The sequence below is a fragment of the Lycium barbarum genome, chromosome 8, assembly GCF_019175385.1.
Source record: "Lycium barbarum isolate Lr01 chromosome 8, ASM1917538v2, whole genome shotgun sequence".
NCBI classification, from domain to species: Eukaryota; Viridiplantae; Streptophyta; class Magnoliopsida; order Solanales; family Solanaceae; genus Lycium; species Lycium barbarum.
In genome coordinates this window covers 125,109,062-125,253,240 of record NC_083344.1, presented here as the reverse complement: position 1 = coordinate 125,253,240, position 144,179 = coordinate 125,109,062, and the positions used below count along the sequence as shown (strand labels likewise).

The 144,179-nt window shown below is 36.7% G+C and overlaps 5 protein-coding genes, 1 long non-coding RNA gene and 1 other non-coding gene across 8 annotated transcripts; 3 read left to right on the top strand and 4 right to left on the bottom strand.

Moving 5' to 3' along the window:
• Positions 1-24,965: 24,965 nt before the first annotated feature.
• On the bottom strand, positions 24,966-27,906 carry LOC132607170 (fructose-bisphosphate aldolase 6, cytosolic-like). Its single transcript, XM_060321020.1, has 3 exons — positions 27,749-27,906; positions 26,147-26,374; positions 24,966-26,041 (listed from the first exon to the last, which is right to left on the bottom strand). The coding sequence occupies exons 1-3, from the start codon at positions 27,774-27,776 to the stop codon at positions 25,221-25,223; spliced, it is 1,077 nt and encodes a 358-aa protein (XP_060177003.1). The 5' UTR covers positions 27,777-27,906; the 3' UTR covers positions 24,966-25,220.
• A 34,657-nt stretch (positions 27,907-62,563) lies between these two features.
• On the bottom strand, positions 62,564-62,644 carry TRNAL-AAG (transfer RNA leucine (anticodon AAG)). Its single transcript has one exon. It is a non-coding gene; the product is annotated as a tRNA-Leu (tRNA).
• An 8,475-nt stretch (positions 62,645-71,119) lies between these two features.
• LOC132605422 (putative phytosulfokines 6) lies at positions 71,120-72,302 on the top strand. Its single transcript, XM_060318575.1, has 3 exons — positions 71,120-71,317; positions 71,496-71,563; positions 72,017-72,302. The coding sequence occupies exons 1-3, from the start codon at positions 71,221-71,223 to the stop codon at positions 72,125-72,127; spliced, it is 276 nt and encodes a 91-aa protein (XP_060174558.1). The 5' UTR covers positions 71,120-71,220; the 3' UTR covers positions 72,128-72,302.
• A 1,534-nt stretch (positions 72,303-73,836) lies between these two features.
• LOC132607168 (uncharacterized) lies at positions 73,837-83,402 on the bottom strand. Its single transcript, XM_060321019.1, has 7 exons — positions 82,667-83,402; positions 79,849-79,950; positions 79,291-79,545; positions 78,206-78,313; positions 77,719-78,123; positions 75,514-77,358; positions 73,837-74,673 (listed from the first exon to the last, which is right to left on the bottom strand). Exons 1-7 carry the CDS (start codon positions 82,994-82,996, stop codon positions 74,659-74,661), a joined length of 3,060 nt encoding a protein of 1,019 aa, XP_060177002.1. The 5' UTR covers positions 82,997-83,402; the 3' UTR covers positions 73,837-74,658.
• A 13,800-nt stretch (positions 83,403-97,202) lies between these two features.
• LOC132607167 (ribosome production factor 2 homolog) lies at positions 97,203-101,109 on the top strand. The gene is made up of 7 exons (XM_060321017.1): positions 97,203-97,324; positions 97,452-97,526; positions 97,884-98,087; positions 99,774-100,019; positions 100,106-100,348; positions 100,433-100,498; positions 100,587-101,109. The coding sequence occupies exons 2-7, from the start codon at positions 97,458-97,460 to the stop codon at positions 100,707-100,709; spliced, it is 951 nt and encodes a 316-aa protein (XP_060177000.1). The 5' UTR covers positions 97,203-97,324; positions 97,452-97,457; the 3' UTR covers positions 100,710-101,109.
• Positions 101,110-101,725: 616 nt separating this feature from the next.
• LOC132607164 (serine/threonine-protein kinase CTR1-like) lies at positions 101,726-134,504 on the bottom strand. 2 transcript variants are annotated; one of them, XM_060321016.1, is made up of 16 exons: positions 133,847-134,504; positions 117,783-118,084; positions 117,552-117,696; positions 117,224-117,327; positions 115,828-116,036; positions 110,540-110,920; positions 110,332-110,372; positions 109,901-109,969; positions 109,642-109,742; positions 109,466-109,550; positions 109,280-109,378; positions 108,105-108,173; positions 107,247-107,378; positions 102,886-102,980; positions 102,575-102,750; positions 101,726-102,109 (listed from the first exon to the last, which is right to left on the bottom strand). In XM_060321016.1, exons 1-15 carry the CDS (start codon positions 134,282-134,284, stop codon positions 102,642-102,644), a joined length of 2,379 nt encoding a protein of 792 aa, XP_060176999.1. In that variant the 5' UTR covers positions 134,285-134,504; the 3' UTR covers positions 101,726-102,109; positions 102,575-102,641. The 2 variants fall into 2 exon arrangements, with proteins under 2 accessions (XP_060176999.1, XP_060176998.1); XM_060321015.1 differs by having other exon boundaries at positions 110,540-110,929; positions 133,847-134,502.
• Positions 123,599-124,940, top strand: LOC132607166 (uncharacterized). Its single transcript, XR_009570210.1, has 2 exons — positions 123,599-123,872; positions 124,722-124,940. It is a non-coding gene; the product is annotated as an uncharacterized LOC132607166 (long non-coding RNA).
• Positions 134,505-144,179: the final 9,675 nt, after the last annotated feature.

Genomic DNA, 144,179 nt, shown 5'->3' with positions numbered 1-144,179 from the left:
CTAATCCTTCCGTGTTTAATTTTCAGCGATACCTCCGAGGAAGAAGAAAGTCAGTAGTATACTGGGCACTGCTGGGGAAGGCCCGAGCCGAGTACCGCCACATGAGTTAGGGCATAGCGAGGCTCAGAGCGCTACCCCCTCGCATGCCCAAGTCCCGTCATATGATTAAGGATTGTATGACGACTTCATCACAGAGTGGTATGGATATTGCTCGTATTCAGGCGTACGCTTAAAATTTGGAGGACCTTGAACGCCGACAGCAGACTGAGCAAGAATCGAGGAGGGGCAGTTATAAGCGGGCCAGATCCGCAGGTTATTCAGGTGCTTATCAGGAAGATTATAGGCCCCATTCTTATAGAAGATCAGATCCTTTAGCAGTTAGTGCACCTTCCAGGTTCCAGAGGCAGCGTTATGATAGACCCACTTATTCTGGACCGAGTCGAAGCTTGAGAGTGTCAGTTCCTTCTTACAGAGGAGAATCTAGCCAGGCAAGGTCTCTCTTGCCCCGTTGTGACCAGTGCGGTAAAAGCCACTCTGGCCAGTGCAGCTAAGGTATGGGGGTGTGTTACTCTTGTGGGGAGCCTAGTCATGTTATGGGAAACTGTCCATCTCGTGGTAGAGGAGGCTCGGCTCAGCCGACTGGTTCAATCGCCGGTTCTTCATCTTCTGTTCGCCCTCCTGGACAAGGTTCTTCTCCAGCCCCAGTAGGTAGAGGTAGGGGAAGAGATCAGGTGTCTGCTTCCGGCAGCAACTAGAATCGTATTTATGCACTTGCAGGATGGCAGGATCTTGAGTCGTCTGCAGATGTTGTGACAGGTATTTTATCCATTTTTTCTTATGATGTCTATGCATTGATCGATCCGGGTTCCACGTTATCTTATATCACACCTTATATTGTTGATAAGTTCGGTATAAATCCTGAATCTTTATCCAAGCCTTTCTCAGTTTCTACTCCGGTCGAGGAACCGGTTATTGCAAGACGAATCTATCGTAGGTGTGTGGTTACAATATGTGGTCGTGAAACAGTTGCTGATCTAGTGGAGTTAGAAATGGTGGACTTTGACGCTATCATGGGCTTTGACGCTATCATGGGAATGGATTGGCTAGCCTTTTGCTATGCCAATGTGGAATGTTGGTCCAAAACTGTGAAATTTCAGTTTCCGGGTGAACCAGTTCTTAAATGGATGGGCAATACCCCAGCACCAAAGGGTAGGTTTATTTCCTACCTTAAGGCGCGAAAAATGATTCCAAAGGTTATATTTATCATTTGGTTCGAGTTAGGAGCACTGAAGCTGAATCGCCAACTTTGCAATCCGTTCCTGTAGTTAATGAATTTCAGGATGTATTCCCCGATGAATTACCAGGCCTCCCTCCCGAAAGGGAAATTGAATTTGCAATTGATGTGTATCCGGACACTCAACCCATCTCTATTCCCCCTTATCGTATGTTCCCCGCCGAGTTGCGCGAATTGAAAGTGCAATTGTAGGACCTTTTAGACAAGGGCTTCATTTGGCCCAGTACTTCTCCGTGGGGTGCACCGGTATTATTTGTGCGCAAGAAGGATGGCTCACTAAGAATGTGTATTGACTATCGACGGTTGAATAAGGTGTCTATCAAGAACAAATATCCATTGCCTAGAATTGATGATTTGTTTGACCAGCTACAGGGTGCTAAATGCTTCTCGAAGTTTAACTTGAGGCCAGGGTATCATCAGCTACGAGTAAAAGGGGAAGACATTCCGAAGACAGCTTTCCGAACAAGATATGGGCATTTTGAATTCTTAGTTATGTCTTTCGGATTGACAAATGCTCCTGCGGCATTTATGGCGCTAATGAACACCACATTCCGACCCTTCTTGGATATTTTTGTTATTGTATTCATTGACGATATCTTGGTATATTCTCGTTCGGAGAGGGAACATGTTGATCACCTCCGAAGGGTGTTGCAAACATTGCGAGATCAAAGGCTGTATGCCAAATTTTCCAAATGTGAATTTTGGCTACCTTCAGTGGCTTTTCTAGGCCATATTGTTTCTGATGAAGGTATTAAAGTTGATGATCAGAAGATTGAAGCCATTAAGAGTTGGCCTCGACCAACAACCGCTTCGGAAGTCCGAAGTTTCTTGGGTCTTGCTGGATACTATTGAAGATTTGTAGAGGGATTTTCTTCTATAGCAGCTCCCCTTACAAAATTAACTCAGAAGGGGGCCAAGTTTCAATGGTCAGAAGCGTGCGAGCGGAGTTTCCAGAAATTGAAAGATAAGTTGATGTCTGCCCCTGTCCTCACCCTTCCAGAAGGCGCCGAGGGTTACACTGTATACTGTGATGCGTCACGCATCGGCCTGGGATGTGTGTTGATGCAAAATGGTAAGGTGATTGCTTATGCCTCCCGACAACTACGGAAACATGAGCAAAATTATCCAACCCATGATCTAGAGCTGGCGGCAGTGATCCACGCTCTAAAGATATGGCGGCATTATTTATATGGAGTTCATGTCAATATCTATACGGACCATAAAAGCCTTCAATATATATTTAGGCAAAAGGAATTGAATTTGAGGCAATGCTGAGATCTTATATCACCCCGGCAAAGCTAATGTTGTAGCAGATGCCCTAGGTCGCAAATTAATGGGAAGTCTATTATAAGTGCCAGCAGAAAAATTGGAAATGACCAGAGAACTTCATCGCTTAGCAAATTTGGGAGTTCGCTTACTAGATTCGGAAGACACTGGAATTGCTTTACAGAATATATCTCAATCGACTCTTGCCTCAGAGGTAAAGACTCAACAGTATGAAGATCTAGTTTTAATTAACATTAAGGAAGGAGTGCAACAAAATCGAATCTCAACCTTCGAACTGGATTCAAATGGGTTTCTCAAACATCGAGGTCGTTTGTGCGTTCCAAATGTAACTGGGCTTCGGAACAGGATCATGTCAGAATTTCATTACTCCCGGTATACAATTCATCCCGGGTCCACCAAGATATATCATGACCCCAAGGGCTTTTACTGGTGGAATGATATGAAGAAAGATATTGCTAACTTTGTAGCTCAATGCCCCACTTGTCAACGGGTGAAGATCGAGCATCAGAAACCCAGTGGCTTATTACAAGAAATGGAGATCCCAGCATGGAAGTAGGAAGTGATTAATATGGATTTTGTCACGGGATTGCCCCGTTCTCGCCGCAAATTCGATTCTGTTTGGGTGATTGTTGATAGGTTAACTAAATCAGCTCATTTCTTGCCAGTACGAACTACCTATACTGCTGAAGACTATGCTAAGCTATATCTTAAGGAGATTGTACGCCTTCATGGCATTCCGCTGTCAATTATTTCAGACGGAGGCGCACAGTTTACAGCAAGGTTCTGGAAATCTTTTCAGGAAAGTCTTGGTACTCGAGTAAATCTTAGTACGGCTTTCCATCCGCAGTCAGACGGGCAAGCTGAGCGGACTATTCAGACCTTAGAAGATATGTTACGAGCTTGTGTACTGGATTTCCAAGGAATTTGGGATGATCATTTGCCTTTGATAGAGTTTTCTTATAACAATAGTTATCATGCCAGTATCAAAATGGCTCCGTATGAAGCTCTTTATGGTAGGAAGTGTAGGTCTCCTGCCGGTTGGTTTGAAGTCGGAGAAGCAAACTTATTTGGGCCAGACCTTGTTCATCAGGCTATTGAAAAGGTAAAGCTTATTCAAGAACTATTGCGTACAGCTCAGAGTCGTCAGAAATCTTATGTAGATGCATGACGATGAGAATTAGAATTTCAGGTGGGTGATTGGGTGTTTCTGGAGATATCACCTATGAAGGGTGTGATGCGGTTCGGTAAGAAAGGAAAACTTAATCCCCGATATATCGGACCTTATAAGATCATCCGAAAGGTAGGACAAGTGGCTTATGAATTGGAGCTTCCATCAGAGATACAAGCGGTTCATCCAGTTTTCCATGTGTCCATGTTTAAGAAGTGTAATGGAGATCCATCCAGAATCGTACCTGTTGACAATATACAAGTTACAGAAAATCTGACATATGAGGAAGAACCAATTGCTATTCTCGACAGACAAGTTCGTAGACTCCGAAAAAAAAGACGTGACTTTAGTGAAGGTTCTATGGAGGAATAAATATAGGGAAGAGATGACATGGGAAGGCAAAGCAGAAATGAAGTCCAAGTATCCCCATTTATTCCCCGTCACAGATGATACTACTCCGAAAGAATTCTTGCAAGGTTCTGCTACATCCGCAAATCACTTACAAGGTAAGAGTTATATTTAAACCCTCCTTAAGACTCAATAAGATGAGAAATATTATTCTAATCATCGTATGACCGCGTGTCATTGATTACAGTATCATGTAGGACTTGTGATTAGGACTTGTGACATGTAGGAGATTAGAGGTGCTCCAATCACGAGAGATACTTTACTAACGTTCTGTGGAAAGTTTATTAACCCTCGGGTATCCGACATTCGAGGACGAATGTTTTTGAAGGGGGGAGAATGTTACACCTCGTAGTCTTGGAGGGGTATATCTCAATGTATATTAGGTGTTTTAATGTTTTTCAAAATCCTAAAATGAAGTTCGTCGAGTCTAGTTTCTAATGCAACAAACCGCTCGTCAATAGGACATCGGAGTAGAGAATTATGGACGTTACAAACTGAGCTGACAGAGCAGAAACAGAGCTGCTACAGTACCGCTACAGTGCAGCCGACCTTAGCCACTATAAAAGGGGTTAAAATCCCATTTTTCTTCATCAAACTCTCCAAAACATTCCAGAAATTTCAGCAAAATAAGAGGGCTCTTATACCACATAGAAGTGAGGATTTGAGCAAATTGTAAGCTACGGAATACTAATCGAAGTCCGGACAACGTATAGTCACGATTATAATTTCATTTTGTGTTGGAGTTAGTTTGGGAACAAGTGAATAGTGAAGATCTTGCTAATTTAGTAAATATAAGGTATGAGTCATTGAATCTTTTTCTTTATCAACATTGATTAAGGAATATTTGCAAGAATAAAAGTTATAGTTTGTTGTGTTGATGTTGTTGGCTTATAGATTGAGGTTTGAAGAGAATTTTGGATGAAAATATATATATTTATCTTGTGGAATATTGAGAATGTTGTTGTTGATGTTGTTGGTATTGTTTGGGAATTGTTTTGGTATTTGGAGGAAGTCGATGATATAGGGGAGATGCTGCCCAAATATTCGTAACCCAAATTAGACTTCCATAAATTAGTGCTTATAAGTTGATGGAAATATTATGAAAGTGTGATTAAGGATGTGTTTCTCGATATATAGGTTCGGGTGAAGGGAAAGCTTCGGCGTAAGGAATTCTTTAAGTGGTGGCTTGACGGATAAGGTATGTAAGGTGTTCGTTTCCCCTTTTTTCTTTGGCACGAATCCAATGAGAACATAGACATGAGCGTTCAATAACAAATCCACTCTATTCCCATGTTTTGTACTTCAAATCTTAATATCTTGTTATTTTAATGATTCCTAAAGTGTTATTTTATTTATCATCATCGATTACTTCTTTGGACTCGAAACGAATTCCATAAGTTATTCGGAGGCTACCGACCTTATGTCAATCCGAAAGGCCAAGATCAGATCATTGAATTCTCATCCAAAATCAGCTCCATGATCAGGCTTTCCTTCCGCATCGCGGAAGGAAAGCGGAAGGCCTCAGAACTTTGCGCTTTCCATCCGCATCGCGGAAGAAAAGCTGAGTCCTGCACAGTTTCGTTTTTTTTTCCGGTCCAGATCAATAATGGTATATACGTATGAATAAAATTCATTGTATATATATAAATGTATTGCACTATTTTACTACACCGTGCCGCGCTATAGTCGGCCGGGCATGGCGTGTAGATGCGCACACCACTGCAGTGGGCATGTTATGATATTGCCCCGGACGCGGGCTAATGATGATATAACACTGAGCCTTAATGGCCGGGCATGATTTTACACATATAACACCGAGCCTTACGGCCGGGCATGGATACTATCTATTACGTGTATATATATATATATATATATATATATATATATATATATATATATATATATATATATATGTAAGCATACCAATGATTTTATCATGCATAGTCTCTTGTGCTACTTCCAGATGTTCGGTTTTCTTTTGCATTTATTAATGTTACATTATATCTGAATTGTGTTGTTACCCTTTTGCCTTACATACTCAGTACTTTTATCCGTACTGACGTCCCATTGCACGGGGCTGCAGGCTCTGACAGAGTCATTGAGGAGCAACCGCAGTATGATTTTTCAGCTTCAGCGGTGTTAGTAAGTACCACTACTCCGGGCTTGCTATCTTTTGGTACATGTCTGTTAATATAATATATGTTCATATGTATACTCTTAGAGGCTCAGGGACATTGTGGGATATGTAAATATTATGTATGGCCTTGTCAGCCTTGTTTTGGCTTCTTGATACTTTACTGATAGCCTTGTCGGCTTTATGAAATACTTTATGTTGTAGCGACCTTGCCGGTCCGCATATGTACATATGTATTGAATTATCGAATATTCCTATGTTGGCCCTTTTCCGCGAGTAGATGTTCTTTGAGTTATGGTAGGTGATGTCCAAGTAACGATTAAGTCAAGTGACTCTCGGCCTACGGGTCGAAGCCTGTCATACTCCTCGTTGGGGGTGTGACAGTTGTGTCTTGTGGATTGGACTCTCATGCATGCTTTATATATATATATGTATTTTCTCACACCGCGCCGCGCTATAGTCGGCCGGGCATAGCACATAGATGTGCACACCACTGCAATGGACATGTTATGATATTACCCCGGACGCGGGCTAATGATGATAACACCTAGCCTTAATGGCCGGGCATGATACTATATATATGACACCGAACCTTTATGGCCGGGCATGGTACTATGTATATGTATAGAAATGTTTTTTTTAAAAGGCTAAGCATGCATAACATCCGCTTTATGAAGCATCCAGATGTACAGGTTATCTCTCTTATTCCATGTTACCTTCCATATCTATATTATGTTGTTATTCATGTCTTACATACTCAGTACATTATTCGTACTGACGTCCCTTCTTGTGGACGTTGTGCTCATGCCCGCAGGTAGGCAGGGAGATGGATTAGACCCATAGGTGAACATCAGCGGATTCTCAAAAGCACTCCACTTACTTCGGAGCTGCAGTCTATTTGGTATTGTCCTAATGATCATTGTATTCTATGTAGAGGCTCGTAGACGTGTGTTTACAGTTAGATGTTTTATAGCTCCACCGGTTCATATTATTGTATAATATATTGGTGGCCTTGTCGGCCTTATTTTGAGCTCTTGATACTTTAATGTTAGCCTTGTTGACTTTATGATTTATGTTATGTTGTGGCGACCTTGTCGGTCCGCATATGTACATATGTGTTGAATGATCGGATATTTCTATGTTGGGCCTTTTCTGCGTGCAGGTGTTCTTTGAGTTACGGTTTATAATGTTCAAAGTAACGGATAAGTTAGGTGGTTCTCGGCCTATGGGTCGGAGCCCGTCATACTCCTCGTAGGGGTGTGACAAGTAGATTGGCCTTATTTTATTTGTACCGAGTCAAGCCCAATGCTTGAGCCCATTTTCTACTTAATTGTGTAGCTTTCATTGTACTCATTTTAACTTGAACAGATATGAAATAAGTTTTTTTCTCTTTCTTCTTCCCATTTCACATACTCCATCTTCTTGTACAAATTCAGGGTTCTCGTTTTATTTTCCGTTGTTAACATATATTTCATAGATTTAAAAATATATCTTATGACCGCATGAAGCGCAGACAAATTAACTAGTATATTTATAAGAAAGGAATCACACACGTGACAACCACTTAAAACTCACCTGACCACCACCCTCCATCGTTACCACTGCCACCGTAATTCAAGAACGGTGACTCAGCTCCGTCTACTCTTACGGCGAAAACACAATGCCAGATCCCTGTGAAAGCTCTAAGAATAATGCCATGGTAATAAGGAGAATTCAGCTGTAAAAAACAGTTGAGAAGCTCTCTGAACTCCTCTTTAGAATATCTCCTTCTGAAGTATCACTTGTAGCATTGATTGCCGGAAGTCCACGTAAGGGTCAGCGGAATATTTCTCCACGGCAGCGAGTTTAGAATATCTCCTTCTGAAGTATCATTTGTAGCATTGATTGCCGGAAGTCCACGTAAGGTCAGCGGAATCTTTCTCCACGGCGGCACTCTCACTGCCAATTCTTCCGAATCCCTTAACGGTTGACGGAGAAAAAGTGGTGGTGGTGGTGATGGTGTTAGAAGAACCAGAGGAAAAGTGATTATTGGAGTAGTTGTTGGTTGTTTTGTGGGACTTGTTCTGAAAACGTTTTTCTCAAGCGGAAGGTTTATCAGAAATAATTTTTCTGTCCCACAAAGGTAGGAACGTCTGCATAAATTCACACTCGTAGATCCCACCTTTGGAAATATACTTGGTATGTTGTTGTTGTTGTTTTTTTGATACCATGCTTCACAGCCTTGTCTTTTCTTTTGAGCCGATGGTCTATCGGAAACGGTCTTTCTATCTCATAAAGGTAGGGTTAACTTTTGTTTACACCCAAACCCCACTTGTGAGTATATACTGGCTATTATGTTGTTGTTGTTGATGATTGTTTTGTGGTGGTGGAAGGCGGTGGCGGCAAGGCTTAGTGTGGAAAATGCTGGTAAGTTTGGGACGTATGGAGCTGCAGCAGCCAAGTTCTACGGTGACGTTAAGCAAAAAAATCTTTTCTCTTATTGCTGGTTGACATTGCAGATACACGGAGTAAGGAATTTGTAGAGGGTAACGTTTTACTACTCTCTCCGTCTCAAAAAAATTGTCTTAGTTTGACTTGACACGAAATTTAAAAAATAAAGTAAGATTTTTGAAATGTGTGGTCCAAAATAAATTTTACATATTTGTGTGGTTGTTAATCATCTCATAAAATTAAAATATTTCTCAATACAAAAATATGTCATTGAGATAAATTAATAAAAAAAATAAGATAATCTTTTTGGAATGGGGAGTACATTATATGCCTTTGTTCAAGGTAAGGTATTGTGAATACTGGGGTGCACTGAAATTGGGAGTGAAGGAACATACATAAATTCTCCATGTGATGTGGATAGTGACCAATAACTGATAAAACCGCATTAACTAGAGGTATAGTTGGAAATTATTTTACTGTCACCTACAGTAGAAGAATAGTTAGTTTGACTGCATGAATTTTTACCTAATCTGTGAGGGATCGTTTGGTACACGGTAAACTGGAATATTTCAATATTAACTTTAGGGTTAATTTTGTATCATGTTTGGTGAAAGGTATAAATTTATCCTGAGATTAATTTATATCTTCTACCAAACTGAGTATAAAATAAAACTCAAACTTAATGATGAGATATCTCACCTTATCTCTTTAATCTTGGGATTATTTTATCTCATCTCTTAGATGGGATAAATTAGTCTCGGAATTATAATCCCAGGATAATATAATCCGTGATTATAATCCCGACCCTTCCTCCATTTTTGCTATCCCTACCACCAATTATTTTTTTAAAATAATAATTTGTCTTTTAGACTTTGAGATTAAATTGAAAATACATATTTATTACATATAGTTGAACGTAAAACATTTAATTAGCTAGGGACTGTTTGGTTATACGGATTAGGGGTTATTCCAGTATAAAATTTGGGATTGAATTTATCTTAAAACTTGGATAAAACTTATACCAAAAAGCATATGATTATCTATTATAAAAGGGGAAGTTATATATCTACCTGTTATAATCCGGGGATAACTTTGTTTTGAACTACATCCAACGCGTAATTATTTTAAGTTACAGAATGATTACATACAGATTTACCTATATTTATTTTGTAAGTGATTTGATTATATAAATATTTTTTATATTGGTCATGCATAGAATTTAAACCCTATATTTTATCTAATTCAGATGACAAACATGATCCATTTATTTATTTGGTTCAAACATTATGTGTGAATAAATTTTCTTATTACTTCTATTACTCCTTGCGTTCACTTTTACTTGTCCACTATTGACTTTGCGCACCTCTTAATAAATAATAAATGAAGTGTATAATTTATTTTGATATCCATATTAATTGGTGTATAGTCTTAACGGGTTTGGAAAATGATTTGAAATATGTAAATAATGCTAAGGGTAAAACAAAAAAAATAAATTATTTTTCTTTTAATATGTGAAAATGGACAAATAAAAGTGAAAATCTATTTTTGAAATACTCCGTGGACAAGTAAATGTGAATAGAGGGAATATATTATTGCTACTCCAACAGCCATTTATTTTCACCACTCTAACAGGAAGTTGACTAAACTAATTAATGACTGCTATATTGGTGACCAATATTAATGATGACAGTCATGCATATTAGGGTCCCTCGTTTTCCCTTTTTACTACTCCCTCTATTTCAATTTATGTGAACTTATTTCCTTTTTAATTCGTGTCAAAATAAATGACCTTTTTCCTAATTTGGAAACAAATTCACTTTATGAAATGATTTACAGCCACACAAATATTCAATACTTATTTTAAACCACAAGTTTCAAAAGTCTTCAGTCTTTCTTAAATGTCGTGCACAGTCAAATGGGTTCACATAAAGTGGCAAATGATCATCCCAGCTGCCTCCGAAGTCTAACACACACGTTCTCAACATATCTTCAAGCTTCTGAATAGTGCGGTCAGCTTGTCCATCAGTTTGAGGGTGAAACGCTGTGCTAAGACTCACCTGAATTCCTAACCCATCTTAGAAGGACCTCCAAAAATTAGCTATAAACTGCGCACCTCTATCGGAGATAATGGACATTGGAACACCATGGAGTTGTACTATCTCCTTGATATAAAGCCTTGCATAATCTTCAGCTGAATACGTAGTTCTAACTGGTAGAAAATGAGCTGATTTGGTAAGTCTATCAACAATCACTCATATGGAATCATACTTACACTGAGAACGAGGTAAGCCTATAATGAAATTCATATTAATTACTTCTCATTTCCAAGTCGGAATCTCAATAGCTTGCAACAATCCCCGAGCTTCTGATGCTCGATCTTTACCTGTTGATAGTTAGGACATTGAGCTACGAATTCTGCTATATCTTTCTTCATTCCCTCCCACCAATAAATTAACTTGATACCATGATACATCTTTGCTCCTGAATGAACAGAATAACAAGAATAATGGGCTTTCTCTAATATATGGTGGCGTAACCCTGCAACATCGGGAACACATAATCTGTCTCGATATCTAAGAACTACGTCCGCCAAAACTCTAAATGGTGACTTTTTCTTCCAAGTAAATGTATCTCTATACTGAATTAACATGGGATCTTTATACTGGCGCTCTTTCACCTCAACTACCAAAGATGAGGCAGCCGAATTCTGAATAGTGACTCCCGTATTGCTGAATCCGTCAAGCGAACTCCTAGACTGGCTAGCTGTTGGAGTTCACGAGCTAACTCCTTCTTCTCTGGCTGAACATTACATAACTACCCGTGAATTCACGGCTAAGAGCATCAGCTACTACATTCGCCTTTCCAGGATGATATAAAATGCTAACATCATAATCTTTCAATAGCTCCAACCATCGCCTTTGTCGTAGATTCAACTCCTTCTGCTTGAAAATATACTGGAGCCTCTTATGATCTGTATAGATATCAACATGGACTCCATATAAATAATGCCTCCACATCTTCAATGCATGGATCACCGCAGCCAATTCTAAATCAAGAGTCGGGTAGTTTTTCTCATGTTTCCGCAACTGCCTTGAAGCATAAGCGATCACCTTACCATGCTACATCAACAGACAACCTAATCCAATGCCTGAGGCATCATAGTAAACAACATAGCCTTCCGATCCTTCTGGAAGTGTCAGAACCGGGGCTGAAGTCAATCTATTCTTCAACTCTTAAAAACTGCGTTCACAAGCATCCGTCCATTAAAATTTTGCTGCTTTCTGAGACAGCTTTATTAGTGGTAAAGAAATGAAAGAGAAACCTTCTACAAATCTTCTGTAGTATCCTGCCAAGCCCAGAAAACTATGAACTTCAATAGGCATTGTAGGCCTTGGCCAAGTCTTCGCAGCTTCAATCTTCTGGGTATCCACCCGAATACCATCAGCTGAAATAATATGCTCCAGAAAAGTCATGGAATTCAACCAGACTCACATTTTGAGAACTTTGCATATAACTTTTGATCCTGAAAAACTCTAAGGACAGCACGTAAATGGTTTGCATGCTCTGCGTCTGATCGTGAGTATACTAGAATATCATTGATAAACACAATCGCGAATGAATCTAAAAAAGGCTTGAATACACTGTTCATTAAGTCCATGAATATTGTCGGTGCATTAGTCAATCCGAACGACATTACCCGAAACACGAAATGACCATATCTAGTTCTGAAGGCCATCTTCGGAATGTCTTTCGCTCTGACTCTCACCTGGTGATACTCGGATCTTAAGTCTATCTTTGAGAACCATTTGGCACCCTGTAACTTATCAAAAAAAATCATCAATTCTTGGAAGTGGATTTTTGTTCTTTATTATCACCTTATTCAACTGCTTATAATCAATGCTCATCCGTAACGAACCGTCTTTCTTTCTTACAAACAACACAGGTGCTCCCCACGGCGACGAACTAGGCCTAATAAAGCCTTTCTCAAGCAAATCCTTCAGTTGCTCCTTCAACTCGCTCAATTCAGCAGGTGCCATTCTATAAGGAGGAATGGATATTGGCTTGGTATCCGGTAGGACATCAATGGCAAAATCAATCTCCCGTTCTGGTGGAAGGCCTGGAAGCTCGTCCGGAAATACATCTAGAAACTCATTAACTACTGGGACAGATTGAAGAGTCGGCGACTTTACTTCTGTATCCTGAACCCGAACCAATTGATAAACACAGCCTTTAGCAATTATCTTCCTTGCCTTAAGGTAGGTTTAATAAACCTACCTCTCGGAGACGCTGTATTACCCTTACACTCTAGAACTGGTTCGCTCGAAAATTGAAAGCGAACCATTTTCGTTCTACAATCAACATTGACATAACAGGAAGCCAACCAATCCATACCCATAATAACATCAAAGTCTACCATATTTAGCTCAATCAAATCAGCCATGGTATGACGATCACAAACTACAACCACACAATTTCTATATACCCGTCTAGCTATCACTGGGTCACCAACGGGTGTAGATACCTCAAAGGGTTTAATCGACTCAAGTTTCACCCTAATTCGGTCGGCAATATAAGGGGTAATATATGACAGTGTAGACCCTGGATCAATAAATGCATATACATCATAAGAAGATACTGACAATATACTTGTAATAACATCGGGGGAAGACTCTAGATCTTGGCGCCCAGCTAATGTATAAATACGGTTCTGAGGACCGTTCAAGCTGGACTCTCCCTCTCTATCTCTTCCACGGCCTGCCGGTGTCTGTGAACTCTGCCCCAGAGGGCGCACCAATAATGAAGAACCAGTTGTTGATCCTGTGGGCTGACCTATACCTCTGCCACCTCTCGACGGACAATCACGCATTGTATGACCTATCTGTCCGCAGGCATAACAAGCATTTGTACCTAGGCGGCACTGTCTCGAATGTAGCCTACCACATTGAGTGTACCGTGGTAAGGGTGGTCTAATATGACCGGAGTCACCCCTGTATTGAGAACCCGGAGCTTTGGAACTCTAACCTAGTCCGAAATAAATAGGGAGATCAAACCTCTTACCCGCAAACCGCGGAGGTGCACTAGCTGCTAAATAACAGGAGCGTCTGGAACACTACTGCCTCTGACTGCCTCCAAACTCACTAACAACACCTGAAGATCTGGCCCTTTTACTATGACCCCTATCATAATCACGCTCACTCCTCCGCTGTTATTGTCATTCTTCCAGGTTCTGGGCATGAGCCTGAATACGAGAGATATCCATACCCACTTGAAGTAAGGCAGTCAAACAATCATCAACCAAGTGTGGCTCCAAACCATTCATGAATTGGTGGACTCTATCTCCCATATCAACAACCATAGCTGGATCATACCTGGCCAAGGAATTAAAACGAAGACTATATTTCTGAACACTCATATTCCCTTGTCTGAGGTTTAGGAAACTATTGGCTCTGGCCCATCGAACCTCTGGCGGCAAATAGTGTCTGAGAAAAGCATCTACAAACTCTTGCTATACAAGTAGAGGTATATTCGCCCCTCTAGAAGATATCCACGTGCTGTAACAATGGACAGCTACATCTCGCGATCTATAAGAGGCCAATTCTATCGACTCCACATCTGAAACATGCATTACCCGCAATGTCCTCAACATCTTATCTATGAAGTTCTGCGGGTCATCGTCTGGCTTTGACCCAAAGATTTCTGGAGGGTCCAGACTAATGAAATCACGAACTCTGGCACTAACAGCCCTATCACCATGACCCGCACCCCTACCGCTGGGCCTGAGCGGCTACTAACTGAGTCAATAACTGGACTGCGTCTCGCAAGTCCTGATCTGGAACAACAGCGAGAGGGGTTGGAGGATGAGGGGCTAAAGGGTTTGGAGCCCTTCCATGCTCTTCTGCCACTGGAGGAATAGAGGTAGCATACGAGGGAGTGGCACTTTGAGCCTCGCTATGTCTTAATTCAGCCGAGGGTTCTCGGCTAGTACCTTCTCCAGCGGCGCCCAGTATTATGCTGACTTTCTTCTTTCTCGGAGGCATCGCTGAAAATTAAACAAGAAAAAAATTAGATAGTTGCAATCTTAACTTGGCTCTATCGCACGATCTAAGATGAGAAAGGAAGGTCAATAGTTCCTAAATGCCCTGCAGCCTCCTTCTTATAAGTGTGGCACGCTTCATACCTATAAACAAGACTCTACTGAACACGGCTCGTAGACACACCCTAGGATAAACTGCTCTGATACCACTTCTGTTACGACCCAACCAGAAGGCCATGACGGGCACCCGGTGCTAACCTCCCGAGCACCTCTTCTCATACATCTCACAATCATATCTAGGTGGATCACAAAGATAACTTATAACTATCATAATCTGTAAGGGAATGAGTCTAAAAGATAAATGCACAACTATATAATCATCCTCAACTAAGCCCATATGCACAAGCCGACAAAGCTGCTAAAAATGATACACAAAAATATGAACCGATGAGGTTATAGAACATCTAACTATATACATTTGTCTACGAGCCTCTACATAGAGTGCATGAAGTCATAAAGACGGGACAGGACCCTGCCGTGCCTAAATATGTACACAAAAGAATAATACCACTAGACTGCAGCTCCGAAGCAAATAGAGCGCTCCTGAGAAGTCGCTGATGAAGCTAATAAGGGTTCGATCCGTCTCTCTACCTACCTGCGGGCATGAACACAGCGTCCATAAGAAAAAAGACGCCAGTATGAATAATGTACTGAATATGTAAGGCATGAATAACAACATAATAAAGATATAGAAAGTAACATGAGATAAGAGAGATAACTTGTACATCTTGAATGTCATGCATGCTTACCTTTTTAAAAAAAACATATATATATATATATATATATATATATATATATATATATATTGCTGCGGAACGTGCAGCTTGATCCATCTATCATATCATCCCGCGTCCGGGGTAACATCATAATCTTCCCACTGCAGTCATGTGCACATCTACATGCCTGCCCGGCCGACTATAGCACGGCGTTGTGTGAGAAAATACAATAAAGCATGCATGAGAGCCCAAATGAAATGTTACTACTCTATCGGAATGATGTAAAGTCGGTAAACCTCCGATTTCGATTATGGAATCATCATCATTGCTATATCTCACCTTGAAAGAACAATTATTACAAGATGAGATCGACAAAAATGAATAAAATCAATAATCATGGAACAAGCTCAATAATATCATGAGAACATTAAGAACTATAAGCTTTGGTATCGTTAGAAATGGAATCATCATCATCATCATCATCATAGGGAACTTTTGTCAACAATACCATCGGAACTTTGAGAATTATGAGTTTCTAGCAATTCTAAGAAGTAGGACATTATAGATATCATGTATGGGTTCACAATAAGGGAATCATGCCTTTAGAAAGAAAGGGTTAGTCTTAAAATACCTCGTCGTCTTCTTAACTACTCAACGCCTAACCTCCCGAATTCATAAATCTACATTCAAGATGATTCACACTTCGGGTAAGTCATTGAAACGCTTATGTTGTCAAACTAAATTAATAAATGAGCTAAAGGGTCCCCTTATATCTTCTATTTCCTCCAACTCAAAACAACTCCCAAAACCACAATAAAAACATTAACAATTCCATAATCAAAAGATTACATTCCAATCCCAAACTTCTTTTCATGAACAATCCATAACAACAACTTCAATACAACCCCTTATACACTTGTATACCACACTTCCTCAACATCATTATTACCCCTCGTAACAAGATTATACTCATAACATGCTAACAATTATAGTTCAAGTTAATTGCAACTCAAAATATCATCAATTCATATTTGAACTTTTCCCCATAACTCTTTTCTCTTTATAAGGCTTGTTAAACCTTCAAATCAACTTAACATAAGAGATAAGATAAAAAACATACCTTGAATTTAAAGAATTTCAACTCACACACTTTGCTATAAGACTTAATCCCCACAACTCCAAGTGAAAGCAAGAACATCCAACTTCCATAAATTAACTTAGGTTTTCAAGGTTGATCTTATCTTAATTTGATTTGGAATAATTTGGAGTGTTTATGGATGTTAAGGGAAGCTTAGAGTGATATTAGGGATTTATTTTTGGGTGAAAATGAGGCCCAAGTCGTGGAAATGTCTGTTTATAAGCTTAGGAAAAAAAATCCACCAACTTTCAAATTTCTGAAAATTTCGGGAAAAGTACGGGTTACTATTCATCCCGTACTTCAAAGAACGGGTTACTGTTCATCCCGTACATTGGAGGGTAAAAAAAAAATCAAATTTTTCAACTATCTAGAAATTTCAGGTAAAGTATACGTCCAAAATGTACGGGACATACATTTTTGTACGGGTCGTACTTTACCCAAACTTCACAGAAATGCGATCTGTCAGTTGCAATAGAAAGAAGACTCGCCAAACTTCAATTTACATAGGTTATGGATTCCGTAACTCCTCATATACTAGTAGATATGCCTCTTTGAAGTTGGACCAAAAATCCTATCCAAAATTCAGCCAATTTTTTACAAATTTTCAACAAATCTAATTTCTTCGATTCGCTTGATCCCGAAACCTTTAAATACTTGTCTAACACTTATTAAAAGTCTTCCCTAACCTTATAGGGGTATCATAGCCTCTCTAGACTCACGTTAGTTTGCTTACGACGACACAGAAATTTACGAGGTGTAACTGCTACGGTTCCCTTTTACGCGGGTTAAGGCATAAACGTCACTACGAGATTGTTGGTGCTCTAAATGGATTTAGTATATTTTAGAGTCTCCACCTAATTTATTAAAGGAAAACTAGGAAAATCGGATAAAAGATTTTTCAAGCAAGAGAGAAATATTCTTGGTACCAAAGTTCGAGATAAGGGTTCTGGTGATCCCCTAGGAAAGGTTTTACGCACCCTAGTATTAAAGATTCGTAGAATACTGTTGACCTACGAGCTTCAATGTGTGATTAATGTACTTATTTGCTTTAAAGTATTTAATTTTCCGCAAAGTGTCATTCATTTGTATCATAATCTCAAGAAAAAATTTGGCAAAAATTCCCCTTAGAAAAGGGGTTATTGGGTTTAATAATCCACATAAGTGTTCAACTCACTTTATTGCCAGACTAGGACACACCCGAAATTCCCCCCAAGTAGAGCCGCTACTATTCTACTCCTAATAATATGGGTTAAGTTCTTATGGATTTTATTATACATATATAGGAATATGGAATATATCTCCTTTTATACATATATATATAAAGAAAAAATGAAAGTTTTGTTCAAGTCCATTATCATTCACTTTGAAGCTCATTTAAGTCAACCTCATTCTAGTCCAAAGCCATCTTTCCTTAAAATGGTCCAAGCATATTTCTCTTTATTTCAGTCTATACGGTTTTGGGCCTTTAGCCTAGCAGCAAAAAATGTTTGAGTCAAAGATTCCATTATCATTCAAAAATCCCGAGATTTTTTGCTCCCAATTCCCACAATTTTGCCCAAGTGTTTAAAAAATGTTTCAAGATAGATTTGCTATTTGAAATAGTCCCTAAGCCACATTATCCATCTTTCGTTCCAAATGCATTTTCTTTTTTTGTCTCAACAAACAATTTTCGTTATGACATTGGGCTTGAGGCCCCAAAATAAACTTCCAGATTTGGCGGAAGGCCCAAAGTTAACTGCTACTTAATCTTTTTTCTAAAGAAAAGTCATTTGGTTTACCCGAAAACATCGAATCAATTTTTTAACCTTTAGTAAAATCATATTAAGTACTATTTTTGCCATGCAAGGTTTAAAATGAAACGAGTTTGAAAAAAGTGTTTCATGCGAATTTCCTAAGATACTAAACGTTTTTCTAAGTTCTACATCCACATGGGTTCCAATATTTACAAATGTTTACAATTACATACACATGTGACATATAAATGTAAAGTAAGGGAGAAAGGAAGAGAATTGAGCTGGTGGGCCTACCAAGCCCACCAGTGTCCATTTTTATCCATGGATGGACCTTCAAAATAATTTAGCTTCCTTTTCCATTCTTTTAGCGGACTCGATCGAGAGGAATGTTGGGCCTTTGGCCCAACGAATTTTATGCAGTAGGAACCCCCCAGAACCATAGGATTTTCATGCAAGCAAAGAGGAAGGGAACCTAAATTAGAGAATACCCAAAATATTCTAAGTACAAGGATATATGACCTATCAATGTATTAAAAATGAAACAATTATCACTTTCGAGCAGAATATTTAGACAGACAAAGCACATAGTAATACTTATGAACTAAGGTAAAAAGCCGAATTCGTGATTCAAAGACTTATAAGCCCAACAACACAAAGCCCACACGTAACAACGGAAAAATGAAAAAAAAAGAAACAAAGCCCAAATGCATAATTGACATAAAACAGATCACAAGATTCATTCATAGGGTAAGTATACATTTTTTCTTCCATCTGATATACCACTGATATACACAACTATAAGGATGCCCAAACAGCACCAAAAGGAAAGCTTTCACTTCCTTGATCCTAATGCCACACAAGATCCAAGGGATTTCATGAATCCCAGGCATGGTAGACATTAGAAAAAGCTTTAATCTTGATCCCTAAGTGCTAACTTGCTTCCCTATGTTTGTACTAAACCCAATGATATACAAGAGAGAGAATATGTGCATTCATAGTTATACCAGGCCAGAACTGAGTTAAAGGTCATAGTTAATAGGATGGCAAAGTCCCAAGACTAAGTTCACAAACAAACAAACTCAACCGAGTCCTAAAAGAGGTAAGGAAAGAGGTAAGGGAAAGGGATGAAGACATGGACTTCAGTTAGCAGAATAAATCAACAGGTAGTAAGTAAACAATTTTCATATGAAGACAATCAACCCAAAGAAACACCAAGTCTGGATTCATGTTTGTAAGCATAAGCAGTATTTAGCAGGAGATCACAGAATTTCAGAACACTTAAACTTATGTGACTTAACAAGACTCATTCTACCTTCCTCTTTAAAAGGTCTGTTCCTCTTTTAGTTAGCATCCTTAATGCAGCCAAGATTTCATCAACACAACAAATAATTTTTTTTATTTTTGAAAAAAAAAAACAGCCATCAAGACATGGTATCATACTTATCCCCAAGTTGGACAAGTGATTTTACTAATCAGTAATGATTCAATATTTAGAGGAAATGATTACAAAGAACATGATCAAATAAGATCATACATGCCATTTATTTGCTTCAATCAAACCTCAAACAGGACAGAGCTCTAATGACATAGCATATTGCACAAAGACTCACATGGTTCAAATCTATGACCAACTGGCAAGACCAGATTCCAGGAGTTCAAATAAGAAGACCAACTTAAGACCTTCAAACACCATATCCTTTTTAAGGCAATTAACCCTAACACTGGATCATTCAGAAGGATAAGGTGGCAGAAATGCCCCTTCTCTAGTCTATTTTAAAAAGTTCCAATTTTAAAGAGTAGTATAAAAATGTGCCACCCACAGATTTCCATAGTCTAGATGTTACATTCAACATATTGCAGAGTCCAAAAGGCAAACATACTTCCAGTTTTTGAAAATAAGTAATGCATGATACAGTCTAGACTAATCCTTTCCATAAATAGGTTTTAGAAGACACAAGAAAACACAGGACTTGCCTCAAGCCACTTCATCACAACCACTTATACTATGTACTAATTTTTACCAAAAAGGAAGACAGATTTAAACTTGGCAAGAAATAACTAAACCAGTGGGCCTAACAACAGACAACATCAGCTTTAAATCACATAGTAGCAGGTTGGTTCAAAACAAGAAAAATAAAACTCTTATATTCAACCAAGTAGGATCAAGCACATTGCACAGAATCCATCTAGCCCAAGAATGACTCTACACTCTATGTTCATTCATACACATTTCGATCCATCTCTTCCTTTTTTAAGCTAAACATGATTCAAGAACAATCTAAGTAAACTAATCAAGCTCAGGGCATATCTCATATAACACAGGCCTTTCTTTTTTAGAGATGAGACAGCAAAACAGGCAGAGTACTTTAGAAAACCAACTATCATTCAAACAAGTAAGTCATTACATACGGTCATATTTCATCACAGTCTAATCAATCAGCTATCATGTTCACATAAATCTACCAGGTTCTTAAAGGATTTAAACATGAACTCTTACAAGATTTATTTAACTAAGCCTAGCATCCTTCCAGAATAACAATATTTGTTACCAGATCCTTCATATGAACTCTTATCACACAAATCATCACATCAACAAGCCATTATTCCCTTTTACCCTATATGAACCCTTTATTATCAAGTGAACTTCAAGTCCTCCTATTTAGATCACCTAAACTGTTTTCCCCTTTTATCATTTAAAATCTGAGCGGGCAACAGTTCTAATCATCAAAACCACATGTAAACAGAGTCCCTTTTTAGTTTAGACAACTCATAGCTGCTAAATCAACTAACCAAAACTAAAGAAAACTAAGTTGTTCTAGCTAATCACCACATAAAAAATAGTAGGCATATGACTAAAACAAGAAAGCAAGAGAATGAACTCAAACAGACATGAACAACAAAGAAAGACAACTAACTAATAATCTTATAAGCATTAAGCACAGACAAAAATGAGAAGAAAAATAAGAGAAAACTGGCTTAACCAAACCAAACATGATAGACATAAATAACACATAGAAGATAACTAAACTAACAACTTCATACTTATATAAGGAAATAAATGGAAAGAGGTTACCTTTTGTGAGTGCAGCCCTTTAGTCAAGATTTAAACTTGAGGATTTATGCCTCCAAACCCTAAACTCAAGCCATAGAACTCAACAAAACACAAGCAAAGAAAAGAGTTGCCCCTTTCCTTTTTTAAATTTTTTTTACTGGACTCAGAAACTTCTTAAAAAGACTTCAATCAGATTTTTGAAAGAAATCCTCAAGTGTTTCGAGTCTAAACCAAATATTTTCCAGTCCCCCCTTTTCAACAAGCAAACAGGCCCCCTTTTATAGAGAAACCCAGAATTTCAAAAACCCCTCTGCGGGGTTTCCTCCTTACACCCATTTTGGAGGGTTAAGATTCAACATAAAAATCAACGAAAGGTCAGATTTGTGCTCTCAAAAAGTCGATCTTTTAGGTTTCAAACGAAGTAATAGCATATCAAGATTCAAAAATCACAAACGGCCAAAATCAATTAAAGTTTTGCAGAATACAAACGTTCAACGTTCACAAAGCAGAGAAAAACGTGCTAACAAAGATGAGATAACGCCTCGTTTGGGTAGGGAAAGGTGGAAATAGGAGGAGGCAATTAATGTTTTACCTAGAATCGACCAAACCAGGTCTGTAAACAACCTTAACCAGCCTGCAACTTTGCCAAAAATAGCGGAAGTGACGACATGAGAGAGAAGGTGGCCTCGCGGCAGCGTAAGCTTTTCTCTCGGCAACGTAAGGTTTTCTCTTAAGGAAACCCTCAAAGCCCTAGGCCTTGTTTGCCTTCAACTGAAGAGAAAAAAAGGTCCTTGCCCCTTATGCGTTTATCACTTTGGGTCGGATCTGGCGTAGTTGGGCTGGACTCGATCCATTTAAATGGGAGAAGGGCAACCCGACCTGTATGCCTATGTGTGTATATATATGATATACCTATGTATATACGGGTATATCATATATATGCACATATCTATTATACCATACATATATATATATATATATATATATATATATATACGGGTATATCATATATATGCACATATCTATTATACCATACATATATATATATATATATTGCTTATTAACTCTCCCACCTATTATGCGTATATACATATGATATGTACATACATATATATATATGTATGTACATATCATATGTATATACGCATAATAGGTGGGAGAGTTAATAAGCAATATTAATGCATACATATAAAGAAAACAAAGAAAAAATGCTAATTAAAGAGTACGTGAAAAAAAAAAGATTGATTATTGAATAATTTAATCAAAGTTAAATAACCAATCAACAAAACACGATTGATTTTCATAAAATTATGAATTCACAAGCACAACCTTAATTGAATTAAACAATGAATTTGTTATTTCAATCATGGCTCTATTTGACTAATTAATTTATTATTTCAATCGTAGCCATAATTAAACACATAATAAGCAGACCCTAAATATTAACCATAATTAATTTATGATTAATTTGAAAATTGCCCACATAAATGATTGTGCAGAAATCAAAATTTGGGGCAGAAAAGATTACTTCATTTTAATCAATCAATTTTCGTTGAATTAAAATTGAGATAAATATTTGTTGATTAATTTCTGATAATTTGAGCAAATTAAATAATTAACTATTTTTTTATTAGAATTAGTAAAATGCATCATTAATTGCTGTAAAAAACAATTACTAAATGGTGTATTATAGGAAAATATTTTACCAAATAAAAGTGGTAAAACCTTATTTTCATAATTTATAAAACCATTTTGATTTGATGCCCTTTTTTCAGAAAAAATGAAAAATTGTGTTATCCCATTTAAAATTCAAGTACTTTGATAAAATCAAAACAAATTACGGAAGGTCAAAAATTAGGTGTCAACAGTAACAGTGATGAATGCAACTCAAATCATAATCACAAATACTCAGTCAATCATGGCTATCATAGCCTAAATAAGCAGAAGACATACCAACCTAAATGAATTTATCCACCATTCCACGTGGCCCGAAGGCTAAACACATAGTATCCGTCACAATTTATAAGTTATATCGTCTTTTAGTTACCCATATAGATACACCGGTACCCGCACAAGTGCTCGTCACCTCAGGAGTACGGGACCCCCAATTTCCCATCGCCCCTTAATTAGATTTACCAACACATAACACTACATGATAGGTCTAGTAAGTCTCAACTTGCCTAAATCTGAAGCCGAAGAGTCACTCTACAGGTTTACCCTTCCTTTGAGCCTCCAAACGAGCCCACTCTGTTCAAGTACACGTTCTAAATGAGAAAACGAAGCTATTGATACTTATATGGGAAAACTATATATATATATATATATATATATATATATATAGTTTTTTTAAAGCATGTTTTGTATAGGGTTTGTAATGTTATGTTTTGAAAATATAAAACTATCGTCGCGTTTCGTAAATATTTCTCCTTAAGATGTATATATACATAGTTGTCCCCACTTATATTGCCATGTAAAGAATTCGGAATTCAAAAGCTATTGATACCTATTTTGGGCTTTGGGCTTTGCCCACTGCCCATCAACCTTCTGTAAGGGCGACGCAGCATACCTCTTTACCGTAGAGTATGAAGCTGCTTGTTTTGAACTTTAAAAAATATGCAAGACAAAAAGGTTAAGGAGATTAGAAAAGCTCAACAAAAACTGAATTCTAATGGAAATTTTCCTCTGGAATATATTTAGGCTCCTTCACATATTTTTATTCATTTAGAGTGTGTTTAGTACGGAGGAAAATGTTTTCTAATTTTTTGATGCTTGGCTAGTCAAAATGTTTACATTTTCTCTACGAAAACAAATTCCTTGAAAATGAGGAAAATGACTTCCTTAATGGAAGTAGGAAAAACAAGTTCCACAAGTAACATTGCAAGTTCATTGTCTCCTCCCCAACCACCCACCCAACACCCCAACCCCTACCCCTCGACCTTCCCACACCCTGATACCCCCGAACCCCCACTCCCCACCCCATACACCACCCTTACACTACCCAAACTACCCTCACCCCACGCCCACCACCCCGCTACCTCCCTCCCCACCCCTATAACCACCCATCCCTAACCCCTACCTCTCACCTCCCTTCCACCACCCCCTCTATCTCTAACTTTGCAAAACTAGGTACTTTGTGAAAGATGTACTTTCAAAAATAGCAACTTTACAAAAGTAGCTACTTTTCAAAAATAGTCATTTTGCAAAAGTAGTCACTTAAGAAAATAGTCACTTTGTAAAAATAGTCCCCTTAGAAAATAGTCACTTCGTAAAAGTAGTCCCTTTAGAAAATAGCCACTTTGCACATTGCTGTTCAAGGAAAAAAATTCCCCAAGATACATAATGTAACATAGAAATAACGAACTTAGCTAGACTATGCACATTGAACTTAGCTTATAGACTACATGCTACCTTGATACAAACGTCAACCTAATCAGCCTTTGTATGTTCAATTGCAGAGCTATGATTTCACACAAGATTATTTGAAAATGGAGGCAACATAAAGATCATGACATGCAAAACCGAAGTTCAATATATTAAACCCCATCGACAGGGCATACATCCGATAACATATCTAGATTAACATGATAAAAAAGACCCCTACAACGTCACAAAACTGATGTCTCTCAAGGTTTTATTCAACAGATCTAGTGACAAACCTCAAAAGCCTATCACACTATGACTGGTAAAAGACACTTCTAGTAAACCATCCTGCAAAACCTCGTCATCAAAACAGAAACCAAACAGAGGGCAGCAACCGAATATTGTCCTAATACTTGTAGTCCTTGACGTGAAGGCTCTCGGAAGCACCCTCAGTCAAGTTGGAACTACCGGCATACTTTCCAAGAGTAGCCTCAGAGTTGGCCTTGCACCTTGTGAGGAATGCAGCACGGGCCTTCTCGACATTCTCCTCTTTTCCTGACCAGGCCTTGAGAGTGCTCTGCTGAAGAGCACGTCCGAAGGAGAATGAGAGAGTCCATGGCCTCTTTGTTTGTAGCTTGTTCATGGCATTGAGGTTGCGGGTGGCCTCTTCCTCACTCTGACCACCAGACAAGAAAACCACAGCGGGGACAGCAGCTGGCATTGTTCTCTGCAAGGCACGTACGGTGTACTCTGCAATCACCTCTGGTGCAACTTTAGGGGCATCAGATCCGGGAGTGACCATGTTGGGCTTCAACAATGTACCCTCGAGGAGAACGTGGTGGTCATTGAGAGCCTTGTAGCAAGCAGCAAGAACACGCTCTGTGACATCAGCACACTTGTTAATGTCATGGGATCCATCAACAAGGATCTCAGGTTCCACAATGGGGACAAGACCATTCTGCTGGCAGATGATGGCATATCTGGCAAGGCCATTGGCGTTGTCATTGATAGCAAGCTGAGAAGGCTCGTTGGCACCAATCTTGAGCACTGCACGCCATTTGGCGAACCTAGCACCAGCAGCATAGTACTTTTGGCAGCGTTCAGCAAGGCCATCAAGACCCTGGGTAGTTGTCTCACCATTGGTTCCAGGAAGCTCAACAGTACCCTTGTCGACTTTAATTCCAGGGAGGACTCCGCCTTCCTTCATGACATCAACAAAAGGCTTTCCTGCAGATGCGAGTAAAGCACCGAAATGCAGTTACCAGGTAAGCTGAAGATCATTAATCCGTTTTTCACACATAAAAATACACATTAGGATTCATATAAACATACCAGATGCAGTCTTCTGATAAAGGGTTTCCTCGAACAAGATAATTCCACTAAGGTATTGAAGAGCACCAGGTGTGCAGAAGAGCAACTCCCGGAGAGCCCTCCTGTTTGACTCAACATTCTCAACATTAATGCTGGATAGACGCTTGCCAATTGTTCCAGTAGACTCATCAGCAGCAAGGATACCCTTACCAGGGGTGGCTATGTATGCAGCATTTGCGATCAGCTCATCTGCATCAATTCCAATATCCATTGTATGTTAGAAACAAAAAAAAAAGGGGGGGAATTGACACTGACTGATCAGTTAATAAATAAACATCATTCAGAATATAAAATAAAAGCATCAACGTCGAAAGGTAGGCACATCGACCCTAATGGATCAGTTAATGAATAACCCCTAATCAGCAGGAAACAACACTCAGAGTTTAAGCATCATTCAAGGAAGGGACAGATATAACATTCAATCATTCCAAGAATGAATTTGAGATTAATAACACCATAGAACGAACAAATCTAACCAGCTGGGAAGCAGAAACATATGAATCACGTAGACACTAATATAATGTCATTCATTCTCTCAGTTTCAGATTCCCAGCTGGGAAGCACAAATCATATGATTTGATTTCTAATAATTAGCCACTAAATCTACCATATACAGATATACTGTCATTCATTCCCTCAATTTTTTTAAAATGTATTGCTTAAAGATGTACTAGGGACTAAGAAAACAGACAGGCATATCAACTATCAAGGCCCTCAAGTTCAATTGTTCAGTTCCCTTATTTTTCAACAAGACAAGAGCTAAAAAGCTTTTTACATCAAAATTCAACTAATTTTACTTGTGATAGCAGATCATACACAATAGACGAAGAATCATTTGAGAAGAATATTAACAATCAATAACTATAACTTTGGCAAAAACAGAGCACTTCCAAAATAACAAGAAAAATTGAGACGGATAATACTCATGCTGCCGCATTTTATATGAAATTCGAGGGTAGTTTAACTAATTTTTCTGACTCGTATTTTTTTCCAAATAATTTTTTTTATATTTGTCGTGTTCGGGCAAGATTGCTATCACCTGACCGAATCCACGTGGTACTTGCTATCTCCCCACCGAATCCACAGCAAATGTTTATTACTCCCTCCGTCCCAATTTATATGACACTCTTTCCTTTTTAGTTAGTCCAAAAAGAATTGACACCTTTCTATATGCAGTAAAAATTCAACTTTAAATTTAACTTTTCACCTATGATTTATTTTAGATGACAAGTTTGTGTCAAGTCAAACCCCTTCGGGAGCAACATATTTAATCATAAATCTGTTATTTCTAATATAAATAACACTCTTAAGCAAGGGATCCATCAACTAGATCAAACTTAAAAGAAAGAAAAAAAGAAAGAGCACAACTAGAAATAGCAAAACATGTTCAACCAACAAGATCTAACTTTACCAACCAAACAAAAAAAATAGAGAGAGACCCATATCATAAAAACCGAAAATCTATCAACAGACACAAATTTCAGAACAAACAGAGCAAAATTCAACGAGACAATCAATTGATTATTTCAGTAAAATAGAAGAAGATTAAGTAGGAAATATTACCAGTGTATTTTCCCTTGTAGCAAGACATGGTTATTGCTTGAACGAAGAAGAGAATTCTAGAGAGAATAGAATAGAAGAGTGGAGAAATATTAGGTTTAATATATGTATATATAGTAAGTGTGTCAGCATCGGTGTGATCGATGATATGCTACCCCTCCTGCACGAAACAGGCGGTTCTTTTTTGACTGCTTTGACCTTTTTGCCCTCTAGAAACTCGTGCCCTTTGCCCTTTTTTTTTTAAGAGAGCCAAATTCATACCATTTGTGTGATGGTCTGGAAAAATAAATTGTAATTAGCAACAACAAAAAATAAAAAATGCAACTTTTGATTAATAGTACAATAACAATAATATACCCAGTGTGATTTCATAAATGGGATCTAAAAAAATAGAATGTACGCAAATCTTATTATACTTTTGTGGAGTGGACCCAACTATCATTGCTAACCATCATTATTGTCTTCAACTATCGGCAAAAGACATAGATTGCACCCTGAACTATGCCTGAAATGTCAAGTTTACACTCCAACTAATCGAGCAATCTACTACTCCCGACCATCTAAAAAGCGAATTTAATGCTTCCCTGATACACATATAACCAGTTGCACAAGAAGGGTGTTATACACTCACAAGCAACATCAACGCCACGTTGAAAATCTTCTATATTTTAATTTTTTATTCTTTTCCTTTTCTTAATTCATTTGATTTTCTTTTGTTAATTCTATTCAAACTAATTAATCCATAATTAACCAGTTAAATACTTTAATAATTACATCTTCTTCATCACTAAACAATCTCACCACCCCATCTCACCGGAACCACCATATCCGCCACCACCATCGCCACCAATTTCACCACCACCATTTCACCAGAAGTCCCGGCTCTAACCCGTCATTGAAGCTTCAATTCAAGGCCAATAAGCTTAGATCTACGATGGGTTTGCCGTGAATATCGATTTTGGAATTTCTTTATTATTCGAGAGTTGCGGATTTGGATATTAAATTTCTGTTTGTTGGTGATTTTTTAGTCAAAACTGGTTTAAAGTACAAAAATAATGGCTATGATGAGAAGAAGAAGAAGAAGAAGAAGAATAGTTTGGGGGTGGGGTGGCGTGAAGGTGGAGGAGAAGAGGGGGTGGGGTGATGTGGATAGGGGTTGCGTGGTGATGGTGAAATGAAGAAGAAAAAGGGTTTGCGGGTGGCGTGAAGGTGGAGGAGTGAGATGAAGAAAAAGGAGTTGCAAAAAAAAATAAGTTTTTTATTAAAATTTAAAAATAATTTTTACTTTAATTTTGGCTTCACTCGCCTATTATTGAATCATAATTATTTTTTTGTGTCACATCAGCTTCTAGGGTAGTACTAAATTTACTTGTTAAATGGTCAAGGGGGTAATAAATTGCCCGATTAATTGGAGTGTGAACTCGACATATCGAATATAGTTCAGGGTGCAATCTATGACTTTTGCCGCTAACTATCACTATCGTTAATTGTTATCATGGCACAACTACCAACCATCACTACAAACCACCACCACGAGCTACCACTAAATTAAGATCTTCTCTAATATAATAGTTAATTATCAATTATTTAAATTATATGTTTCTCAATTTGTTACGCATATTTAGATCCTGAAAAAATGACAATCATAATTATTCGATATTCCGATATAAAAATGATATCTTAACAAGAATATTTATTAAAATTTAGATATTATAATCTTACAAGAAACAAATCGAGCCGAAGTGCATATAGGGTACGGAGTAATTTTGTTAGTATATACTTTTAGAATTACAGTTTATTTGTCACAATTTCACAATATATTATACTTCTCAATATTCCAGTCGCAGTACAATGAAAGCATCTTTTTTGTACTTTTAGTTTTTATTTGCACAAAGAATTGACCATGTGTATATTTCGAAGTCGTCGTCAGATTATGTGCACCAGAAGAACAAAGTGAAGATATTAGTAATATATAGTACTGATCTATCTTCCAGAAGCAACAAGGCACACAAGTTGTGATTAATTGACGAGCCCGTTTGGATTGGCTTATAAGTTGCTTATAAGCTGTTTTCAGCTTTTTTGAGTGTTTGACTGGCCAGCTTAAAGTCATTTTGTGCTTAAAATAAGCTCAAAAAAATAATTGGGCCCATTTGACTTAACTTATCTAAAGCAGCTTATAAGCTGAAAACAGCTTATAAGCCAAAAAAAATAAGTTAGACTATCCCAACTTATTTTTTTTTAGCTTATAAGCTGCAAACAGCTTATAGGCATAAGCCTATCCAAACAGGCTCTAAAAGGCAACAATCACCCACTATTCACAATTCTTAAAAGAAAAAAAGCAACCCAAAGAAATAGGGCGAAAATCATTTTCATCCTCGAGGTTTGACTTAAAAATCAAACACATCCCTCAAATTTGGACAATTGACATTTTCATCCCCATTCCAACTTCCAGCCATTGACTAGTAAGTTGACCGATAATTGGCCGGTCATTAAAGGGCTAAAATGTAATTTACTAATATTTCAATTTAATAAATGCCCTTATTTAATCACTAGTTTCTGGACACGTGCGTTGCACATGTATCCTATATAAATTAGTTCAAACTTCTTAAAACATCATAAATAATATTAAAGCATGTTTGTGATGATTAATGCAAATGTTGAAGGGAGAAAATATAAGTCCAAACTGATGAATTGTGAGTTTGTTCGACCACCTTGATTATTGTACGTTGTTTGAATCTGGAAAGTTGAATAACTAAATTTGGTTAGGTATGTACAATGTGCAATTAGATCAATTTTAATTTTATTATGTAAAAATATGTGATAATATCATATCTTACTTAATACTTTCATATTGACGCTATTCTTGGCGTACCCACCATAAAAGGTTTAATTTTAACATATATAATTTCTCATTAACTAATTATGTTGGGTTCTTCTGTTAAGGACTTCTTTTATCTTTTCACACATCAAGAAGAAGAAATACTTGCCTTCAACCAAAATGAATTTGGCAGGAAAAAGTAAACAGCAGATAGGGCTTCAATCGACACATTCGACGATATCAATGATAAATTTCTAAACTTTTTTTTTCTTGTAACAATATTGCCCATATTCGAAAATCGTTATGATTAAAATGTTATTAATATGACAACTACATAATCCTTTATCCTACTAATTCGGTCCTTTATTCAGCCTTTGTGCTTTTTGGTATTCCAAAATATTGTCCAGATTTGACAATCAGCACATTAAAATATTAAAACTTATGTAATTACCCTATATAGAGAAATGGTTGGAGAGAATGAAAAAAAAATTTAAGGAATTATGAATTACCAAAGCATTCGTAAAAATAACATGAAAAGAAAAAGGAGTCACCTGATTTAACACTTGTAGATGGTGACCAAATATGCAAAATCAGAAGAACAACGTTTCTTATGACAAAGAAGACTTATCCCTTCGACAATGGTTTTCGTAGAAAGACGAGTATGTTTTTCACTTAAGGTTGAACAAATAATGTTGGAACTTCATCGCCATATTTTCCGAGCAACATCGAGGTGGAAGAAGATGGATTTTGTCAATGAGTTTCCTTGGTCAACTAGTTCGAGAAAGAGATAGAAGATAAAGTAAAGTGGAGCTTCCAAATGGTTCTCATATTTTTCACAAGTTTATTTTGAGTATTGGGCTTATTTTACTTCATCAGATTTTTTTTTCTCATTTGGGCCAGAATTATTGAAGACTATGTTGGGCCACTGATACAAGAGCAATTCTGGCCTATTATACAAACCTCCAGATTTTCATTCCTTGTAAATATTCTTGTACAGATCCTATTTTGTTTGCTAGGTAATTTCCAATACTAGTTTGTTATAGAATAGCAAATAGGAAATAGACACATGGCAATTTGTCATGATTAGATTCCTTTACACTTGTGTATAAATTAGGATACAATGTACAACACTATTCACGCAAGATAATCAAAATAGAAAATTTTCTATCTTTTTTTTTTATTATTCTAGCATGGTATCAGAGCAGGAATAGCTTTTCCGATCATCTTCTAAATTTTTTTTCTGTTTGTCTTGCTATTTGTTTGATTTATCATATTTACAATGTCTACTTCTGCACAAACTACAAATACAAGTAGCAGAAACCACCACAATTGGTAATGCTACTGCGTCTACTAGATCAACTACAACTAATGTTGTTGATTCCAGCCATCCTTTTTATCTTCACCCCTCGGATTATCCAGGGATGAGTCTTGTTTCTTCTTTTTTTGATGGAAGAGGTTATGGTGGTTGGAAGAGAGGAGTAATTATCGCTCTTTCAGCCAAGAACAAGCTGGGATTTACTGATGGATCCATAGTTGTTCCAACCTCTGATCCTATCCTCATGAAGGTTTGGATTCGGTGTAATGACATGGTCCTGTCATGGCTACTGAACTCTCTTTCAAAAGAAATAGCTGAGAGTGTTTTGTATTCAGTCAGTGCCAAAGATTTGTGGAGAGACCTGGAAAAAAGATTTGTTCAGGCAATTGGTGCAAAACTATTTTAAATTCAAAAAGATTTAAATGCTGTAACTCAAGGAAATACAAGTGTGTCAACTTATTTCACAAAAATGAAAAGTTTATGGGATGAGTTGGATGCCTTAAACGCCTTTTTTGCTTGTGTGTGCACATGTATTTGTGCTGCTAAAGAAAAAGGACACAAAGCACATCAAGACGAAAGGCTGTTACAATTTTTAATGGGACTAAATGATGTGTTCATAGGTGTGAAAAGCAACATTCTGTTGTCTTCCCCTTTACCTTCTATTGGTCAAGCTTATTCACTAGTGGTACAAGATGAAAAACAAAGGGAGATTCATGCTACACCATCCTACCCTGGTGAATCATCATTCACTGCTACCAATCAACAAGGAAGAAGGAGATTTAATGACTATAGAATTCAGAAACCAACTTTTGACTCTAAAAAGAATAATCTAATTTGTGGTTATTGTAAGAAACCAGGACATAGTATTGATAAATGTCATATGCTTCATGGTTTCCCTTCTGATTTTAAGTTTACAAGAACAAGGAAATTGCAGGCAACAACTCAAGTCAATAATGTTTTTGGATCTAATGAGGAAACAGAAGTGACATGTAAAAAAGCAACACAGTCCTTGAGCCAGGAAAATGTCACACAACTACTTCAACTTCTTCAACAATACAAGACTGACCAGCAGCCTGAGAATGTCACTGAAGCTTTTGCTAATATGAGTTTTGCTGGTATAACTAAATTTTTCAACTCTTATGCCTGTTTTATTAATATTGACAGTTGTTCTTAGATATTAGACAGCGGAGCTACTCAACATATGACACATAACAAAGCCCTTCTTTCTAACTTAATGTTTCTTCCTCAACCTCAAATGGTTAATCTTCCTAATTCCTATAGAGTCAAAGTAACTCATTCAGGGACAGTGTCCATCTTGCCTAACTTATCACTACACAATGTGTTATATATTCCTTCTTTCAAGTTTAATTTATTGTCTATTCAAAAACTATGTAAACAACTCCAATCTTATATTATATTCACTCCTAACTCTTGTTTTACATTGCAGGGCCCGCCTTTGAAGAGCTCTCTGGAGATTGGTAGAGCACAAGAAGGTCTATACATTCTCAACTCAAGTCAACCATCTCTAAGAAGTCAAGTTTCTGCTGGGATCAGTCCTCCTTCATCCAAGAAATCATCTATTTCAAATTTTGTTTTTAGTTCATGTAATTCCTTCCCAGTCAAGAAGTTAGTTAAATCTAGTCCTAGTTTCAATTCTTGTCTTAGCTGTTTTGATAGAAATGTAAAAGAATAGTTGTGGCACTATAGGTTAGGCCACATGCCTTTGAGCAATATGAAGAAAGTTTCCTGCAATTCTATATCTTCTTGTCAACCCTTCTCTAATCCTTGTGTTATCTGCCCCATGGCAAGACAGTCCAAACTCTCTTTCCCCACAAGTACTATTTCCACTAAGAAAACTTTTGATTTAATCCACATTGACACTTGGGGACCATACAAAACTGCCACTTATGATGGACATAAATTTTTTCTTACTATTGTGGATGATTTTAGTAGAGGAACATGGACTTTTTTGTTAAATTCCAAGTCAAATGCCTTTTCTGTACTTAAATCTTTTCTGTCCATAGTGGAAAGACAATTCCAAACTAAAGTAAAAATTATAAGGTCAGATAATGCCTTTGAGTTAGGCAGTGGGACTGTTCAATCTGAATTTTTTACTTCCCAGGGAATTTTACATCAAACTTCATGTGTGTCAACTCCACAGCAGTATGGAATTGTAGAACGAAAGCATAAACATTTATTAGAAACAACTAGAGCACTTCTATACCAATCTCATTTGCCTATTAAGTATTGGGGGGATTGTGTTTTGATAGCTACTTATCTAATAAATAGGTTCCCATCCAGAATTTTACATCACAAAACACCTTTTGAATTACTTTTTCACACAAAACCAAATTAGAACTCCCTTAGATGCTTTGGTTGTTTGTGTTTTGCCTCCACCCTTCCCACTCACAGAACTAAATTTGATCCCAAAGCTATACCTTGTGTGTTTTTAGGATATCCCCATGGAAAGAAAGGTTATAAGGTTCTAGATGTGGACATTCCAAGGTTTTTGTTTCAAGAGATGTGTTTTTTCATGAAGAATATTTTCCTTTTGCTTCTTTTAATCCTATTTCTTTTTATTTTCCACCTAAACATCAGTCTAGTCCTCCTCCCATCTTCTCTGATTCATCTTCTCCCATCACTCCTTCTGATCAAATTCTTATCAGACCTACTTCACCACCAACTCCACCCTCTATTCCACTTACTTCCCCTGATAATTCTGTTCCACTTTCTCTACCTACACCACCAAGTTCAAGTTCTCCTAATCTGTCATTTCCACCTACTTCCCCTGATAATTCTGTTCCACATTTTTTCCCTAGTCTTGTTCCTGTTCCTGTTCCCTCATCTGATACTTCTACTATTCTCAAAAAATTCACTAGAGAACACAAGGTTCCTGTCTATCTTGAAGACTATATTTGTAATGCAGTTCATTTCACTGATGTCAGTACCAGTTGTCTCTCAAGTCCTATTACTCCTATTTCATTTTCTATTAATGATCTTTCTTCTTCTAATCAACATATGTTATGCTCTTTGTCAACTATTCAAGAACCTGTTAGCTATATTCAGGCAGTACTTCATAAGGGATGGAAATAAGCTATGGATAAGGAAATACAGGCTCTTGAACTAAACAACACATGGGAAGTGGTTCAGTTACCACCTGGTCAAAAAACCTTACCCTGTAAATGGGTTTATAAAGTTAAGCAAAATAGTGATGGTACCATTGAAAGGTTGAAGGCTCGTTTGGTTATTAGGAGTGACATACAAAGAGAGGGCATCGATTTTAATGAAACATTTTCACCTGTGGTGAAAATGACCACTATTAGGTGTCTTTTGGCTACTGCAGTCAAGAAAGGTTGGGGAATTTTTCAATTGGACGTTAATAATGCGTTTTTACATGGGGACCTTGACGAAGAGGTATATATGAAGTTTCCTGCTAGTACTACTCCACCATCTCTTTCCCATGTGTGTAAGTTGTGGAAATCTATTTATGGTCTTCGTCAAGCTTCACGACAATGGTACTCAAAATTGACATCTGCTTTGAATTTTAAGAGGTTCACTCATTCTCTTAACGATTATTCTCTTTTTGTTAAGAAATCCAATTCTTCTATATCTATAGTTGCTGTGTACGTCGATGATAGCATTTTAACAGGAAATGATAGTGCAGACGTTCACTCTCTCAAGCAATTTCTTCATCAGGAATTTAAAATTAAGGATTTAGGGGACTTACACTTTTTCTTGGCCATGGAAGTTTTGCAAGAATCCCAAGGATTGATCTTGTCTCAAAGAAAGTTCCCGATTGACCTCTTGAACGAGTTTGATGCTGCACACTTGTCTCCAGTCTCGTCTCCATTAGATCCCACTGTCAAATTGTTACTCAATCATGGGGATGCTATTCCAAATCCCACTTTATATCGTCATCTCTTGGGAAACCTGAATTATTTAACTTATACCAAACCGGATCTTGCATTTACTGTCCAGCACTTAAGCCAGTATATGCAAGATCCTCGTCAACCTCATCTCACAGCTGCTTTGAGGTTTCTTCCTTACTTGTCCAGAGATCCAGGTTTAGGGCTTTTTCTCAATGCATCCACTTCCTTTGAGCTTCTTGCTTTTTGCGATTCGGATTGGGGTACCTGTCCAGATTCAAGGAAATCGGTTAGTGGGTTTTACTTTTCTCTTGGAGGTTCTCCGATTTCATGGAAATCCATAAAGCAAACTTCAATTTCACTTAGTTCTGCTGAAGCAGAGTATCGTTTAATACGTCGCGTGGTTGCTGAACTTACCTGGCTAATTCGTATTTTTCAAGATCTGTCCATCCCCATAGCTTTGCCGGTTCCTCTTCTTTCTGACAGCCAAGCGGCGATACATATCGCGAAGAACCCGGTATTTCACAAGAGAACCAAGCATGTTCTTTGTGCGACAACAATTTCTCAATGGCTTGATTTCTCTTTCTTTTGTTCCATCTTCCTCTCAACTTGCCGATCTATTTACGAAATCACTCACTGGCCCAATTCATCATAATTTTCTGGGCAAGCTGGGTGTCCCATCGTCCCCTCCACCTTGAGGAGGGGTGTTGGAACTTCATCACCATATTTTCCGAGCAACATCGAGGTGGAAGAAGATGGATTTGGTCAATGAGTTTCCTTAGTCAACTAGTTCGAGAAAGAGACAGAAGATAAAGTAAAGTGGAGCTTCCAAATGGTTCTGATATTTTTCACAAGTTTATTTTGAGTATTGGGCTTATTTTACTTTATCAGATTTCCTTTCTCATTTGGGCCAAAATTATTGAAGACTATGTTGGGCCACTGATACAAGAGCAATTCTGGCCTATTATACAAACCTCCAGATTTTTATTCCTTGTAAATATTCTTGTACAGATCCTATTTTGTTTGTTAGGTAATTTCCAGTACTAGTTTGTTATAGAATAGCAAATAGGAAATAGACACATGGCAATTTGTCATGATTAGATTCCTTTACACTTGTTTATAAATTAGGATACAATGTACAACACTATTCACGCAAGATAATCAAAATAGAAAATTTTCTATCTCTTTTTTTTTTTTCATTCCAGCAATAAAGGAGTAGAAAAGGTTAATGTACATGAATTTGTAATTATTGTTGGAATGTGAAGAAAATGAATTTGTAATTATTGTTGGAACTTGGAAGGTGAAGAAACAAATATTGGATGCACATTCTAAATCTATATATAATATAAAGCTAGGCATAGACAAGGTGATGTGGCACCTCTCTATGGCCTAGAATGCTATTTATCTTTTTTCTCCTTTTTTTTTCCTTTTTTTTCTATTTTTTTCATTTATGTGCCATGTCAAAAAAAGCTCAAAAGACACTCCTTTAACTTTCTTAATTAGTAACTAATTTTATCCAATTGATGGGATCACTAATTAAAGGTTGTAATTTTATTATCTAATTAATTATGTGAAATGTGCTTATTAGGTCTAATAAAATTAAATAATCCAACAATTAGCCACATTTAGAGCACTATTTGTTTTGCTTCTGTTTTAGAGCACTATTTCAATATCCATTACAACATTTGGAATGAAACGGCAGAAGCTTTAAATTGTAATAAACTCATATATATTAAGAAATAAGAAGTTATGGAGAAGTTACGGAGATGAAAAGTTATTAAGTTTTGAAGATAGGCTATATAATATCCATACTACAAATAAAGACCAAAGCAATATCGGTTTTTCAACTTTCTTGTAAGCATTATGGGTGCTTTAAAAAACATGTAAATGAGTGGTTTATTAATCCAAATATCCAGACTATAAATAAAGATCAAGACTGATCAGTTTTCCAACATTCTTGTAAGCATTTCTGCATTTAGCGTTTTCTCTTTATCCAATCATTTAGACGTTAGCTTCACAAAGGTAATCACATGAGATTATCTAATCTCTTGAAGGTTATTTGAATTTGTTTTCTGTTTAATTTTATATGTATAATGTTTTTTCTTTATAAGTTTGAAATTTAATTTTCATCACAATATGCTTGCTTTTAGTTTTTGGTATTATAAATATCTTACATCTTGATACCTATATTTGCATTAAAGAAAATACGTTTATAGTAAAAATCTTAGAGGTCTCTTTTAGATTCCCTAAACATTGTGGTTGTTCTCCTCCCTCGAATTAATTTTATTATTGTATAGTAATGTGCTGAGGGTAGGTTATCAAAAAGACAAAAACGTTAAGGTTTTCTCCCTTCCCTTTAATTAATTTTATATTAATGGGTATGATTGTGCCAAAGATATATAGGAGATAAAAAGACAAGAACTAACCTATGCCTCATACTGCCAAGCTATTCAATATGGAGTATGATTCATCTATTTTAGCTCCAATAGTTAGAAATTCTCCAGCATGAGGTTCACTGTATTTTTTGTTTTTTACTTTGCATTGTAACAATTTGTTTAGTGAGTTTTATGTGTTAGTAGATTTTTATCTTGGTTGATCTTACATGTACCAATTTCTTTAGGGGCAAAGGTTTGTCAATGTTTGAATTGAAAAGATACTTTTTTGTCACACAATTTCTTACTCCGTACGTATTTACTAAGTTTTGATGACTCGTGCCATGCCATCTGCATCGAGAGTCTGGTATACTCGATGATATCTCTCTCAACTTTGGTTGTATTACTTCGGAAGTAATTATATGCACTTTCTAAAATTCATAAACTTTTCTTCATTCCTATTAATTTGTTTTATTTCTTTTACAATGCACAACTTTTTTATTAGATTCGTTCAGGAATATGATTAGATCTGTTTAAAATTGATACAATATAATTTTGACAACTATTTTGAAACTGAAATAATTTGAACTAGAGTCAAAACGTAACTTCTTAACCAGAAATGATGATTTGCTTGGCATTTATTGAGAAATTGGAAAGAAGCCGCATAATTTCGTTGATGTAAATAAATTTACTTAGATTTCCTGTTTGTTGTAGATAAAAGGATGAACTTTTGCTGAAAAGAAGTGTTTTAAGTTATAATTTTTAAAATAGGAGAGTCACCTTATGGTGTAAAGATTTGAAGAAAAATATTGTCTTGGAGAAATCTTGAAGATAAAAATATTGATTTAGAGTGGAGGAAGCTTGACGTGTATTTTGTTCCAAAGCTATTTCAACTTGAGAAACCAAAAAAAAAAAAAAATCTTGCATTAGCTTTATCTAATTGCTCTACTAATTTAGACTCTCTAATACTATTTTTTTAGCAAACAAGAACTATATGTAATTATTTCTTGATTTTATATTTCAATTTAAATCTTATATTTCTTTTGTTGAGGAAGATTGAAATCTTCCGCAATAATTGAAATTTCACACTTACGCCTCTATTTAAGTATTTCATCTTCTTATATTTTTCGGTCGGTGCTCTACTTGATAATTACTTTCGCGATCAATAAAATTATATTGCATTCGTGGAAGGTTATTCAGGCGGTCATTCACAAAATATTAAACTGTTTTTCGATCATTTTAAAAGATTTATCTTTATTTTTACACCTAACAATATAATTGTCAACCAAACACAATTCTCAATATGCGCAATTATAAAGACCAAAAGCATATAGTAAAACGAAAAATTATAAAGAGAAAAGATTGAGATAGTAATTTCTTTGAGTAAATTTTTCTTACTTTTAGTATATGGGTTTATGTTAAAGTTTAACTGAAAATTTGTTGTGATCGTTTGTTAACTATTTATCATATCAAGTTATGGTTGGAGAATACTATTTAGCGGAACTGATTGGTAATTTTGAGGCAGATTGTGAAGGGATCAATACTATTGGCTTTACGTTACAATGGATTAGTCTTGACGTTCTGTGGTCTTTGTAATTTTGTTTCACTTGAAATGTGAATGGACATGTAATTTAGTGGCTATAACTTTTCAAATTCAAGATACATACAGACTAAAATTAAAAGCTTTTTTTAAAAAAAAAAAAAAAAAACTTTTGAAAGACAAATTAATGACAACTTAAGGTTGCGAAAATTATACTCCATTTTAGTATTCAGATAATTAAACAAATTATTTACAAATTTAAGGTTTTATGACCGCGCGAAGCGCGGGTTAATTTACTAGTGTTGATATACGCAGTACATTCGCAATTAGTAGTGGAAGATGGAAAAATCCTAAAAGAATTGAATATGTTGTACTAAATGGCATCAACTTTAGAAACCATGTTCCCACATATACAATATAACGTCAAATTGATTGATTCTTTCAAATTCTCAAATCAAAACAGCGTCCACGTGATTTGTCTTGTCAATTGTTACTATACATTCACTTTATTGTTTCTTTAATAGTAAACTAGTGCATTTATCATTATTATTATTATTATTATTACTATTATTATTATTATTATTATTATTATTTTAGTATTATTAAAATCATAAAAAAATATGTATATAATTATTTTGCAGAAAGAGTTTGTACAAAATATTATAGATTAAATATGAAAAACTCAATCTAAAATGGTACATGTAAATTTAAATAAGAAAATCATATATAACCACCCAACATAGTAGAGTAGAACACTTCAAAAATAGAAATTTCAGATAAGATGAGGAAAAATAATGTGATAAAAAATTTGCATCTAAAGTATTTAAAATTTTTGTGCCATATATATGATGGTAAAAATTAGAAAAATATTCATATAAATAATAAATTCTAGCCGCGCTTCGCGCAGTTATAAAAGAGTTTTAAGATCTAAAATCTAAATATTTTTGTTAGAATTAGAACTTCTTAATCTAATGTTTTGAAACTTAGATTTTAGTGTGCATATGTAGGCATTTTACTACATAATTGTTGATCTAATTCTATAGTGGATACAGTTATACAGGTGTTTTGAATAGTTATTTAAACTTTTGTTTTTCTAAAGTTTCTTCTATTCAAATAAAAAAAAAGAAAGGAAAAGTAGAAAAAAGTAAAAGAAAAGAAGAAGAAAAGAGATTAAATAGCAAAGCAAGTTTTCGCTATGTATTTCTTTATTTTCCGATCATGGTTCTTTTTTTTTTCTTTTTCTTTTATAATATTCCTTAATCTCATACATCTGAATTCTGCTCCCAAAAAATGAGTACTATTTTCCTTATTTTCTTTTTCGCCCCTAAGCAAAATAATCCATTGTCACATATCAATTTAAGATAATCAAGAATTTTTATATTCAATAAATAGTTAAAAGGATTACTCTATCCGAAAGAGTATTTAAAATGAATATATATCTAAAAGCCTGTAGATTATGCAAAATTATTGATTTAATTTGACTTTGTTAAAATATGAAAAGAGCTGGGAAAAAAACTCCCTCTGTTTCAACCACTTGACTTATGTGAAAAGAAGGAAAAGATTTTGGATAACAATCAACGGGTTTTTCATATAAGATTTTGAGTGACATGTTATAAAGGCAAATTTCATATTTCTTGGAACTAATTCTTAATTATGGCAGAATCATTCAGAGATATACGTTGCATTCTTAATGATTGTATTTATTTTCTTTCCTTTTTCTAATCAATTCTGAAGTGTAAACACATTTTGTCCCAAATATAATGTTCATTCGAACCATAATTATAAAATATGTACATTTGTGGCTTAAAAAATATATTCCGATAAACATTTCTTACCTTCAAATTTATAGGTCTATTCCAGTGCTTCAAGTTATCTCTCACTTGTTCCTGAATATTATTTCCAAACCCACCGGAATTTTACTGTTAAGAGAATTAAGATAGAGAACGCCAAAGTTTTGTGATCTGATGTGACAGAGAAGAAAGTAAATATCATATTAAAGAGACGAAGGATTGACCTGCGAGGCTGGGCCACCATAACTCCGCCACTTCTGCATTTACCGCCAGTTTCATGGTCGCACAACTATTTTTTACAGCTTTAAAGTTGCTACTACTTTTTTTTTCCAAATCTTTCCTCCTTTACATCTTTCAGATTAGGTCTCAATTAGTTCTTCTCGTTTTTGTTTTCTTCATCCCTTTTTTATTATCTTTCTCTCCTACTCTAGTGTTAACTGTGTTTTTTTTTTCATTCAGAATGAGTAGTTAACTATGTTTTGGTAGCATATATGTGTGGAAACTTGAAAGTTTTCTTGAATCTTTCGTTTGATCCAGTGTATAACGGCTTCTTAATCCTTGTTAATTGTGTCATTTAATGCTAAGATGAAAACTGAAATGGAGGTATCAATCGGTGTGTCCTCTTTCTTTTTTAGAATTTTTTCTTACCTTTGTTGTGTTGTTTTTGAAGCATAAAAATCCAAAAAAAGGGAGAAAAAAGATAAATGCCAATGGAGGCCATAGAGAGGTGTCACATAGGATTGTCTATGCCTAGTTTTATATTATATATATATATAAGTTTTTGTACAAAAATATTATATGAATAGCATTCGAGTCAAGGGTAAAATCATCAAACAATCTTTGATGGGCTTTTTCGTAATTCAACTTTTAACTTAGAAGCTTCTCACTTTTAGTATAATATATATACATTCATTTTCTTCATAATTATCATTTCTAGTTCATGAGCTCACGTTGACTACTCATGTTTAAAGAAAAAATGAGCTCACGTTGACTAATGTCATTTGTAGGCTTTGGTCATGAATAATGTTTTTTTTTTTCGGAATATTTTTTTTCAAATCAGTGTTTGGTTATAAAATGATCCTTTTTTGCCAAACCAAATTTGAAGTTGGATTTTAATTTTGATTTGGAACATTTTTTTCAAATTTAGAATCCAACTTCAAATTGAATTTGGCAAAAATGGATTATTTTATGACCCAAATAGTAGTTTTGAAAAATTACTCCGAAAAAATATAAATATTATTATGGCAAAAGCCTACAAATGACAATAGTCAATGTGAGCTCTTTTTTTATTTAAACATGAGCTCATGAGCTCATGAACTAGAAATGATAATTATGAAGAAAATGAATGTATATGATTAATTAAGGGCATTTATTAAATTGAAATATTAGTAAATTACATTTTAGCCCTTTAGTGACCGGTCAATTATCGGTCAACTTACCAGTCAATGGCCAAAAGTTGGGATGGGGATTAAAATGTCAATTGTCTAAATTTGGGGGATGTGTTTGATTTTTAAGTCAAATCTGGGGGGTGACAATGATTTTCACCCAAAGAAATACTTAAAGTTTAAAGGTCTAATATATAAACAGTCCTAAATTTGTGTCTGTCTTTTTATTAAAAAAAAATGATTTGAAATTGCTATTTATTAGACATCTACCTATGTCGGGTACGTTAGAGAAGAATTTGGTTTCTTGTTTAATTTGATCTCCAGAGTAATTATAAAATAAGATAGAGAAGATTTGCTTTGTCCTTACAGGGTAAAAAGTAAATGATATTTTTAGCATTTGGGTAAAGATCACGTTAGGAAGACGACGCAAATCTACTTCTCAATTATGAAATTACTACTACTTAGAAGAGGGAGTTTGGTCGTCGTAGTTAATGGGCCCCATAAAAAAAAAACTTTGGGGCCTACATTAAACAGGCCATAAAGTTTGTATTCTTAGCAAACACTAATATAATAAAGTTTTAGATACGGAACACAAATTACAATGTTATATCAATCGTGTTTTGAACATAGTACATATAAAAAAAAAAAAATGGACCCCATATTAAACAGGCCCATAAAAAAAAAAATTGTAAAAAAAAAAAATTATGGGCCCCATATATATTAAACAACAACTAATATTAAAAAAATGTAGGCTCCATATTAAACACCATCCAGTATTAAAAAAAAGGTGGAACCCACCACATCCAAACTCACGGGAAAAAAAAAGTGAACCTCATATTAACAAAATCAAGTAATATTAAAAAATAAAAAGTGAATCCCATATTAAAAAAACAAATAATGTTATTTTTGGGCCCCATATTAAACAGGCCCATAAAAAAAATTGTAAAAATAAATAAATTGTGGGCCTCATATATATTAAACAACAACTAATATTAAAAAAAAAATGTAGGTCCTTTATTAAACACCATCCAGTATTAAAAAAAAGGTGAAACCCATCACATCCAAACTCACGGAAAAAAAAAAGTGAACCCCATATTAATAAAATCAAGTAATATTAAAAAAAAAAAAAAAGGTGAATCTCATATTAAAAAAACAAACAATGTTAAAAAAAATTGTGGGCCCCATATTAAATACCGTGCGTATTCGTAGCAAACACTAATATAATAAAGTTTTAAATGCGGAGCACAAACTACAATGTTATATTAATCGTGTTTTGAACATAGTATCCCATATTGACAAAATCAAGCAATATATATAAAAAAAAATGAATCCCATATTAAAAAAATAAACAATGTCAAAAACAAAAAGTGCAGACTTTGTATTCTTAGCAAACACTAATATAATAAAGTTTTAGATACGGAGCACAAATTACAATGTTATATCAATCATGTTTTGAATATAGTATAATATAAAAAAAAAAAAAATGGGCCCCATATTAAACAGGCCCATTAAAAAAATTGTAAAAAAAAATTGTCGGCCCTATATATATTAAACAACAATTAATATTAAAAAAAAATGTAGGCCCCATATTAAACACCACCCAGTATTAAAAAAAAAAAAAAAAAAAGTGGAACCCACCATATCCAAACTCACGGGAAAAAAAAGTGAACCCCATATTAACAAAATCAAGCAATATTAAAAAAATCGTGGGCCCCATATTAAACACCGTGCGTATTCGTAGCAAACACTAATATAATAAAATTTTAAATACAGAGCACAAATTACAATGTTATATTAATCGTGTTTTGAACATAGTATCCCATATTGACAAAATCAAGCAATATATATATATATATATATATATAAGAAATCCCACATTGTGGGCCCCATATTAAACACCATCCAGTATTAAAAAAAAAAGTAGAACCCACCACATCCAAACTCACGGGAAAAAAGAAGTGAACCCCATATTAGCAAAATCAAGCAATATTGAAAAAAAAAAAGTGAATCCCATATTTAAAAAACAAACAATGTTAAAAAAAAAAAGTGGGCCCCATATTAAACACATTAAACACCATGTGTATTCGTAGCAAACACTAATATAATAAAATTTTAAATACGGATCATAAACTATAATGTTATATTAATCGTGTTTTGAACATAGTATCCCATATTGACAAAATCAAGTTGTTATGTTCACTAAATATACTTAAAATATTTATATTTTAAAATTAGATAGAATTTAATACAAAAGACAACATGACAAGTAAAATGAGCTAAACCGAGAATATTTACTAAAAAAATAAAAAATAGTATTTCTTCGTTTAGATAGAAAATCAATTTCTACAACAAGTCTTCTCTTTTAAAAAATATTAATAAATTTGCCGATTTTGTATTCGTAGCAAACATTAATATAATAAAATTTTAGATACAGAGCATAAACTACAATGTTATATTAATCATATTTTAAACATAACATATACTCTCTCTCTATATATATATATAATCACTATTCAAAGACAACTACATACACATAGATGCACTATAATCTAAAGTGTTGGGCCCGTGCGCAGCACGGGCATAAGGCGTCTAGTTTGATGTTTATAAAAGTATGTTTATTGCATATTATTCAATAAAAGAGCTGATAAATAAGAACAAGTCATTAGAGAACTTATAAGAACTAGAATGAGAACCAGAAGAGAAAAACTTCTTAACTTAGTCAAAATTCTTGATGGCACATACTAAGAAAGAGAACCCAATTTTCTTTTGCTCTGTATACGGGTAGAACCGAGGATACGGATATACTCGGTTTTCCGATACGAACATTACGGAAATCATCCTCGGCCAGGATGAGATCGGTTTTATCGATGATCGGGCTCCAGGATCGATCTGGAATGAGACAGTAAGGCAGGGTGAAGAGGCGGTTAATCACCATGATAAGAAGACCGAAATATCCGCCATCAGTCGGATATTTCGGCACCGATCCCGTCAACAGTTGTCAACAGATTTTGTTCCTTATTTAGAATTGTACTAGGGTTAGGACTCCTCTACTATATAAAGAGGAGGCCTTCATTTATTTTAGAGGGATTTTTTCCTATCGGAGAGATACATCGTGTACTAAGCAAGGCAATATAATCATCTGAGTTCATTCATCTTTTCTAAAGTTCCCATTGTTACTCACTGTTCAACATCTGATCATAAGGATTTGACCTCGGTTCTCAGTACCCGAGGCCGGTCACCATTTATCGTGGTCAGATCTATATATTTCATTTTACTTATTTGTTTGTCGTGTAATCGAATGTCGTGTTGAATTAAACCACATATTCTTAGCACCGCATACAAATTCAATTGTTATCCATTTTAAAGGTAAACAGTTTGGCGCCCACCGTGGGGCCTATGATAATAGTGGTGATTTAGTACGAATTCTGATAACACTCAATATTTTATACTTGTTCTTTGAAGTTTGATTTCAAGCTTACCCGACATGTCAGACTCTCATTCTGTCAACTTTCACACTAAATCAAGCCACCACGAGGGAAACGACAATGGGGTACCCAATAATAACGTACCCCCAGTCGATCCTAACCAGATCGGATCATCAATAGGCGACGCACCCATCGGCGGGGATAACGGAGCCACGCTGCAACAGCTCTGAAACCAGTTGGACATGGCTATGGCACAGTTGCAAGCCCAGCAGGAGGTTATAGCACAACTGCAAAATCAAAATCGAGCACCCGGCGCAGCTCCATCCGAGCAGACCGAGGAAACCGAAGAAAGGCATATTACTGGAAATAACGGGAACAATCTCGGACAAAATGTTGAGCTAATAAGGATGCTTGGAGAGCTGACAAAACGAGTAGAATCTGGGGAAAAGAACATGGAGGCGAATGACAAGAAGGTGGAGAACTATAACGCAAGGGTCGACCAAATTCCTGGGGCACCCCCTGTGTTGAAGGAACCAGATTCGAAAAAATTTGTCCAAATGCCTTTTCCGCCAAGCGCTGCGCCGAAGCCAATCCCGAAGAGGTTTCGTATGCCCGATATCCCAAAGTATAACGAAACTACTGACCCAAACGAGCACGTGACTACACACACATGCGCTATTAAAGGCAATGATCTCGCCGAGGATGAGAGGGAGTCGGTGCTGCTTAAGAAGTTCGGGGAAACCCTGTCCAAAGGAGCAATGATATGGTATCACAACCTGCCTGAACATTCGATTGACTCATTTTCCATGCTTGCAGATGCTTTTGTCAAAGCTCATGCCGGAGCCATTAAGGTCGAAACCCGAAAATCGGATTTGTTTAACGTTAAGCAGCGAGATGATGAAACCCTCCGCGAGTTTGTGGCCCGATTTCAAATGGAGCGTATGGACTTACCTTCGATCACTGATGATTGGGCCGTTTAGGATTTTACTCAGGGGCTCAACTCAAGAAGCTCGATTACATCTATGAAGCTAAAGCAAAATCTGGTAAAGTACCCGGCAATCGCTTGGGCTGATGTACACAACAGGTATCAATCGAAGATCAAGGTCGAAGATGATAAGATTTTGAGAGCCTCCTCGGTACCATGGCGCCCTAGTAAAGGGAATGATTGATCCAGGAGAACAACAGATCGAGAGTCGAGACCGTCATATGACAGGTACCAGCCTTATCCACCTGATCGAAGGGGTAACGAGCACAACATCGAACCGAGCAAGAATGATAGGAGGAGCGATCGAGGACTAAATAATCGTGGACTAATGAACAGAAATGTTGTCGATAGATCCTCGGGGAACAAAGAGGTTTCGAGATTGTCCGAATATAATTTCTGCGTCGATGTAGCGACCGTTAGACGCAACCGGGAAACAAAGAACCCAAGGCCAATCCAATCTGACCCTGAGAAACAGGATAAGAGCCTGATCTGTAAATACCATCACACCCACGGTCATCGAACCGAAGATTGCTGACAGTTAAGAGATGGGGTAGCTCGTCTATTTAATTTAGGCCACCTTCGAGAGTTCTTAAGTGAACGAGCCAAAAATCACTTCAAGAACGTGGACGCCAACAAGCAGGATAGGCCGGAAGAGCCTCAGCAAGTGACCCACATGATCATGGAAGGAACGGACATTTCCCAGGGGCCGGTAATGAAACGCACCAAAGTTTCCATAATAAGAGAAAAGTGTATTCGGAATTATGACCCCGACGGTCCTATCTCGTTCAATGACGAGGACATGGAAGGCATCATTCAGCCTCACAATGACGCACTAGTGATATCTGTCCTTGTCAATAAATTTAGAATTAAACGTGTCCTGATTGATCCAGGTAACTCGGCTAATATCATCCGATAGAGAGTCATCGAGCAACTGGGACTACTAGATCAGATCGTACCAGCAGTCCGAGTTCTCAACGGATTCAACATGGCCTGCGAAAAGACGAAGCGTGAGATCACCTTACCGATCGACACTGCTGGAACTACGCAGCAGATAAAATTTTATGTGATAAAAGGAGATATGGGATACAATGCATTATTGAGAAGACCATGGATTCACCTCATGAAAGCGGTCCCCTCAACTCTGCATCAGGCGTTGAAGTTCCCGACCTCAGAAGGGATCAAAATCGTTCATGGTGAACAACAGGCCACAAAGAAGATGTTCGCGGTCGAAGAAGCTGTTACGACGGTAAAGATATCGGAATGGAATGAAGGGGAAAGTGCCAAATAGCAATCACAGGTTTCGATCCCGGGGTCCTCGGAAGATCGGGATAGGAACACACCAGATGAAGAGTTAGATTTCGGAGTTTTGAGGTCCTTTGTGGTGCCTAATAATTCAGATGCCACTAAATTCACAATTGAAGAACTCGAGCAAGTCATTCTGTTCATTCATCTACCGGACAGAAAGGTATACATGGGCACGGGGTTAACCCCCGAGCTCAAGAAAAAATTTATTGAATTTCTTAGAAAAAACTCCAATTGTTTTGCCTGGTCCCATGTAGATATGACAGGTATCCCACCGGAAGTGACAGCACACAAGTTGAGTCTAGACTCAAGTTTCCCTCCAGTCAAACAAAAGCGAAGGCCACAACCCGAGGTCAAGCATGCGTTCATCAAGAATGAGGTATCTAAACTCCTTAAAATAGGATCCATTCGGGAAGTTAAATACCCGGACTATTTAGCTAATGTTGTCGTGGTGCCTAAAAAGGAAAAATAATTTAGAATATGCATAGATTATAAAGATTTAAATAAGGCTTGCCCGAAGGATTCATTTCCTTTGCCCAGCATCGATCGTATGATTGATGCTACGGCTGGTCACGACACACTGAGTTTTCTCGATGCCTACTCCGGGTACAATCAAATACAGATGGACCCAGGGGACCGAGAAAAAACCTCTTTCGTCACTATGTTTGGCACATATTGCTATAATGTAATGCCTTTCGGTTTGAAAAATGTCGGTGCTACCTATCATCGGCTAGTCAACCGCATGTTCGAACACCAAATAAGAAAAGCAATGGAAGTTTATATAGATGACATGGTTCTTAAGTCCCTGCGAGCAGAGGACCATTTAAAGTATTTGCAGGAAACTTTCGACATATTAAGAAAATATAACATGAAGCTGAACCCGGAAAAGTGTGCCTTTGGCGTTGGTTCGAGTAAGTTTCTCGGATTCATGGTATCGAATCGGGGGATTGAGATCAACCCAGACAAGATAAAGGCAATTGAAGATATCACCGTAGTAAACGACATCAAAGGGGTGCAAAGGTTGACCGGACGCATAGCCTCCCTGAGCCGATTCATTTCCAGATCCTCGAACAAAAGCCATCAGTTCTTCTCATTGCTAAAGAAAAAGACTGACTTCGCTTGGATCCCCGAGTGTCAAAAGGCCTTAGTAGAACTCAAGAAGTACTTATCAAGCCCACCCTTGCTACACACACCAAAGACGAATGAGCAGTTGTACCTATACTTGGCGGTGTCTGATATAGCGGTAAGTGGTGTCCTGGTTCGAGAAGAAGAAGATACGAAATACCCAGTTTACTATACAAGTAGGACCCTAGGTGATGCTGAAACCCGATACCTGCACTTAGAAAAACTTGCATTAGCTTTATTGAGTGCATCTAGAAAGTTAAAACCTTACTTTCAATGCCATCCTATATACGTCGTAACGTTAACCCATTGAGGAATATCATGCATAAACCCGAACTCTCGGGCCGATTAGTAAAATGGGTTGTTGAGATTAGCGGCTATGATATTGAGTACAGACCCTAGACTGCTATTAAATCCCAAATACTAGCAGAGTTCGTCGCCGATTTCACGCCGGCCATGATCCTCGAAGTCGATAAAGAACTACTCCTCACTTCGGGAACTAGTTCGAGAGTCTGGACCTTATACACGAACGGTGCTTCCAATATGAAAGGGTTCGGGTTGGGGATCGTTCTCAAACCACCAAATGGTGACTTAATAAGACATTCTATTAGATCTATTCATTTGACTAACAATGAAGCCGAATGTGAGGCTATGATTACAGGTCTAGAACTAGCAAAGAGCTTGGGAGCCAAAATAATTGAAGCTAGACGTGATTCCCTCTTGGTGGCCAACCAATTGAACGGTACATTCGAGGTCAAAGACGACCGAATGCGGAGATATGTAGAAAAACTATAGGTTGTCCTTCGTAGATTCAAGGAATGGAAACTCGAATACGTGCCTCGGGACCAAAATAACGAGGCCGACACTCTGGCTAACCGGGGGTCATCGGTAGAATCGGAAGAGTTTAATTCCGGCACTGTGGTACAGCTAATGAGTTCCATCATCGAGACCGGCCACGCTGAGATAAATTCAACCAGCTTCACTTGGGATTGGAGAAACCAATACATAGACTATCTTCAAACAGGGAAGCTACCACCCGATGCCAAAGACTCGAGGGCCTTTCGAACCAAAGCAGCCAAATTTTGTTTGATCGACGGTCAGCTATACCGAAGATCATTTTACGGCCCTTTAGCAAGATGTTTGGGGTAGGAGGGAAATCGACTATGCTACGAGGGAAATTCACGAGGGAATTTGTGAAAACCACTCGAGAGCCGACTCACTGGTCCGCAAGCTGATCAGGGCGGGTTACTATTGGAAGGAGATGGAGAAAGGCGCCAAAACCTTCGTTCGAAAATGCAACGAATGCCAAAGGCATGCCCTGTCGATACACCAACCGGGGGAAGAGGTTCATCTAGTCCTTTCTCCATGGCCATTCATGAAATGGGGAATGGAAATAGTAGGGCCCTTACCCTGGGCCCCAGGTAACGCACATTTTATTTTACTTATGACCGATTATTTCTCTAAATGGGTTGAAGCGCAGGCACTTGAAAGGGTCAGGGAAAAGAAAGTCGTTGACTTTATTTTTTACCATATAATCTGTCGATTCGGGGTGCCCGCAGAAATTGCATGTGATAACGGGAAGCAACTCGTAGGGAACAAAGTCAGCAAATTCTTCGAAGAATATAAGATCAAAAAGATCTTGTCAACCCCGTACCACCCGAGCGCGAATGGCCAAGCTGAGTCAACAAACAATATTATACTGCAAAACTTAAAGAAAAGGCTGACCGACTCTAAACACCGAAGGAAGGAGATTTTACCCGAGGTCTTATGGGCCTATCGCACTATGGTGAGATCAAGTACCGAGGAAATGCCATTCTCCCTGGTATATGGAATCGAGGCTCTAATACCCGTCGAGGTTGGTGAACCAAGTTTAAGATTTCAACATGCTACTAAAGACTCGAACCTCGAAGCGATGTCTGCTAGTCTGAATCTCGTAGACGAAAAGAGAGAATCCGCCTACGTCTGGTTAGCAGCTCAAAAGCAAAGGATGCAAAGATATTATAACCGAAGGGCTAACCTTAGGCACTTTCAGACTGGGGACTTGGTCTTGAGAAAGGTTACACTTCACACCAAAAACCCTAACGAAGGAAAATTGGGTCCAAACTGGGAAGGGCCATACAGAGTCACCAGCATAACCGGGAAAGGATCCCATCAACTTGAGAATGGAAATGGAATGCAGCTTCCAAACAACTGGAACGTGGCACACCTAAAACGATACTATTGCAAAAGGTACGAGTAACTTTTTGTTTTCTGTTCTCTTTGATTTAAACATGCAGGCATAAATCAAAGTGGACATTGGAAGCAACACAATAGAAGCCGAGAAGTCATAGACTTAGGACTGAAAGCACGTGCTACACTCTTTTTCTCTTCGATCGGTTTTGTCCAAAAGTGGGTTTTCCGGTAAGGTTTTTAATGAGGCAGCGTCTTACAGCGTGCTACTACAATATAGAAGACCGGTCAAGCACCGAGGACTAGAGATTTCCCATATCGGCTCAATAGTACCCGAGATCTCACACTTAGAACTCAAGTAATACGGGACTATCATACCCGAGGTTAATCGATACCTATGTAAAGCTAAGGCTTGAACGATAGGATTTGATGTAAGAGGACCAAATGATCGATTGAATCGTGTCTGATTAGCTTGTTCTTGCCACGAGAATTATTGTAAATTTATTTCCGATTCCATCAACAAAAACGAGGAACTTCCTCAAAATATCTAGTATTGCATGTAAACGAGGAACTTCCTCAAAATATCCAATATTGCATGTCACCGAAATCGGACCCCCAAATATACGAAATTCGAAATGCGTTAGCCTAAAAGACTACGGTCTGAACGATGAGAGACTACGGTCTAAACAATTAAAGACTATGGTCTAAAAAACAACCACGTTGTGCGACTCAGAGACGTCTAAGTTCGCAAATAAGGCCTTTCGCATATCACACACACTCGGGAATAAGTCACTGTCACTTTAAATTTACATGCTAAGGCAATGGCGCATATCGGACAAACATTAAACCGAGCCAATGAATATTTTGATTCTTAAACACAAAATACAAGGCAATAAAAAGCGATGGACAAGCCAGGCAAAAATCTTCTTATGTATAAAGTCAAAGATTTACAAAGGCACAAATAAACGACCTTGAAGTCCAAAAAGACAAAAAGAAATACAAGGCCCCTAATCCTAATCTTCATCGGAGCTCACTGCATCACCCTCAAGGTCGCTATCTGACTCCTCAGGATTGTACACGGCCTTCGCTTCTGATTCAAGCTCCTTATCCCTCTCGATTAGATCGGACAAATCTATCCTGCTGGCCTGAATCTCTTCAAGAGTCTCCCTTCGGGATAAACACCGCATATATTCGACCCGAGCATCGCTAGCCCTCTCGGAAACGGTCACATCGGCTTCATACTAAGCCAACATGCTGTCATATCCGGAGATTTGGCCCAGGGCTTTGTTATATTTGGCCTGCAGATCGTCAAGATCCCAGCCAAAGCCATCGCGCCCCGATTCGGCCTGGGAAAGTTTGGACCCAAGTTCGACAGCTTGCTCAGACATCACACGGAGTTTCTCCTTGAGACTATCCCGCTCGGTGACAGCACAATCACCTCTTCTTTAAAGATATCGAGCTCAGGTTTGATCTCGTCCAGTTCTGCCCGAACTTGGTCGATCTGGGTCATACAAGACCGGCTCTGAGAAGGAGTAACGTTAGCATCGGCTATTAACGATTTATTATGAACCTCGAAAGCCCTTACCTTCTGTGCTAACCGTCATGTTCTTATTTTGCCTCGGCAGCCTCTTTTCGGGCCGCTGCCAGATCCGACTGAAGGACGGAGGGGTCGGAAAGGCTCGAGATATACTCCAGTTTCTGCCCGTTAAGATCCCTGAGCGCATCCACATCCCAAGTCTTCTTCTCGAGCTCCTCCTTGAGACGGTCCGCCCCTAACCAAAGTCGGTGAAAACTTGCATGATGGAGCACAGAGGCCTAAAAAAAAAGCAATTGTTAGGATGTGACAAAAATAAAGTTAAGTGTAAAAACAAAGGGAACTAGATATACTCGGTTCAAAGCGTGTTGGGCCTCGTTGAAAAGGCATGATTCGCTGACCTCCTCTATTTTCTTCCGATCCTCGTCGGTCACTAGAGGGTACAGGTAGCTAGCCATCCCGACCAGCCCCGACAACAAGTTCATGTCAGCTGGAACCTTAAACGAGACCAACCTTTTTCAATTCGGGTCTACGCTGAGGGCCGGGAAAGTCTTCTCCAATATGGGGCCTGAATTGACACCAAAGCCACTGGCTACAGGGATTGACAAGTGTTCGAATCCCGAGCAGCTTGTGGCCAGGATATCATCTTTCTCGGTCCGATGGCCGGATACCTGTACTGGTCCCACAAGATCCTCGACCATTTAGCCTTTGGCCCGAGCGCCACCGGATGGAATATCCATTATACAAGACGGCGAGTCATGTATGCAAATAATGGTCTCAGTCGAAGCCACAGCCTGTATTGGAAGGACAAAACCTATGCCATATAAAGGCGGAATGTAACATACCTTCGAATCCGACGCGAAAGGTGCTAACCTCGATCCAGTGGTTGCGGCGGTATATCGCCCCGAATATCTTATTGATAGAGGCTTTGTAGTATCATATTGGGGCACCCCGATCTTCGGACCAACGGTTTCTACACCTGCCAGTCTCGCCGCTTCTGAACATCCCACCAAAGAGGGAGTGGTTTCTGTCGAGCTTTTTAGCTCTTGATTGATAATTTCACTGGAAGGACGACGCCTGGCCATTGCCTGGACTTCATCATTCGAATGATCCTTGGGTAATTTGATAACGTCGGCATCCAGAACCTGTGCCCGGGTATCTCCTATAGTAGGCTCCTAGATGGTAAGCCTCAATCTTTTGCTGACCTCGAAAGGGGCGCGAGAAGATTCGGATGATCGCCTTCTCTTCTTCTCGATCTTGCCTCCCTCAGCGGCCTCATCCCCGGTTTGATGCTGAGTAGGGGGTTTGGAAGGGCGTCCCTGGCCGGGAGCCTCGATGTTTGCCTCGTCATCCGAGGCCTCTTCATCATCCAGCCCCAGGATTTTGGTGTCCTTTGAAATACCTACAAAAGAACTCACGATAAAGAACTCACCATGATTATCGGCCTCCCATCTGGACCGGGATAGAGCACGCCAGTTACGATCGGCGTAGGTGATCTGAGAACAAATGTTCCGAATCTATCCATCTACATTAGAAACCGCGCCTATGGTTCGAGATATTGCTACATGCACATGAACAAAGTTAGAGAATTATTATTGTTACAAATCAAATAACTGATATACGACCGGGGTATTTGAAACGAAGGCCACTTACGAGTTGGGTTCCATTTCTTAAGGAACGGCATCTTGTCAGCAGGAATTAAATCCTCGGACAAACCTTTCCTGCCAACCTCGGTCCCTATCTTCATCAAGGCTAGAAAAGGAAGCTTTTTTCGCTCCTTTCGTGAGCTTAATCATGCCTCCCTGAAATACTCGAGGACTATACAACCGGAGGATGTGACCACCCGAGAAAAGTTCAACCACATTCGTTGTGAAATAATGGAGGAGAGCCACGATCCTCCAAAATAAGGGATGGATCTGACCGAGGCATACCTCGTACTTCTTGCAAAAGTCCACGATCACCGGGTCAAGCAGACTAAATATGAAGGGGTAAGTATAAACACTCAGATACCCCTCCACATAGGTCGTTATGGCTTCCGTTTGGTTGGGAATAACGACCTCCATATCTTTCCAACTGTAATCTTCTTTAACCCGCTCGAGTTTCCTCGGGGGAATCGTGCATAGATAATTCGATATATCAGCGCCCCGATCCCCCTGATCGGAAAGTTTTTCGACCTTGAAATCCTTGGCCGTTATGTAATCAGACGGAACGAAAACCAACGATGCCGGTTCCGATTTCGGAGCCGGGGATGTCTTGCCAGCCTTAGTTTTGGAAGACTTGGTCATTATTCTAAATATAACAAGGTTTGAAGATTTGATGAAGAACAGGTGATGAAGATTTGAAGATATGAATGTATGGCTATGAAGATTTGCGTATTCAAATACACGAAGGTAAAAAAAATCGGTGAAAATCTAAAAAGTGAAAGAGTGAAAGGAAAAAGTTTGCTTTTATAGAGTGGGGCCGAGACGGTTTGTATTTCGTAACCATTTTCTCATCCAACCGGGACTTGACACGTGGCTGATGCTAGAGCGACGTAACGGATGGGACTTTGATCTTATCCATCCATAGAAAGTGTACAGGAGAAGGAATCGGATCACCCCTCCAGGTCATCGAGGCGTATATAAACGATCCAGGCCACTACTGGCTTCGGTTCCCGGATAAGTTACTTAAACTTTTTTTTTTCATTGAAAGCCCCACGACTGGAACTTCAAAGCGGCCAAGATCGGGCATTGGCATTAACACAACTATGATCGGATGAGGCTCCCATTCGACCACAAAGGATGCAATTCCAAACCGATCAAGTTTGAATATGAAGTAAAGAATAGACAAACGTGGCAGTCGATAACAAGACATTCCGATTTTTTATGTACAACAAAGCGAGATAATGATAGGTCGGATAATTCAGAAGTATAAACAAGAACGCAAATTCAAGCAAGAAAAGCAAGTTGAATACGCTCGGTAACACCCGGTACGAAATCGATCAACAAAGTTCTATTAATTTACTCCATGAGGCAAAATCTCGATTTTACTGGGTACATCAGTTCAGCAAAAGGGGAAAGAAAAAAGGCCTGCTTTACGACCCTAGACTTAGAACGAAAATAACCCCCCAAGCTGGTACAGTGAGCAGCGGCATGTGATACCGACTAAACTACCCCGGGATGCTCCTCAGGAGCAGACGAACCAAGGATACTTGGCTCTGGGAGATCTTCCCCATCGATAACTACGGTTGGTATAGGTCCCTCACAAGGGATCTCCCATCGAGTCTCCATGATATGGCGCGTCCTGACCCAAGAACCAATCCTCGAGCAAGTAACTGAGGTGCTTTCAATGGCTCGGGGATGGGATGTCCTCACTGACGCCGATGTCCGTCCTCCCCGAATGGTACCCTCGGCGCCCTCTTCAACAATGGTTTTCTCTTTCGAAGATTTTCTTGTTGGAAGCCCTGAAAATCGAAGACAAAGTTAAAATACAACTCGAAAAAATGAAAATTGTATGAGCAGGTTGGGAATTATCGTGGCTTTTGCCTTTCCACCCTTCGGGTGCCATCCTCCTCGAGAAACGGCCCGAGCTACGAGAAGCTCCTAGAAGGGCAACCACTCATTCAAAGATAGTTATAACGAGCTCAGGTTCAATCGGATTTGGTGATAGGTTTCACATCTCCGAAAAATCGGTGGATGATGGACAATGAAGTTGAGGTATACGTATCATCACAAACCGATGAAGCCACCCCCGGTCATAATCATCCTCGGTGTCAATTAGGCTTCGGTTTCTCCGATGAACTAGATGAACTATCCCACCTCGGATCACCCGAGGTATTTATATATATATATATATAAAGTAAATGATCAAGGGTGAAGGGAATCCCGGCCATATTAGCCAACATCTCGATGCAGTACACAAGTCTCCAAATATGTGGAGCGATCTAACCGATACACACCCGATACCGGCGACAGAAGTCCTCGATTACTAGAGGAACAGGGAGAGAAACCCGATGGCTAAAGGATAGGTGTATGTCAACGAATAACCAACAACATGGTGATTCATTTTTACCCCATTCCCAATAGGGAAAACGTCAACATCTGCGCCTAAGTTGTAGTCTTCCCTGACTACGGGAATGGTAGCATTGTCGATACAGGATTCGAAATTCTCCACTGAATCAAGATGGTGAGAGATTTTGTAGTCGTTTGCGTATTTGAATCCCGATAGAAGGACATCAGCAGCAAGAAACTCTAACTCCTCGTCAGGACCAATGGTCCCTGTTGGCAGCCAATATGGATGAGATGAAGACTGATCTTCATCTTGGGTTAGTAATAGAAGAGAAGCCATGATCGTGATAAAGATGTAGGCAAACAATGAAGAATCACGTCCAAAAATTCGGGTAAGGATGTGAGCTTGATGTGAAACCGCAATAAGATTTTGGAGAAGCAAGGTTTAGGGTTAGAGAATAAAAGTGCATGACAAAGCAAAGGAAGACGGGCTTTATATAGAGGAGAGTCCAAAGGGTTTTGTAGTGGATCGAAGGCTCTGACAAGAGGCAACTTTCCAAGAAAGATTTGGCGACTAAATAATAATGACCCGGCATCGGGCAGAGTGCGAAGGGTTGACTAGAAGGTTTTGTCCTACGTAGATGGGTACAGCCCGCTCAGCTTTATGTGAGTCCATTTCCCGCAGTCAAAATTTCACCTTGGGAAATGGGAAGACTATCTGTATACGGGTAGAACAGAGGATACGGATATACTCGGTTTCCCGATATGAACATTATGGAAATCATGCTCGGCCAGGATGAGACCAGTTTTATTGAGGATCGGGCTCCAGGCTCGATCTGGAACGAGACAGTAAGGCAGGGCGAAGAGGCGGTTAATCACCATGATGAGAAGACCGAAATATCCGCCATCAGCCGGATATTTCGGCACCGATCCCATCAACAGCTGTCAACAGATTTTGTTCCTTATTTAGAATTGTACTAGGGTTAGGACTCCTTTACTATATAAAGAGGAGGCCCCCATTTATTTTAGAGGGATTTTTTCCTATCGGAGAGATACATCATGTACTAAGCAAGGCAATATAATCATCTGAGTTCATTCATCTTTTCTAAAGTTTCCATTGTTACTCACTGTTCAATATCCAATCATAAGGATTTGACCTCTGTTCTCAGTACCCGAGGCCGGTCACCATTCATCGCGGTCAGATCTATATATTTCATTTTACTTATTTGTTTGTCGTGTAATCTAATATCGTGTTGAATTAAACCACATATCCTTAGCACCGCATACAAATTCAATTGTTATCCATTTTAAGGGTAAACATGCTCCCTCTGCTCCAAATTCTTCTCCTCTAGCCACAACCTACTAAGCAATTCATTTTGTTGGAGTGCAACTTAAACAATCGTCTATATATGCAATTTTGATCCAAAACAAATAATGTCACACCATATTAAAAATGTATGTGGATTTCATTGGCTCAACATGGTTTGTCATAGGAGCCGTTTGGACATGATTTCATCTCATGTTTGGACGTGCAATTTGGATTTCTTAAGTTGCAGTTTTTTTTATAAACATAAAAACCCCACAAGTTGTGAAAACCATCAAAAAAATTCCAATTCTTATACAATCTTATCAAATGAATAAATCATAGTTCATAATAAAATTAATATGCTACTAGAAGGCCTTTCTAAAAAATACAACATCAATTGATCAAACTTTAGTTCAATAAAAAAAGAAAATTTAACATAAATAGTAACGTAACTACACTTTAATATAATCCTCCCACACTGTAAACATGATTGGTAAATATATTTTACCAACTTGCAGATTAATATTTAATACAAATGGTTGGTAAACATGATTGGTAAACATATCTACCAACTTGTAGATCTTTTTTTACAAAATATAAACGTATGAGTCAAATTTTACATCTATATTTTATGAAATCATGATTTCAAATCCCAAATCATGCCTTTTTGGATGATTTGGGATTTCATCTCATGAGATAAAATCAGAGATGAAATCGCATGTCCAAACACTGATTTCATCTCATGAGATGAAATCGCATATCCAAACGTCTACTTAAACATGAACATGCCACAAGGTGGCACCTCATCCTGATTTTGAATGAAACGACCAAACGTGAAGTTGTCAAAATGGGATGGGTCCTTAAGGCTGGCCCAGCCCAACGCTTCTCCTTATTTAATAGTTGGGTTATGGCTTCTTCGATCTATTTAGAGTGAGGCTCAATAGCCCAAGGCTATCTTGGACTCCCTAATAGGGACGGCTCAATAAGATCGGGGCCTAAAGCTAACTTTAACGGGAGGTCTCATTTTTTCTACTCAATAATTTTTTTTTTAAAAAAAAATTAACCTATAAATCTATTATAGGTAAAAAATTAGGCCTCATCCTCCCTTAATTAGAGGTCTTGTGTGTTCGAGCCTCAGAACAAAAAAATCCTGCTAGGGAGTACTTCTCTCTTTAACTGGCCTTGCGTGTCTCGAAATCGAATTAATCGAAAAAATCAATACATGTATCGAATACCGGTGAAAAAAATCAATTTTGAGGCCTAAAGCCCCCACTTTAGTGCCTTGGCCCTCTGGTCGGCCTGCCCCCTAACTAGGGGTACATGGACCAGGTTGAGATTTTTAAATATCAAACCAAACTAATTGTGTAAGATTTTAAACCTATAAAGCAAACCAAACCAATAAATGCCGGATTTTTCAACCGAGGGTTTTCTCGGATTTTTCAATTTTCTCTAAAAAAAATCCGGTAAAGTATTTATACAAAACACATAACTTGTGCTTCAAATATTTTTTTAGTCCTAGTAAGATAGAACTATCTAATTAAGGTATTTTTTAAAGAAATAACAAAAAATGTGAGATGAGTGATGACATTGTACTAAAATATTAAACAAAGAAAATAATGAAATCGCGTAATCTAAAGTGCTAAGTCATGCTAAATTAAGTACGGCTAGTAAGTATTACTCACTCAGTCCCAATTTATGTGATATAATTTGACTGGGCACGGAGTTTAAGAAATAAAAAAAGACTTTTGAATCTTGTGATCTAAAACAAGTCAAACTGTCAAAGATATCTGTGTGGTTATAAATCATATCGTTAAGCGTAAAAGGTGAAGTTTAAAGTTAAATTGTTGCCAAATAGGAAAATGTATCATTCTTTATTGGGACAAACTAAAAAGGAAAGTGTATCACGATAGAGCGAGTAGTTAGTATTAATCACATGACTAAATATTAAAGAAAAATAAAATTAAGTTATGTATTTTTACTGCCTAAGCCAATGCAAAACTAAAAATAGATATCCAACATTATTATAATCCTAAAAATAGATATCCAATATTATTATAATTCCTAGCCTTATAATTGGATTTCTTTTGTTACCACTAATGTTGATTTAATTTTGAATTGGGCTTTATTTGAGTTACTAACATTTATGAACTATAAAACTTATTTGACCATGCAAAACTCTAAGTCCAAACTTGAAATAACGCGTTAAAGGACAAAAACTATGAAAAAGTTTAAGAAATATGTATACATTACATTACAAATAAATATTTTATATATAAAATATTTCTAAACTTGTATATATTTAATGTCGAGTTGGTTTGGTTCTGTTTGACTTTTTTTTTTTAATTAAATCCAAACCAAACCAATTATGGTCGGATTTTCTTTTTCAATACCAAACCAAGTCAAACCAAACCGCTAATCAATTTTCAAAGGAATGGGCCGAGGCCAGCCCATGAGGCTAGAAAGAACATTTTTTTGCTCAGATTGTCCTTCATATGGACTGATCTTTAATTTTAGTCCCTCAAATCGTTGGTCTTTAATTTTTGCCCCTACTTTTCATTTAATGAAAATTTGTGGGCCAAAGTACCGTTATTCGTTGGTCTATGAAATCAGAGATTCTGGATTCGAACCCAAGCAAAGTAAAAAAAAAAAATTGCAAGGCAAGATTTCATAGCAAACTATGCCTATTCGGGGTAAAGTTTACCTTAAGACAGAGTTTTGTAGAATCCTACAGAACTATGCCGAACAAGGCATAGTGTTTATGTAGTTGTATAACTTAATTTCTACAGAACTATGCCAGACAAGGCATACTACAGAACTATGCCTTAAGGCATAATTTTATCCTGAATAAGCATAGTTTGCTATGGTATCTTGCCTTGCGAAATTATTATTATTTTTAATCTGCTGGGGTTCGGGCATTTGTGCGAATGACCCTAGAAAGAATACTCATAATTCAATTTTAAAGTGAATTAAACAAATAGACAAAAATAATTGAAAAGGGAACGTACTAAGAAATAAATCAAAGGTTCTTGTATTAAATTTTGCAAGCTTACTTTAATTGTATTTTTATGATTATGTTGAGCTGGTCAAGTTAATATTTGGACTGCTACCTAAACTATGCGCTAATTATACTATGCTTACTTGTTTAAATATGCTTAAATTATACCTATCTAAGTTAGCAACATTTAAATCTCTCAAATCTATTTTGCCATAAGACTATTGCTGTTGTTGGCTACATTATCCACTTACTTAAGCTGAGAACTTGGCCAGTAAATAAGATATAATCGATATTTTAGCCAGTGCAAAGTTTAGCAGAGAAATAATTTCCTCTTAAGTTTAATATATGGAGAACTGAATTTTACGATTCTGCAAAATGAAGTTTCCTTTAAATAACAAAATAGGGAATTATTTGCTCCATCCAGCTTAATTCATAAACTTTTGCCACAAAGTACCCCGTCATTTGCTGTTTGAAATTTTCATTTCTAATGCCTTTATTTTACAAAATTTTACAAATAATTGAATTTGTAAAAAAAAAAAAAAAAAAAACTAATTTGGGACCTTTTTTTGCTGGAGAGTAGTGAACCATTAGACTATTCTATGCAAAACCTGATAATAAAATCACATTTTGACGCCAACAGAGTATATATTCTACGATAAGATTGTTGTCCGGTAAATATATATGATAATACGTTCGTTAGTGGGCATCAAAATGAAAATATTGCTTTAGACTTGCAGTTGTCTTTGACGAGAAAAAGGTTGAAATTAGTTTGACATTGGAAAAACACATTTTTGGGTACATTTAGAGAAAATACCTGTGTAAGATTGGAGCTATAAATCATGGAAACAAATACATGGAATACATTTGCCGGGCCACACAACATTAAAAAAAAAAAACAGAAAGATAAATGTTGAGAGTGGGATTTGAACCCACGCCCTTTCGGACCAGAACCTTAATCTGGCGCCTTAGACCAACTCGGCCATCTCAACTTGTTGCGAACAGAGTTAGCATTTTTTATATATATATATAAATATAAATAAATTTCTTAATATCTTTTTTGAGCTGGATAGCTTAGGTCTGACAGGAGAAAGAAACTCCATTTTCTTGAGTATATCTTTCCAGATTAGCAAATCTTTTTCAAGTTTAATTTGTGGCATTCGTTCGCCAAAAAAAACTTAGTAGAGACGTTTGAACAATATGATAAAGGTGGGGAAAAAATTTTGAACCTGAGGATAAAAAAACAATAGTAATTTTAACACTAAAGAAAAATACTAGTAAGTCCGAGTAACTTCAACTAAGAAAAAAAAAATTGTGTCATATGTACACATTCTTGACAATTTTAGACGACAAAAACATCTTTAATTTGATTTAAGATAAGAAAGAAGTTTCCGAATGACTACTAATTAGCTTTATTTTACTATCTGTTAGGAATTGTATTCGCTTGTCATGTAGGACTACTTTTTGTCTTTCACAATATTCCAAAATCTAAATGGGATAAAACAAATATGCATGCATGTATAATCTCTTTATTTTCAAAGCTATTTTTAACTTTAACACGTAAGTACGTATAGTAGGTCAATTCTTTCATCCATCAAACTAGCATGATTCATGTCTTTTTCCATTCTGAAGTTACCATAAGAAACAATCCATATTTCCACATGTATAAAGTTCTTTCCGTTATAAAATAAAGACTATAAAGTAAATATACCAGAGGGAAGTATATAGAGAGGAATTGATTGTATATGTAACTTTTACAAATGAACTCCTATTTATAGGAGGAAATAAGTGAACAACTTGGTGGCCACCAAGTAACAACTTGGTGGCCACACATACTTGGTGCCCAAATATTTTGGTGGGCATCCAACTTGTGTTACTTGGTGGCCACATATACTTGGTGCTGAAGTATTTTGGTGGGCATCCAACTTACAAGTAAATTCATGGACAAACATATTAATATTTACGACACTCCCCCTTGGATGTTCATTAATTAGATAATGTGTCTCGTTAAAATCTTATTTAGGAAAAAACCCTGTGGGAAAAACTCCTAAATGAAGGAAAAAGAGTACACGTATCTAGTAATACGCTTTGAGAGCTGCCTCGTTAAAAACCTTGCCAGGAAAACCCAAATGGGACAAAAACTTAGTCAAGGGAAAAAGAGTACAACACGTATTTGCTCCCTCTGATTACAACATCACATAATTCTTGAAGATGATGTACTCCGATCTTGTATATACCAACTTATCATATCTTGAGTTTGGTACTGTGTTTGTGATCAGATCTGTCAAATTACCTGGCTGATAATCTGCATCTTCATTCCTTAGATAGAGTTGCATCATCACCATATAATATTGTTAAAATCACGTCAAGTACATTCTTGACTTGCTTCATAATCTATCTGATGTTATCATTCTATGGTTTGACTGTCATGTATAATAACATGGTTTAACAGTAATCCTTCATGGAAAGAGATAACATATTTGGATCGAACTCTTATGTCGATCAGATGAATGCCCTGTATATCCAAAACACTTGACAATATTTGTTAGGATAAACACATTCATGCCATACTTTCATTAGCAGTATGCAACAACAACAACAACAACAACAACAACCCAGTGAAATCCCACATCGTGGGGTCTGGGGAGGGTAGAGTGTACGCAGACCTTACTCCTACCAAGGTAGGACGGCTATTTTCGAAAGACCCTCGGCTCAAGAAAAGCATAAAAGCATAAAAAAAAGTCAGATAAGGCTAAGAAATTCAAAGCGACATGGCAAAGCAATAGTATGCAATTGATATTATTTCAATATCTCCATATAGGAGTAAATTATATCATGCTCGTAGTTATATCAAGATATATAAGTGCATCAATTGCATAAAGATATGTTACTTCAGGACCAATTCAATTTTCTTATTTCAAATTCTTTCAGCAGATAATGTATTGCTTTTGTAAACTTTTCAAGAGCTCCAACAATATTCATATGAAAGATTCTGACTATCATAAAGAGACAAGGGTAAACATAGTATATTTGTACCATTCGTCGATGAATATACATTAAAGCGATTTCAGTACATCAGCCTTGATTCATTTTATCCATTTAAGGATTATAAACAAGTTTCCCAAGAATTTGTATATGCTTCAGGCATTTTGAATCCTTCAGAAATTTTCATATAAATTTTGTCAAGTAAGACATATAGGCTGTGACAACTTCCATCAGTATAAATTGTGACGTCTTCTGATGTCTAGACTATAGGTCCAATCGCTTACCAAGATGCATCAGTTCACTTGCTAATTATTTCTACGTCAACATGCTTTAAGAGACGTAGAATTCGGATCCTCACAACCTTATACTATATTGCGCGCTATATAGTATCAAAGATATCGTCGATGATATATCATTTGTATCGATTCGCAATTCGATATAACTTACCGAAATCTCATCACTTCATTATTTTCAAGTACCTGAACCTTTCATAAGGTTTATGAAGTGTTATGTCGTAGCTCTTCAAGAGCACATTGCCTCCTTATTATGATCATTTGCTCCTCCCTTTTTCAAGGATTATTATAGAAACCGATTGGTCTACCATGCTCCATGCATGCTATAGACTCTGTCCTTCAGGGACTTTAGGAGCATTTTGCCGATGAAATATGAAATAGTTGGGTCAACAAATGCTTTCAGCATTTGACTTGAATTATCTGAAGATTATACTGATGATAATTCACAACATATTTCTTAGCTGCTTATTCTCTCCCCCTTATGTTAGTGACACATATCACCATTTTCTTTGGGAAAATCCATCTGTGTACATCATGGTATATACATTAATCATATACCGCACATCAAACGCTATAAGATGGAAATATCTAGTTTCTGATCCTGAACCAAATATGAGGGGATAATTTATCAAAATTTATTGATCTGAAGCATACAGGTGCTGTTGTATGCAATATATCATATCTCAGACCAACCTGAAGCTTTGTTCTCATAAGCAATGGTTTAGCTGTTTTATAGAGGCATCTAATGCCAAACCAGCTTAGATATAAACCAGCATTATCAAGATGATTGTCTTGGTTACATATTCTGAAAATTGTGCTTCCAACTCAATTATTTTGAGCAAGCAACTTTGTAAATGTCAAACTGCCAGTTGACAAAAAACATACATGTGACCGTCTCATAGATGCATCTATTTAAGACATCACATTGCAGGTGAAGAGGCCCACATTCACCTTTTATATTTTCCAGAATTTTGGGGATTCAGTCCCAACATTAGCTGGTGTAATCAACTTATCATGAGAACAAGCAACGCAAACAAATTCTTGAAGAATCTTCTAGTTCTTCAATATGTTGTTAATACTCAATTAACACATCAGATTTAAATCAGGACGATCAAAATGGTCTTGTCAACTGATAAAATTATCTGTACCCGTAAACTTCAAGTTTACCATGACGAGTGTTATTTCTTTTAATAAACTTCTGGTTTACTATTGCATGAAATTGTATATCAATAAAATTCTGGTTTATCGTGGTATGTGATCTCATCATGCTCGAGTAACATTTCACTTGTGTATTTCTTACCCATAGTAACTTGAAGATATTTAATATTCCGATCATTTGTAGTCTCAATATGATAATCATTTTTATGGTTAGTAAACTTCAGGTTTACTACAGCATTCTGATCATACCAATTACGATCTACGATGAATGGTATTATCATATATAACATCTTCAAGAGACTTCAATTTATTTGTCATAATCAGATATTATTTGGACACTGCTAGTGTCATGATACTTGTAAATAAATAATTAGCTCTTCTGGAGCCTTTGATCATTAATTTCTATTACCAAATATTTCTTAAATACTTCTGGTACCATGAAAGCAAATTTCGACACTACTGGTGTCACGAAATAAACATTGAATTCTAAACTTCAATATTTCAAAATCTCCTTCAGGGAGATTCATCATTAACTGAATATTTTGTATCTAAGATCAAACACATAATAATCAAATCCTTCATAAAGAGAAACATTAATTATTATGTCCTTCAAGGAAATCAATAACAACTAACCATAATGTATCAATGTGGTTATAGTAGAAACATTCTATTTTGCTTTCTCTTTTTTTTTTTCTTAAAAAGATACTTTGATAAAATTATTTTAGATGTTTCTGCGTACGACAGGTACGTGTTGCTATGTCTTAATTTCATACCACAAAAATAACATGTATATTCCTTGTATTTTATCTCTCCAGGAGATAGGTTGTGGTATTTCTTCATTCACTTCGGGAAATGAAACCTGATTATTCAAATGTGCTTGCAATACGACGTTCATCGATAGCTCGTTATTTTGCTCAAGCACAAAAAGACATTGCTCAGAATATTTCTCAGATATTTTACCTGTTCTTTCTGCTTCAGGAGTGAAGATTAAAATTTTACCACTTCGGGAGTAAATTTTAAAGGTTTACTACTTCGAGAGTAAATTTCAACGTCTTACTACTTCAAGAGTAAATTTCAAAATTTTAATACTTCAGGAGTAAAATTTCATAATTCTACTATTTTGGGAGTAGATTTCAGAGTTGTACTACTTCAGGAGTAGAATTCAAAGTTCTACTACTTCGGGAGTAGAGTTCAAAATTTGCTGCTTGAGGAGCAAATTTATGAGTTTAGTACTTCAGGAGTAAAGCATATAATATTCAGAATATTTCTTCTCAATTATTCTACCTCTTCTAGAGATGGATCAAGGTATTTTCACAATCAAATGCACGTTTATATTTATAGGCTTTACTACATATTATCACGTCCACTTCAGGGAATGGATCTATATTTATAGCTTATATCAAAAGTTCTCATTCTTCAGAAATGGAACACAATCATCTGAACGTGCAGGCCTTAAGCATATCAAATTGTGATAGCTTAGAATCTCTTTTAAGATATTGCTACTTCAGGAGCAAATCGAGTTATACATATGATGTAGAGAATTTTTCTCTAACACATCTTCAACTGTAGCCACAACAATACATAGGAAATATTTTCACTTCTGGTGACCACATATGTCTTGCAAACTTTTGTTTAGCCATTAAGAGATATGGAATTAACATCATAATCCTTCTTAACAATATTGTTTTTCAGGAACAAATTTGAGGCATAAATGATCCAAAACCAATTAAGTTGCCATGGATCAAATGAACCCAACGAGTTGTACTATTAGTAGCAAACTCGTGATAGCCATATACACTCCTTGTGAGGCTATGCTTATTGTGTGAAAGCATAAATTAAATAATTTAAATATTCATTTGCAAGCTAACCTTAGTGTTGCAGAATATTAGTATAAAAGCTTTCGGCAACTTTGGTACCACGGACATGAGATTGAAGTGTTCAATGATCATATTTAAATTAGGTTACCTACCGTGATGACCAGTGGTACAATCTCCATAGTTGACAAGGATACATAATTACATATAGTAGTTGCCAACAAGCCTTGCCTGGCGAGCAAATAAACAACGAATTTGGAGTCCAAATCTTCTCCCAACCATAAGTATTTGCAACTTTCCAAAGTAAATATTCAATTGGTTAGAGCGTCGTGCTGATAACGTGTTATAAAATAAAGACTATAAAGTGAATACACCAGAGAGAAGTATATATAGAGGAATTGATTGTATATATAATTTCTACAAATGAACTCCTATTTATAGGAGGAAATAAGTGAACAACTTTGTGGCCATAAGTGAACAACTTGGTGGCCACACATACTTGGTGCCCAAATATTTTGGTGGGCATCCAACTTACAAGTAAATTCATGGATAAACATATTAATATTTACAACATTTTCATATATATTTGTTCGTTTCTTTCTTTCTTTTTCTCCCAATTATTTTGATGTGGGGCTAAATAAAGGAGCTTTGCTTTTTGACTTGGGAAATATTACTAATGCTTTTTAAATTAATCTTCGCCATTTAATTAAGGGAAAAGGACACCATATGTCAAATGGCCCAAAGTAATGCCACATTTGGTTAATATTTTGGCCTAATACCCTCAGGAGTCCGCTCGGCCCAAAATAATCTCAAAAAATGGTCGGTCGGCCTAAAATAATGCCAAGGCTAGCTGGCCCAACAGCCTAGGCTGCTACAGCATATATACATATGTTGGATTATATATACACTTTATATATAAGAATTATACATTTTATATACATATGCTGGAATTAATCATACATTTATTTTACATAAATTATACGTTAATTATACATTTATTATACACATATTATGCAATAATTATATGACTTTTTTTTTACATATATATACATATTATATACCACAATGATACGGTTTCTATTATACATTTTTTATACGTATGGTACACTTTCTATACAAGACTGATACAGTTTATATACACATGCTGGAATTATATTTACACTTTATATACAAAAAATGATACATATTATATACAAAAATGATACAATTTTCTATTCTATACAAGGCAGTTGCATTGTGCTGATACACATTATATACACAAATGATACATATTATATACAAAATGATACATACCTTAATGATTCATATTTTATACAGTTTCTATACATTACAGATAGGTACTGATACATATTTTATACATAAATGACACATATTATATATAAAAATCGCCTCAAATATTTTTGTGTTTGGGTTTTTATTTGAAAATTGTATTATTTAAATTTTGGCTAATGGATGGAATTAATTTAGTGGGTATAATTTGGGTTTGGGAAAAATTGAGTTAGAGGGTGAGATTATTTGTGCTTTTCCCTTTAATTAACAGTAGCAAGAGAATAGTAATGACTAGTAATTTAGTGAGAAAATAACTATTGCTATTCAAAAAAACGAAACTTCACGAGCGTTCAACGTTAATAGAGTAATGGAATTCACCAAACCAAACATCTTGGAAAAAGTATTTTATTCAACGAACAAATCTACTGTCGAGTCACAAAACAAATTAAAAAAGTAAAAGTGGTAGTCTAGAATTGTCAAAGAGGGATCAAATACCCTCTCCCTTGTTCTCAAAATCCATATTTATGGCACTATGAATTTTAAATTTGGCACATTGTAAGTGGCAGTCGCCCTAATTTTATTTTATTTCAACATATTTTTAGCGGAGGAGAAGGCGGATTTAGAGTGTTGTTTGTTGGTTCACAAGCATTTAGTAGTTTTTGTTGAAATCTTATAAGTACGTGCAATAAGAAATCTATTAAATATTTGATTGTGAGCTCAATTATTATTATATATTAACTTAAAATCACTATAAGAACTCATAAACTTCAAATCATAGATCCATCTATGCATAGCATTTCGCCTTGATGAATGTCAACCGAACTTATGTTCATTTCATGGTGTGAAAAAGATACACAAAATTATTTGTGGCAGCCTCCTCTGAAATAAAAATTAAAGTCTAACTTAGATGAAAAAAATATAAAAGCAAAAAAAAAATTGCAAATAAGCTAAAATTAATAAATTAGAAAAGGGTCATTAACCAAGAAATTGACAGAGATAAGGGAAAAAATGGACGATTTTAAAGAGAAAATAGATAGGGTACGTAACTCTATATTGGATATGTGAAAAGTGGAAACCACCAAACCATCTGGTATGCCTAACTACAAAGCTTTGACTAGAAAATGGTTTATGTCAAGCAATTTTTTTTTTTAATTCTTACACAAAATTTGTGGAATTTTGTAGTCCATTACAAATATTATTTAGTTATATGATATTATTTCGCAAAAGATGGGTAAAAGAATTTGTAAATAGAACATAAAAAAAATCTTTTTAAGATCCTTTTCTTTTATTTAAATATGTTAAATCTGTCTTTTAAAATCGTTTTTTTTTAAGCCGAGAATCTATCAGAAACAAACATTCTAGCTCTCACAAGATAGATATACGGTTTGCATACACCCCACCCTTATCAAATCGCACTTGTGGGACCACACTGAGTATCAGACTCAGTATGTTAGTATTGTTGTTATTTGTTTTCTTTTATTTAAGTTGTAATCGTATATAAGAGATCATTTCTCCAAATTTGTACCCTCTAGTACACAATAAAGAAATCACTTACTATAAATTTGTTGGATGCAAATCCATGCAAATTATTTAACCATGAGATTTGATCTAAACACCACCAACTTGACTTGTCAACTAGTATTAGGCAGGCTCCATTTATGACAAGTTGACTCCCTTTCTAGTACTAGTAAAAACGTGACCATTCTTAATGCTTATTTTTACTCCACTTTTATTTTCTTGCAGAGATGCATTTTTTGTTTTGTAACAAAAGCGAGACCATTAATTATTTACTTATTTAAGAAGAAAGGAGAAGAAAAAGAAAAAAAAGAAGAAAAAAAAAAGCAAATCAAACACACACATGATTTCAATTCTGTGCCGTTCTTTTTCCTTCATGTGACTTTGGCCAACTCTTTATAGTGTCATTTTCTGAGAGAAATTCTCTCTAAAATTCTTGTGCTATTTATATAACTCCTTCACTGCTCTATTCCTCTCTTCTTAAACCCTCCCTTCATTTCTTTCTCTCATACAAGAAAAAGAAGAAGAATCCCAATGAGGCCTACCATTAATTTCTTTATCATTTCATTGTTCATTACAATACTAATTTCCCAAACAATATCTGCACGTCTTCTGCCTACAAGTTATTCAGGTACTTGGTGACAGGCAACTTCTCCTGATAGATGAATTTCGTAGCTAATTCATTTTGATTTTCTTTTTTTCTAGTTCCTTTAACCAGTTTGTGAAGCTCGTGATTAAGGTCCAAATATGGAACTTCTGCAGATAAATTCTTACTATTAATATTTACTAGTATTATATGCTTTTCACAGATAACAACAAGATTGAAGTTCATGGGATTATTCATTCAATTTCGACACAAGAAGATGACTTCACTAACGTAAGTCCTTTTTTTCCTTTTTTCTTTTTCCAACTTTGGTTTTGCATGCATTAATTTGATTTCAGTGCGGGTGAACCTTCAAGTTCCCTTAATTTTGTTGAAAGACATAATAAAAATTAATAAATAAAAATATATCATCTCTAATGTTTAAGCTTTTGGATGGTTACACACCGCAACGCGATATTAGAGCAAGACATATGCATTTTGGGTTTGAGTTCACTGTCATCCATTATTAAAAAGAATTTTTACGTGATTGGTCATGAAAAAACCAAGCTGCACGTGAGGGACATGTTGAAAGACATAATTAAATAAATAAAAGTATAATCTATGTAACAGCTCCAATATTTAGATGAGATGATCATACACTTCAATAAATTTAACTTCAATGGAACATCATCCTCTTTTAGTACTGGAGCATTATTTTTTATATTGTCCTTTCTGGTTTTTGAACAGCTCATGGGATTGGAGAAATGTGAAGACAGAAATGAAGCTTGTTTAAACAGAAGGATGATAGCTGAGGCTCACTTGGATTACATATATACTCAAAACAAGCCTTTGCCCTAAAGATGGATCAATAGTTTCTCTGATATTTTGACTATATGAACAACAAAACTTGTCTACTTGTAGAAGTTTAGGTAAGAAAATTATACCAATACAGTATTTTAATTTATCATAAGATGTACTATTAGTCTATTAATATGTTTTATGAGCTATAAATGAGTAGTGAAAATTTTACATACTCTTTTCCATGCCTTCACTGGTGGTAAATTTCCCCTGCACTTCATATTATGCTTCTTCCCCTCCTCCCTCACCTTTTCTCCATATTTATGAGTTGAAGTTCAAGTGAATTTAAAAAGATTATAGTACAAGATGGTGCTACAAAAATAACAATAAAGTTGCATATATAAATTGCTTCCTAAGACCGGAGTGATTGCAATAACTTGAAATATGGTGATTTGAGATATTTCACTCGGAGACATATTTGTTGAAGTTTATACTGTCGATCTTGATTTTTACTTGTAATGTTTTCTAGCTTTTCCCATAACACCCACTTGACTTAAATGCAATTTTCATATTTGAATTCAAACCTCACTTCAAGTTTGCAACAACGGTAATATTGAAAACGTCCTTAACTGGCTACAGATACAAAAATTTTGAAAACTGGCTGCATCTTAAATAGCGTTGTGCAAATAGGCTACAAGCTGAAATTACTTCGTGTTAAGGTCTCGTATTTGGTTGCAACGGAAAAAAAACAAAAAAATTAAATCCATTCTGAACAAGCAAGAGTACACCAACATAAATAAATAGGCTGTTTTCAAGTTCCAGTTGGGAATTTCTAGACCCACTTAATCTTCATATTGGAAATGCTTGTGAAATACTGAGGGAAAAAAAAAACTTGTTTAATGAGCATTACAAATAAAATACTACGTACTGTTTTTCGATCATAGATTTTCGACTTTCTTTCTAAATAAAATTTATGTCCAAAACGCCACTTTAACCTTTAAGAAGTACTCTTTTCTAACCTCACTCGTTTTCAACTATAACCAACTCGCGTCCAAAAATCCTTCCTCTGTCCCAATTTATGTGTCGCCGTTCGAATTTTAAGAGTCAATTTTTTAAATTTTGATCGTAAATTCGAACATGAAATCTATAAATTTTTGAAATAAAATTTTTATACTCCCCCCGTTTCAATTTATGTGAATCTTTTTGAAGTACGAAGGTCAAATTTTATAACTTTACCAATAAATTTTGATTTAGATTTTTTAAGTTTGTAAATAAGATTTATTATATTTAGAAACTACATAAAAGAACTATAAGTCATGATAATTTATAATTCTGATAATTTAGAAAAAATGTAGGGGAAACGTGTTCAAAGAACCACCTTGTAAACTCCCCAAATAGTAATAGGTTCACATAAATTGAAACAAATGGAGTACTTAAAACTGCATATAAACTATCATACGTCACAATAATTGACGATTCAAAATATTTCAAGGCATATGAAAAATAGCGATCAAAGAAAAACTTGTTTCCGTGCCACATGTAAATTGCAATCAACAGCTTTCTAGCTTCGCAAATACTAAAACCAACTCAGTAGCAAAGCTAAGCATTTGTAAATTGTGCTTTGATTTTTTTACAGAATAACTGGACAATTTTCTATAACTTTTCGATGCTTATGTACAGACGTTATATTTTTTGGACATTCGTATTACCTTTTAGAACATTGCTCTGCAACATTGATAAACTCCCAGTTAGAACAAGAGCAAGTTAAATAACAGCAAAATGATAGATTTAGCATTATATAATAAGCATTCACAATTGGATATCAATCAACTACAACTCAATTGCAACTTATTGGAGTTGGCTATATGAATCATTTATATTGATTTTCCTCTTTCCTGTCCATAGTTCTAATAGGACCATAAGCTTGAATAGCATCAAACAATAACTTACAATGGGAGTACATCCCAAATGAAATTAAACCATCATCTCACACCCAAAAGACACAGAATACACCATCTTAAAAAAGCAATAATTGCACTGATAACCAAATAGCAGCGGAACTTTCCAACATAGAGAATTCCAACTATTTTGCAATATGTGATGCTTTACTTAAACCTAAACCCATAGCTCGTGGAGAGAAGGTGATAAAGTAACTTGCTTAAGGCATACTCTGATGTTGCAGTTCGAACGGAAATGCAGCTCAATGATTTTGGTTCAATAGCAACAGTTGTTGAAATGGAGGCGCTAGGCAGAGGCGAAGCCACAATTTCAGCTTTATGGGTTCTGAATTTTAGAACGATGACATCAAGTACATTACTAGGTTCTAAAATTTAATGTGTATTTTTAATACAAATACACTGTTTGAGCAAGAGTTACTGGGTTCGGTTAGACCGCATCTGGGCTTCTACCTCCGTCCATGTTGCTCAGGAAAAGCCAAAAACTATAAGATTTTCATCCCATTATCATTTGAAGGAAAAGCCTAGAAGAGGCTTAACAAAGAAGATGCATAAGCAGTACAAGTAAATTGTACTGAACCTGGATACCTTGAATTGACATACCCTGCAATTCCTTTTTCTCCAAATCAATAAAAATCAGGCTTCCCATTCCTGCCAATCGAAACAGTGGTATCAAATATAAGTCAAAGAATGACTACTAAGCCAATCAAGCAAGGAAGTAAGCACAGTACTCGTGCAAAGTAAACTACTGAGGTACAATATCAACTATGATAGCATGCATAATATAGCAAATGGGCAAGTCCTAGGCAAAATGAAAGGAATTATTGGTACTTCCTCTTCTTTATGTCAGTCCACTAGGTTTCAGTTTTCAACTTAGACCACCTAAGTTATCTATTTAGAGAACTCAACCAATATCTTAACCAATAAGCACCGAGAACTGAATCAGAAGATAAAAACGAAGAGACTTGAAGGGAGCTAACCATTTGAAGCTACCTCTATTCAGACACTTAGAGAATCATATTCAAATATAAGCAGAGTTTAATACAGAATATCAACATCATCCATCATTACCTACATATATCCTAATAGAAACAGATATGCCGTACATTTAACTCTACCTGAGGCATGCTTACATGAAAAATCTGTCTCCATTCAATAGCATCTAATGAAACAACTCAGCCATCTAACACAAGCTTATTTATGACGAATACAAAGTACATCAAACACCAAAAAGGTCACAATAAATCCAACACAAACTATATGACACCGTTTTCACTGAGTGGAATCAACACAACAACCATCCCCATTTGTTTATAGTTTATACACAGTACAATCAAGCACAAAAATATTTTACTTAATGGTTAATACAACACAAACTAAATCAGAGGGGTCACTAGGAGGTGAATCAACACAACCATCCACATTTATTTTATAGATCAGACATGTCAAAGAAAAACCTTATGGTTGCCATTGAGGGCTGGAGCCACGTACCAGTTTTATATCATCCCTAAGCTTCAAATTCTGAGAACTTTCTGATATACAGTTCTTGTGGACTATAGGATTCTGAATACCGCTTTTATTCGATGACTTATTCATGTAAACAGCTCCTTTGAACATCCACTTGTCACTCTCTTCATCATAAGAATCTTCAAAAAACTGACCACACAAGAAACATATACACTGACCTTCATCAGCCGGAACCATCACCTCAGTGCATTCTGACAGTTTTCTAGAACCTCCAATTGGTCCTGTTAACATACCACAGTGTGGGAGGCTACCGGTTCCAGTAATCCATTCCACAGAATTTAAATACCAATTCCTTTCCTTATGCAACAGTTTCCCATCTGGATTCCTCAACGCATGCCATTCCAAGTGTCTATCAAGTCGGACTCGGAGCTTAAGTCGAAGACCACATATGCCACATTGATGTGGAACGTCATCATGAAGTCCGCTGATGAAACCAGGATTTGACTCCCGAATTACACCTGGTTTAAATGCTCTCGATTCTTTGGTGGGCTGAGGTAAGGCATCAGGGATTTTAGCAGCAGGTTTAGAGAGAGAGAGCTCATCGTTTGGAGTTGAGACAGTGGGTGAGGAAACTGGAGCAGATACACCAGGAGTTGAACTGATGCTTGCAGGTGGAGGACTCTGGAACCGAGTTTCTGGAGGTGTCTGTGGAGGAGTTGGAGTTGGAGACTCCTCCTTTGACGCAGATATCAACCCCTTTGCCACCAATGAACTCAAAAGATTTGCAACAGGATTAGAAGCAGCATTTAATAAATTTGGAGCCTGCAATGATGCACCACCTACCAGAGTTGGAGCAGGACCAGGTGGCAGTTGTGGTCGTTCTCCATTTCTCTGGGAATAATTTGGGGGATTTGAAGCATTTCTGTCCGACAGTGGAGATGGGGCAGCGGCTTGGGATGACAGAGGCCCCTTATCACGAGAATTCAGTGGCGTGCCGACGCTAGATCTACTACCAAGTACTCCACTCTTCATAACAGCAGCCAACAAGCTGCTCATACTCGTTTGTCCTGAGGATTCAGAACCAGGAAGAATGGAAGGCACATTGCCAGAAGGATCAGCAAAACCAGAAAGCTGAGTAACTATTGATTTCTGGGTGAGACTGGAAGATTCAGACTCGGGGCTTTCTTGCTGGATTTTCTTAGGAAGGGGAACATAATGGCCTTCTTGAAGAGATGACGTCAAGGAAGATGGATTATATCTTGGAGTCTGTGATATCTGTGAACTAACCAAACAAGCACTCTGAGATGTCATTGGCAGAGAGTCCTGGGAGACTTGGTTACGGGGATCTAGATTTGACCTTCTTGAAGATTGAGACATTCTTGGATCTGCATGAGATTCAGTCTGCATGTGATACTCTCTAGTGAGACTGTTAACTACTTGATCAACATTGCTAGTTGAGACTGATGGAGATGGAGGAAGCTGACGCTTCGGTGGCTCTAACGATGGAGGGGCAGCTACCTCAGTTTCTCGTGGTTGCATTATGGGTCCCCTGGATCCATTTGCTGTCTTTGCTATTCCAAAACTTGGTGTCCCCACATAAGTTGAACCTTTCTGTGACTGGAAAGATTTCCCAACTATGGAGTTTGTAGCTGTTGACAACCCACGGAACGAGGTTAGATAACCTCTTGGATGATCTGGAGTACTTCGACCAGAAACCGAATGTCTAGCTCCATCTGACCACATCGATGACATTTGACTCCCGGAAGATGCTTGCCCTTTGTCTTCTCTCGAAAGAGAGTCAGCCGAGGCTTCAATGTCAGCCTTTAACCCAGATATGCTTTGGGGTCTCGGATGTTGATTATCTAAGCTCTGCATATTCATGCAAATAACTAGATAAATTGCCTAAACTAGCATAGAGAGGCTGTCAAAATTGACAACTAGTAGCCTTACTCAAAATTGAAGCTCATTTCTTGGGGATGAGAAGTAGTTAGCTGGTATAATGCGAAAATTACACAAGTGAACATTTTGAATTGGATGTAAAACTAGTAGGTTAGATATTGCTGAAATTTTTTGAGGATTAATCAGCATTTTTTTCAATTTAGAAGGGATATTCTATCCAGAACAAAATCTACAAGGTAGATGCACTGCACACGAAGTACAAATGGGTTGCTTTCTTTTTCTTTTGGGAGGGAGGGTGAGGGGCAGAGTCAAGTAAACATTTACACTTACAGATTTATATGAATCTTCGGATGCCCGTTGATCTTTACCTGCACTATTGACATCATCCCACATATACTCCTCTTCATCAGAACTCTGCCAGCTCCGATCCATCAAAGTACTACTTTGATTGGCAAAGGAGTGTTTCAGTTGTGGATATGCATCAGAGTTTGCAGTATTCTGGGATAGACTTTGGAATCCATGTTTGAGGTCCAAGCTATTTCTTTGACTTAATATTTTACCATTCGCAGAATTGTACCAAGATTTATCAAATCCCTCTTCCTTAAACTTTTCACCTGTTATTCTTAATCCAAAGCCAGGACCCCTTGACAAATCAGAACCATATTCAGGATCTCCATATGCTGCACCTATAGTTTTCTCGCGAATTCGCTCATTCAACTGCCCTTTCTGAACGCACTGCATATATTGCAATATCAACTGGCTTAGACCCATAGAAAAAGCATGCATTCATATGTAAAAACACATATACACCACACACCTTAGTAGAAACATCGACCCAAGATCTTCCAGAACCTACAGTGGCTGCTCCTCTCTCTGGTTTCTGTACGTCTCCTCCTGGAGTGATGTCATCAGCTGATACTTTTGCCTTAATCATAATAAACCACAATAATAAGGACAAGTGAACAGGAGAGATATGCTTAAGAAAACCCTCAGAGCATCATATTACAAACATGCCAATGCATTGATACTACTTGCTTGAACCAGTTGACATGACAGGTTGGCAAAACATCATTACAATGGTACACCCATCAACGAGGAATCCAGTATGGAGACCACGAGTTTTTACCATCTAGACTATGCTACACAAGCAGTCAATAGTTCACTTACTAACGATTCAACCCCAACTCAAGATAAAATTAGAACTACAGGCACTATCATAACGCTCCACGAACATAAAGGCGTAGAATCCCCAGCAAGTATAAGCCTATTAAACAGCTCAGCAAGGACTTGGAGGCTCCTTGCTTTGTTTTGAGAAAGTTATTGAAAACCAGTTCATGGAGAACTTTTCCAGAAACGGTTCTTGAAAAATTATGTGCTGTTTGGAGTAAGTTTTTGGAAAATTATTTTTGAAAGCTATGCAAGTTGGATTAGATGTTTTTGAAGAACACCTAAAACCAGACTCATTGTTTTGTTAAATACTAAAAAAGCACTTACTAATTATATATCCACTATATAATCAATTAAAAATTTCCTTCCCTAAAGAATGAATTGGGCATTGCTCATTCTATAGGAATATAAAGAATGGACAGAGGAAAAATACAAGGAACAATGTCATATTTTGAAATGAATAGCACAAGAAAAAGTAATCATCTTCAGAGAAACATAAAAATGTGACCAAAGACCTCTAAATGAAAAAGTAGAGGGTAAAATGACAACAAAAGAAGCAGAGGGGTAAAGTGGAATTTTGTCGAATCTGTAAAATATTTTCATCTCTGAATATCTTTTTTGCTTGGTTTGAGAAAACAAAGTCTTTTTCCGGATAAGTGTTTCAAAAACAAAATTTGATTGTAAAAATAAACAGCATTTGCAAACTTTTTCAAACCAAGCATAGAAAACACTAACTCTGCTTGGTTGCTGTAGGCACTGCCTTGCCTCCAAATACTTGGGATTTACATGAATGCTATTTGCAGTCTGTTGAGCCTTTGAATCATCTCTACGCATTCCTGATGAAGAGCCATTGATGCCAGTTGTAAATCCAAGCTCCTTCTCAATCAGTTGAAGTTGCTGAGGAGGGAATACTTTTCTCCAGGTTACAAAAAGACGATGCATCCCAGAGTGTATCGAAGGTTCAACCTGTCTATAAGTCTTGCAGAAAACCTGAAAACATAAAAAGGAAAACCAAAAACTTAACAACCTGTTATGCACCAATTAGCATGCTTTCCAAACTGCAGGTATTTACTTCTATAAGAGATGAGGATGACAGAATGGGTTTTCACCATGTTCTACATCTTCATCCAATCAGATGTGTGTTACATCATGGGGGAAATGTCAAAAACCAGAAAGCGGACAATAATATGCAACAAAGTCTTTCTCACGAAAAGAGGCAAGACATGAGAAACTACAAATTTTAGAGAGAAATAAACAGCATCTTAATGAACTACATATAGATCCAATTCTGACCTCAGGAAGCCTGGCAGCAAAATGCTTGATATAATCCCTCCCAATGTTCTTCACAATACTGTCCAAAAGATAGAGAGATGGCAGCTTTTGCTCACTAGGAATCTGTAATGATGTTCGGGGTAGATAAACATGAGCTTGCCATAGACATTGAAGTTGATACAGAGTAAAAGCAGAGGAAGCGCATGAAAGCAAATTCTCTAAATGATGATGACAAAAAACAAACAGCAAGATAAGTCAAAGAAGTGCAGAGAAGACTGTCATGCCCCTTTCCAATGTGAAGTCCCACAGGTCAGTCTAAAAATGATGGATGCGAAGGAGTCACTGGACACTCATACATGTTTATATAATCAGCATACAGAAACTGAGCAGTAACCTGGCTGAAGAATTACACTATTTGAAACATTAAACTGTCCACAGGTAGCAAGATACAGCTTCTAATATTCAGAAAGACGGACCCTATATGAATCGAGACTTCCTCGTGTTAACATGGGATATAACTGAATCCACTATTACCACAACCAGAAGAACAACAACTAAGCCTCGACCCCGAACTAACTAAATCTGCATTTTAAACTAGTTTTGCCTGCATCGTCCTTTATTTTCCCAAATCAATTTAATATCACAAGGAGAATAACCATCCTTAGATTAAAAAATCTAAGACTTTTGATGAGAGGTAGAGTGAGATATCTGTCTATTGAAACCTGTCATGAAGTAGCTTCTTTCAGACAGTTTTTTTTTTGTGGCCCATAAATAGGAAATTGCAAATAAAGATGAGAGAATCCTATTTTTATGCTAAGTTAGAAACTTGAGACACCACCCAGAGACTGGACAAAGACTCTTCAAGACCACATCAACTCTTGCTAAAAGAGTTATGGGGAAAACAAGATCAGATTCTGATAGGGGGCTGAGTGTGCCTTCTTATCCTTCTAATCTAGGCGAAGAGGGAATTAAAAAATTAGCAATAGTCCAGTAACCCGTGAACAATGATGAGTTGGAGGTATTTATCTAGGTAGGTATTTATCTAGGTCATGAGCCATATCAGACAAACAAAAAAGCATCACGAGATAGCATGATTTGAGAATGTAACAGAAATAATGACCATCTTTGTTGAGATGTTTAGCAGGTTAGGCAACTCTGAGGTTTGCTGTATTCGGTGAAAAGACACGCAAAACTTTACCCCAAGTGAAACTAAGGTTCTGAGATCTCAATAAAACATGTACTCAAAGAAGATTTTCAGCAGCGAGACATTGATTTGAAAGATTTTATGATTATCATATGATACTGTCCCAACAAGATTCCTTCGTCTCAGTTTGGTATCACGAGAAATTCTCAGAATCAGTGGTATCACCAGAATTTCTTGAAGGTGATCATAAGGTCTAAGAAGTACAACTCCAACATAAGTCAATTTGATGCGAATGATTTACTAACATGTACCATAAGAATGCCTAGTTACCCTTCAAAACCCAAAGAACCAAGATGAACATAGAAGTATTAACTTCTTTCAAAGATTAATTGGCCGAGAAAATTGCACAATTGAGAAAAGCAAAATTATTGAGACAATATGCCTTTAACGTGGAGAACACTTCAATACTTTTTTGAAGAACAACAAAAGAAAAGGAATATATCCGCATACATCCTTCATACAGGTTAAGCGTGTAAAACCGACTGCAATGATGCTCTACATAGCTGAATTGTTTAATAGACATATTTCCAAACAAATTCAATTACTAGATAAGTAATAAGAACTGATTCACGATTATGCGACTGGAGTATCCCTTTCACTGTTCGAAGTATAGCAAGAACGAACATTGCCCTTCTCTTTTTCTTTTTTTGATAACTGTGGTTCTCCGGGCCAGCTTGCACGTACCCACTAATTCCACGGGGTACTTGTTACCTCTCACCAGCACACATAACGGGTGCTTGAAAGAAATCACCTAGTGTTCTTGCCTCAACTGGGATTTGACTGGATGCTGCCCTTTCACGATCTAAAAAGATTAATAGAGTTGAAAGGGCCTTGAGTTGTCTAAATACCAAACTCTGATGAATGCATATGAGACAGCTTTTGAGCCAAGTCTGGACCAAAAACTCTAAAGTGGAACCACAAGCGCTTACACAATTGATCACAGAAAATAATCACAATTCAAAAATAAATAAATAAATTGCTCATCACTCAACATTTGTAAACACAGCAAATAAATAGTGACTGACCACTGATCTCATAAGCATACCATCACAATCACCATACAAAATCAAACCATACATTATAGTAAAAGACCAAATTGCTTTCAGTTTCCACAGCCAATCTTCTTTCACTGAAAGACATACTCCTTTGTTACAAACTGTATACTCTACTATTCACTATGCACTCATTTGCAATATCGTGATTGACCACTGATCTCATAAGCATACCATCACAATCACCATACAGAATCAACCATATATTATAGTAAAAAACCAAATTGCTTCTTTCACTAAACCACATATTTGTTACAAACTACACTTTACTTTTCACTACGCACTCACATTTACAATGAGGCCGTCTACACTAATCTAAATAACGTATCATCATAACATCTATTAATACAATCAAAGAACACTAATTAAAGTCAATAAACATAGTAAAAGACCAAATTGCTTCCACAACCAATATCTTTCACTAAAACGACATAACTGTTACAAATGCGCACCGCTCACATTTACAATGGGTCCAGCTACACTAATCTAAATAATTTATCGACATACATCTATCTATCAATACAATCAAAGAACACTTAAACTAATTGAATTCACATAACAACACTTAAAACCATAATATCACCTCAAGTATGTTCCCGCAGATCACAGCAGCAATCGCCTTGGCATCGCGCAAATTCTCACCAGCAATAATAGTCAAGTTGGTAATAATCGGCTTCGAATTAATAGTCAGCTGAGCTAATGCTCTCTTGTATTCACTAATCAGTTCCTCATGTTGTTGTTGGTAGGGTCCACTGATCTCGGAATCTCGCCAGCTGTCAATGGCCCGAAGTCTCGGCCCAGTAGGGCCCGAATTCACGGCCCGGATAGGGTGGTCTTCGCTTAATCTAGGCTTCTTTAAATTTGATTGTAAGTTTGATCTATCGAATGATCTACGAGAACTCTTCATTTCCATAACTTATACAATTGGAAAACGATAAAATTTTAGCTAACCCTAACCTTAATTGCAGATTATTTTACACGGATTACATCACAAATTGGGGAATTAAAAAACAGAAAATTAAACGTTACGCTACTTTTTAACATCGTGTAGGTATCAGAATTACAAGAAACAAGGAATTTAAACGCAATTATTAGGAATATTAAAATGAAGAAATTTGAGAGTTCTGAGCTCGATCGGCGATTTAGAAACTAAGCACCGGAGAGAATCGGGGTATCGGGTCGGTTCGGGTCGGGTCGGGTCGGGTCGGCTGAGTGTTGAATGGAGGATATGTGGTGTGATTGATTTTTGGCAAGAGGAACAGTACTGCTTTTATATACAAATGGGAGGAGCTCTGGTTTCCGAAATGAGAATTTGGCAAAACTTTGACCATTTGGACCAGTAATTAGCAAAAATAACCGAACTTACTATTAATAGTACGGTTATGTTCAATTTGATTACTCCCTCCGTTCATTTTTACTTGTCCACTATATGAAAAATAAATTTTTACTTTTACTTATCCACTTTAACATATCAAGGAAAGACAAACTTTATTTTCTTGTTTTATCCTTAGCATTAATTACTCATTTCCCAATTATTGTCCAAGTCCAATGAAACTATACATCAATTAATATGAGTATTATAGTAAAATACATACTTCATTTATTAAATCTTAAAAGGCGTGTAAAGTCAAAAGTGGACAAGTAAAAATGAATGAATGAAGTTTTTTTTTTTTTAAAACCGAAGTCCGCACACACTAACTTTCGTGTGCACACTGGATAACCTGTGCAATAACTTGCAGAAGCTAGTCAGGAAATCTATCTTAGGTCTCCCACATGGGAAACCACCAAACTCAACCATAATAAAGTGCAAAAGTTACTAGGTAGGAATAGGAGTTGTAATCCTAAGGGTTTGTTTGGTACAAAGGATAAGGATAAATAATCCCGGAATTATATTTTAGATTAATTTATTTCACGTTTGGTTGGGATAAAATGAGGGTATAATTAATCCCGAGATTAGTTATCGTGGGATTGTAGTGTTATTTTGTCCCTGTGGGAGGATGGAATAACTAATTTCGGGATAACTCTCAGGATAAATTATCCTAGGATAACTTGTTTCCAACTAAACGACCCGTAAATCTTATAGAAAATGTAGAGACTAAATTTTCATAAAATTAGTCAATTCAATATTAAGTTAAATTTTAGTACCCAACTTATGACAACAACATATTCAATGTAATCTCAAAAGTGGGTCCGGAGAGAATGGTGTATATGCAGCATTACCTTAACTTGTGAAGATAGGAATCAATTACCTAGATGGTCACTCAAGTTTGGCCAATTGCCTACAAATATCATTTTTATTTCTTTTAGGACAACAAAGTCACTTAACTATTCCTATTTTTCTCAAAATATACTAAACACCTCAAAAACCTCCTTCTATCCTAATTAGCATGCCATGTCATTAAAGCTTATTTTCTTACTAATAAACCTATTTAACTCACCATTTAACCCAACTCACGTCTTATACCCAATCAAACATCACCCGAGTAAAGTATTTTAATTTATAGATTAAGTTTTAAAATAAAAAATTTAATTTGAGTTACTTTAGGGATTTAGTTTAATAAATTTATGGATATTAACCTGACAAGTTGGAATATCTATATCTTAACATGAAATAGACTAAGAATATATCATATTTCATATAAGAGTAGTAAAATAATAGGTCAAAATAAAATGTAAGCGTAATAATATAATATTTTAAAATAAATATTATAGTAATGAAAATTCTACTCCTTCTTTATGAGAAATTAAAAAAACTTGATGGTATGACAATGAAAATACCAAAAACTACACAGCATATATTAGGATAAATAACTCAAATTACAAAGGAAAAAATAGATTTTGTATAAATGCTCCAGTTCATTCTTTTGATAGTTAATCTAGTCAATTTACGGTGTAAGACAAAACACTGATCTATTTTTCCATAAGGGTTAAATATAGCTTAAGAAATATTAGAAAATTAAAAACTCAAAAGAGAAAAAAAGAAAAGAAAAAAGAACAACATTTAAATTGAGACCAAAAGGGTAATTTCAAATACCTTAAGGTCGTTAGAAACTCATTATTTAATGTCGAATTTAACCATCAAAAGAAGTATTTTCAAGAATCACTAGATGATATTGGTGTCGCGTAAAATGATGAAATAGCAAATCCGTCAACTTGAAGTTAGAAATGAGGAGAAGTATGATTTTGTAAAACTTAAACTTATATGCTGCTTTTTTAATCGGGTCATGTTTGATTGGGTAAGACATGGATTTGTTTAAATGGATTTAATGAATTAAATAGGTTTATAATTTTTAAAAAATGAGACTTAATATATGGGATGTCAAATAGGAGAGAAGGAGGGTTTTGAGGTATTTAGTATATTTTGAAGAAAATAGGGATAGTTGAGTGACTTTGTTGTCCTAAAAGAAACAAAAGTGATATTTGTAGGCAATTGCCAAACTTGGATGACTATCTAGGGAATTAACTCCGAAGATAGAGAGATTGTTTGTGATAGACCCTCGGCTCAAGTAAAGTTAGTACCCAACTTAAAAACAGATAATACGTACATGAAGTTTATTGAGAAGATGTGTTCATTTAGTGTCCCAACATAAGAATAGGAATATAATGTATTTATGTAATCGGTCATGCGAAAATGAAGTATTTTAGAAGAAAATTATAAGCAAAGTAAAATAAAATTATATTAAATTATTTACAAGAACGATTACTATTTATCACGTTTGTATGTAAATGTGGTTATCAAGGCATAAATAGTATAAAGATATAAATTTTAATACTTATAAAATTTGGGTAGATAATTTCAGCTGTTACACCAGTAAACTAGTACATATTTTGTTTTAACATGAAAATATGCATGTATGATGTACTCAAGTACCCACGTACAATTGAATGACTTCTGCCTTTTTATCAAGTACTAGTCTAGTACTCATGTAATTTATTTACAATGAACAGATTAGGATTACTAAAGTGTATCCAAACCATAAACATTATGTAACATCCAAAAAATTTAGGAACTTGAGATTTTTGCGTTAATTTTTTATTTTTTATAACACAGATATATATATATATATATATATATATATTTGTTTTTTTTTTTTGCTATTTTAAAATCTGTTTTTATTGATAAAAAGTGCAAGTACAGTGCGTGTGTCCAAAAGCTAATTATTAACAAAAATACAGATATATATATTAGCACATAAACTTTACTTTGGTGAAAATTAAACTCGAGACCTCTTGATTTCAACATCTTCATACAATAACTTATGATCTTAAACAATCAAATGAATCGTCACGTGCCAATCACTAATTAAAGTAGTTAAATTAACCCAAGCAAACAAACTTCTCGATCACAACTTTAGAGTTTCTTCTACTATTATTGATCTAAAATATCATGTTAACCTCTCAGTTCAATCAAACATAACACAAAAGCAAACAACAATGGACATAAGGCGGCCATTAGATAACAACGGAATTATTGGCGGGAATTTTACACTGTAAGCCAATTATGGCAAAATATTTACCCATTTTAGCTCATCTTTTTTTAATTACCCGCCATAGCCATTCTTTTCCTCTTCAGTTTTTTATTAGTCTTATACATTATTATACACTTTTATACAAGGTTTATACATTGTTTACAGTAGATGTATAAAGTCATAGATGGACCCCTGAACTTGTCATGATTTTCCATCTAGACCCCCCAACTGAAACGTTGACCATCTGAACCCCCGAACATAAGATAAAATGTGTCATTTGAATCCCTCGTGCCAGCTGGGCACACGCGTGAAGCTCACTTGCTGTGACATGGAAAAATAGACCAGTGACATGGAGCCATGTCATGTTACTTGTTTTTTTTTTTTTTAAAATAAGCCATGTCAACAAAAATAATTAATTTTAACAAAAACTCTATTTTAAAATCTATTTAAATAATTGAAAAAATTGAAAAACTCAACCCATCCTCTCTGATAGCCCACCTTGCCACCGCTACTGCCTCCTCCTCCGCCGCCGCTTTCTTTTTTAAATTTTTTAATCATTAAAAATTAATTTTAACAAAAACTCTATTTTAAAATCTATTTAAATAATTAAAAAAATTTGAAAAACCCAACCCATCCTCTCCGATAGCCCACTTCACCGCCGCCGCCGCTTCAAAATCTATTTAAATAGCGTTTTTGTTAAAATTAATTTTTAATGATTAGAAATTTAAAAAAAGAAAGCGGCGACGGCGGCGGCAGTGGCGGCGGTGAAGTGGGCTATCGGAGAGGATGGGTTGGGTTTTTCAATTTTTTAAATAGATTTTAAAATAAAGTTTTTGTTAAAATTAATTTTTAATGATTAAAAATTCAAAAAAAAAAATGGTCTCTAACGCTTTGTTTAAAGCAGTGAGCTTCACGCGTGTGCCAGCTGGCACGAGGAGGTTCAAATGGCACAGTTTATCTTATGTTCGGGGGTTCAGATGGTCAACGTTTCAGTTGAGGGGTCTAGATGGAAAATCAGGACAAGTTCAGGGGTCCATCTATGACTTTGGCCTATATATTATTGTATAATATTGTATACCAGTCTTATACATTATTATACACTTTCATACAGGGTATATACATTGTCTACAATAGGTGTATAAAATTGTATATTATTATATAAAGGTGAATATTCATGTTGGGCCATGAAATGTTGGGTTGTAGGTTTGTAATTTAAAAATGGGATATGAATATGTAATTTTGATCCATAAATCGTTTATAAGTGAAATTTTCCCATTATTGGACTCGTATGGCCTTTATATCAATACCACTTTAAATTCTGTCCCATCAATCTGTGGCCATATTTGACTTTACAGGCAAAATTTAGAGAACGTAAATCAAATAGTGGCCTAAAAAAGGGCCAATTATGCAAATATATCCCGAAATATGGGATGGATAATTGGATATAGGATGGGTCATTTGCACTTTTGGCCTTATTTTGTGCTGCTCTTTAATATTTGCTCTTCAAGGGAACAACACTTGCGCACAACGTAAATTTATATTTTTTGTATCATAATATTTCATAAATTATGCTCCGCTAGGCATACGTTTCATTCTGATGATAAAAAATTAAAGACCAGCCCATTTGAAGGAGTCTACAACTTAATTAACCCAAAAAGTGGGTTTGTGGATCAAAATAACTGTAAAAAAAAAAATGTGACAAAAGTACCTTTTGTGCACTAATTTAGTGCGCAAAAGGGGGTTTATATAAACCCCATCAGTTAGCCATTTTCAAGTCACTCTTCACCTCCTCCATTTTCACTCTTTCAACATACTTCACCTCCCCTCAAGCTCCGAAACGTCAAACTTTGCTATAGAACCTGATATTTGTGAATGCGGTTATTATTGTAAGCTAAGAACATCAAGAACCCAAGATAATCCGGGTCGTCGTTTTTGGCGTTGTAAAGTGCTCGAAGTAAGTATTTTTACTAGTTTTTAGGGATTAGAATTTTTTCACATTATCTACATATTTTACTTTCAAAAACTGATTTTCTTATAATGTTTATAGCATATGAATGGTTGCAAACATTTTTTATTGGAAGATAGCATTCCCATGGATAAAACGGTGGCGGCCAAGGGCGGATTCACCCTTTAGGGTGGGGGTGGCATGACCCCCCTCGATTAATAATTTTTTTATATACTTATGTTGTAATTTGCTTAAATTAGGTTAAATATTTGTTCCTGCCACCCCCAATTGTAAATTAGACAAAGGTGTCACGGCTGGTAGATACAAGTTTGAATCTATCCTGAATATTTTTCGATTCCCGTTTTTCTTTGCGCTTTTTACTTCCTTTGTACCAGTAATTCCCTTTCCGGCCCTCCCAATTTTCTATTTATTTTTTTATTATTTATATTGTCTTTCCTCTTTTCTATTATTTTATCCGTGATCTCTAGCGTAAAGCACACAAATAGAAAATTCAGAATTTCTTAAATTAAGCATTTCTCTTAATCTCAAATCTATGAGTATTTAAATCGAAAAACTTGGGTCTCAATGAGAATTTTGGATTGAGATTAAAATTCATTTTTTTTTTATAATTTCTTTTGTTTATTACTCCCTCTGTCCATGTCTACTTATCTATATTTGACTTGGGACACTCTTAATAAGCAATAAATAAAATGAGAAATGAATTGGAGTACTTAATAATAAGGGTAAAATAGTATAAAATGGTAAATTATGTCTTCGTTTTTCAAACTATATAACTTACAAGTAAAAGTGGACATATAGTTTTAGTATAATGGACAAATAAATATGGACGGAGGGAGTGTATTATAAAAATTTATGTTATTCTATAATTGTTAAATTCAATTTAAATCACTTCACTACTTAAATTATGATGAAAATTTCGTAAGCACTGCTTAGAAAAAACATGAAATTTATGATTTATTTTTGAGAACCTGTAGTTTATCTAATTCTACATTTACTTATGGGGAGTATTTACCTATTGAAGAACTTTTCTATTATTTTTCTTATTTTGATTGGTGTAATTCCCTTATTGAAGATGTTATTTTACTTGTGCACATTCATTTTTTAATATACATAAGAGATGCAAGTCCCTTGGTGCAAATGTTGATTTTACTTCTGTTGTTAATGGGTGTTAATAAGTATGATTCCTTGTTTAAAATGCTAATTATGTTTGTTTCTTGATTTTTGAGATGTAATTTTCATATTTGCATATAAAAAAAAAAGCCTATTAAGTTGACCCGAATAAACTAAAAAGAGATGGACTCAACCCAAATACATATTCCTAACAAGATGTACATTGAAGAAAATTATGGCACTCGTCACCTTCAAATCCTAGATCCGCCTCTGGTGGCGGCTAAGTTTGGAAAGCCTCTTGTTGATAGAGATACGCGACTTCACGAATCATTAGAGATTCCGTGAAGTTTGACTTGTAATTTAAGCTTATGGAAGCTCAATAAAAAAATTGACCTTTTGGAAGTCTTGCTAAAAGAATCCAAAAAAAAAATAAAGTTTTTTCAAGGCTAACCTTAGAGACACTCAACACGAGAAAAATGCTTTGAAAGAAAAACTGAAATTTTGGAAGATTTTATGTGCTATCTTGTCATTGTTTATTATTTCTATGTATTTTGTTTTTTAAGTTTATTATTTCTATGTATTTTTTTTTTATGTATTTTATTTTTACTAGTTGTACGTTTTCACGTATTATGTAATCAACACCTTTTATGTACCAATTTATTTGTATTTTCTTTAAAATTGTGAATTGTTGAACTTTTTATGTATTATTAACTCCAAGAGGCTTATATAAATTAATAATAGACTATAATAATCAAAGCAAATTAAAAACATACTAAATTTTTTCAAATTGATGACTTCATAATATATTAAAAATATAAATTAACCGCATGAGTCCGAAACTTAAATGACCCAAAAACTAAGATAGTAAACCAAAATAACTCCTAATCATCATTAGAATAGAAGTCCTCAATATCGTCTTCAGAACAATTATTTGTATTTCTTAAGACGTATCTTTTTTCTGTGGATGTTAGTTCTCTACCTGTTGATGATACTTGTTCTTCGGCCAGCTTTGACATGTAAAATCTACAACGTCTTGCTAGCATTTTGTTGTTTTCTTTTCTAATCTTTTGTACGGCAAGCTCGCAAGAATGCGGACCTACTCGAAGCATGGTCAAATCTTGTTGGGATTTGATCGTTGAGATTTTCCAAGTCACGGACAAGATGTTCTGATTCGACATGCCAATATGCCCATTCTCGGCGTAACCCGCAATAATATTCTCGTCGATCTGAATATTTCAGCTCGCGAAAATCATCATTATGCTCTATTAAAAGGCGGGGCTTCAAATCGTCTAGCACGAATTCATTGTTATCAAGAAAACTCAGCTCATCGGAATAACTTCTATGTTATCATCACCACTGTTATTCGAGTCAATTGGAAAGAATATATACCAATCTGCATTTCTACTACTCGACATTGAATATGTTGTAGTTTAATAACAAATGAAAGGCTATTTATATAGTTGCAAGTACCCTTGTGGTCCTCTTTATGACCCTACCTACTTACTTTATTATAAAAAATATTAATAGGATCATGGTGATTCATCTTCATCGGACATCTCACAGTCCGAATCCCACTTGGATCTGAATCTGACGAAACCTTGTTAACCATATTCTACCATGAGGCAATGTATTTTCATCCGATTGTTCTTTACGCGAAAACGGTTAAGAGCAAAATTGAACTCTTGTGGTGTGCTATGAGGCATTGACATAGCACGACTTTTTAGATGTTTGAGTCCCAGTGCCCTCAAGTTTTGTTCTAGCATTTCAACCTCCTTAACACGCAAATTCCACGCATCTCTCACTGTATTATTGTATTCTTGATTGTATCTGTTGTTTGGGTTATTTGAGTAATAAAAATCACGCTCATCTAGTTCCCAAGTCTTATCCATTGCTTCGAATATGTTTGCTGGGGTAAAACATGTAATAAAAGCAATATCAAAATATTGGTTCCAAAATGCCATAATAACCTTTTTTAATGTGAATGCTAGTTGTTCGTCATTCATGTTATATATTACTCCTTGGTGTGACAACACCATGCTCAACTTCAGGTGCTTTATATGACACACTTATATCGCGCAACATTTATATGCGCAAAATATTGAGTTTTCACATACTTGATGTGATAACACCATGCTCAATTTCAGACGCTTTATATGACACACTTATATGGTGCAACATTTATATGCGCAAGATATGAGTTTTCAGATACTTGATGTGACAACACCATGCTCAATTTTAGACGCTTTATATGACGCACTTATATTGCGCAATATTTATATGCGCAAAATATGAGTTTTCAGATACTTGATGTGACAACACCATGCACAATTGCAGATGCTTTCAAACACCACACTTATATTGCGCAACATTTATATGCTCAAAATACTGAGTTTTCACATCCTTGATGTGACAACACCATGCTCAATTTCATACGCTTTATATGATACACTTATGTTGCGTAACATTTATATGCGCAAAATATTGAGTTTTCATATAGTCGAGGTGACAACACCATGCTCAATTTCAGACGCTTCCTATGACACACCTATATTGCGGAACATTTATAAGCGCAAAATATTGAGTTTTCACATACTTGATTTGACAACACCATGCACAATTTCAGACGCTTTCAAACGCTCAAGTTTTTTCTATTTAATATGAAATTTGGATGAGGTAAACACTTATCCATTTCATAAGTTTAAGTCATTTTTTTTCACATTCTTAAAAAAATCAAACTCCAAAGTTCTTAAAAAAATGTCTTCTCCCCCTTCAACCGTTAAGATTTCTTTATTTTGGGATGGAGAGATTCTTTATGATAATAATGTTAGTTATAGTAATAAACCAAAAACCCATGTTTAAGTTTCCAACTACGTTGGATTACCAAACATTACTCAATGCCTTACATAGAAGAGTGAAAAGTAATCGTGAATGTGAATTATCTGTAGTAGGTAGATACCCAACAACCATTGCAGCACATGGTTTAGTGCTTTATGGTCAGTGGACTATCGATGATGATGACTCTTTGAGGAACTATTTGATTGCGCCGGAAGAATATAGGGTGTTAGTCAGCATCAATATTCTTGAAATGTATGTTGAACGGATACCTCACAGTCGTCAGGAAGTCCCTCAAGTGCAGCCTATTCAAGGTAACACTTATACGGACTTGAGTTCTTATGGAGACATTTTGAGTGGTCAAGTGCCCCTGGAAACTCTAAGCCAGCAATTTAATCAAAATTACGGTGAAAATTGGTAAATATACATTTTTAAATTATAATTTTGTGTAGTAGCACATGTTAATTTTATTATACGTATGGTAATAGTAATTTTTCTTTGTTTCTTTTTAGAGGTTATACACCTGATATGAGTAATATTGGGCAATTTCCTCAGTTCGGTGCAACTGATTATTATCAACATGTATACTTTTTATTAATTAAATAATATATGTTTTTTGATGTTTAGTATTCACAATACTTGAACCGTCTCTGTAGTGAAAATTACACATAAAACTCGCCAGTGGCACCAAATGTTGATTTCGGTGCAGTTGTTATTTCTTCAAACCCTGACAATATTGAACTCTGTCGGTAGGTTCATTACTTTGATATTAAATAATCCATATATATTTTGATGTTGGTATTTAAAATATGCTACCTATTTTTCGTGTAGGAAAAGGCCTTTACTAGATGGTTTTAATTATCCTAATCATATAGAAACATCATCGAGTGATAGTGATGATATACCGAATGCAGAGGAGTCCGACGATGATGATGATCAGGTTGATGTTAATCTCCATATGTAGGAACAACGATTAGTAGAAATGATGCAAAGTCGTCTAACCTAGCAAGAATCGATGGCCGAAAGCCCAATTCAGTGGCATTCTGACGTGATTCCATATCTTAACAATCTTCAAAGTCGTCCTGATGCCTTTGTTTTCACCAGAGAAGATGATCCAATTCGCCATAAATTGTGGAAAATAACCCATCGACCTTGTAAATAATGAAGTTCACCTTGCAAAAGGTATGATGTTTGAATCCAAAAAAGGCATTGCAAAGGGCCATCAAAATTTATAGCTACCAGGGAATGAGGGAGTTCAAGGTTGATGATTCAACCCGAAAGATATTGAGACTGTTTTGCAGACGACAATATCAAGGTTGTCAATGAATGCTTCGTGGTATTGTTAAGCATGATAGTATGTGGGTTATCACAAAATTCCACCCACGTCACACTTGTGATATGGGAGAAATCAAGCAGATCATTTTAGTTTAGATACAAATATGATTGCTCAAGTGTTGCTTGTTCACGTTGCTGAAACCCCAAGGTAAGCTATTCGACCAAGTTCATTATAATTTTGACATCAATTAAATTAACATATCATTGTTAAATGTTGTCTGTTTAAACTTATCCAGGCATCCCATCAAAGATTGCATCAGAAACGTTAAGAAAATATATCGTAAAACGATAAGCAAAAGAAAGGGATATCTCGGGCATAGGCTGGCTTTTAAGATGATTTATGGTACATGGGAGGGCTCTTTCCAGCAGCTGCTGAGGTATATAGCAGCTCTATAGAAATTCAATCCTGATACTGTTGTAGAGTGGAAGCTCATTACCTGTAATATTTTTAATTTTGTGTTTTGGACATTCAAACCATGCATTGATGGTTTTGCTCATTGTCGGCCAGTCATATCCATAGATGGCATACATGTGTATGGGGTATATGACATCAAGCTACTGATTGCAGTAGGGATGGATGTCAATGGATCGATATTCCCTCTTACTTTCGCCGTTGTCGCTAACGAAAGCAACGAGACATGGGGGATGTTTTTGACATATTTGAGGTGATATGTTATTAAGGATCGTATGGGCATCGACATCAAGCCATATTACCCAATAAGTTTAATTTGATGGGGTGGCAGCCTCCCTTTGCTTACCGTCGCTTTTGTTTAAGGCACATAAAGGAAAATTTCCAAACAAAATTTGGAAACAGCACACTAAACAAATTGATGTGGACGGCTGCAATGGAGCATCAACAAAAAAAGTTTCTTATATGGATGGAGATGATTAAGACAGTGAATCCAATAACATATAATTGGTTGAAGGATATCGACGTTGAGAAATGGACATTACATGCTGATGGAGGCAGGTGATGGGGAATGCTAACAACAAACAACTCAGAGTTATTCGATGATTTGCTAAAATCTGCTCGGGGACTGCCCGTTACTGCAATGGTGAGAATGACTTTCAAGCAAGTTGTGGAGCGGTTTGCCACTAGAACAAGACATGCCAAAGCCATATTAGCAGAAGGTGGGAAATTGATGCCAAAACCTGCACAACTGTTCGAGCATTATAGGAAAAAATGTGAGCTACACAAGATGGTAGAGTATAACTATGCCGAACGTGTGTATGAAGTCTGGACGGGTTATTACCAAGGTCAGGGAGGAAACCTTCATACCGTTTATGTGAGAACGAGAACGTGTAGTTGGGGTAAGTGCAATCATGCCACATACCGTGTTCTCATGCCATCAAGTGTTTCGAGGCAATAGGAGAAACGGTATCCACTCATGTGGCATCCGACTACAACGTCGAAAATTATCTTAAAGCATATGTCGGATTTTTCTACCCACTTGGTGATCAATCTTATCGGCCAAACGAGCCATTTTCAATGATTGCTAACAAGCAGTATATTCGTAAAATTCATGTTAACACACGAACTCGGATTCCCAATCAAATGGATGTTCCGGATAGGACATACTCTTGAAGGTGCTCGACGTGTAAGGAGTTTGGCCATGATAAACGTTTGTGTAACCTACGGGGCTGTGGTGGTGCAAGAAGGGGCGGAGCCACATAAGGCCGAGGGGGTTCGTCCGAACGCCCCTCGGCGAAAAAAAATACTGTTTATACATGGTTAAAATTATTTTATATGTATATATAGTAGATGTTGAACCACCTTTGGCTACTTCGCATGTTTACTTTTTCTTATTTTGAACCCCCTTAGTGAAAATCCTTACTCCGCCACTGGGTGCGAATACCTCTCGTAGTGGAAGAGCCTCTCGTGGTTAAAGATTGTCTTGAATTATGAATGTAATTTAGTCCTTCTTGATATATTGGAATTGCCTTGAATTATTAATGTATTTTAATTCTTCTTGATGTATTCGAATTGTCTTGAATTATGAACGCCGCCCAAAAAAAAAAAAAACTCAAAAAAAATTATCGACATATCCTTAATAATGTAATGCCTTGACTAAATAATAAAACGTTTAAATCAAAACCTTATAAAATAAAACACTCAAACCTAAAGATAACAAGTTTCCAAACAAACAAAACTTACTTCGAGGCGCTTTATAACCCCTAAAACGACGATCCAAACTTTTACGTATACTTGATATACTGAGCCTACATTATTGTTTGCAGAAAAAGATATCAAGTTCTATATAAAATATTGATATTCCGGCATTTTGAAACATGACTAATCTTTGGTCAAAGTATGGAAATAAGGTTAAATTTCAAAACTTTGAAATGATACAAGTGTTGTGAAAATGAAAATAATACCTTTTAGTGCGCAAAAGGTACTTTTGTCACTTTTTTTTTTGCCGTCATTTTGGTCCACAAACCCACTTTTTGGGTCATTTAAGTTGCGTACTCCCATTTGAAGGGCAAAACTAACATTTTTATGCATGGATTACCCTTCCAAGGCGCTGATCTTTAATTTTTGTCCATCATATTGTTAGTCTTTAATTTTTTTCCTTCACTTAAAAAAATGGCCTAAAATACACTGAGGTTCTGAGTTCGAACCCCACTCAGTAAAAAAAAATCTAAAATTCTGCCTTAAGGCATTTTTTTTTTACTCCGCTGGAATTCTTTTTTTGATTGAGCTGGATTTGAATCCAGAACCTCCGAGTATTTTAAGCGAATGACAAAAATTACAGACTAGCAATTTGAGGGGCAAAAGAGCACCCCCGAATAAGGACAATCGTTCAAATAGCCCCAAAACCAAGGAACAACCCATTTGAAGGGAAACCAGACAATTTCTTCATATTGTATCTTTTTTTTTTTTTTACATGGATTGTCCTTCTTTTGGGGTGATCTTTAATTTTTGTCCCTCAAATTAGTGATCTTTAATATTTTCCATTCGCCTGTGTTCAAACCCAGACTCAGTCAAAAAAATTAAAAAAAATTACAAGGCATAAGGTAAGATTTGCAAGGCAGAAGTTGGGATTCGCAAGACTTATGCCTTAAGACAGAAGTTTGTCTTAAACTTTTAACCAAAATTAGGTCTTAAGGCAGAGGTTTGCAAAATTTCAGTAATTTTTTTGTTTGTTTTGCCTTAAGGCAGAGTTTGAACCCCAATTTATACCCTGCGAATCCCAACTTATGCCTTTCGATTTTGTTTTAAATTTTTGACTGAGTGGGGATTTGAATTCAGAACCAAAGGGCTTTAGCGAAGGCAAAAAATTAAAGACCACCAATTTGAGGGACAAGAATTAAAGACCACCCCCGGCGAAGGCTAATCCTGCAATTTCTTCATATTGGATTGGTCCATCAGAAATTAGGTCAGTGAACATGGGCCTGGATTTGCTTTTATTCACTACCAGGCCCACAATTGAAACCAAGCAAATAACACGAAGTAACTACTTTCTAAAACCCTAACATTTGCCTACTAAGCGAAGATATTTCTTCCTATTTCACCAGTTCCTCTATATTGGTGAGTTAAACGCTTAAATTTAATAATGATTCATATTGTTGATGGGATTAAGCCGTAATACTTGTTATGATGTTTGAATATGTGCTTTAGCCCTATAAAATTAGCTTGTTTTATTCGATTTTTGTAGGTAAACATGATGAAATTTAAAACCCCACAGAAAGGAAGAATTAGAAGGGAGCTTGAAAAACGTGCTCCAAAGCTGGTAAGTTTAAGCATAGCAAAGGAATAATGAGTTTTTTTTTTTTTTGAAGTTTGTTTTATTAAAGATTGGATTTTGATAGTGATGGCAATTGTTTTTGAGAAAATTACACTGTATGTTAATTGGGGCAACAATGCTACCAAAATTGACCCATTTTTTTTAATTCTTTCAAAAAATGACCCAAACTTGTCTCTCTCTGCCTTCTTATATGTTTGTATATGCTGGTATAAGTGTCTGTATATGTTTGTATATTTTGGGCTATTTTTTGTAATGTAAGTGTTGGACTTTTTTTTTTTTTGCAATGTAAGTGACCAACTTGTATATTTCTGAAATTTTCCCATTGTTTTTTTGTGCTGGCAGGTTGAAACTGGGAAGAAAACGTTGATACTACATGGTACAAAAACCAGCCAAGTATTGAATGAAGTGATGACTGAAATTTATCACTTGAAGAGGGATAATTCTGTTAAATATACCCGAAAGAATGATAACATTAGACCATTTGAAAGTGGGGGCGAGACTTCTTTGGAGTTTTTCTCCCTTAAGACAGATTGTAGTCTTTTTGTGGTAAGTGAGTATAAGAGTCTTTTCATGTTGAGAAAGGTTATTCATTTATTACTTGTTCCATGTTAATCTGAATTTCTTTTTGTGGCCCTGATTATTATGTTGTTATTAGGCTTGTTCTGAAGCTAAGTCATAACTAAAACTATTTAGCAAAACAGTACTGATTAACACACAATGAAATACAGGAAGAAGAAACTTAGGTGCAATGTTGAGAATTTGTTACGCCTTTTTGAAAATCTCTTCCCCTAAACCTATGACAAAGAAAAGGCGCTCATTTTGACATGGAAGTGCATTATTAATATGCTCCTTGTTTGGCCAAGCATCCAGAAACTACTTATTTTGAAAAGTTCTTTTTGTTTGGCTTTTCAAAAAAGTACTTTTGGACAGTGCAGTTTGTGTTTGACTAATGAATTTGATGAACTATTTTTTCAATATTACAACTACAATTTGTGCTTGACTAATATTCCAGAAGTGCTTCGGGGAAAAGCTACAATTTGAATGTAATTTACATAGCCTTTTATAGGCATAAAAAGTGAAGAGTCACTGTTGTAAATAGTAAGAGGGATGGGCATTAGCATGGGAATCCATTCTTCTACCCTATTTACCTTTGACTATTCACAACACTCCCCCTTGGATGTCCATGTAAAAAGAAATTCTAGCAAAAAGAGAAAGTGCTAGACAAGGAGCAGAGATTATGCCATATGACGCTCTTTGATGTGTAGCTTGCATACATTCATAATAGGAATGGTGATTGGTGGGTAACACGGTTGCCAAAGTCCACTTTTGATCTTCAATTGTTTGATTATTTAATAAAAAAGATCCTTAATGTTATTAGTTGCTAGATATGCAGGCACGAAATAAAGACATGATGGATATACTTTTATAAGAAAGTAGTTTTCACTAGGCATTGGGTATTCAAATTTGTATGTAGTTTTTGGTTGTTTGTGAATGGTTAAACTATATGCTGTACAAGATGATTTGACAGTGCTTTTGATCTGTGATATCCTGTTGTGCGGTTAAGGAGTTTTCTTTTACAGTGTGGGGGAGAGCACATTTAGGACTAGATATCAAGAATTTATATTGTGCAGCTTTGGAGAACCCAAATAAAAAATGTATTTTGTGGTCGATAGTTCTAGTCACTCTCGATTTTTGTAGCTGATCTGTGGCTTCCTGACAATAATTGGTCGTTAATTGTCCCTAATCAATTGCATTATGAAATAAAGATGTATTCAATAATGCTTTTATAACGATTTTACTCATTTAGTGAAGTAATTATATGCTTTGATGAGTAATCCTTGATCAAGAACAACATTTAACATTAAAAAATTTCTAGTTTACTGCTTAACCATCCTTGCTTATGGTTTCCACTTGACACGATGTCTCAGTTTCTACATAGTACAGTCCGAATCCTGTTGCTCTGGTTAAAACATCTATTACATTATCACTATTAATTGTAGATTTCAACTCTTTATGCAGTTAGGATACTCAGTGTGAGATGTGTCTTGCAACTCTAGTTACCGTGTTGAAAATCTTAATTTCAGCATTAGGCTATCTTTGTATAAAATGTTTAACTTTCTACTTTATCTCTTTATCAGGAATATTTTTCTTCTTTTTTGTTCAGGACCTTTTCCTTGTTGCTTCCCATCTTTTGTTTTCTGTCCCACTGACAAGTCTTTTCTCATTTTGCAGTATGGTTCTCACTCCAAGAAGCGCCCTAACAATCTTGTTATTGGGCGAACCTATGATCACCACATTTACGATCTTGTAGAGGTAGGAGTAGAAGAGTTCAAAAGCATGAAGTCTTTCAAATATGATAAGAATTTGGCTCCTAAAATTGGGTCAAAACCCCTTTTCACCTTTATTGGAGAAGGATTTGAGAGCAATGAAGAGTTGAAACATTTAAAAGAAGTTTTGCTCGATCTATTCCATGGCGAGGTTTGTTCTTTTTCTCAATAACTTTTTTGCTTTGCTTCTTTGAACTGGAAGGAGTACAATTAATGTTTGTGGGTTCAATAATGCAGGTCGTGACCAACTTGAACCTTGCTGGATTAGATCGTGTATATGTATGTGTAGCTGTGTCACCAAATAGGGTTTTCTTCACACATTGTGCACTCCGTCTTAAAAAATCCGGTACAATAGTTCCAAAAATAGAATTAGTTGAGGTTGGACCTTCCATGGACTTGGTAACTCGGCGACATCGTCTCCCTGATGACAGTCTAAGGAAAGAAGCTATGAGAACTTCTCTTGAAAAAGCAAAGAAGAAGGTTTGATTGGCTTAGTTACTCTTTCAAATCTTTCTTTGACTGACATGAGTTGTGAGATATTGATGTTGTTACTCTTATTTTCAGGAGAAAAATGTTGTCAAAGATGCTATTCAAGGAAAACTCGGAAAGATTTACATTCCTGATCAGAAGGTAAGAAGACATTACATGGTTGATTTTTTTTTAAAATAAATAAATTCGATGCCTCTGTTTAGCAGTGAAAAATTATTCCTTTCTGTAGGTTGGAAGTGTGGCACTGCCTCACAAAGCTAAAGGAGTTAAAAGGGAGCGTCGAGAAGCTAAGTTGAAACATGGAACGACAGAGGTGCCCGAGGAAAAGAAGCAGAAGTTGGATACTGAGTGATTTTTATTCGACCCTTGTGCAGCGCGATGCTTTAGTTTCTTCTGCTGGGTCAAATCAATTTTGTTCTGCCTGCCTTTGCTTATATGCTTTAGGCACTACGCATATTTGGATCTAACCTCAGTAAATGAATGATCACGATAGGTTTTCGGATCTACTGTGCTCAGAGTAGTCTAATCCCAGCTTTCTGTGAACCGAGCCGGGTGATTGTTGTCAAAAATATCATCTGGGGAGCTTTCTGATCTCAGCGCCATGGTTGTCATTGTTATTTTGATTTTTCTTATGTTTGATGAAATCCATTACGTGAATTTTCCTTCGTTTGGTATATTTTTGATGCATGTTTCTAGTTATTTGGAAACATCAGTACTGGCAAAATTAATATTTAGTTATTTAGTTCTATTTATTTGGAGGCGTCTCTTTAGCGTTATATAATTCAACCAATAGAAGTCTGAACTCTAATAATATTTTCGCACGATGCGGAACTCCAACCTGATACGACGAATCAACATCCGAAAAGAGAAGTAGCTATGTTTAAGCACCTATGTTTCTTATTTTCGTCAAGCTAATAAAATTTTGAAGCAGTAATTATCCTGTGAAATCAGTCCTGCAATAACGAAATCTTAGTAATTACACAGATAATAATAGCAAAGTACTACATCAGAACACAGTGTGATGCCACTCTTCAGGTCGTGCCTACTGTTTCTTCAAGCATGATTTTGCACATCTGGATATCCTTATTACTATCTATCGAATTAGTCTAGCGTTTGATAATTTGATAGAACTGATAATATTCATATTTATCAAGCATGATTTTGTACGCGCTTTTATGTATTTTCACTCATAATCCCTTCACGTTATAACAATACCGAAGATCTAATATGTGTCAAAAGTATCTAAAATCATTCGTTATTCCCTCACTTGAAAACACCTCGGTCAACCAGAATCACTTTGCAATTAGCATCTTTTAGTGGTGTTAAAAGTCGACTACTATTCTGTCTTCGCAACCAAAACCATACATGCACACTTACAAGCCATATTCAATTGCTTTAAGGAACTCTCTTTTCCAAGTTGTGTCTGTGATCCACTTTCTATTCTTTTTGACGAAGCAATCAAAACAAAGGAAAGCTACATATGAAACAAACGTACATGTCACCATAAAGCGCACACTAACATGGTGTGTGATTTATGTGAGCATTTCTATGACCCAAAGTTCCATTATAATGCTTTTACATATAGTTATACAAACATGAATTCTAGACAAAGATTACAAAAAATTGACATTGAACAAAATCACTTGGTCATGCCCAATGCAAAGGAGTAAGGCAATGGGCAGCTGCTTGAATTTGAGAAGAAAACTTAGTTTTATCCACAGGAAGTCTGAACTACTATGCAGAGATACAAGCCTGCAAAACATACAGATGTATCCATCAAACTTCACCACCCTATAAACGGGCAGAAACTTCCCTACAAGTATTGTCATAAAACAATTGCCATCGAACTGCAAGAAAGTAAAAGGCTGCACCTTCTTATTGAAAATTCAATCCGATATTACTCAAGCTGAAGCTTGATAGTGGATCATTGGCACCTATCTAGGTTTGTTAGGCTGGGCCTCTTAACAGAATACTAGCTGTTATGATGTCATGGCCAGTCTAAACTAATGCCTTTTAGCTCCAGCAGTTTCTAAAGCATCCAAAATCCAAGAAAGTGTCATGGAAAGAAGTTTTTCCAAATATCCTACCAAATTATTCTACTACTACTGTTGGCACCGGTCACCTAGTGTTAACTTACCTAGACTAAGATGTGACATACCAAGGGCAATAGCTTTAAAATTCAGTATAACGAGGAAACAGATTTGGATATAGACAAACCTGACATAATCCAGAAACATGGCCAAATGCAAAATATGTGCACAAATCATACGGTTATCACACGTATTCATGCGTGCAACTGCATGTCTGTGTGACCTGGTTGAGGTAGAGGAGATCTAATTTGCGGTCTCAGCATATCCATGATAGTGGAAAAGGAGGGGCGTCTCCACGGCTCACTACAACATTATCGAAAGTAACCTTAAGTTAACACATTAAAACAATCACGAAACTAATTGGCTTGAACTTTTTCAATTAAAAAAATAAGTTCAAGCCAATTAGCTTGAACTTAGAGACGAGTAAAAGAAACGCACTCAGCCCAGCAGGCCTCAATAATAGTCGCCACTGCAGGATTCAAGTTTCTTGGAATATCAGGCCTCTTCCTGTCAAAGCCGACAGCTGCTATAACCTACAAAGCCAGATTCATTACAGCACATTCCATGCCATGTACAATATTAAAAATAAAAAGGGAAACAGTTCAACAATCATAAGGCTCTTCAGATGGTCCTCTTATCTGATCTTTCAAATCAAACTTGTAGCAGAAGCTAGAAGGCAAAATACATGGTTTCCACCCTGAACTATACCTGAAAAGTCGAATTCACACTCCAACTAATCGAGCGATCTATTACCCCCTTATCCTTATTTAAAGTGGAACTTATACCACCCAAAAGCTGACGTGGCAAAAAACTTAAATATATATAAAAATAAAAAATAAAAAAGGCGCGTCCAAATCTAAATTAACCCCCCCACCCCAAAAAAGAAAAAAGAATAGTTTTTTTTTTTCCACGCCCCCTTCAGTTTCTTCATTATCATACCCACCATCCTCTCTCTTCTTCTCTGCGCAAAACGTAGCTAAAAGAAAACCAGTTCCAACACCAGTGAACGTCCAGGTTGCTAGGTTATTCGAGGGGTATCATTTGTGGTTCCTATTTTTGGTTTCTGTCGCCTCTGAGTTTCCCCGGTCAATAGCTCCGGTTGTCGACTAAATTTTTGCTGTACAAACCACTATTTGAAGCTCTTCTTGTTCACCCAAATTCATGAAAAAATTTGCAGCTGTTGGATGTCCATGTTCCCCCGTTCTTCCAATATTTTCCGATTTTTGTTTCATAAAGCTTGCCTCTGTCTCTTTGTGTAGATTACTGGTTATTTGGGTGAATATTTAAACATATGAGCAGTTGGATGCAAGAGAGCATTTTGAATCCAATTTGTGTAGCTTGAATTTTCTGGTGATTGAAATGATATTAGTGGAGGGTTTGAAGGTGGGTGATTAAATATATGATCTGTGCTTTGATTCTTGGTGGTGGAAGAATGAATTTGGATAAATTTGTCAAGTCTGGATTGTCTAGAAGAAAAAGATGAAGCAAACAGGTATTTGCGGGTTTCCTTAAATTGGTGATTTGAATGAGAACTAGAAGCAAAATTGGAAGAAGATGGTCTGTTGGAAATTATTGTTGAAGAAGAAGAATGGTGTGGGGCGTCGGGGCGGGGGTGACGTGGTTGAAGCTTTGATGGCTAAAATCCGTTTTTTCTATTGAAGAGCCTATTTTAACTCATAGATCCATAAATCCAATGGAGTTTGCTGAGATTTAGTAGTAATCTAGTTTTCAGTCCAAAAGAATTAATTTTTTTGTGGGCACCATTGAAGCAACGTAGCATCACCAATGCTCCGTCTCATCTTCTCCGGCAAACTGGGTTAGCAACCACGTGTCGCTGACGTGTCGCGCGCGTGTGGAACACTCCCACACCTGAGACTGGTTTTCAGTTCTCAGGGAGTAAAAAATATCAGTTTTAGATACATAAGGTGTGTAATAGGTCGCTCATATAGTTTAGGTGTGATATCGACATTTTGGGTATAGTTTAGGGGTGTTTTGATGTATTTTGCCGAAGCTAGAATGTACTATATCAAAGAGGTCTCAACAATCGTGAAGCATGATATCATCTCATTTGGTCTTTCATAAATCAAACCGTAGCAAAATGCTAGAATGTACAAGTTCAACTGTTCAAGCACTAATGCATATGCACAACATGAAAATTAAAGTCAGTATTTACGACAACAGAATGGTCAAAAGGTTGTTGCCATTAAGATATCCACAAACAAGATTTTAGTGCCCCTCTTATATTTGATTGTAGTTAAATAGCGGTAATTAAAGCAAAATAAATAATTCAGAAAAGTGATAGGACACCCATACCCATTCATTTGGTTTCCCCGGATTAATTGGTTCGAATATATAAATCATCCATACCGGTTCTGCTCTATTAAGGCCCATTTCTTCTTCTTCTTCATTTTTTTTTCCTTTTTTTGTAATGAGGTATTAAGGTCCGTGTCATACAATATGAATTATCTATGAAGACAAATTAGGGATTCCCTTAGAATTAAAAGTTCTTTAAATCAAACACTTATTTCTACATGAACATAGGCGTCTCTAACCCGATTAAGAGAACTCCTCACAAACATTGGACACAACAGAAATGTAATGACTAAGCCTTAACACTTGACTCCAATTAGTTAATGTACCCTATATAGATCTTTTGATTCTATTATGTTTATTCTTATATAAGCTTGTGTTGATCTTTTGAGACAACTTCTCTTAGTGTACTTGTCCCCTTTTATCACCTTCAACCTGCATTTTGCCGCACCTGCAGACTGGTGCATATGGAGGTCTACAAGAGCATGACGAAACTGTCTATTTACTTTAATATACTCTTTAAAGGCTTTTGATATTCAAAATTCATTTGTTGGTAACTTCCTTCATAACTGTCTTTTTACTTTAATAGCTCTTTACACATTTCATTCAACAATCACGACTTTTCTGGTTTTTTTTTTTTTTTTTTTCTTGGGGATAAAGGCAATCATGACTTTTCTAGTTGAACCCCTAAGCATCTAAATGCACCAAATACTTCTCTTATTACTTTCTTAATGCAACTTGTCATTTACTTCCTCAGAATATCTACATTAGCTTCTAACTCCCATTCAACTTCCTTCTATGGCCTCTAGTCCCATGGGATCTATTGGACAAAGGTTGTCCTACTATTCATATCAACCAAATTTTCATTTTAGTTTTCTCGTCTAATTCTATTTGTAGTGCATAGACACTCATGATGTTAATTTCATAATTTTCCTACAATAAACTTAATGAGATAATCTTATAGTTAATTCTCTTCACTTCTAGAGCTTTATTTTAAATCCTAACGCTGCAATGAGTCCATCCCCTTTCTAGTTTTATTTATCCCACCATACTACAATTTATAACATAAGTTGCCGATCTCCCTAGACTTCCCAATCCACACCTTTTTTCGGAAGTGGTATGTTATTGATGTCAAAACCAGCACTAAAAAAGTGCCGTGATTACATCCAAAAAGAGAAAGAACGTGAGGCCTAGCTATCCATACAAAAGAATATATGAACTGTAACAGGGTTTCAGCATCCTCAATTACATCCATTTTTACACCAGGAAGAGACCATAAAAATACAATCAGATTTAACTTTCCAACTTGAGCGCTCTTTTGTCCGTCAAACATCTTCTATTCCTCTCCTTCCAGATACTCCACCATATGCTAGCAGGTATCCACTAATTCTATTTGCTTTCTCATCAACAAGTTTATTACAACAACCGATTCGAATCTTATCTCTTGAGAATTAGTTTGTTTGTCCCGGTCCACTAATATGCGACAAGCTTTTCCTATCTAGCACCACATCCATACGTCAATGTGGTTGTCAAGAATGGAACTTGGGCCTAACTCAACCCCAAAAGCTAGCTCATGAGAGGAGGACTGTCCAAGTCCATATAAGGAGATCAAGGACCACTTATCCCACCGATGTGGGAGAACTCGACCCCCCCCCCACCCCCCACCCCCGCGGTCAGGACTAGACACCTGGAGCGTGGACCATATAAGACAGGAAGCCCAACATCGGAAACAATGAATTGGGATTGGTCTGGCTTTGATACCATGTAAAGAATGGATCTTGGGCCTAACTCAACCCAAAAGCTAGCTCATGAAGGGAGGATTGTCCAAGTCCATATAAGGAGACCAAGGAGCACTTATCCCACCGATGTGGGAGAACTCAACAATGGTCAGACTAACTTCTTTACCCACGCCTGTATATGGTGCGGGAAACCTTGCCTACAATTTCTCTTACCTAAGGGGGAGATGTGATGAAACCCCTAGTTCACTTAACACTATGCCAGATTGCTGATATAGCACGTGTCTTGGCAAGCACACATTAACAAATACAGTATTTAGATGATTCATCATAATTAAACTACTTTTATGCTGGACATCAACTTAACAACTTTCCTAATTTGACAAACTATATACATATGTTACACAAAATATGAACAACTATTAAAAGACCACACAATAAGAAAAATTAAAACCTACACGGAAATGGAAAGTAGTATCCCTGGACTTGTCCATTCAATGGCCTAAGACGTTAACTACATGAACAAGAGAGGTAGATGACGTAAAGCAAATTGTAAGGGCTCATCCCAACTTGTGGTGCCCTATTTCCGGGCAGAACCATATGAGCCAACTCATTTTCACATTCCAAGAGATAGCCTTAGAACCTTTCAGTTGATATATTTGCTATTCCCCACTAGATTGCATTGTTTATATCATCATTTCTATCTAAAATACTCTTTAACATAAAAAACTTCAAACTATAACAAATACAAACCTGTGACGCATTCAAATTACTCCATGGTTGTTGGAGTGTTGCCAGCTCCCATAAAATGACACCAAAGCTGTATACATCAGATTTCTCATTTGATGGCTCATCACGAATAACTTCAGGCGCCATCCATTCCGGCTGTCACAATAAGCACCAACTCATTTTTTTTCTCATTAAATCATATCAAGAAACAAGCCAAAGACCAACAGAATATAAAGGCACCAGATTTGCAACAACAACATACCCAGTGTGATCCCACAAGTGAGATCTGGGGAAGGTAGGGTGTACGCAGACCTTACCCCTACCTTGTGAGAGGTAGAGAGGCTGTTTCCGATAGACCCTCGGCTCAAGAAAAGCATTGTCAAAAACAGGTTTGACATTACAAGAGTAAAAGCTGTGGTGAAAATACTGTAGAAAAGGTCTACTGTAAAAGATTTGGCAGATTTTATCAATCTCAGAGGCATCTCATGGACAATGCCTAGTAAGATTGGTGTCTCTTTTTAGTTGGGAGGAAGCTGGTGCAAGAAACAGAGATAGATGGAAGATGATTCCTGCTTGTATTTGGTGGACTATATGGAGAGAAAGGAATGACAGATGTTTTGAAATAGGAGTGGCAATGTGTCAACTGTATATTGTTGTTCTGCTTTTGGTGTTCTAAAGTTTACTCTAATGAAACTGAGACAATACTAGATTTTCTAGGGTCTGTCTAGAATTGTAGGCTCAGTTCTTGGAAGTTTTTTTTTACTCCTCTTTTGTAAATACGGTTTTTCCAGTACTACCTAAGTACTGTTATCAATACAAATGTTACAAGTTTACAAAAAAAAAAAATGTAGAAAAGGCACCAGAGTTGAATCAAGAATTTACAGTTCCGGCAGCAGTCTTTGATGAAAGGAATGTATTCTCTTTCAAACGAGAAAGACCAAAATCACAGACCTGATGAAGACAATAGACAAGTGAGAACATTTAGTACCTTTTACTGATAAAGAGAGAGAATAGCTTCAAATAAATATCCATATTCTGGCCAAACTCAAGAGCAAATTATAATGTTAACTTGCAATTTTTTTCTCATCATTAAGCATCAATAACAACTAAACCTAGAGGTAACATAAGAGATAGTCACACTACATTATGCGTACTGCTGAGCTATAAAGAACAGAGCCTCCTTAAAAATCCCGGACATTCAAAATGCCTCCTCTTTTTCAAGCAAATTCTTAATCAGGTCGTAAGACTTTTGAGTTTTGTTTTAATCTTTTTCGATTGGGTTTGAAAAGTCAAATTGAATGATCAAGAAATTAATCTTTTCCTTTGATGGTTCAAGTTGATTTGATGGTTCAAGTTGATTAAAAGGAAGAGGACCAGACACATATTTCCAGACTAAGAGGAGGCGCATCTACAGAAACTAATTCACCAAGAGGTTGATAAAAGAGGACAAGATATGTTATGGAAAAAACATGAGAAGAAAATTCGAATGACAAGCTAAACTAGAAATAGATTTCTTCCTCCTCATATTGACTCCAAAATTTCTTGAAACATGCTGGATCCATGGCAGTTGAAAGACCACTGTTGATGGTAAATGTCTAGAAGGTCACAAAGAAAGATTATGGACCAACGTTCCTCCAAAATGTAAAATAATGTATAATGATTTTTCCTTAATACAGAATTTTCAAAATATATCCACTCTTGTCCATTTCATGGAATGCAATGTTAATTCTCCATCCACTGAGAAATCTGATAAATACTTGCAGCTGCAGGTTCACCACTTGCTTTATGTTCTTTAGTTGGAAAGATTATGCAACTATCACTTCTATATGTTTCTCTCTTGACCCTTGGGAAAAAGTGAGGAAGTTGGCATTGAGGAGACCTCTCAAAGGGGAAAAAAAAATGCACTCTCCAGAATGATGCTTTCTTCAGATTTGACTACTCTGACAGCCAAGTCTCAGAATATATCATTTTTTTTAAGATTGCCTAGTCTGAGAATATATCAATCCTGAAAAATAGGATTGAACCTTTATGCTAGCTAAACAAGTTCTTACTCTCACCTTCACTGTATATTTTTTGTCCACTAGCAGATTTGGAGATTTTAAATCTCGGTGCACAATGGGAGGATTGCGTTTGTGTAGATAATTCATCCCATTTGCCTGCACGGGATCATAGTCAGAGATTAGCCCCAATTGAAAAAAATTAAAATGAGAAAGCGGAGGGGAGTAAGACACATTTATCCATACCACATCGTAAGCCATACACAACCGACGCTTTTCATCCAACATCTCTCTTGCACCAGGTTTATGAAGAAGTCTAAATAAGCTACCCCTGAAATTCATGATAACATGGAAACGGTCAGCTAAATTGGGTAAAGCATAACGCTTTCTCTAATAATCTGAATGCGGGAATACGTTAAGACCTCGACAAATATTCTGTAACTATGGACAAATTTGGTCGCTGAATGACAGCACCCATAAAAAGTACAATATTTGGATGTCGCAACCGCTTCATAATTGCAACCTAGGACAACCAAAGAAAAAACAGAATTAGAAGAGCGTAGAAAGCAAAACAAATAATATAACTGGTGTCTGCTGATCTTTAATCTCCATGAATCTTGGTCCCTTTCTTGTTCTTCCTAATTTCTAGTTGGAAGTTGGGGGAGAAGGCACAAGACTTACCTCCCTCAAAAATTCCTTGAATCGCTCCGGATGAAAATCTTGTTCCATGAGAATCTTCACGGCAACGTCCTAAATGATACAAACTTCCATGAGATGCAATCAGGAAGGAATGAACCAGCATACTATAGCAGACTTCGCATGGTTATATCTCCAATAGACATAAAAAATACTACCCCTCTTCCCTAAGATAAAAAGGATGAAATCTGGAAAAAGAAACAGAGAGGGTAAAAATTATTTGAGAGGGAGCTTCAGAGCTACCTTGCTTAAACCACAACAAAGATACGGTTCCCACCCCCACAAAAAAAAAGTACACTAGAGATGAAAAACTTTACACAGCATAAATGAATCTCTAAAGTAAAAGATACGTTGAGATAATTTTTTCCAGATAGAAGATTTCCTGAAACTGAGATCTAAATGGACAAGTATCTTACAGAGCCATTCCAATCAGCACGGTGAACAGTACCAAAAGACCCTGAAAATAGACAAACTCTGTTAACTAAATAAAATTAGAATGTTAAGGTACTATAGAATCCCAATATAGTGTTTTCCCCTCAAACGTCCCAACGTAATTAACATTTAACCAAGGGATCACAGAGCTTGCAGTATTCAAATGGCTAAAACCAGCAGACATAGTTTTACCTGCCCCAATTTTCTCCCTCAGAACCAGATCATTCCACGGAATATTGAACTCTTCTACATCAAGAGCAAGTTCTTCACTTGTTGTACCAGAAACGACATGACCTCCTCCAGCAAGAAACCTAGTATCTGCTCTTGAGTGAGATAATACCATCAGTTGAGCATCTTCCCGTATTGGAGGGACATGATTCACAAGAACCAGGTCCGTGTCCATACTTGGAGGATTATACATTTTCGAAAGTTGAGATTCTTTATCTCGTCCATTTTTCCATGCATTTAATGGAGACAGAGGTAACCGAGAAATTTCAGCACGATTACTTGAACTAGGGACTGCATTGTTTCTATCCATGCAACTTCTGTCTGATTGTTTTGCATCTCCATCAGCTGCAACTCCTGCGCCAAATACTAATCATTATGAAATCCCTGAAACAGGACTTGATGGACCTAGTATGCACTAACGAAACAGAAGAGAAATTGTCCATAAACAGAATAGTAATATTCTATTTGCACAAATTAAAGAAAGAATTCATACTTTATTAAAACTTAATTTCCTAATTAAGGTCAAGGCACAAGGTAGAGACACTACTGCTATGAAGTTGTCTTTGCATATTATAAAGTTTAGGTTGACCCGAAAAGAAAGAAGGGAATATTGCGATCCAAAAAGAGCGAAGTATATAAATATAAATGTATATATGCAGATATATAAATATAAATGTATATATGCAGATGAATTTCCAAAGGTTGATCGAAATTCTCTACAAACAAAACTCAACACTCACTAGATAGGACTTGTGGAGGTGGGAAGCAAGGAGAAATGGAGCTTTTCCAATTAAAGTCATACTACCACAAGCTTTTGGCGAGGAAGGATGAGCTTCATTTTTTATTTTATTTTTGATAAGGTAAATAATTTTATTAACAATTGGGGAAGCCCCGTATACAAGCCGTATACCAAAAGAAGAGAACCTACATCAAATATGGTTCTCAACAAAAGAGATCCAATCCTCTATACAAATAGGGACCTCGAAAGTACACCAAAAAGAAACTAGAGACAACACACTACTTTGCATCTTTACAAAATCTTGTTCCACCCCTTCAAAAGCCCTCCTATTTCTCTCTTTACAAATGACCCACATGATTGCTAATGGGCCACCCTCCATGCCCTTCTGCTTCTCTTCCCTCTATTATGAGACCAACTTTGCAAAGCCTCCTTTACTGTGCCTGGCATCACCCATTGCATCCCAAACAAATTAAGGGCCACCCTCCATAACCGACTAGCCACCTTGCAGTGCAATACAAGATGATCTACACTTCCGCCTGTACTCTTACACATAAAACACCAATTAACATAGGTGATCCTCCTCTTCCTCAGATTCTCCGCTGTCAAGATCACACCTCTTGCCGCCAACCAAACAAAAAACCATACCTTCCTCCGTGCTCTAGGGATCGAAATATAATCATGACGGAAAATACACTCCTCTCTCACTAATAGTCTCTTATAGAAAGAGCTAACAGTGGATAAACCATCTCCTCCATACATCTGATAAGTTGTTAGGTGTGACTAGCCCTTACAATAACTCACTCAAATTGTAAAATTCTTCCATCTCCCGATCATGAAGGTTTCTTCTGAATCTTAAGTCCCAATGAATAACCCCCTCATGAGACCTACAAATTTGTTGGACTGTCATCTCTCTTTGGCATGAAACACAATATATGTTAGGGAAGGCTTCCCTCAACTAGTTCTCCCCACACCACTTGTGAGCCCAAAAGTTAATCCTACTTCCATCTCCAACCTTAAATGATACATGTCTACAAAATTCTTCCCACCCCTTCATAATACTCCTCCGCAACCTACACCCAAATGGAGTTATAATGTTTCAAGACCTCCATCCCCCTTCTATTATCCCATACTTTTCTGCTACCACACCCCTCCAAAAAGCATTCTCCTCCACACCAAATCTCCATATCCACTTTCCAACAAAACTTTATTAAACATCTTGAGATTTTTCACTCTGAGACCTCCCCATTCTTTTGGAGATGTGACAACTCTCCAGTTCACAAGATGATGCTTCTTAATGCCATCCGCTGTATCCCATAAGAAGTTACGCTGAAGTCTTTCCAACGTTTTAGAGCCTGTTTGGATGGGCTTAAAAAAAGCAGCTTATAAACTGGAAACAGCTTATAAGCCAAAAAAAAATAAGTTGGGGTAGCCTAACTTTTTTTTTTTGGCTTATAAGCTGTTTTCAGCTTATAAGCTGCTTTAGATAAGCTAAGCCAAACGGGTCCAATTAATTTTTTGGGCTTATTTTAAGCACAAAATGACTTTAAGCTGGCCAGCCAAACACTCAAAAAAGCTGAAAACAGCTTATAAGCAACTTATAAGCCAATCCAAACGGACTCTTAGTCACTTTGCCAGGAGCCTACAATTAGGGCTGTTCACAGTTTTGGTTAAAACCAAAACCAAACCGAAAATTTAACCAAATCGAATAAAATAACCGACATTTGGTTTAGTTTGGTTTGGTTTGGTTTTAAATTTTAAAAACCGATAATATTTGGTTTGGTTATGGTTATAGTAAAAAATAACCGAATAAATAACCGAACCAAACCGATAATTATATACATAAAATTTATAATTATTTATATGTATAATATTATCTTTTCACAAATAATTAAAGATATTTTATACCTTTTAATTATTAATTTAATTTTGATCTACTTATTTTTAAGGCCCATGTCTTAAAAGAATATGTCCAACAATCCAAGCCCAACTCTAATAAGTCGTAAGCATAAGGGTTGTTTGTATTTTGAAACCTCTATTTGACTTGTTCTTTTGAATCTAAACTGCGTTGCAAATTTGGTCCACCTGATTTGCCAACAGCGTGTCTTTCCCTCAATATGCAGCAAAGTTCACCCTTGTGGGCTATGAGGAAAAAAGAGTTTCATAAGAAATTTGAAGAATGTAGAGAGAGAATATTTGAATTGTCACGGCTAGTCATAAACCGAAAAACCGAACCAAACCGAACCAAACCGACAATAACCAAACCGCTGGTTATTATTTTACTTGGTTTGGTTATGGTTTTAGACATTTAAAAACCGACTAAATTGGTTTGGTTATGGTTTTAACCAATAACCGACCCAAACCGAACCATGAACACCCCTACCTACAATAGTGACATGAAATACGCAGGAATGCTGGAAAGTGCTTTTGATCAAAACTTCCTTGCCCCTTTCGATAAGTACTCTTCTGCCATCCAGCTAGCCGCTTCTCTACTATCTCAATCACGGGATTCCACACTGCAAGATCTTTGTTGGAAGCACCCAAAGGTAGACCCAAATAGGTAGTAGGTAGAGCACCCACCTTGCAATTCAGTACCTGTGCCATCTCTTCAATGTTATCCACTACTCCCACTGGTGTGATTTCACATTTTTTGTGATTGATCTTAAGTCCCGACACAACCTGGAACCAAATAAGGATCTGTCTCAAATGATCTAACTGGGACATCTCTGCATCACAGGAAGGATGAGCTTCATGTATTAATTTGGATTCCTAGCACACCTAAAAAGGTGTGCTTCACTTGGTTGGCATAAAGGGAGCAGATCTGACAGCTGAAAACTCGAGGAAGAAGAGGATCACATATGTTAGCCAGTGCTTTATGTGCAGATGTTCAAGCGAAAATGTGGATCACCTCTTGTTAGATTGTCAGGTGGATGCCCGATTATGAGTTGTCTAGAACTAGCTCGGGCTGCAATTGACCCTGCCAAGTTGACTGAATAAGCTGCTCCTTTAGATCAATAAGAGAAGAAATAGGGCATAGGATGTTGCCCCTACACATCATGTGGGTCTTGTGGAAAGAGCCAAATAGGCGAGCTTTCGGGGGAATAGAAAATTTGCACATTTGAGGAATAGCCTTTTATTCTTAGTTAGCTTTTGGTGCACCCATGAGGTCCCTGTTTGTACATAAGATAGGACTCATTTGTAGACATCCATATTTTTCTTTAGGCTTTCTACTTTTGGGTATACTACTTGCATACGGGAGTTTCCCCAAATGAATAAAATCATTCACCGTTTCAAAAATAAATATACAAGTACCTATATAAAAGAACAATTCAATCTTCAAATAAACTCAAATATCAACATCTTACATTGATATATGAAGTTAGTATCCAGCCTTTTGATGAAAAGTACATACATATTATATGTGTTTATGTGTGTGTGCGCGCGAGCGCGTATACGCATAAAAATGATTAATCTTCCAAAAAAACAAATATTAACACATAAACTTCATAAATGGAGCTAGTATCAAGCATTTTAATCACATTACCTAAACCAGAGAATAAATCAAAGAAAAAAAGAACATAGAACAAGAAGATGGGCTGTCAAAATTAAAAACTATGGTCTAGACTGAAGGCATTCTGGTACCCGATAAGTGGCCAGGCTTGGCATTCTGAAAAACATACATCTTACAGCTGGAGATGTACTGGCAGATAAAGAAAAAGAAGCAACAGTAGGCTGTGAGGGGGAGCAAGGATGCCAGCAGAAGCGTCTACGATGGGTTTAACTCAAAGTGGCTACCGCCAGGAATAAACATGTACTCAGGGAAAAAACAAAGGTTGCTGGTCTATTTGACTATGAACAATGTTCAAGTACCATTCCTATAAGAGGAGTTCAGCGTAATCTTGAGAAATCGCAGGGGAAGTGCCTTGCGTTTGATGAAATAGAGAAAAGATCTGTGTTATGGGTTATGACCCATTACAGATCCAAATGGAAAGGCATGTACTTTACTAAAATGAAATGCCACAAAAAGTTAGTCCCGGGAACAAAATAAACAAAAAGCAAGATATTTTCTTCAATACTGTGTTATGCCATTTAAAGAGTAGAATAAATGCTTGGAATCACTGAGGAACTCTAGATTCCCAGTGAAATCAGGTATTCAATTATGTTTTAGGTCATTACAATGTTGAATAAAGTTATAAGCAAGCTGAAAGTATACTCCATTCAAGTATGACAAGTAACTACATATACTGCCAAAGTTTTCAGGAGATTCTAATAAGTTTGACAGATTATCAGATCCCAAACACTTCTGATCCCAAATGAAAGGAAACTTCGGACAAGGAGTATTTTGGTGGAATGCAGCATGCTAGACTGAAGCAATTTTAAATTTGTGTATGAACCTGAACATCTCTCAACATATTATGGCAAAGGCCAAGTAAAATGTCGGGAAAAGGATAATTCAAAACAATCAAAATAAACACCAAAGATATTTCGTTTAAGGAGTTAAGAGTTAGATAATCACCAGCTGCAGAATCATCAAACAGTAGATTAAGTGATTGACTATCCAAGAAATACTGTTTGGCCAGTGACCTGAAATCAATTGTAGGTTCAACTTGTCTGTATCTCGGGAAGCGCAAGGGTGAAGAAATTGAGATGGAAGATGGACCATTGAGCAAGGAATCCGGTTCGCCTAGAGCTCCTGGCTTACCGATCAAATCAACCAGGTATTCCCTGTGTAGTCAAGAGTACATGTCAATACTAGCATTCCTTCCTAATATGAGGCTAATCAAATAGCACACAAATGTATAGCATAATTAGGACTATATACATATATATATATATATATATATATATATATATATATATATATATATATATATATAAAATATATATCTATCATGTAAGCTGAATCCAGCAGAATAGTTCAACAGAGGAATATAACAGACATCTAATTACTAATCTAATTCCAACTTAAACTAGCACTGAAAAAAAAAATCCCTGTTATTTACTACACCATCTGCTTTGGAAATCTGATTCTAGTTGCTTCTAGTCCTTTGGTTCTTCTTCTCAGCATTTGGGGCTGAGCTGAAGAAGAGAAGGATCTTCGTTGCATTGGAATTTGGATCATGAATTTAGAATCTGAGTGATTAAGACTATGAGAAATTAAGGTACGATTCCGATCTCGTCAACAGTGTATCAGTTTTTTAAGGTTTCTTTTTTAAAATTTTATCTCTGCATATTAGTAATGAACTACCGTTCCACTCAAATATCTTAATTCCAAAATCTCTAAGAATGGTGCAGCAGGTACTACGAGAAGCAAACTTCTGCTAGGTTTATTTAGTTCATAACTAGAAGTAGAGACTGAATCTTTCGAGATACGTTTTATCGCACCGGGAAGGTCACATATTACAAAAATAAATTTTGCCATAGTCATTTTCTTAGTACATATATATGTTGAACTGCTTTATTTGACAAGTGTATCATATTTTGAGCTTCTTGTTCTTCACCAGCTTTACGTAATCGAAGAAAGCATAAACCAGTAGTGTTAAGAAAAATTGGAAGTTCAGCATAGGATAAATAAAATACCAGGTAAAAGAATTTTAACCAATGCAGTCAAAAAGGCAGAAAGCATTTATACAAGGTTATCAGCAGAGATGCATAATAGCACTAGTAAACTAAATCTTGATCATTTCATACAAAATACATGAGGGGTAACAGTTTTCCAAACAAAAGTAAGTGGCAGCATCAATTACCGTCTGGTAAGGCTCCAACACCCAATCTCCAAAACTATACTTATCATCTAGCACAAAGGTATACAAAAGGTGAATTGAGCCTTCTTTCCCATTTTCTATCCCAGTAAGAATTTTTCACATGAACTAAAGATGATAACATACACCATATATGATCTGAACTTTTACCTGTCAAGTCCTAATTGAACTAGACATGAGGAAGCATCAGAGCTATTACAATATTTACATCCCCTGGCAATTCGACATGGTAAATCAATGATGTCAGCTAGCACCTGTAATGATCACATTGAAGTTAATAATAAAACAGCAACCTTGTACAGGACATCCAAGCAAAGACAATATGTATTGCAAAGAATATACACTCCAAGGGCATAAGAAATCAAAACTACATACACTATTAGTAAGCTTTCTATTTAGTGAGGAAATATACCATTAGCCTGATTTTATCCTTAGGATCCTTTAGAAATTAGATCTACTGACTTAAACAGGTACATACTTTAAAAAGCAAAGCTCGATGCTTGCAAAGCCCAACAGACAGGGTACCAATGGGAAGCACGATAGTTCCTAGACAATCCTTCAGGTCATCACTGCACTCCTTCGACAGGGAAACCAAGTCATCTTCTCCAGCAGGAGCCGCACCCCTTTTAGAGAGAATAAAGCTAATTACATAAAGAAAAAGAAAAAAGCGTGTCTGTGGAGCTTCTAAGAAAAAGCTTTTAGTACTCACCCCATATGATCGCAAACCAGCTTGGCAAGCTGATCAACAGCTTCTTTTCTGGCGATGCGACTAGAGGTCATGCTACGAATCCTATTCTGTAGTTCCTTCAAGCTGGGATCATTACACTGATCAATTAAAATCACTTCAACAGATGGTGCTTTAGAGGGAGCAACTGCCTTCAATGATTCAATTGATGGAATACGGCCACTTTCTTGCAGAACTGAACAGACAGTCCAAACATATGGATCCATCCCAAAAATGCAATATAATCCATCAGGGACTTTGTCAAAGTACGACAAGCATCCATTTATCTGGCATAGAACAAAGAGACATAGCAAACAAATGACTTTAGAAATGAAGACCTGGAAAATCTTTTTTTTTTTTTTTGATAGGTAACTGAAAGAATTTTATTGAAGTAAAGAGGGGTCCAACTTTAAGAAAAAACTGGATGGAAGTACATCTAAAAGATAAGCTTTACAGTGAGTGTAAAGAACTAAGAAACTCAGCCAACGCCTCCGGTTCTAAAACATTTGCCGAGGCTATGTTGCACCAAAAATTAAGCAAAAATATACATTTGTGTTTTAGATTAACTACATTGTCCTTTTTGTTATCAAAAACTCTAGCATTTCTCTCTTTCCATACGACCCACCAAACTACTGCTGGTATAGACTTCCAGATGTAACCCGACGCTTTATGCAAATCCTGTTTGTGCCATGAGAGGAGAAAATCAACCGTACTCCTAGGCATGCACCATTTGATACCAACATGACACATAATAAAATGCCAAATCTGACTGGTAAAGCTGCAATGCAGAAATAAGTGGTTCGCATCTTCCCAATCCCTTCCGCATAGAGAGCAACAATTACAAAGTATTTTGCCTTTCTTTTGCAAGTTGTCAAGAGTAAGGCATTTTCCATGAGCTACCAACCAAGCATTGTCTCAATTGAAAATGAGCAGATCCATAAGCGCATAAAATGAGAAAATCACAATAGAAAGTCAATGTCTAGTCGATGGGTGAGTATGGCAACATTCAAAATATCATCAAGGTAATAAGAAGTAGCTCCTATTCTCACAAACCATGACACTAATAGAAGAATATGTGATCAACCTTCTTTTTTATCGTATCATTTTCTAGGGACTTGCAGAAACAAGGAAGGGGATATATCAGTGCTGAGATCTCATTTTGAGTATAAGAAAGGCTTAAAACTTTTGAGGTAGTGTAAACAGCTCAGACTCATTGTATTTGGCAACAAAGAAAGAAGAAATAGAAAAGCAGAAAGAAGTAAAGAGGTGATCTAGATTGGCACTTTTTGGAAGTTCGACTCCCTCCATCCCCCTACCCAAGAGGCAAGAGCCCATTTGAGTCCCTCCCCACTTTGCTCCTTTAGTGACCTGAACCCCCCAACCTTGGAGTTGGAGGTGGATTACAACTAGGCCATCCTTCCATTGTAAAAAGCCATCAATCCTCCATATTTATTTGACACTTGAGAGTCGACACATAGAAGAAAAACAAAGATGCTGTGAGTAGAATTATTAAGCTTTCTTGGAATTGGGGAAGGAAGTTACAGAAATGGACATTAGGCCTAACTCCACCCCAAAAGCTAGTTTATGCATATAGAATTATCTAAAATCATATAAAGAGACTACAATCTATACTCTAAACCATATGAAACTCTAAGACCCCCACAGCTTTGCCACACTCTCAACCAATATGGAACTAACATTTGGTCACATAGCCAGAGTTGGACATTTGGAGGGTGGATAATGTAAATACGGGTCCAACATTGGGTTACTCTATATAAGGGATGGGTCTGACAACGGAGAATTTAAGGAAGAGCAGAATTACATGTGTTAGTTGGTGTGTCATGTGTAAAAGTTTGTGCAAGACATGAATCACCTTCTTTCAGATCGTCAAATAGCTCTCGCTTATGGTGGAAAGTACTATGTTGGTTTGGTCTTCAATGGGTGATGCAGGCGCCGTAAAGAGGCATTGTTTAGCTGGATCTTTAGAAGAAGAAAGAGAAGGCGAAAGGTATAGACTGTTGCTCCACTAGTACTTATGTGGTGTATGAAGAGAGAAATAGGAGAGCTTTTGATGGACCAGAGAAGGAATTTGTACACTTGAGGAATAGCTTCCATCCCTTATTTCTTTTTGGTGTCATGTGTCATTTGTCGTTCATAAAAAATCTTCTTTTTTTTTTTTTTTTAACAATTCTACTATTTGGTATACTGCTTTTTTTTTTCCAAGTATTTCTTGATAGAAAAAAGGGATGGGTCTGGTTTTAATACCATGAATATACCTTGAGCCTACCTCACCCCAAAAACTAGCTTATGATGTGAAAATTGTCCAAAACCATATAGATAGACTATAATATAAATCCAAAACCGACGTGGGACTCTAACAAAGGATCCAAGCAGTCACGATATATAATAATTGTGCGTGTGTATTTGCATTTTGAAAAGCAAGTGCCTTGCCTGCTTAATCGTCAACTTTATGGCATGAAGACATTTGTAGTCTAAACCAAATCCAAAATTGAGTTATACTGTTGTCTAGCATAGGTTGTCTAAGGACTTCTAAAAGAGTTTTAAAATGTCCTGGATAACTCCACTTAATGTCAAAAGAATTTAGGTTGGATGATCAATTTTTTTCACATAGTATCAGAGCCAACATTTGGAACGCCCATCCTAACACCCATATGGCCATATTAAAGTTCATGTGTAAACAAAAATAGTATATGATATAGAGTCATTTGTTGTTCTACGTGCTTATAAAGGTCTCGACCATTTCACCTATTACCTTAAAGTTTTGTGGAACAGACTCTCACAATCCACCACTTAATCAGCTAAGACATTTGTAATTAGATGTGGATCCAGGATTGAACCTTATAAGCTCGAGTGCAAAATTCCATCAGAATTCAATTTATTTATTGAGTTCAAAGTCTATTACTCCCTCAGCTTCAAAATAAGTGTCCACTTAGCCTTTAGCACACCCCCTTAAGAAAGCAACTCCTCGTAGAAAAAAATAGGTATTTTAACTAAACTACCCTTAATTAAATGGTATTGGGATTTGGTCACTTACCACTTAATAAGGGCAAATGTGGAAAAATAAAGCTAATTCCTTCTTGATTACGTAAGTAGACACTTATTTTGAACCAAAATAAAAAGGCTAAGTGAACACTCCTTATGAACCGGAGACATACTATTCGTATTTATTTAATGAACTTTTCAAACATACACAGAGTTTGAGCTAAAGCTAATGGGTTAAGAGGAACCTGTAGCTTCTACACTACATCGACCCCTGCTTGTAATTTTTTTTTTGGGGGGGGGGGGGGGGGGGGGGGGAGTTAGAAATCATTGCTAACCAATTCCTCTTATTTCTCTCTTTTACCAATATAAATTGGTCAAAGTATTCCTAAAACATACTCCCTACATCTCAAATTATATGTCGCGTCTCTCTTTTACACGCCCCTTAAGAAAACATTGATTAGGATAAGTTATTTATGTCTTAAGATACAATATCCCTGCATTAAATATTTACTCTATTACGGTGTTTGTAGTCTTCAAGAACAATTACACACTACTACGGAGAAGGAAAAAAAATAATTAATTTTGTCTTGCACTTCTAAAATGACAAAAACTCCCTCTGTCAATTTTTACTTGTCATGTATTGACTTGGTAATGTTCCGTTAAATTACGTGTGCCCTTTCCCTAAGCTTTCTAGCCCTAAGTAAGTTATAATGTCATTTCTTATGTTTATTTTGTGTTTTTAGGAATTTGGAGTTGAAGTGTCAAGAATCGCAAAAATTTAGAAAATGACTGTTTTGCTGACCATTTTGCTGAGGGCAGACCATTCTGCTGACCACAGAACACGTAGCAGAATCAGACAGAGAGTTTGGACCATTCTGCTGTCCGCAGAACGGGTCTGCTGGTAGCCAAATGGGAAAAGGACATTTTTGGCAGATTTTGTAAAATGTTTTCTTTGGGCTATAAATAAAACTTTAGACTTATTTCTCTTGCAATCCTGCATTGACTAGGGTCTTATCGGAAACAGCCTCTCTACCCAATAAAGGTAGAGGTAAGGTCTGCGTACATCCTATCCTCCCCAGACCCCACTTGTGGGATTGCACTGGGTATGTTGTTGTTGTTGTTAGCTCATACACTAACTCACAAGAACTCATTCTCCAAGATATTTTGAGAGCTTAGAAGAGGGATAACAAGCTTTGTAGGCTAGGTTTCATCTCCCATCACCTTAGAAGTGAAGATTTGAAGCCATTAATGAGCAATTCTTAAAACTTCATCTCTTTATTTCTTTGCTTTGTATTGTAATATTTAGTGTGAAAGACTTGTTGAGCAGTAATTTGTATTTGACTCATGTTGCTTATGTGATGTTTTATTTACCATTATTTATGAAGAAATCATGTTGTTGCTTTAATTAATCTTGTTCTAGAATGTTTCCAAAGGGATTAGCTAACCCTAGAACTTGCCCATTTACTTTGATTTAAACTCGAGAGAGGCAAATCAAGGTTGGGTTGGATGAATTATCACGATTTGAGGCTTTAACCCTCATCTAATGGGGTTTAATCTAGACACAAAAAATCCTAGTGTAGCCTAGAATTGGAATGTGATTAATGCTTCTTAGCTTGATTCGAGAGAACTGGCTAATATAAACCCGCTAAATAGTCAAGAGACATTAGTGGGTAATTGAGATTCCAAGGCTCAGAATACTTGATTTCAAAATAATTAATTGGGGTGTAGCGTTGCATTGGATCGTTATTGAGTTTAAATTAAATAGCTATGTTCCAAAGCCCCGAATTTTCATAGCTAATTCTCCCCATTAGTTAAGTATTATCTTTATTAATTTTGAAACAAAAATCAAATTAAAATCATTTGGCTTTGCTTAATTGGTGAGAATTCCATGACTAGCTTGATTGCCCTAGATATTGTTCCCTGTGGATTCGACCCGACTCTTAGTGGGGTAAATTATATTGCGACGACCACATACACTTTCTCATTGATGAGTGAATTTGGACGTCATCACTTGGCACACCCCTTAAGAAGTCATAAATAGCATGACAATTTTACTATATCAACTCTGATTATTACTAAGTTGATTGAAATCAATAAAATATACTTTAAAAGTTGTGCAACCACTAACAATTCCTTGAAGCTTCCAACCCAATAATTAATAATAAGGGTAAAATAGGTATAAATGGTAAATTATCTCTTGATTTTCCAAACTTGACAAGTAAAAGTGAATATCTATTTTTAGTATATTGGACAAGTAAAAATGGACGGAAGGAGTACAAAGAAACATTAATTAGGAGGTTTTTCTTTTACTATTTTGCCCTTATTTATGTCTTAAGATATAATCTCTCTTCATCGAATAATTACTCTATTTATGTGTCATCTCCATCAATTGAGGTGTTTGTAATCCTCAAGAACAATTACTACTAAGGACAAAATGGGGGAAAAAAAATTGTCTTGAACTTCTAAAATGACAAATAATTTGAGACAACTATTCAAGAAATCATGACAGATAATTTGAGACGAAGGCAGTACAAAGCTCAAGCACTAATTTTATTTTATTTTTTGAAACCGGTAAAGTGGTCAAGCACTAATTATCTTTTTCCATTTTATCCTTAGTAGTAATTGTTCTTGAAGACTACTAAACACCTCACTAAAGTAAATATTTTTACTATATCAGAAGAGCGGCTTCAAATCAGGATCGACATGGCAGCTTTTGGTCTTTAAATTCTAAATTGAGGGTATTCTGGTCATTCATGTTCTTCTTATTCAACGTGGCATCTACACTTACATCCGCCGCATAAGGGTTCTGGATCTTTTGCTTTTCCAAGTTCTACGCCTTTAGTTCTTTTCCTTCTTCTCAGATTGATCTTACCAATGCTTAGGTTAGTCACTCTTTCATTTTTCTAGCCATATCTTTCGAAATATTCTTATCTCTTTCTTGGTTTAGCAGTAAACAGGCATAATTTGAGAATCACGGTATGGGCTAGCAAAGCAAAATAACCGAGAAAGAGAGGCACACCAATAATCCACCATAACCCCAGCATAGCACCTGAAAGAGGGAATCAAACACAGGTATAATAATCCCTTCATATCTTAAAATTTGAGTTTGTTTTAAAGTCATTTTGCTCGATTATTGCTCTGTTTCAGCTTTGCTTCTTAGTTTCTCCGTCTTTCTGATTTTTTTTTAATTTCTAGATTTCTCCATTTGCTGTTAGGTTTTGGCATTTGTTATACCTATGAGTTGTGCTGAGTTTTTTCTTTTTTGTTCCTTTGTTAGTGATGGGATTTTGATAGATATGTGTAGATTTTTTCTTGGTAGATTATTCTAAATATAAATATTGTCTGCTTATTTGAGTTATTTTTCATTGTGATGTCACTACCTAAGTTGCTCGGACTCGGGTGCGGGTGTCCGATATGGGTGCATATCTAGAGGTCGGATCCTTAATAATCTAAATTTTAAGATTCGGGGATACGGATCCAGTCACGGATACGGGTGCGCGGGGATTCGGCTAAAAATGCCAAATATCTAGAAATAGAGTTAGAAAAATATGTTTAAATTAGGAGGGCATTATGTGAAAAACTTACAAGGTATTCCCCGGGTAAAATATTGATTAGGAGGAGAATCCTAGAAGGAGATCAAAGGAAAAGGACTGACATAGAAATTTCTATATACAAGGTATTTCATTTTCTTTAATTTCACTTTTGTTTTGATTACAGAAATCAGTGTATTCTCTGTCAATTTTGGTCAAAGTATGCATAATCGGTTGACCAGATCTAGTACAGATCCCACACGTCGTGCTGACACGGGTGAAGAGTCCGAGCAACTTAGGTCATTACTATATATGCAGATTAAATAATGTAAAACGTAGTTGAGTGAAAATTCAATTTTTAGTGTTAAGCCTTATTCAGAAAAATATTCAGGGAATAAAGATGTTGCAAGGATATCAAATAAGGATGTAAAAAGGATCACACCTCTGCAAGAATACATGCCGAAGATTATACAACAACAACATACCCAGTGTAATCCACATGCCGAAGATAATATGCCTATGAAAAGGTTAGGTGCTGCGAATTATACAAAGTGTTTCAGAAAACTAGATTCTTGATAGTGTGGAATTACAGATACACGATTTCAGAAAATTCTTCTTTTTTTTTTCCACTTCAATTTTGTGTGCTTTCCTTTAATATCAATGTAATGTTTAATATTCTGCCAAACGAATCAAGGGAACTCAAATTAGTATTTGTTTAAAATGATGGCATGTATGATTTATGAGCATATATGCTCTGGTATTCATACTCATATTCTTTTCCTGTTGGACATATAATGTTTGTAGTCTTAGTTTAATGCCCAGCAATATATAGTAGAAAAATCCAGCCTACTAAGAGTGTAATTATTCGCAAGCAGAGGCGGATTCAAGATTTGGAGGTTCCGGGTACCACACTGCTTTAAAAGTAGACGTGTTACTTTACACAGTTCAAAAAAGAGCAGCCCGGTGCACTAAGCTCCCGCTATGCCAGTAAAAATTTGATCGGTTTGATCAACTCTGGGCTTCAGTTCGAATTAATCATCTTTTCAATTTATATAGATAAATAGAAAAATAATCTTTATAACAAAGAGACATACAGAAGATTTATTTTACAATACATAACTTAAGCTACTTTTAATACACACTGAAGATTTTTTTTCCTAAATGAGCGTTATGGCACGGAACCAAGAGTCAACATACCCATTTCTTTTGTATTTTAATAACCATTTAAATAAAAACAAAGCAACTTATAAAATTAAAGATAAGAGCAACAACGAGGGAGAAGCTGAGGCAGCTGAGGAAGGTCAATTACTAAAATTTGACAAAGGGCGAAAAGAAGATACTATTAGACAAATTTAAATTCAAAATGCTCCCAGACACAGATCCCGAGGTAAGCAGAAATACACCCAGATCTGATTCTCTCTCTCCTCAAACCACCACCACAGCCCTCACTCCACCATGACTTTTGTTTCTCTCCCCTCCATAGCCTCCACCAACAGCTTTCCCTTTTTGCTTACTCTCTCCTCCAAATCTTTTCAGATCTTCTTCTTCACAGCACCGGCGACTCTCTATCAGCCCCCGAAATATAACCGGAGACATCGGCGACCTCTGTCAGTGCCGGGAACTTTTTCCGGCGACTCAAACAGTAACTCCGGCAACTCAAACAGTAACTCCGGCGACTAAAACAGACTCCACCGGCGACTTCTGATAGTGCCGGCGAACACCTCAAAAAAAAAAGTTGTCTTTTCAGTGACTTTCCAGTAGAAACATGCAGGGCGCTAACCTTTTTTTCATCAGTAGGGATAAATCCTTTGAACTCAGGAATACGAGGGACAAATATTATAACTGGTTTTCATTAATAGAAAGGGGAAAAAGATACACAAGCAAGATCAATATGGATACTCAAAACTTGAGATGGGTGTGCGAAGCGCTTATTCAAGCATCAAAAGGTACTGGTTGATTATATAGAAGGTGGGGAAGGAAGCAACAACACAATCTTTTCAGAGTTTACCAAAACTTCAATGTTTATGGTAGATTTGTTCGCATAGAGGTTTGGCATGGTTCATCTAAAGCAGCAGTGATAATCCCTGAGATCAGCCTCAACAGTGGATGGTCAGATATTGCAAAGAAAATCCTCCGTTTTCTGGGAGAATTCAGCAAAGCAGAGCCATTGCTTCCTCCTCCCCCATTGACAAAATCTTATCGTGCGGCTGCTAGCATTGAGAGATGGCCAGAAATAAGTCAAGGAACGAATAAAGGAGAATGGAATGAAAAGCATCCTCTGCATAGGAGCTTGGTTGGCACCTTCAATGATCCATTTCACCACAGTCCCAATCCCGAAACTATTCAGAAATGGTTCATTAGTAGATGGAGAGTTACTGCTGGAATCAAAGTCATACCTTTAGACCACAATCAGTTCCTCTTTGAGCTTCCTTCCAGGCAAGAGGCAATAAGGGTACAGGCAGGGAATTGGTTCTGGAACGGAAGACATCTTTCTTTATCTTGGTGGTCGCATGACATTTTTTCATTACAATCTGGTAACCGTTCGGAAAACATATGGCTGAAAGTTTTTGGAATCCCCCTAAATGCTTGGTCAATGGACACTTTTGAGCATATAGGGGCTCGTTGAGGGGGTTTTATCGGTGTTGATGAAGATACGAAGAACAGAACCCACCTGATCTGGGCTCGTATTTGCGTCAAAAAATCAGTCATGAAGTTTCCGGCAAGTTTGAATTTTGAATTTGATGACAGGATCTTCGAATTGCCAATAATTAAGGAAATCCGGTCTTTTTCTTTACCTGCTGGTCTTTCAACTGGTTTGCCTGAGGCTGGTAATAAGATGGGGTCAAACTCTTTCTCAGTTCCACGTGCTAATACCATTAATGATTCACATGTCACACATGTGGAAGAACCTGTGGAGAAAAGAAGAAATTCGAAGGATTTAAACACAAATAGGCCGGCCTTAATTTCTTCTAATAATCAAGGTAGTAAGAAACACTACAAAGGGAGAACTTCATTAGCTTTGAACAGCGGTTACTACACTAAAGGCCCACTTACAAGCAAACACTTCAAGCAACAGAAAAAGAAGCAAGTGTGGAGATCATCTGTACCAAAGTTGGACCCATGCTGCTTCAGAGCTTCATCTTCCTTGAATGCTTCATTCTCTTTTGATCCTTTTGAACTAGAAATTCAAGCTTCCAGTCTCAGGGATTTAGAACCCATGGAGGGGACACTATCCGAGCCTGAAGCAGATGATGGAGCAGACAACGCAGGACACTCGATGGATCCTCATATACCCAAACCGATACTCTCAGTAATGTCAGTGACAGATAAATCTGACTCTGGTATCTCATCTCAGTCCTTCAACAGTTTTCTTCCTTTGCCTTGGCATGATCCACAAATTCAAACTATTGATATCCCTGATGTGGTGGAAACCTCAAAATGGACGAAGTTGACAATGATGAAGGCTTGCAAAGTGTTGGGGGTAAATGTTGCTGGGTTTGAACATGAACTTCTGGGAATTATTCTGAGAATGGAGGAAAGAAGAAAGTGCAAATTCTTGAGCAAAAAAATAAAACAGGAGAATTAAAGAAAGGAAAAAGCAAAGCAGATATTGAACTTAAAAGATTGGATTGGGGTCTCCATGACGAGAGTGGGAAGAAAGAAAGGGGCAGGTCTCACAAGGCTCATTCCAGATGAGAGTTAAAACACTCAGTTGGAATGTGCAGGGTCTCAACAATAAAGACAAAAGAAGCACTTTGAAATCTCTTATTCATAAGTGGGGAGTTGATATTATTTGCCTGCAGGAAACCAAAATAGAGACATGGAATCCATCTCTAATCAGGCAAATTTGGGGAAACAGATGGATCTCTTGGGCAGAAGTCAAAGCAATTGGTACTAAAGGAGGGATATTAATAATGTGGGACAAAAGAGCTTGGAAATGTGTTGATTTTGAAGCAGGAGCCTTTTCTTTATCATGTAGATTTGAAAGTCTTGCTGAGGACTTCAAATGGGTTTTTACTAGCGTCTATGGCCCTCATACCAATCCAGAAAGGGAGGATCTTTGGCTCGAGTTAGCTTCTATCAGGGGATTGTGGTCCGACCTATGGGTCATAGGAGGGGATTTCAATGTGTGAAGATTTGTGGGGGAAAGATTGAACTGTGTTAGAAGATCAAAGGCGATGCTGGGCTTCTCCAACACTATTCTGGACCTGGATTTGATTGACCCTCCACTTCAAGGAGCACAATTTACCTGGTCAAGAGGGGAGGAGTCTCTCCAATCCTCTAGAATTGACAGGTTCCTTATCTCAACAGAATGGAGTGAGCTGTTCAATGCTATCAAACAATACACTTTGCCTAGAGTTTTTTCTGATCATAAACCAATTATCCTGGAAAGTGGGGATTGGGAGGCCACACCTTCTTATTTCAAATTTGAAAACATGTGGCTTCAAGCTGAGGGTTTCATGGACATGATAGAAGGATGGTGGATTTCTTACACTGTACTAGGCACCCCAGACTTTGTGCTAATGCAGAAACTAAAGAATCTCAAGAAAGACATTACTAAATGGAATAGAGAGATCTATGGAAAAATTGAGGCTCAAAGGAACAAGGCACTCAAAGAACTTGGAAAGCTGAACCAGTTAGCTGAGCTCAGAACTCTATCTACATAAGAGAAAGGTCAGACATTGAATCTTAAGCTTGAACTTCAGCAAATAGCAACTGCTGAAGAGATCTCATGGAGACAAAAATCAAGATGTTTATGGTTGAAAGAGGGGGATAAGAATACAAAGTTTTTCCAAAGAATGGCCAACTCTCATAGAAAGGGTAATACCATTGACAGACTCAAAATAGGGAATGAAGTAATTGAAGATAAAGAAAGGATCAAGAATGGTATTCTGGAGTACTATCAACAAATCTACAAAGAGACTGAATCTTGGAGACCCTCAGCTGTCTTTGAAGGTCTGTCAAGTCTCAACACAGTTGATAAAGAGGATCTTGAACTTCCTTTCACCGAAGTGGAGATCTCAGAAGCTCATGACTTGTGCCCCTGACAAAGCTCCAGGCCCTGATGGTTTCACTATGGCCTTCTTTCAGAAATCATGGAACTTCATCAAAGCAGACCTGCTAGCAGCTTTTAATTTCTTTCATCAGAACTGCCAAATGGTGAGATCATGCAATGCCTCTTTCATTGCTCTTATCCCAAAGAAGAAAGGGGTCGCAGAGCTTAGAGATTATTGGCCTATAAGTCTTATAGGCAGTGTCTACAAATTGCTGGCCAAAACTCTAGCTAAGAGGCTGGGAAAAGTGGTGGATTCCTTAGTTTCTGGACAGCAGAATGCTTTTATGAAGAATAGGCAGATCACTGATGCATCTATGATTGCCAATGAAGTGCTAGACTGGAAAATTAAAAGTGCAGAGACTGGGATCCTATGCAAATTAGATATTGAGAAAGCTTTTGATCAGCTTAACTGGGCTTATTTAGTAAACATTTTGAAGCAAATGGGTTTCGGGGAAAGGTGGATAAGGTGGATTTATTTCTGTATTTCGACAGTGAAGTTTTCAATTCTGGTGAACAGAAGTCCAGTTGGGTTTTTCTCTTCTCAAAAAGGACTCAGGCAGGGGGATCCATTGTCCCCTTTCCTTTTTATCATTGCGATGGAAGGATTATCTCAACTGTTAGCAAAGGCCAAAGAACTCCAGTGGATTCAAGGGTTCCAAGTGGGCAGAAATCCTTCCACCTCAGTATCGGTCTCTCATCTACTATATGCAGATGACACCCTTATATTTTGTGGAGTTGATTGTCAGCAGGTCTCTAATCTCAACACTACCCTCATGATCTTTGAGGCCATCTCTGGACTTCATATCAATATGCTTAAGAGCACTATATATCCAGTGAATGAAGTGGCCAACCTAGAAGCTCTTGCTGATATACTTAGCTGCAAAACAGGCTCCTTTCCCACCACCTACTTGGGACTTCCTTTGGGTGCTAAATTCAAATCATCTGGGATGTGGAGTGGGGTCATTGAAAGAATGGAGAAAAAACTAGCCACTTGGCAGATGCAATACCTATCATTGGGTGGTAGGCTTACCCTCATCAACAGTGTCCTAAACAGCATCCCTACTTACTGTATGTCACTCTTCCCTATGCCAAGCTCAGTTCTAAAGCAAATTGACAGTCTCAGAAGGAAATTTCTATGAAAAGGTAACAGTGTTACTCATAAATTCTCTTTGGTTAAATGGCAATCAGTTATTCAACCCAAAGGCCAAGGGGGGCTGGGAATCAGAAATCTTAAGCTTCATAACAACAGCCTACTCATGAAGTGGCTTTGGAGATATGGTCAAAATGAGGCAGGGTACTGGAAGGAAATTATCAAAGTTAAATATGGTATTCAAGACCACTGGACTGCAAAGAAAAGCAATGAACCACATGGTGTTGGAGTATGGAAACACATCAGTAGTCTCCAAGAGGAATTCTTCAAGGCTGTCTCATTCAAGGCTGGAAATGGGCTTAAGATCAGATTTTGGCAGGACAAATAGCTCGGGGACACTTTAGTAAGAGACTCATTTCCCTCACTATTTCTGATAGCTTCTAACAAAGAAGCAACATTAGCTCAATATAGAGATAACAACTGCTGGACACCAATTTTAAGGAGAAACTTACAGGATTGGGAAGTTGATGATTTTCTTTCTCTGTTACAAAGATTGGAACAATGTATTCTGGTGGCTGAATCTCAGGACAGAATCCTCTGGGGCAATTCTAAGGAAAAGATTTTCACTGTGAAGGAATGTTACAACTGGAGCTCCCAAAATAGCCTTTTAGAGGTTTGGCCTTGGAAGCTTGTATGGAGAACCAGACAGCCTCTCAGAGTTACTTGCTTCATTTGGACTGCACTGAAGGAAGCATGCCTAACACAAGACAATCTTAGGAGGAGAGGTGTAATCGTCGTTAACATGTGTGCCATGTGCAAGCAGGCCAATGAAAGTGTCAACCATCTATTTTTGCACTGCCCTGCAGCAGCTAGACTCTGGTATTTCTTCTACTCTATGCTTGGTCTCCAATGGGCAATGCCTTTCAACATCAAAGATGCCTACGCTAGCTGGATACTCTGGAGAGTTGACAAATCCATTAAAAGAATCTGGAGAATGATTCCAGCAGTAATTTTTTGGAACCTATGGAAGGAGAGAAACAGCAGATGCTTTGAAGGAATCTCAACCCCTATTTGCTCCCTAAAGTCTAGGTGTTTAGCTAGTCTTTATAGTTGGCATTTTTTTGCTCCTGTAAACAGTGTGGGTAACTTTCTAGATTTTGTTAGCTCCCTTTCTCTAGTTCGGTAGAGATGGACTATCTTTAGATTGCTTTTCTACAAGTTTTTGCTGAGTCTGCTTCATGTTTCTGTTTGAAGCAGCTTTTCACCTATCTGTAACCTTGCATCTTCTTGATGCTTTACTAATGAAATTTTATTACTTTACCAAAAAAAAGGAAGGAAACTATTTTTTTTTTTAAACATTTGTAGGAGGAAGGAAGGAAACTATTTACTACTATATCTTATGCTTAAAATAATAAGGAAGAAAAAGAAAATCAACAAAAGTTACTAAAAGAGGCCAACAAAGATTGGTGTAACCGCGTGAGGTTAACGCATACTCAAAATGTTTTAAAAAGTGAAGCTAATAGGATTCGAACTTGAGTCTCCAGTGTGGGGAAACTGACATTTAGCCACTGGCACCTTGCACTTACTTGTTACTCCGGGTGGAAGGAAGCTTATTTATCTAAATCTTGATACATATAAACATGCACATACAGAGTTTAAACCGAGGCGTCCGAGTGCCGTGGCATCCCCACACTAACACATAGATCCGTCCCTGTTTGCAAGGCAACTGCCAAACATTCCTGAGCAATAAAGCTCTTTTTAATAGTACCAGTTTCAAAAAAAAAAAAAAAAACTGAGAAATAGAGCATTATCTTGTGGTGGACATGTATGGACCTTGAGATATTCTTTTAATATTCAAACTTTAGTTATGCAACCAAGGGAAAGAGCTTATATTTCCCAAGATGATATGTGAAAGTTCATTTTTAATAAAGATAAATGCAGCCGTGTATCAGTATTCTGCTATTTAGCACAAAATTGCACCACTCCAAACAAAATCCTTAAGAAATATTATCAATTCTTTGCTATGATTTTGATAGTGCTGCACCACAATGTCAAGCTTGGAGAAGCAAACTAAATTGCCATGCTAGCAAGTTAAGAGAATTTAGTGACACTTTCACTGAGGAGATAAAAATGGTGCACAAGTCTTTTCTAATCTTTTGTCTATGACCTATCTTTAGAGGATGTTTCGGAAGTACGTGTCTGTATCTTTTTTAAACTGCTCACATGTGTGTGTTTAGTTCTTGTTTATCATCTTGGGTTATTAGTGTATTTCAGCGTGGCTTATGTAGAAGCCAAATGAAGAAAAAGAAGGTTGTAAAGAGTCAAGTTTCAATTTAAGCATCCAGGGATGTTCAGATCCCTAAAGTGATCTTACTGAATTGTATATTTATATGTTCTGTGTAGAAAAAAGATGTTTGCTTAATCATAGCGTCCTTTAGTACTTTTGGAATTATCAATATTCTTTTCACTTGCAAGAATGTGTTTTAAAATTATTTTTGATGACATATGTGTTTTAAAATTATATACACGTATAATTTTATTCCAGCACATAAGTAATCATAACTTTTAACCCCCTGCCGAATTCGCTCTTCTAATATTGTAAAGTTTTGGGCCGGTGTATCTTAAGACCTAAATGAAGGTAAAATAGTAAAGCAATAAACGTCGTCTTATCCACAATCGATGTGATATTGATTCAACTGATGCAAAAGAATCATCTGAATCTTGGGATGCCGCCAATGCATCAGTCACAGGATCCAAGAAGTTGGGATTATCAGCACACGTTGCTTCATTAGAAAGCCGCCAACGCTAATTGCAACTGATAACTCTCCTCATTGAATATTTACTTTATTTATGTCTTAAGATATCATCTCTCCTAATTGAATATTTACTCTATTTGTGTCTTAAGATATCATCTCGGTGTTTGTAATATTCAAGAACAATTACTACTAAGGGTAAAATGAGGAAAAAATAATTAATTTTGCTTTTAACTTCTAAAATTACAAATAATTTAAGACAATTAATTATAGAAATCACGACAAATAATTTCAGATAACTATTTTTACAAATCAACGACGACAACATACCTGGTGTAATCCCACAAGTTGGGGTCTAGGGAGGATAGGACGCACCCACGCACGCAGACCTTACCTCTAACTATTTCTAGAAATCACCACAAATAATTTAAGACAACCAATCTAGAAATTCCCTTTTTCTTTGAGCCAAGGGTTATCAGAAACAGCCTCTCTACCTTCCAAGCTAGCAGTAAGGTCTGCACACACTCTAACCTCCTCATACCCCAATTTTAGAAATCACGACAGATAATTTGAGACGGAGGGAGTACAAAAGTCATCAAGCAATAAAAACATCTTACCCACAACCGATGCGACATTGATTCAACTGAAGCAGACGAATCATCTAAATCTCGTGTTGCCGCCAATGCATCAGTAACAGAATCCAAAAAATTCGGATTATCAACACACGTTGCTTCATTAGAAAGCCGTATCGCCAACGCTAATTGCAACTGATAACTCTCTTCCGTTTGCTGTGCCCAACTCCTCACCGCCGCCGATGAACCGCCGCCGCCGCCGCCGTCATTAGCCACGTAGGTCTCACCGGAAATAGAGCTATTACCGAAACTACCCTCACTTGATTGCCTGTTCGACCCGATCGAACCGGGTAGTAAGGGAAATGACCCGACCCGGTTGTGTGATTGTAACATCATGTGGTGGTGGTGATCGTTTAAGTCCCAATTATCATCAGGGATTTGATTTAATAAAGTGTAATTTGATCTTCTACTAGACATTTCCATAATCAATTGTTTAATTTAGAAAATCCCTAGCAACTACTGTCATTACACTGTAGCGGTGCAGTTTTTCTCTAGATTTTCTCACACTGAGAAAGAGGAAAGGAGAAAATGGTGGATGTATTTTGTAATGTTCTGGGAACTTTGTATGTGTGTAGACAATTACTGTTACTCGTTTGGCTGAGGAACAAGTTATTCCACTCTCCGTGTAAAATAAGACGACTAATTTCAAAATTAGTTATCTCGTAATTTTATTTCAATCAAATATGAGATAAGATAATATTAAATTCTTATTCCAAAATTATTTTTGCTTCTCCGTTATACCAAACGATCCCTTAGTATTAAAGGAGAATTGCTGGGCTTACTAGTTATAGCGAGTGGGGCTGTTTGGTCATGAGGCGGAAAGATGCAGAGTTTTTGGCTTTTATTCTCTAGTCTATTCATAAAGTTAATTCATTTTTTTTACTGTATTAGGAGCATGAGTTTGGAGGTGGTTTCGTCATCCACCTCAACTCATGTAAAGAAAAAGAAAAAAAGGATCCCATATTAAATAATTAATTAATATTAAAAAAAAAGTGGATTTCATATTAAAAAATCAAATAATATCAAAAAAAAAGTTGACCTCATATTAAAAAATCAAATAATATTCATGTAATTCCCAACGTATCTCTCATTAAGTCAATAATGGTGGATTCATTCAGTTGGATTTCTATACCACGCTTTGCAGCATTTTTGAATGATTGTCCAAAAAAAGTGACCCCCATATCTCTTCCTCCAACCTCCGTAGCTTTTTTAGTACTCCTGTAGTACTAATATTCAATAGACAGAGAAAGTACAAGTAAGGATTACTTTTTCAAAAGTAGTTCTGAATATATTATTATCAAGCTTCATTTTTTAAAAGTTACTATTACAACTGATTACGTTTTGTAGTTCCATGAGTGATATCTTACCTTACCAACTGTAATTCTATAAGCAAATTAATTGAATATTGTTACAACTGATAAAATAAATTACTCGGATATTTGTTGCAGTACTGTTTAATATCCTAAAAAGAAACTAAGATGGGTATTACATTCTCAAAAGGCATTTTCCGATGTCTTAAGTTTTTAATTATATACGGAGCACCATAATAGCCAAAATAATTTATTAGTACATACTTATGATAGGTTAAGTAAAAAAAAAAAAAGATAGAAATCTTATACCGCATCTATGCCCATGTGGCCATGTTATATGACACAATATATATAATCACCATATGTATAAAAAGTTTCACGTTTTAGCCTAGGGGAATGGTAGTTCAAATGATGTTTCCGTGTTTAGAAGTAGTTAAAAATTCAATAAGTTTTGAAATTCTGGTTCAAATTTGATTAACGCGTAGTTTAAAAAGTGTCTATTAGCTTTTTTCTTAAATAAAGCCACATAAAATGAAACAAAGAAATAACATCATGGCACAAATTATTGAACCCGTGCTCCCAAAATTTCTATCTTTACATACGTGACTTTCAAGAAATATTGTAGAATATATCAATTCTTTTTATAATTGCATAAAAATAAAACTATAAATATATGTTGGGCCTGTGCTGACACGGACTCTTATATCTAGTAATTATATAAGCGGACACTTATTTTGAATAAAAATTAAAAAATTGAGTGGACATTTATTTGGAGCAGGAGAAAATATCAATCATCTAAATAATTGAAACCAATCAAATATTTTTAGAAGTTTCTTAGAAGTTTTTAACTCAATGTAATCAATAATAGCAGCTGTCGTTACACTGTAGTTGTGCTCTCTCTCTCTCTCAATTTTCTCACACTAAGAAAGAAGAAAGGAGAAAATGGCTGTATTTTGTAAATATTCTGCGAATTTAATGGTGTCTAGTAGTAGTACTATTAAAGAAGACTTGCTGGGTTGACTAGTTGTAGCAGGTACCGTTGTTCGGTCATGCGGCGGAAAGATACAGAGAATTTTGTGCATGAAAACGTGGAAGGTGGGCTTCTGAAGGATACTCTTGTTTTTTCCTTTTCTCGTGAACTGAGCTTTAACCCATATGGCTTTTAGACTTCTATTTTCTACTTTGAATTAAGACAAATTCATGCTCTACAACGTAGATTAATTATTGTAATATTAAGCACTATGAGTATTTAAGTACAAGAATTTAATTTTACTAAAGATTCTCTTCTCATCTGAGGTAGTTATATTATTTTTACTATTTAGAGACTCACTTGACCCAAAAAAGAAAAAAAAGATGATTTGTTATAAATATTATTTATTATTATGAATGTCTATCTTTAGAAGAAATATTAGGGTTAGTGACTTTGGGATCAAGTCACTTTTTCCCTATAAATATAGAGGTTCTCCTTCATTGTAAATCAATTCCGAAAAAGAGAAATAAGATATCTCCTCTCTTCTCTCTTTCTCTACAAATATTCTTGTTCTTGTTTTATTATTTTATAATACGTTATCAGCACGAGTCTCTAATTTATTGAAGTGGAACTAATTTTCTTGTTCACAAAAAATAACATGTCGTCGGTGCATAATTGTTCCAGTGGAAAGAGAACTTGACCGAGAGGCAGTGATTAAGGATTGATTAACAACGTGTAATTAAGTTTTGCAATGGACCACGGACAAGTAGACCATTATATCCAGGTAATATTGATGAATCATAATGAGCATATTTATGACAGTAACTCTATTATAATTATTTGCCAAGTACAGTTCTTTTACTGATGCAACATATAAGATATTCTCATCTGGTTTACCCTTTTAGTAATTTATTAAATTACTGCTTATCTTTTGTTTTCAATTCATTTCGGAGGCTCACCATGATTAAGATTTACGTTTATACCACCAGAAGTGTTAATATTTTTATAGGCTTGTTGTTTTGATCCTGAAGTAGCAATATCTTAAAAGAGGTTATGAGCTATTATAATTTAATATGCTTAAGGCATGTTTCCGAAGAATGAAAACTTTTGATAAATGTTATAAATACAAATTCATTCCCTGAAGTGAATGTGATAATATTTAGTAAAACTTATCGATGCGGGAGTGCTCTTGGTTATGAAAATATCACGTCTCACCTCCAGAAGAGGTAGAATAATTGAGTAGAAATATTCTGAATATTTTATTCTTTAATCCTGAAATAGTAAACTTTTGAAAAATTTACTCCTGATGTATTGAGACTTTGAAATTTACTGCCGGAGTAGTAAATCTGAAATTTACTCCCGAAGTAGTAGAACTTTAAAATTACTTCAGAATTAGTAATGGCAAATCTCCCTGAATGAGATGATAATACTTTTTCTTGGTTGTTGTTAAGATTGCTAATCACCAGGTATATATGGAGTTATTCTCTTTCAATCTTTTCGTGTGTTGATTATTGAATCCATTAGTTGCTTGAATTTTATTATGAATTACATTTCTTTGTTTTCCTTAAATTGCATAAAGTGAGTAACTTTACATCATACTACGAGGAGGAAAAGGCAGGCAATGACAAACAAAACTGATACTTTTCAGCATTTAAAAATGTGTCGTCTTTAAATATCTGTTTAATTACTATTTATTTCATGACATGATAACGTCCAAATCCACCCTATTAATTAGAATGGGCACGGTCGTATGCAAATATAATTTACCCAACTATGAGTCGGGGTCGAATCCCACAGAAAACAATATGTAGGTGATTTAAGCAGATTAGGAATTATCACTAACAATAGCTATGCCCGAACGCATCAATGGTTGTTTTTGATAAGGTTTTTATAAAATATGGAAATATAAATTCTAATCTACAAAGCAAGTAAATTGATCAATGGCAACAAGAATGGAAGAAGGGAAACTACTTCTCAAGTAACGATCCAATCTATTTCACGAATTGTAAATAATAGCAAGTTTATGTTATTTAGCCTCGGATAATGACTCTAAATTAACTTCTTCCGAAGATTAACTAGACTACCCAATTGAAGATCCCTCAAGCAATTAGGAGCATTAAGAACACCCGAATATGGCTACAAGTGGTATTGCCTATTCCTAGGTCAACTTCCATTAGATGAGGGTTAACGCCCCAAATTCATGTTAATTATTCTATCCCAACTCCGTTCTTCCTCTTCCGAGTTTCAAACAAAGTAAATGGGCGAGTTCAAAGGTTAGCTAATCCAATGAAAACATTCAAGAACAAGAATAATTAAAATAGCAAAAACTTACTTGATTAAGAACAATGCAAATGAATAAATAAGCACAACGAGAGTATCAATCTTAATTGTCACCAAGAGATTTCCATCAACAAGGATTAAAAAGAAGAGAGAACATTTTTGTAGGAACCCTAGCCTCCAACTTGTGGGAGCTGCCAAAGATACTGATGTTTTGCCCTCATTTTCTATTTATAGGAACTGGAATGGAAGAAATCGTCAAATCCCAGGTTCTGGTTGAAAATTGCCGAAAATCCTTCATCGCGATCGCGCCATGTGTATGCGCGATCGCGTGGATGACGTCAGCTTCCCCTGCTCCCTTAATCGCGATCGCGTGTAGATCCTGCGCGACCGCGTGGAATTAACAACGCGCGTAGGCGCGATCGCGTTACATTCCAGCGCGATCACGTGGAGTACAATTCCCGCGTGGGCGCGATCGCGTGGGTACTCTGCGCGATCGCGTAGAGTATTTTTCCACAGCTCTTTTCCAGAACTTCCAGTTAATTCCAGTTTTGCAACTTTTTTGCTTGTTTTCCACACTTAGGCTCTAGGGACCTCGTATTACCTGAAACATGACAAAAACTACGTAAAATGACATAGACTTGCTTAAAAACAAGTAAAACTTATAGTTAAAAAGCATCGATTGTGGTGTAAAATCACGCCACATCAACACCCCCAACTTAAAGTATTTGCTTGTCCTCAAGCAAGCCATACAAAACCATGACTCAATCTAACACCTAGATATTATAGAATAACAATGTCTACATTGGTTTTGACTCTGAACTACCGGCATGCATGTTTTCCTTTAAACGACCACCCCCAACTCTCTACTTTAAAACAATATGCATAACTCAAGAACACTACGACTAACAATGAAGCTTCAATGAATGACATTACATTATCGAACATATTATGGTGCACACAAACGCTACTTTAGGTGGTCACTTTATTTTGTTCAATTCTCATCCTTATGCCCTCACATAGACCAAAGAATGTCCCAACACACATATATACGACAAGAATGGGACGAAGACGAAAGAGAAGAGAAAAACACTCACACTCACAAAGAGATTCATATCTACACATGCAAATACCATATGCTTGCCCTTATTTTCTATGTTTTCATCCTAGGCTCGTTCGGTTGTGATCACATTAGGACTTGTTTCGGCTTGTAATGTAGGTTTAGGGACAGGTCGGATACTTTTTGGAAATTAGTGACTCACCCTCCTTGAACACTACAACATCTTGTCACCTTAATTCGCCTCTTTTCTTTCCACCCCTTTATTTTCTTTCAGTTTTCGACCTCGATGTGGTTTTACTTCTAACCAACTTACAATTCTTTTTGCGTTACAATTTTCTGTTTTTTTTTTATTTTTTTATTATATATATATATATATATATATATATATATATATATATATATATATATATATATATATTTATACGCAACTACCACATCGAATCTCCACTAGCAAACTCCACCACCCCCAACTTATGTTTTTAACATGTACTCCACATTTAATTCACCCCCAACTTAGGCATTTTGCCTCATCTAACTAGTAGCATCAAGGAGGGAACGGGTGCGAAGATGGATTAATTTCACAAAGGGTAAGGTTTCATAATTTGCTAGCCAAGAAAAAGGTCAAAAAGGCTCAAAAGGGAAACTAAGGGTATTTAACACTTTTGGTAAGGCTTATTTAGGCAAAGTGACTATTTCAACAAAGAAAGCCTAAGATCATTTCACAACCAAACTAACTTTCGCATTTCAAACAAGACCAACCGGGCAAGTTCTAGATTATACATGCATAAACAGAATCAAACTAACACTTCACACACACATCGGCATAAGGACAATAATTTTGACACTTGTGACTTCCTAAGTAGTAATTCATCACACACAACACCCCAATAATCACAATGTCATATAAAGAATCAATCATGTCAGACAATAACTGTTCTAAGTATGCATTTTTGAAAATTTCGAGGGGTCCAAAAATTTCAACAAAACACAATACATGCCATTAGTTGCCAAGTAGTACCAAATAAAACAAAATTACTCTATTCAACCTAAGTAACATCCTAAACATGCCAGTTTCAACAAAATAAAACTCCCCTCAGGAAAAGAACTCTGGCAAAGAAAAGCCGAGGAGGTTCCTACCCCTAACCAAAAAACTTGCAGTGTCCTCACTGCAGTACATCAACACAGAAAAAACTTTTTTTTTTTTTCATACCTCCTAGCACTGCGTGCTATGGTCATCTCTGCTCACTCTCTGAACTGGAGCTGCTGGGCTCTGGCAGGACAAAATCGTCCTCATTTTCCTCCTCGTCGTGCTGTGCTCCGCATACACTCCTCAGAATGCTCATCATTTTGTTCAGGAATTTGCTTTGCTTCTTGGCATGCTCCCTTGCCTTTTTCTGCCTCCTCTCTATTTTTCCTTGCTTTTCTTTGATATGCTTCATGTCCTCCACCACACCTGCTAATGTCGGACCAATAGGAACAGAGGGAGCTATAGATGTGTCACGACCCAACCCCGTGGGCCGCGACTGGTACCCTAGCTGGGTACCCGTACACACCTATCTGACCGAATTTCGTATCGTACAGATTTTATTTTTTTTTTTCAAACGGATATTACAGAAGTAGGCCGATACAGATACGGCACGCGCGCAAACATATATATATATATATATATACCTGAACATGCAGACATTTACAGATAAGCCGATAAGGCTAACATACAGACGAAACCCGTAACCCACACATCTATCTACATGCCTCTACACACATACAGAATCATATGACGGGACAGGGCCCCGCCGTACCCAAAATTTCCATACATACAGAACATACGGAAAACAGAAGATATATACCAAAAGTGTATGCTCCGGATCAAAGGAGCTCTTCAAAACAGCTGAATAAGAACCCTACGCTGGCGGCGTATCACCTGGTGCGTCTGTACCTGCGGGCATGTAGCGCAACCCCCGAAGAACCGGGGGTCAGTACAAAAATGTACCGAGTATGTAAAGCAGAAATATATCAAACATAATCATGATTTGGACCAGAAGCACAGAAATATAATAGGCAGAATCATAAGCCGGACGGACAGACGGAAGTGTACCGGACAGAGTCTTAACCCAGACAGACGGACAGAATCATGGTCCAAACAGACGGACAGAATCAGAATCTATACGGACATACGAAATCAGAATCCGTACGGACATACAGGATCATAACCAGTCGGACAGACAATCCGGACGGACAGACAGAGTCATAGCCAGTCGGACAGATAATCCGGACGGACAGACAGAAGCGTAACCAGTCGGACAGACAATCCGGACGGACAGACAGAGTCATAGCCAGTCGGACAGATAATCCGGATGGACAGACAGACAGAGTCATAGCCAGTCGGACAGATAATCCGGACGGACAGACAGAATCATAACCAGTCGGACAGATAATCCGGACGGACAGACAGAATCGTAAATCATACAGACAGACAGAATCACACATAGGGTGCAGGAACGTGGTCGCCACTCCTGCCATTGGCACCACAATACGTCAGATATCAGAAATTCTTCTCCGATCTCCGTCACACATCATAACATAACCACGGTACCCGGGGGCGGACAGATAACACAACACCCCGAGCCCGGACACATCATACTTCGTAATTTATCCTCGGTAACCGGGGACGGACATATAACACAGTACCCCGGAAACGGACACATCATACTTCAGAATTCACATATGGGGCTCGGCGGCCCATCCTCACGATATACATACCGGTCCGGGACCCGGTGAAAGGAATCATAGCACATGCACGAACTGATTAATGAAAAACCACATACGTACAGATCGTCGTACAGATTCAACGGAACAGAAATAGGCCAACTGGCAGATCGATTCAAAGTATTCAGATAGTTTTCAAACTACGCGCCTACACGTCACTTGGGGAGGTACGACAGATCATAACCCGAACTAGATTTTCAGATATCAAAACCATATTGTGAGATTTATATAAAAACAGTCATATTATGTTCAAAATGATAGTTCAGATGTTGCCTGTGAAAAACGGACGGAAATGAGGCAATTTAGATCATTCACGGGGTATCGGGGCTCCGTGGGCCCACCTCGGACCAACTCGAGGCAAGATACATAAATTACTGATAAAAGACCTTATGAGGTCATCCATAATCATTCGGAAGTATTCCGACTCCGTTTAGGAAGGTTTCGTACAAAAGCACCCTTTAAAGATATTTTATAAGGACATGGTTCCAATCTTACTGAAGGAATTGGAGTAGATTTCCATATCGAATTCCGAGGAACGGAGTCGTATTTAAGGCTCGCGGCCGAGCCTATTATGTTCAGAACATGCCTAAGAATGAAGGGAAAGACTTTACATACCTTAGCTGCGTCTTACGCTTGTCCAAATTCAATTCCCGTTTCGCTCAAAATCTACAAATGGTCACATTTACCAATTGTCAATAGTAAGACTTTTAGCATTCTTTAATTCACTATTTGTCTACAGAAATTTGGGCAGCATCTCCCCTGCTTATATGCCTAGCCCGAATTTTTAATTCAGCAGTCAACAACACAACAACAATACCAACATCAATAATATCCTTTTTTTTATATCAACATATTCCATAAAACAGCCCACACGCTGTTTTCCAACTTTCATAACTAATTAACTCAGTATACAATTATTTAATCGCGTCTTCTTCGTAAATAAACTAGTATTAACACAAATAGGAAGAGATTCATACCTTTCTCCTTTTAATATTGTTGTATCTCCCCTTTTTCACCTTATTTTTATTCCACAACACACCGCCATACGATTCTACAGTGAAAATTATACGCTATCCGGACTGAAATTGAGAAATTATACCTGGTTTGGGCTAAAATTTGGTGGTGGAAAGTTGGAGAGTTTTCTGGGATTTTTGGGGTGTTTTTCGTGGGTTTTGGCTGAAAATGAGGGGGTCTCCCCCTCTTTATGATTGATTTGGAAGCTGCCAGAAGCAGCTGGAAAACTGCTCTTCGCGATCGCGCTGCCTTCTGGCGCGATCGCGTAGAGTTAAAATTTCTGACTTGATGTTCGTTCAGTAAACCGGTCATAACCTTTGATCCCGATATCGTATGAGGGCCCACGACCTATGGATGGAAAGATAATTCAATTATCTACAACTTTTATTTCTGGAGTTTTCCCAAATTCCAAACTTATAATACCGTTTTTGCCCCTGGAAGTCAGATCATCCGAAAATGCTTCCTTAAATTGTCCTTTTGGAGGGCTTCCACTTTGATTTGGCCCAAGGGTCCTTCTTGAGTTGTGTTTAACTTCACATATGTGATTCATATAATTTGTCACATGTCCCAAAAAAAAAATCTTGACGTGTGGGCCCCACCTCAGCTTACAAATAATTCGACGTTCGAAAATGCAGGATATAACAAGATGTGCCTTCGCCATGTGGGCCCGCAGGGAGACTAGCTACTAGCTGCTGGATCCTATTGTCCACCCCATGGACCTGGGTGGAGATATATTGGAAAGGCCTGGCGGCTTCTTGCAGTGGTGGCAAGATTGGTATAGCCATGGGAGGGGCTGATGCCCCACCAATAGAATCTGATGCAGTAGATGTGAACTGCTCAAATGATGATGTTGCTATATCAATCTTCCTCTTCTTCTGTACATTACCAGGCCCTCTCTTTTTCAACGGATAAATCGGTCCA

Bases quoted from the DNA above. Each gene is read 5' to 3' on its own strand.
- LOC132607170 (XM_060321020.1), bottom strand. From the start codon at position 27,776: ATGTCTTGCTACAAGGGAAAATACACTG. The intron at 26,375-27,748 runs GTAATATTTCCT...GAATTGATGCAG, and splicing joins CTACAAGGGAAAATACACTG to ATGAGCTGATCGCAAATGCT. The intron at 26,042-26,146 runs GTATGTTTATAT...TCGCATCTGCAG, and splicing joins TTATCAGAAGACTGCATCTG to GAAAGCCTTTTGTTGATGTC.
- LOC132605422 (XM_060318575.1), top strand. From the start codon at position 71,221: ATGAGGCCTACCATTAATTTCTTTATCATTTCATTGTTCATTACAATA. The intron at 71,318-71,495 runs GTACTTGGTGAC...TGCTTTTCACAG, and splicing joins TCTGCCTACAAGTTATTCAG to ATAACAACAAGATTGAAGTT. The intron at 71,564-72,016 runs GTAAGTCCTTTT...GTTTTTGAACAG, and splicing joins AAGAAGATGACTTCACTAAC to CTCATGGGATTGGAGAAATG.
- LOC132607168 (XM_060321019.1), bottom strand. From the start codon at position 82,996: ATGGAAATGAAGAGTTCTCGTAGATCATTCGATAGATCAAACTTACAA. The intron at 79,951-82,666 runs GTGATATTATGG...ACATCATTACAG, and splicing joins TCTGCGGGAACATACTTGAG to ATTCCTAGTGAGCAAAAGCT. The intron at 79,546-79,848 runs GTCAGAATTGGA...TTATGTTTTCAG, and splicing joins TTGCTGCCAGGCTTCCTGAG to GTTTTCTGCAAGACTTATAG.
- LOC132607167 (XM_060321017.1), top strand. From the start codon at position 97,458: ATGATGAAATTTAAAACCCCACAGAAAGGAAGAATTAGAAGGGAGCTT. The intron at 98,088-99,773 runs GTAAGTGAGTAT...CTCATTTTGCAG, and splicing joins CAGATTGTAGTCTTTTTGTG to TATGGTTCTCACTCCAAGAA. The intron at 100,349-100,432 runs GTTTGATTGGCT...TCTTATTTTCAG, and splicing joins TTGAAAAAGCAAAGAAGAAG to GAGAAAAATGTTGTCAAAGA.
- LOC132607164 (XM_060321015.1), bottom strand. From the start codon at position 134,284: ATGGAAATGTCTAGTAGAAGATCAAATTACACTTTATTAAATCAAATC. The intron at 117,697-117,782 runs GTGAGTACTAAA...TCTCTCTAAAAG, and splicing joins CTGGTTTGCGATCATATGGG to GGGTGCGGCTCCTGCTGGAG. The intron at 109,970-110,331 runs GTAAGATACTTG...TGTATCATTTAG, and splicing joins GTGCTGATTGGAATGGCTCT to GACGTTGCCGTGAAGATTCT.